We start from the raw sequence: 144,179 nt of genomic DNA, 5'->3' as shown, positions 1-144,179 counted from the left end.
ATGTAAATACACTGGTCGTGTCCCAAACCAAACATAGAGCACAATATAAGCTGCCTGCAGCACCCGGCAAAGATGGCCTCTATTGTTATTCAAATTTTAGGAATGATGTATTTCTTTCATACATGGTCTGGCCATTTAATTGAACTCTTGATGGGATATAATATGTTCTCTCTACAAATACTGATAACAACTCATTATTTTCACTTGGCAACCTCCACATACTATCATACTGTGTCTGTTTGCCTTTGCTCTTGATTGGAGGGTCGACTGGGCATGGCATCTGGCTCTGCCACCAGGGATGTGCATCTATTTAATAGTATTATAGGGGTGTATCAGCTCAGCTATCTCTGAGGGAACTGCACGGGTAGAGGCAAATCCCCAGTGGGCATGTCCACGGGCATTGAGTGAGCTCAACTCTGCCAATCCCTCCCCTGGGCGCTCCCCGGTGCTTCTAGAGGCACCAGGACGTCTCCTTCATTAGCCTCCACTGACATTAGCATGCATGAGGTCTATTCATGGCAGTAGGCCTGTGACTGCATACTGTATGTGCAAAGTCTTACGCCGTTACTCAATTTTGTTTCCCATGTGAATTTGCTTATTGTGTTATCAATATTTTATAGTGGTCCACTCTACTCTCTATGCTGACGGGTTATAAAACAATGGACTCCCTTCCCCTGATAGAAGCAAGACATATCGTCTGAAATATTCACATAGTTGTTTTCATATTGTTTCCATTGATTGTAGGCATTTTGCATCATTCGAGTTTGTTCTTTGTGGTTGGTTTGTGTCTCTTTGTGGTTGTTTTGCTTCTCAATGTAGATGTTTTGCGTGTTTCCTTGTGGTTGCCTTTTGTCTCTTTGTGGTCGTTTGAGCATCTCAATGTGGTTGTATTGTGATTATTTTGCATCTCTTTGCTGTCGTTTGAATCCTTGTAACCTGCATCTGTGCCCCAGAAGGCCTGTTTATCAGTCCATCCATGTATGCTGATGATACTATGTTGTACCTTCTGGTAAAACCAGGAAGGAGAGCTCGGACAAGTCTTATCTGGCCAGTATACTGTTCGTTGTGCTGTGGTTGAAGATGTTTTTGGATCTTTGCAAGAACTAAAGGATCTGAATACTTCCATAAAAGTACTGTAGCAATACTACAGTATATAAATACTCCTTTACACCTCCTTTACTTTAGTGCATTCAGGTAAATCTCATATCTTACAATGAATCATTAATTCAACAACAACAAACTCATCATATACATTAATTCTGCAAAGTATCGGAAAAATAAAAGATTGAGAAAAATCCCCTAAAATATAAATGAATCATACATTTCTGTAGCAGAGTTTAATTCCTTCAACCCTGGAATTCATCTTGTGATCCCTTGTGGATGTTTTCATTCCATATTTGGGAACCACTGCACTTTACATCCAATGTGTTTTATTTTGCAGTTGATAGTAGTAGAAAATAGTCACAAATTCACTATTTACTTCCATTTGAGTAGCATTTGCTAAAAAAAACAATTCAGTGACCAGTTTTTTTTAGGACATTGCTATTCCTTTGTTTGAAATAGCACTTTATGTTTGTGACGTGTTTTTAAAGATTTACATTTTCAGGAAGACCAAATGTGCTTGGGGTGATGATAGACATTTACTAAGTAGGGAAGTAAGAAAATATTTAAAGATGGACTAAAGCATTGTTGATTTTGGTATAATCATGGAATTTGTTGACAATAAGAAAAATATATCCCCAGCCTGATTATATATTCTCTGCTCTTGATAGAAAAAAATAATGGAACTTTACATTTCTGCAAACCATGGATACGTTGAATGTCAACGTTTTCAGCTTTATATCATGCTAGCAGTAGCACACAATGTTATACTCGTTATTATACCGTAGAACTTTCAATAATGGTCGCTCTCTGTTTCACTTTACTGAATGCTAAAACATCGACATTTTCTGTTTCATAATTCATAGACATTGATTCACTAATGACAACACCGGCGAATTGTCTTCTGATCTCAGCGTGAGGACAATTTATTTTTAAATGATTTCAGAATGTGCTGTCGAGGTGCCTCCTAAGGTGTCTCTTAGCTGAGCCGTTGACCGACCTTTCACTTCAACATGCTTACACGAGGGAATCCTCTTCACTAACTGCTGATCAGTGCAAAGTCTTATCGATTGTCAGCCACTTCAGTGGGCATCTGAGGATTGATTTCCTTTAGAGAAGTGTCAAATGGAATTTTTATTAATTGCAATAATTATCATAGTAATATGGATTAATTTGAAAGATTTTACTGGATTATTTTATGTCCATGTTTCAAAATAAGTAATTTTCTGCATGTAAAACGAAGCTCTTCTTTTTCAGAAGCCATAAAATATCATCAATGTGCTCTTGACATTGGCTTGCAGCGTCGACCCCCAAGTCTGTCCCCCTCCCCCCTTCAGTCCTTACCCAATCCACCCCTCCCCCCTCTGCTCCCTGACCAGTGTTACTTATTGCTCCTGTATCATTGTAGGCACAGTTGTGTTGATTTATTGGCTCTGCAGCCATCTTGATCCCCCTCATTAGCTCCTTCATTACGCCGTTGATCATTTCATGGAGGGCCATATCGTACACTGAGTTTTATTGAGCTGGCTCTGAGAACATTCTTGTGCTCGGAGGTAATCTTGATAAATTCCTTATTTTCTCACATTTGAGCTTCAGTTTTTAGTCACTTTGTTGTCAGAAATAAGTAAAAACAGTTCAACCACCAGAACAATGTTCTCCTTTTACTAAGGCTAGTTTGGTTATTTTAATAGATATTTTGGGATGAATTGATGAATATTTATTATCCAGGAATTCACATTTTATTGCATTGCTGCTGCTGTGCGGCTTCAATTTCCCTGCATGTGATCAATACAGTTTCACTAAACCTTCACTAAAGGTTTTGTTCTTTTCGTACTAACAATATAAAAAACCCATCATATCAGGAAATATTTAATAAACCATCACATGGAGTGGGGGAAGGTTTTAGTTTCTAAGTTGATGTGATTCACAAAATAAGCAGCTTTAAAAAACATCTGTAAATAAGCCGGTGCTTGCTGCTGCTGCTCTATTCATTTGTCCACTCATTATTAAAGCAACAACACAGTACACCAAATTCAAGGTTAAATATAATATCCCACTTTGCTGACTGGACATACTCTGCTTTACATGTTTCAATAAGTTATTGATTGTATTGAAAGTGTCTGAAAGAAACTCATTGGCTCCACTGTCTCTAAACTTATAAAGGGGTTGTCTCAGGGTCGACTCAACATTACGCCTGAAGAGTTTAGGTCCACTCTAATGATCTTGTTGCATATACAGGTGAGAATTTCACACATGAGCCAAAGAAATACAGTATGCAAAGCGCCCATTTTCTGCTGTCAATCTGAATTATGTCGATCAAGACACTTGATTCATTTTCACTGAATTGTATTTCATGAAGTTAATAAATCTGTCTTTCTTTTCATCAATAACCATAATGAAGCAGGCAGCTATAGTCTCCCTTCCACTGTCTATGATTGTGCTACTCAATTTTTATATTCATCACGAGTCATAAAATAGAATCAAGTCCATTTTTGTCTCAACAGCTGTATCTTCCAATTTCTTCAGCACTAATTTGAGTCAGTCACCCTTTAATGGGATTTCCATAAATCTCCTAAATGGGTTTAAAAACAGCCTCACCCTGATGTGGATTTCAAAAATCCTTAAGTGAACTTTAAGAATGTGATCAAGATGCACAAAATTTGACAGAATTTGTTCTGTCTCAGCGAGCTCCTCGTGGTCTAGCACCCATTTTCTCCAATAGTCGTGTCTGAGCTTGATGAAGTTAATGGGATTACAGAAGAGGCTGCTTACCCAGGATTTAACTATCAAATGTTTAAGAGCAGAGCCGAGCTAATGAGGGCACTTCTCATCACACATGAAGGGGAGTGGAATTACTGCGGTTTATCAGATGACACTGGGGACTGTGAGGTCACCGCTTTTATTGGCGGTATTAAAGTCTGTCTTGTGCTCATAAAGTGTATTATAGCGAGGTGAAACGGGGATCGTGTCTGCCTGACAAGCCGGCAGAGACAACATAAAATCCTCAGCTCTGCTGTGCCAGCTGTTGACAAACCTGTGAATCCAAACACTGAGCTATGAGAGGGACAGACATGATTTCATCAAGGCAAGGCAAGGCACGTTTATTTGTATAGCACATTTCAACAACAAGGCAATTCAAAGTGCTTCACATAAAACCATTAAAAGCATCAACACATAATGCAAAAGAAAAGGACATTTAAAAACAATTAAGAACATTCATTGAAACATTAAAAACAGTCATTAAAACACTAAAAAGCTAAAAACAGAATAATAGTTGCAGTGCAGTTTAAGAAATAAAATACAGTAGTAGTAAAATGCAGAAATTGATTAATATCCTTGAATCTGGTTCAATTAAAGGCAGCAGCAAACATAAAAGTCTTCAGTCTTGATTTAAAGGAGCTGAGGGTCTCAGCAGACCTGCAGCTTTCTGGGACTTTGTTCCAGATATGTGGTGCAGAAAAATTGAACGCTGCTTCTCCATGTTTGGTTCTGACTCTGGGAACAGAAAGTAGACCGGTCCCAGACGACCTAAGGGGTCGGGATGGTTCATAAGGTAGCAGCAGATCAGAGATGTATTTTGGCCCTAAACCATTCAGTGCTTTATAAACCAACAGCAGGATTTTAAAGTCAATTCTTTGTTGGTCAGGAAGCCAGTGTAAGGACCTCAGAACTGGAGCGATGTGATCATCAGGTATATCGTCCTCGGTTGTTGTGCAATGACTGTAATCAGTGATTCTAAAGGCTAAGTTCGGTGATATTCTGTGTAGCCAAAGTTTAATACATCGTATTTCTTTATGCCATAGAGCTCCATTGTTGTCCATATAAATGAAGCACTGTTTCTTTATTGAACACTGAATGTGTATTAATCCACTGCTAAAAATAATCCCCAACAAATTCACTATTTAGTCCTGTTTTAGCAACTTTTTGTAAAAACTACAGAGCCCAGGTGTCTTAGGAAATTACTGAGCCTTTAAAAAAAGACTAGACTGCATCTTTTGTGAGAGATTTACATTTTGTGTAAATCTTAAGTGTCACAGATAGAGTTGGGAAGTCAGAAAGTACTGAGAGACGGACTTACATATTGTTGGTGTTGGTCTTTTCATGATAATGATAATGAAAATGATCCTTTAAGACTCACTCTTAAGTTAAATGTCCATTTACAGCAGACATTTAACTTGTCACTATGGGAAGGTGTTACTAATAACATTAACGATGGCTTCATTTTATTTAAGTGCCACTGTGTCAGCTGGGACAATAGAAGGGCCCTGAAACTAAACTAGTACTTGTGAGTGGAATGAAGTCGTTATTGTTATTAACTGCACCACTGTGTTTCTTGCAATAACATGTAAAAATGTCTGCTTTCACAGGACAGGACAGAATACGGTGTACTGTGTTTTCTTCAGATTCGTTTTTAAATCAATATTATGGTCTCAAATTAATCTTTTTAGGGTGTCCTTTACATTATTTTGGACATGGAGATTTGCCTTTATTGATTCACCATCACAATATTGTCATGCAGATGAGAGCAACTGGGTCTGTTTTCTCAGCTTTGTTAACTAGATCAGCCAGTATAAAGAGGAAAAATAACATGTTATCCACAGACATAAATTAGTGATCATGCACCATTTATGTTTGTTTACAAATAACATCTTGCATGCAAAATAAGAAGAACAAGAAGACACATTTTATGAATAATAATTGAAAATGTCTTTTTAGACGCTGGCAGTCACAGCAATGCACATGTAGGAGCTTCAGATTGTCCCCAAAGCAGTGACATGAATGGGTTCTTTGTTTTAAATGACACCAAAAGATGACATCTCTTTAAAGAGTAACACAAAAATTTCTCATCTAATCCTTTAAAGTGTTTCAGGTCTTTCAAATCTGGAGGAGTAGGCGTATGAGGATTTGATTCTCAAAAACAAAACAAATCAATTTATTAGATGCAGCATGAGTCATCTTGTTCCTTACTTTTACTCCTTTGACATCTTCCATTTCATTCCTTTCTTCGGATGTAATTGGATGTAACTTTTGAATATATGATCCAGTATATGGGTAGGTCAAGCTGTGTAAAGCATAGAACAGTTAATGGCACAAGATTAAAATTTAAAAACAATGAAAACATAGTGAATCACAGATTTTTCTCTAATACACCCTTTAGAATTCCAAGCATTTGTCCTGAAATCATGATGGATAGTTTTGTGCTCTTTCCTTTAACCAGGCTGCTGTGAAGATTGCCTTGTTGTGATGATTGTTGCCACTGATTAGGAGACTTGCAGCTGCTTTCTTTCCAGCCAGCAAATTATTTAATCAAGACAACAAAGACGAGCTAATCACTGTTTTAACATTCCTCCATTAAATGAAGTGATGGCTAATTACTGTTTGTGCTTTAGACAGGCTTTCAGGAATTTCAAATTGCTTTGAAGTCAGATATCATCTTTGATTGATTTCTAAAATATCTCCTATTTTAACATTGCACTGATGCTATTGCATATTTTTTCTGCTAATGTACACAGAGATACAATTACCACTTTATTTCATGTGTTTGTACATAGAACTAAATTCTCCCATACATTTACATATGCATACAGTATGTCAGAGCTTTTGGCATGTTCTAATGTTAGTTTACCTAAATTACAATAAAACATATTGTCCTGCTTCTGTTCTAGTATGTCTGGCCAGGCATATAGTTCTTTTAGTTTGTAGAGGAATTAATACAAACATTTTGGCCAAATATGGAAAAAATACACATTTTTCATCTTACCTTGTAATGTTACCTTCATCTTACAAGTGTTGTATTTTCTTTCAATAACAGTCTATACATGAAACTGCTCACAACATGGTGTGTTGCTTATCTTGAGCAACCCGGTCATGAATTCTGGAAAGACACATTGCTGGGTTTTTTTGGTGAGCCGAGTGCCATATAGTCACTCCAAAACTAAAACAAATCTTTTTTTTTTTAATAATGTCGGGAAAATGACCATTTAATTTATTATTAAATACAAACGTTTATTTACTTACAGACAATGTTGCACATTCTGAACTCTAGCTGTGTAAACATACAGCTCTGTAACATGTCAGCCATGACAGATATCGATCGGTCCACACATGGTGATACTTTCACCCTTTTATTACATTTAGGTCTCTGTGCCAACAAACCTATTGCCTTTCTATTGTGTGTTGAATCTAAAATTGCAGTTCTCCACTATTCCCTGGTCAGGGAAGCAATAATGAGGGATTTAGGGCGACTTTTTTCACAATCTTTCTCAGCCAGGCTTTGTAAAGACTTTGACATTGTATGCCACAGAGTATGACCTGAACAGTGCACTGTACAGCAGGAAAATGATTCAAAGAAAATGCTGTATCTTTATTTTGCATGCATACCATTTTTTTTAATTCTCCTGTATTCTTTCTTTAAACCATTCATAATCAATTCAACTCTCAAGCTTTCTGACTGGCTGGTTGGTAAACAATCAGAGTGTGATCAATGTCGGTCATGAGGAGAGGCTTACCCGAACAATCAAAGAGACAAGGCCCCGATAATCAAAAGGAAAAATGCTTTCCACATCACTGCCTCCAAGTCAGTGGTTTCCCACCAGGGTGAGGATATGTCAGTTCACAAGATACAAAAGTATAAAAAAATGCTTTATTTGTGGTTTGCTGCACAATTGTACAGGGGTTGTATTCTCACACAGAAGCATAACGTGTTTTGTCTTCACTTGTAAACTGGGACTGGAAATGCAAAGCAAAAGAAGTTATTTTGATGAACAATGAAAGTTATTTTTGGAAATGGTGTAACAATGGCAACAGGGTATCCATTTATCCACATGAAAGAGATATTGTACAGATGTTACAGATATTTGTAGTAAGACCTTAGCTTCTTTATACTGAACTTTGACAGTGACCTATCATGAGTTCAGTGCAAGTTGTTTACTCATCCGATGGATTCAAAGGATGGTAAATTAGTTTGTACTCTGGAGAAGAATGCAGACCTCTTAAAACAGACAACCAGCCAGAGGCAAGCAAGGTACCGTGTCGACAACGAACGAGATTGTCCTTGTTTAACGACGCAGGAAGAGATTGCGTAGAAACTGACAATTTCACATCGCTTTGAAATAAATTCAGAGAATGGTTCAGGGCGGTACTTGGAGCTGAATTACCTCTGCAGCAACTCTCCCTTTCTTCTGTAGTGAGTGTTATGTATTCCCACAGTGCAGGGGACGCGTGAATAATAGTGGCGGTGGTGCTGGAGGGGAGTTCAACTTCAAAACAAAGAGAAACTCTGTTTGAAAATCTTGGCAGATTACATTCATTAGCCCGCTGCTTGTGTAATGTCTTAATGTGGGTATTATGTAAAGTGAAGGTTTGTTGGTGTGGACCAAAACTTCCAGACAAAATACTTTTACAGCTCAAATGATTATTTTTGTCTTTGTCTGTCTAATACATTTTTGTGTTTGATATGCTAACAAGCCGGCTGCATGGGGAGAGGATCATCCGCAGACACCGGATGACCAGATGTCCACCAGTCTCTCTGCTCTGGATAATTCTGAATGATTTGCTATTCATGAATGGTTGATTTGAAAACTGCCTGGAGCCAAATACCTTGGATTGGACAGATAGAAATACATATACATTAATTTGTAACTGCTGGTTTGTTGTTTATTCAACAATCAATGTCTATCACTTAGCCTTTGGCAGCTTCCATGATAGCGCACTACTGCAATACTGTTTGACTTTGGTACCTCTGTTAACAATATGTCCTTTTATTAAAGGCTGCTTCCACACAGTTTTTGTCTTACTTTCATATATTTGGAGATTGTTTCTATCTCAATTGTTGTTGAAAGCTGAACTCAAATTTATCTCAATCTGATTTACTTACAAGTCACAAACACAGCATCCAGTGCACAGTCAAACTCAGGAAGTCTCTGTATGTCGAAAAGACACATGCTGGTTTGAATGGGAATTGCTACAATAATCCTTTAATTAAATTACTTTCACAACTTTTCCTGTCAGCACTGATTTGAAACGTGTGAAAACCAGAAACTGACAAATGATGATAAGAATCACAAGCAGAGGCGTCATTTTACAGCTGCTTATAGCGAAGAAAGATGACTAGTGTGAGCTTGATCTGATGTGTGAATATAACACAATGTAGCTGTCTACATTTCAGGATGAAGTATGACACGGTACTGAGTTCAGCAATAAAGACTCAATAGTACAGTAAAGCGACACACTAATCTGCTGCCAGAAGGGTGCGTAATGTGAACACAACCAGAAACACAAAGGTGTGTTTAGTCTCAACCAATGACTCATTTTAAACTAATCTATATTACCAATGTAACAGCAATTCTTGTAATTGTATACATTTTGGTGATGGTCCAAGTGTTGGAACATCGAGGAGGGCAATAGAGCAACACACTCTACATTATTTAGTTCTAATCAAGCAAAAACAACTATTGTATTAAACATAGCAAGCAAAAAGAAGAATGGAATATGCTGTTGAAGTGGTTTGAGCAGTTGTATGCACACCAACCATTTTCATCATTGGCACTCACTATAATGAATTCAAGTTGACCACAGCCGCTGTTCTCTATGTAGGACAAAACTACAGATGATCAGCAGCCTTTAGGCACACAGGGAATGAATCATTAGAAGAGTTATTTTTACTCAACTGTCTCCTTCCTTACTCTGTCATTCACTGCAGAGGTGTTCTCGCTGCTGTTTCTAATACTGTCAGGCATTTTCATGAGCTGAGCCCAAAATATTTTTAGGGATGATTTCGGCTGCAGGTTACTTTGCCACAGTTTTGGAGGGCTGTGCGCTCTCATAAAATGGCATTATTAGGTTTCATTGTGCTCTCTGATTGTTGACTTTTATTCTTTCCTCCTGGTGCTATTTACAAATGAGAGAGGCATTTTATGAAGCACTCATTTGCAGAATGCAGTATGTTTGCAGTGCAGTGTAGTATAAAAAAACATTAATCAAATTATTCATACATCAGCACCTCTAAAATATCTATTAACACTTCCTCCTCATGGGACCAGTTAGCTAATTTCAGTTGGTAGGATAACCAGCAGAGTATTAAAAAAGTCCACCGCCTCAGAAACATTGTTCTCATGGGAAGCTGGCACTCTAAACAGATGCTGCAGTAAGTGATACACAATAAGATACAATATGGTCAGCACTTCACAGGTTTGTGTCCTCAGCCAGAGCAGACAGCGAGCAGATCACTGATCAGAAAGTCCAGCCCTGCAGCCAAAATGTGACGCTGGGCCACCTGTCCACAAACAAAGAAGCTAGAGGAGCAGATAATTTTTTAACTGAAACATACATTTCTTTTATGTACTGGATGCTGTTTGAATCTGTGAACACAAGTGTTCACAGGTTGGTAGCTGGTGAGACAGTCATCAGTCTGTATACAGTGTAGTACAGTACATAGTCATGGTGCAAATCAAAAAGAATGAATGATGCAGCATTGAGACTACACATAAGGTAAAGCATGAAATAAGGTACTAAAAAGTAATGCAACACGCAGGACAACCACATAAGATGGTGTTGTAGAAGAATCTCTCATCTCATCTCATCTTTGACCGCTTATCCGGGATCAGTTCGCGGGGGCAACAGCTCCAGCAGGGGACCCCAAACTTCCCTTTCCCGGGCCACAACAAGTCCTTCTCCATGGCTACTCCGAACTCCTCCCACACCCGCTGCTTTGCCTCCTTCACGACAGCGGCTGTAGGCCTTCGGGTCTGTCGGTACCTTGCAACTGCCTCAGGAGTCCTCCGGGATAACATATCCCGGAAGGCCTCTTTCTTCAGTCGGACGGCTTCCCTGACCACCGGTGTCCACCACGGTGTTCGAGGGTTACCGCCCCTTGAGGCACCTCAGACCTTGAGACCACAGCTCACCGCCGTAGCTTTGGCAATAGAAGCTTTGAACATCGTCCATTCCTGTTCGATGCCCCCAACCTCCACAGGGATGCTAGAAAAGCTCCGCCGGAGGTGTGAGTTGAAGATCTCCCGGACAGGGGCCTCCTCCAGACGTTCCCAGTTTGCTACCCGTTTGGGCTTACCAGGTCTGTCCAGAGTTTTTCCCCACCCTCTGACCCAACTCACAACCAGATGGTGATCAGTTGACAGCTCCGCCCCTCTCTTCACCCGAGTGTCCAAAACATACGGCCTCAGATCGGCCTAGGGTGCTCTGGTACCACGTACACTTATGAACATCCTTATGCTCGAACATGGTGTTTGTTATGGACAATCCATGACTAGCACAGAAGTCCAACAACAAACGACCGCTCGGATTTAGATCATGGAGGCCGTTCCTCCCAATCACGCCTCTCCAGGTATCCCCATTGTTGCCTACATGCGCGTTGAAATTCCCCAGCAGAACTATGGAGTCCCCCACTGGAGCCCCATACAGGACTCCAGTCAGGGTCTCTAAGAAGGCCAAATACTCTGAACTGTTGTTCGGTGCATATGCACAGACAACAGTCAGAGTTTTCCCCCCATAACCCGCAGGCGTAGGGAGGCGACCCTCTCGTCCACCGGGGTAAACTCCGACGCAGTGGCACTCAGCCGGGAATTTGTGAGTATCCCCACACCCGCCTGGCGCCTCACACCCTGGGCAACTCCAGAGAAGAAAAGAGTCCAACCCCTATCCAGGAGTACTTTTCCAGAACCGATGCAGTGCAGTAAGCCCCACCAGATCTAACTGGTAGCGCTCCACCTCCCGCACAAGCTCCGGCTCCTTCCCCCACAGAGAGGTGACGTTCCACGTCCCCAGAGCCAGCCTTTGCCGCCCGGGTCTGGTCCGTCGTGGTCCCTGGCCTTTACTGCCACCCATGGGGCAGCGCACCCAACCCCAGCGGTTCCTCCCGCAGGTGGAGAGCCCACAGGATGGAGAGGAGGGGGGTGCCACGTTGCCGCTTCGGGCTGTGCTAGCTGTTAATCTGGATGTTTAATCATATGTGTAAATATTTTTTTGTCTTGATTCCTACATGATGAGAACATAGGACCTCTGACCTGGTGTCTCTTATTGGTGAGACTAAAACTGATTTGTGTAAGAGCTCATTGTGAAGTCTCGCTGTCCTTCAGAAAGCCCCAGGGACTTCTGGCCTTATTCTCCTCAGGGATGTGGAGGAGTAAGGTGCAGTTACATAACTGATATAGTTGATCTACCCATCCATGATTATCCATGGCCAGCGTGTGCACTCAGATATTCCACCCTGGATGCTCACACAGGGAGCTTCTCAATCATTTATAAACCATTAATACATTCACAGGCTTATTTGCAGATATCTTGATGTTTTTCTCTCTCTTTTTCAGGGTTAATGACTGTATTTGATACCAGGCTGTCTGACACAGGTTTTTACAGTTCAACATTTTGAAAAATACTTATTAACTCTTGGAAAGATACAGAATACCCCAAAATGTTAAACTATTCCTTTAAGAATATATGTGAAAAGCTGTGCTGTTTAAAAAGTAAATGAACCCTTTACAAATCAGGCATTCTTTTGCTATTCTGTTAAAACACACAAAGACTGTCTACATATTTCAGGCATTAACTAAATCATCCTATCCTGTTATCATCACCCTGTTGCCAAAATAGCAGAGGCACAAGGAGCCATTCATCATGCTCTAAAGCACTGTTGTTGGGGAAAACTACTCACTGCAGAACCACACAGAGATATAAGACCATTCAAGCCTTTTAATTATTCTCCACAGCCATTTGTCATTCCGTATAATACAGTCGTTCTTTATAAACGTAGGTGATTCCCAAAGTAGATGGCTTTGTGGCAACTAAATTGATTCTCAAGACAGGATTAATGACAGCATTTGTAAATGGCTGCCTGTCTTTACTGTTTGTCATGGGACCTCCACGATTTTCTTCTTTTCTTCATCAGGAGAAAAGCCAGACATTCCTGGCTCAGACAAACCTACAGGAGATTTTTTTTCCTACTTACAGCAGCTATATGCTCTATAATGACTAAAATCTGTACATCATTTGGGAAAAACATGAAAAGTTGCCAAAGAAAAATATATCATTCTGTAAAGTCTAGATTTTATTTTGTGTCTAATTGTTCTCTAACTGTATTTATCATTCTGAAATCACAACACAACTAATGTTGAGGATTCCACTCCTGCCACCAGAAAAGATGCTACATTTGTCTGATGTTATTATTTTGAAGTTACATAACATAGGTAGGAATTTGACGGAAACAGCATCACTAATCTTGAAACCTATTTTTGTTATACTATTTTGTCTATTTCCCATTAATAGAACTTTTGCACGATTAATTTGCCGGTCAAAGAGACTGAGGGGGAATAACACAAAGTTGAAGGTATTTTCAAAACCTTTTTTTTATTACTGCTAAGTATGAACAGAAACTACAACTTTTATTTGCTGCTCATTGTGTGAAACATGACAGCAGTTACGTGATCACTGATTTGCACGTCATTGAAGCACTGAATCAATGTTATGTTCAGCTGCTGATATTTTCAGACAACACTGTTACTGTAAAAAAATTAGAATAAGCAGTGGGTTTATTGCCAAGTAGGTTTTCACATGTATTTTTGTGCATAAAAAAAACATAGTAAGAGAAAAGAAAAAGACCTGGGTTTTTCTGTACAAAGCATCCATCTATCAGGACTGGTTCACTGAGAAAATATTCCTCTATTTAAATGGACTGATGGCACAGATCTAGCCATTGCAATTCAAAAATCATGTACTTTTTTGCTTAAAAATCACACATTCAAGATCGTAAATCTACAGTTTGAAACGCAGCTGTGACTATAACCTCACACTGTATTGTTACTATGTATTGTAAAGAGTGTGTCGTACGTATGCTCTGACCTTGCTGTGTGAATAGCGAAGCGTGATAGCAGCCTCCCATACATCACTGTCAAAACGCAGACTGTTCCAGCCACATCCAGGTAATCTATTTATCCTGGTAATTTGTTCCACGTTTCTAGCAAGCTCAGCAAAAAAAAAAAAGCAAAGATTTGAGCTGCATCTTATGCATATGTGGTATTTCCCCGGTGTTGGTGGCCAAAAAATATATCGCCTTTCTTTGCCAGCGATTCACATTGTCCTCTTACCTTTAGGTCCAATGATGGATGATTGTAGAAAGAATGTGCTAGGTGTTATTTGCTTCACTATAAATGGCAACACAATGTTAAAGTACAGACACTCCTGTCACAGTATGAAGACCTATAATGCATGATAAGATTCAAATTGCTTTGTTTAACGGCATGCACCGAAAGCTTTCAGTGTGAAGGCACCGTCATTGTGACATCAGTCCTGTGTTTTTGGACTCTGTTATAACATCTTGGCTCTCACTCTCGCCATCATGCTGTAGTTTCCTGTCATATAACAGTATGTAGCTTTACTCAAGGATGAGGTTGATGGATCAGCCGCCTTTTACATTAATTCGAAGCCTTTCAGTGTTGGATATCACTAAAACGGTTTTATTTTGTCATTTGCATTGGTTATGAATTCTAATTTATGGATTAAGATGAAGACAACTGTTATGTATCTCAAACGAAGAGTGTTACGTGAGAGATAAAAATCATAGCCCTGAGAGTTCACAGATCATGAGAGCGAATATTGCTGTCCTCTTAATGGGTCTCTATGTCGATGCTGGGTCAGCAGTGCATTACAAGAACATTTCCTTATGTAACAACCTTCCTAACCCACAGAAATAGTCATACCAACAGCTTAAGGGCTTACAAGAGAGGGGGAGAGATTGAAGAAATAATGTTTTTACAAAGAACATTTTGAGATCAAAATCAAGTTTAATTGCAATATTGAATTGTTGTTTAAATCCTAGGTCCTTTTATCATTCATTATGTTACAGTATGACAGAGTTCTTATTGTTGGTGATTTTAATACCCACGTTTGTTGCACCTCATCTTCTTTTACTTCTAATTTTATAAAACTTTTAGATTCTTTTAATTTGACCCGATTTGTGAAGCAACTGAGCCATGACAAAGGACACTAGACCATGCTCTCCCATGTTTTTTGTGTGGATGATGTGAACTTAACTGATTTTGCAGTCTCTGATCATAAGATAGTGCTTTTCCAGGTTCCAGTCTTCTCTCCTACAAACCCCCCTCAGTGATTTGCCCCTTTAATTCTCTCTGTTTTTGCTTCTGCCATGCTTTTATCGAATAACACAAACCTTTTAATATCAGTGAACAGTTTGGCTTCTCCGTAGATGAGCTTGTCAGTTTATTTAACAGTTTCTTCACAAACATTTTAGATTTCATAGCTCCAATCAGGTGTAAGAAGCTGACATTCTTCTCTGCCATGGTTTGATGAAGATATAAGGAACTTAAAGAGATGGATGCAGGGAAGGCATAACAAAAGTGGAAAAAGGATAAACTCAGTGACTCCCTTGCCTCTCTAAAAAATGTAATGTTGATCTGTCAGTACACAATTGAAGATTTTCAAATTAGATCACTAAAATGGGTCACAATCCCCAAATTCTCTTTTAAATCATAAACTCTGTAATCTGCCCCCGTCTAGCCAGCCAGTTGATTCAACCCCAGAGAGATGTAAGGATTTTCATTACTTTTTTATAATTAAATAGAGTTTCCGCAGCAGTTTGATACTGAACTTGTGGAGCCTGATGCTGACTCCTGCCCACCTTCAACACTAACAAACTTTACAAAATCTCTCTGTCAACCTTGGAATGCACTGTTGCACTTTCAAAATCCTCCACTGGCAGGTCAGTTGTTTTTTTTAGACCCATCTCCAATCAGTCATTTTTATCAAAGATTTCAGAAAAGACCACTCTATTGATTTGTTTTATGAACAGCAATGAAATATTTAAGAAATTTCAGTCTGGCTTTCCCTCCTGCTCTGGTCAAGGTCACAAATTACCTTCTGCTTGCCGCCAACTCAGGCCTGTATTTCACTTTAATTCTTCTTGACCTCAGCTCAGCCTTTGACATAGTGGACCACCAAGTCTGAATCAGCCATCAGAAGAACTATGTGAGCGTCAGTGACGTGGCGCTGGATTGGTTGATGTCGTATCTGTCGAACAGGTCCTTTTCTGTAGTGCTCGGGGATAGCACCTCTTCTTGTGCTCCTCTCTTCGGTGGGATCCCCCAGGGGTTAATATTGGGTTGCCTCCTGTTTATCTATGTTAATTCTGTGACACATCATGTCTGACTGCTGCCTGAGATCATCTGGCAGGGACGTATTAACAGTTCTAAAAGCCCGACTGGTCACTAAAGGTGACCGGGCATTTGCTGTCCGGGCCCTTCAGCTGTGGAACTCCATTTCTGGTGATCTAAGGCAGGCTAATTCAGAATCCTCTTTTAAATCTCTTCTGAAAACTCACTTTTACCATATGGCTTGTTCCTATATAACAGATTTTAATTTATTGCACATGTACAATCTTACTCAATCTTGTTTGATCTCTTTGTTTCTGGATCTTATTTGCTTTTATGTTTTTATTGTGAAGCACTTTGTAACTTTATTGTGAAAGGTGCTGTATAAATAAAGTTATTATTATTATTATTATTATTATTATTAGTAGTAGTAGTAGTAGTAGTAGTAGTAGTAGTAGTAGTAGTACTAGTAGTAGTATTAATTAATGTGGCTGGATCGAAACATTCAGAGAAACTCACTTTTGCTGGCTGGATACGGATGGACATCACAGAGATACAAAAGATACAATACTGTATACATCCATCCTCAAGAGTCCCATCTCTGGACATGTTTGGGAAACAAGCAAATCAATCAGAGTCAATTAGAGCTGCGTTCAAAGTAAACCACATCCTGGGACTCAGACTCTAGTTCTGCACTTAACAGCAGGCAACGCAATTACGCTGCAAAACCCTCTAAAGTGCTCAGGGTCTGAGAGGATGAACGGGTGCATATAAAAGACTCTTACTGTCTTTTATCTACCACTCCCAGGTACCCTCCTGAGCAGAGACTTTTGCCTGAGCATGAGAGAGTAGAGCTGCACTGGAAGCCCTCCGTTTCATGTGTTTCATGTTGTGATCTGAACCCCTTCATACACCACAGTTTGGAACGCCATTTCACATAAGTACGCTGATCTTCAAAGGCTCCTTTTCTGCTCCCCTCCTCTGTTCATGCTCTCATTTTGATACCTCTCTGCTGAGGTGGCATGGGGATCCTTATTGATTTCCGTAGGAGAGTCTGTACAGTCACTTCCTGCAGCTGCCCTCTGTTAAAAGGTGAGAACGCTGCACTTTAACAGCTGAGTCTGAATTAGACTGGAGCCGTGGGAGCATAATCACATTTGACTTGCAGTGTGAATCACAGAGGCAGATCCTTTTTCCCACATTGCTGTCTCGATGCTATATTTGATACTTCATTTGCATGCACACAACACAACGCTCGCATCAGTGTAAACCTCAAGGAAACAAACATTCAGACAAAGACTGCAAAGAAAAAGAGAAAAGGCTCCCAGCTTCCTGACATATGTTGTTAAATTCTTTATTGTATATTTTATCTTTATGTAAGAAGATGCAGTATGCTACTGATAACAAGGAACATTGATTAATCATACAAATGATTAAACTGCATAATATTTCATACAATTTAAAATGTCTTGTTTAATTCCTTTAAGGTGATTTTTGTATTGTTTATTTGTAAGACAAGGCAAGTTTATTGATATAGCATATAAGGCAATTCAATGTCCTTCACATGATGCACAAAAGACATGTGAAATATAACATTTAAAGACATAACATTTCAAAGCTGTTTAATCATGTGTGGAGGATTAAAAACAAAGCTCAAACATATTTTGTTTCAGGAGTTGCTATATATATATTTTTATTCTTCATCATTTTGATTTATCATTGATATATTTGGATTTTCTCTTAATTTGTCGATCATATGCAAAATGCTGAAAATGAAATTTATCTTTTGTTTTAAAGCTTAGAGCATCACTTTGTATCAAAGCGTGCATTCAATTCAATGATCCTATTTTTATTGCTTGGTGCTTTTGTGTTTGTGCTCATCGTGGTCCTAGCCATGACCAGTTTCTGTGGCAACATGATTTTGAAAATAGCTCCTCTCTAACGGCCCACTGCTGTCGCAAGTTCTGCAGGCAGCATCCCGCTCCTGATGCATGACTCATTCATTGCTCATTATCATCCCACCCTCATTTCATCCTACCCAAGGTCCCCTGCTTGGATATCTGATGGAGACGGTTGTGTGGGGGCGGGGTAGTGCCTACTATAAAGCCGGTGTATTCATGCTGTGATTGGCTGGTGGGATCCATTTAATCTGCTGTGACTACTACAGGGTCCGCCCCCGTACTCCTCCCCCTCGCTCTCCCGCCCTGACGGCATCCATACACAATAGTGTTCTGTCTCTGTTCCAGGGAGAATATCAGCTCTGCACAGGGAGGAGAGGATTAGCACGACCACTCAGCTCATCTGCATACACGTTCCCAGAGAACCACATGAGCACCCAAGGCTGCACCTCTTTTGTATAAAACCTGGCACTCCTATCACAGAGGCTCCACTTCATCTACTGTCACTGCTGTGAGAGGATTTAATAAGGACCACAGTTTTTTTCCCTTTCGGATTCTTTAAAAAACATTTCAGGATCTTTTTTCATCATTTAAATTTGCAATTTGTTGTCTGTGATGTCTCTATTTAATTGGGACAATGCAAGCAATATTATTTGATATAGTCTTGCTCTGAGCATCACACAGTTTTCCCCTCCTTTTTGGGACTTTTCTACTGAGGCTGTTCCTTCCTCTGGTTTGGGAGACCAGAATGCCATCTAGAGAGTCCTATGAGGTTCACAAGGAAGAGAAGTCCCTGGTGCAGAAGGCCAAGCGAGAGGCCAATCAGGAGGATATTCTGGTGGCAGCTCTGGGGATGAGGATGGGGCCACAGAAACCTCCAGCTACTTTCTGGCAGCCACTTAAACTATTTGCCTATTCACAGCTCACCTCACTGGTTCGCAGAGCCACGCTGAAGGAGAGCGAGCGGACACCCAAATCTGAGAAAGTCCACAACTTCAAGGTGAGAGTTAAATACTTCTTATCAGCTGTTGCCTCTCCAAAACGTTGCTTTAATTTCATCATGTGTGGCCAGAGGGCTGCTTGAGAGAGATGGGAGGAGGAGGAGGGGGGCGAGTTACAGAGCGGGAGAGATGGGATGAAAAACAGAGCTGTTTTGGTCTGTCCAATGAGCCTTTATCAAAAGAAAAATCTGTTGGGTGGTCTGTGGACCGCTGCTGTTAGTTTGAGCTCCAGATGGCGAGATTAGGCCGATGGAGAGGGCAAACAGTGGAGGAGTGTCTCCCTATTTGGCTCAGGCTCACTCTCCTAGCTTGGCTGGCTAATGAGATGGGAGCAGCAGGTGAAATATTACCTTCAAAGCTTTCAAACTGCTGATGCTTACCAATCTATTCCTGCTGCTTTGTTCGTTAGAATTAATGAATGTTGCATTTCAACATTTTAACAGTGTATAATTCCTGTGATCAAAGCTCCCACAACTAAAGGATGATGTACAATGTGAGTGAATTTATAATGAGGTGAGTATCAACAACATCTGTCTGCTAAAAGAAGTCTTTGAATTTTAAACTCTCCAAATTAAGCTCCCTGGCACTTGAACGTCGCATTTTTCAAATAAACTACAGTTTTACTCCTACATTTTCATAACCTTCTGCCTCTAAAATGAATTACTCTAAATAAGTACATTCACCACCTGCATGTAAATGTTTTTCTTGCCAGTAAACGAAAAGGAAGACGTGATGCAGTACGTATCACAAACCAAACAAAGAACAATCATATGATCATAAAAACAGCTAGAGACATGTGCAAATGTAACACCAAGATTCTTTAAATATGAAAAGAAATGTCAGATGACTCTTTCCAGGTGATTGGGATAACCCTCAGTTAATATTCTTTAACACATTGATCAAACTGCACCGTGTTATGCCGCTCAGAAACTAGCAGTTCTTTATCAAAGCGGTTTGTTTGTCTGCTGTATCTGCTGTTGACTTAATAGGAAAGCAGGGAGCACTGTGCTTGCGCTGTGGCTTGCTCTGGCTCCCAGAGGCCTCCCTGATTGGATGGGCTGTTGCAGCCTGGTGGATTTTTGGGACTTCCTTCACCAGCAAGGTGGCCTCCCACTGTTTCCATAGCAGGTTTCCCTGACATCTTGCACCTTCAGTCTGATTAAAAGTCAAATCCTACTGTGCCATGATGGCAAAAAGCCTGAAGTATTGTCAGTTTGAGGGTCTGTTTGAACAACAATCCTCCTCCTCCTCTGCCTCATTTAAAGTGGCAGCACCTACATGTCTCCTGATTAAAGAAGGAGATGTGGTGTCTATGGAGCAAACGGCTAAAACTCCCCACTGTCTTCTCACCGCACTTCATTACTAATGTCTGTCACTGTCCTCCTCTCTGTTGTAGGTCCATACCTTCCGAGGGCCTCACTGGTGTGAACACTGTGCCAGCTTCATGTGGGGACTGATGGCTCAGGGGGTCAAATGTGCAGGTACATTTTGTTCTCAGGCTACACAGTCTTATATAAACTGCCTTTATGGCACATTCATGGTATACAAAGGGGGCATTGCTGTATATGGGTTACTTGGTTATTAGTGCTACTGGAGCTGGATTATTGAGTTTTAATCGAAAATCCCAACAGTGGTTTCTATGGATTAGTTGTATAATAGAGTGAAATGAGAGCTTTATGCGATGTAACATGTACTTTACACTATGTTAAAACCTTATTTTGACCTACTTTCCCCCCCACTGCTTTGTGAATGGATTATCTATACAAACCAGCAGAATAATCAATTTTAGCACTGTCAGCCATCACTGACAGCTTATATAAAAAAAATCTAAAAGTAGCTCTTTAGTCTTTTTGGAAATAATAATAATACGTTTTTTAGTTCAGGACGTGGGTTGTTCTCCTTGTCATTATTACAATAACAAAGGCAATCTGTGTTTCCACTTCCATGACTTAAACATTTGCTGCATCATAACCTTATAAACACACAACAGTAGGCTCGCTACAGCAGCAGACAAAAATAATGCGATTAAAGGTGAGGTATTTGTATTTTTCTAAATGCATTTCGTCATTATATGCTCCACAGTGTAAATATATTTTGAAAAATATTCACCTTCAATCTGTAATGATGTTCGGTCCTTAATGAATATTATTTTACTTTGTGTATGTAACATTCACATGTTGTTATTGTGAGGTAAATGTTGAATTTGCCCGTTTGCTTGTCAAATGCTCTGACGTGGTTTCTATTTCACCATAGCTGTTGTTGGAATTCGTTTCACATCCCAGAATAGTGCTATAATATAGTCTGATGTGTGTCTTTGATGTTTTATTGATGAAACAAAGTATGTCACACAAATCTGAGGGAGCTCTGGCGTTAATTATTAATGTCCTGATTTTGAACACTGGCAATAATAATAAAAAAAGGCGGATGTGTTTGGAGCTAATCTTTACAAACTCTTATGTTGCCATTTCTTCAGTCTCGACCAGAATCTAGGGCAGCAAAGTCTCACATGATGCTCAAATTTGCATACCAAAAAAAATGTTCTCCCACCCCCTTTTCTTTTTGTGTGTGTGAACTGTTTTTGGCCGCGTGCCAGGAAGCCAGCCTCTGCTTGTGCTTGTTGTGCCACATTTCCTCATCAGAGTACGCCCCCCAGCCTCATCCCATCATGCCCATGAAGGAAAACAAAGCTGGCATGTCTCTTTAATGAGGAGCAGAGCTCGGAGCGTGGGGAAGGACCTCTGTTTCCACACACATTAAAATTCAGCGGCTTCAACCAAAGAGCTAGGTCAAGGCAGCTCAACCTCTATTTAACTTAAATACTTGGTAAAAAAACCCCAAAGAAACAGACCATCCAACAAATACAGTGGTACATTTTGTTTTCAGTTCCAGTCAGAAAAGGACCGGTTTTAACTGGTAACTCTGCTGATCGACATGGTGATAGTGTGCTGATTAGAAATTAGCAACCAGCCGCCATTAAACCTTTTCTCAAAGCCCTTTAGCCAAAACGGAGCTGCAGTCTCCTCTCCATAGCAACGGAGACGGAGCTGACGGTGCAGTAATGCAGCATCCCCTGTCGCTTGGCTCCCAGTGTCTCTTGGGCCCCTTTCTCACCCTCACCCGGCCCACCTGGGACCCAGGGCCATCAGTGGGCTCACATGGCCAACAGGAGCTCTGCAGACTTGTGTCTGATGACAGGCTGCCCTCTATTACACTGCCTGTCTCATATCCTTAAGAGAATCATCTCTTAAAAGTAATTACATTTCTGCATCAATGCATATAAATGCAGGCTTTTCTCCAGGGATCCATATTAATCTCAATATTGTCTGTGGTCCTCCAGAAGCATAGATTATTTGCTCTCAGATGTATTTTGTATCTAACATTTTAAAAATTCTTCTGAGGGATTAAAATGCAATTGTTTTTTATGTTTTTGGAATCAAAAAGCAGACAGCATTTGTCAAAAAACCCTATCAGTACTTGGAAACGACTCAAAAGATCTAAGAGCATGAAGAGCTGCCCTATTTCAGTCTGGGAAACTAGGTCTAGTGTAGCCCGCAGCGCCTCAATTGCTGCTTCCACAGCCATTGTGTGTGAGCTTGGATTTGGAAAAGAATAGAGCACACAGCAGTACTCTCACTATCCCTCCTCCAGGCCACAGCGTTTTCAGTGTTCCTCTAATTCCCTCCATGCGTCTCTGTTACAAAGCAGAGCTGCAGTCTCTCTCTGCATCTGCTCTCCACGGGCTCCTCTGTTCACGACAAGGTGAATCCTGCCCTGAAACAGCTGTGCCTCAGGCCCCGTCCGCTGTGACTGAAGACAAAACGCAATGTGGGATACTTAAACTGACATCATGACTAATATGCCATTTAAACACCCAGTGTGGTGTATCCTGCGCCTGGAAATATCATATAGGAGGGAAAAAAACTAAAAGAGAATTTCCCCACTTTTGATTATTATCTAATGCATTTTGCCTGTTGTTTGAATGACTTGTGAATGCTTTCATATAAATTGAAACACACAAACATGTAATAGATTAATGTACTGTCTTGTGGTTAATCATTGTTTTTATTTCACTGCTCTTAATAAACAAATGGCCCTCTGGAGGTGACTTTGGATCTGTACGGCTTCTCAAGGTGACTTCCATGCCGTGTGTGGTGGAGAGAGGGGAGCTCTCCAGTGGTCATGTGACATTTAGGGGTCAAACATTGATCAAGGGAATTAACACTCCTCTGCAAGCCAAAACACACATAAAACCAGCCGACCAAATCCAAATTAACTTGATGTTGGATGTGAATTTGTATTTTAGTCCTCAGTTTAAAGATAAAACGGCTGACCTACGAGAAGTAATTTATTTGACTTTGTATTGGCATTGACAAATGTTTAAATTAAATAACTCTTTTCAAGCTACAGACATTAATGAACTATACCTGCTGTATGTGTCTTTCTGTAGATTGTGGTTTAAACGTCCACAAACAATGTTCATCTCTGGTGCCCAACAACTGCAAACCAGACCTGAGACACATCCGTAAAGTCTACAGCTGTGACCTCACGACCCTGGTGAAAGCTTACAATACAGCGCGACCCATGGTGGTGGACATGTGCATACGAGAGATCGAGTCTAGAGGTCAGTTTAGGATGTCTGTGTGTGTGTGTGTGTGTGCATATGTATACCTCAATATAACACCATTTTCCCCCAAGATGTAAATATGCAGTTTAGTTTATATAAACTAAACTGTTAGTTTATTATAATTGAATACATTTTTAGGCCAAACAGCTGTAAAACTAGACTCTGATTTACTGTTGGAGGTTTCCTATTGAAGGATTATAGCTGACATGCTGCAAACAAACAAAGAAAGGAGGTAATAATTGAATCCACTGCATTAATGTTGACATTTAATTTATAACATTGAAATATTTACATCTATATCCATGAGAAAACATTTTAGAATTTAATTTCAAGTTTTGGAATTTGGTGTTCACAAATTCACATGAAACAATGAAATGTTGAGCATTTAACCAATGTAAAACATCCTTTTCATTAAATGTATTTTTTGACACAACATAACTTTTAGAGTTTAGATCCAAACAACCAATTCAACTGAGGGACTTTGATATTGGACACTTACATTTTCGATCTGTGAAACCAAAAAAATGTAAACATCAATTAATATACAGTTATGGAAAATACATAAATTACCCTCTCAAAGTATACTGTTAGTGTTTCAAAGCCATGAATTAAGTATCATTCAAATTTCAATATTAAGCATTTAGTAGTGCTTAAACTTCATAAAAAGGTGTTCTATTTCTCATAAGATCCAAACCTGTATCGCCTTTCTTTGCTTCCATGAAGACATCTAGTACTTATTCGAGGACAACTAATCAAGCTCATGTCCGGTCAGGTCAAGAAACTCTGAAGTTGATCTAAATTGATGTGTTTTTAGAAAATGCAATAACTAATACATACAATTCAATTACTTTTAACGATCCCTTTAAAATGATGCCATTTGAAATTAAGTTTATGGATCCTGTCTACTGTATTTATGGTGCTTATAGCTTTCCTCCTATTTTAAATAAGCGATCTACAATATATACTATTGTTTGAGGTGCTTAAAGTCTGCCTACATTACTAACTGAGCTAATGTTTTTAGGGCGGGGGGAATGACTGAGAGGAGTGATGAGTGTTCTGGTAGTAATTGTGAACGTGTAATGAGGAATACATTACTCTGTTTCCTGCTGCCTTATTTGATTGCATTTCAGTTAAATCATTCAACTATGTAGGAAACTCATTGCTCTCTCATTGTCTGCCCGCTAATATATGTCTGTAGCTAAGTTTGATTTATGTCTTTATTATTTTGCCCAGTGATGCAGAAAACTATTGGCATGAGCCCATGTTGTTCTATTGTGTGACATTGTGGACATTTTATCCTTAATTTCTTATGCATATTTAAAGGGTGTTTAATGGCATTTCTTAAATTACCCAAGGCGATATATATGCTGGTGAATTTTTCTACATTACTCATGACAGCCCTGACGATGTCTAAAAGGTTGTTTTATTTTAATTGTTAATATGTTTGTTTCTCAAGGACTGAAGTCTGAAGGCCTTTACAGAATATCTGGATTCAGTGATTTGTTGGAAGAAGTCAAGATGGCGTTTGACAAAGGTATGTGTTCCTTTATTGATTTCTGTCAGCCTATACCATGACGGTTGACATAGCGTGCTTTCATATGTTTACATAGGACGCACAGAACACTTCAGATTAATGAGAAAGTGACACATTTGTGGAGGATTACTGTCCATCTGGGAGTGCAGATCCTATCCTGACATGTCCCTCTCACGCAGGCTTTCACAGTGTGGACAGACAGGGAGACCTCAGGGGATACAAACCATGGATGTACTCTCACTGCCTCAAACATAGCTGTAAAAAAACACACACAAAAAAACTTCCGCTGTGTTGGGATTCAGTAGTAGACTTAATGAGAATGAGCCTGTCTTTGCCCAGTGCAGTGTGAATTTTAACTGTAAGAAAAACCCTGCAGCAGTGGGCTAAACTCTTCACCAGATCCGCATGTGGGAGATCATCCATGACAGAGTGTCACTCCAGCTCACAGCACTGTGATGTTCAGTCTGCCAGCACAAGTAGGCCATGGCCCGCTCTGGAAAGCATGCATAACTGAAGGAAAGTCAGAATAAAACAGGCCAGGCGGATGATAGCAGCTACTTTGCAAAATACAAAGCGAGAGAAGATTTTTTTTTTTTTCCACCCACAGTAACACAATCTCTTTACTCTTCAATTCACACAATGATGTGAAAGTGTTGATGTCAACCATTTTTACAGTGTGAAAACTCACTTCTTCTCGTCTCCCTTATTCCATCACACATCCTCACAGATGGCGAGAAGACAGACATCTCAGTGAATGCCTATGAAGACATCAATATCATCACGGGTGCACTGAAACTTTACCTCAGGGATTTGCCTGTTCCCATCATCTCATACGATGCTTATCCCAGGTTCATCGAGGCTGCAAGTAAGTCACAACGAGACAAATCAGTCAGAAACACACCTGTTTTACTGTGTTAGATGTTACTGCATTTAAAGGTGGCAAACAGTCACTGTTAAGCTTTATGTTGTTGGCTTCAGGTGGTCACACATTACACACATTAGCTGCAGTAGTATTTTATCTTTAACATCTTTATTTGCAGAAAATGACAGATGACAGACAAATGTCAGCTGTAGTTGGCTTAATTATGTAAAAAAAACTAAAACATCTGTATGTGAGGGAATCTAATTAAATGACCTCCAGTAAATACTAATGTTTGATTTCTGTTGAGACCGATTTCATAAATACGTTTATAATGCATACATTCTGTAGTTTGCAGGGTTCTTGTGTTAGACTGCACTTACTATAATGTCCTTTTGACTGTGTGTGTCTTTTCTTACACAGATTTTGTGGTTGCTATTGAGAAAAGGGTAATTTCTCAGTTGCATTTGGAACAGAATTGTTAAAATGCAGCTTTATACAGCTCACTTAGAATAAGTTGAAAACTTTAAAAGCTGAACAAGTATTCAACTCCAATTGTGTTCCTAATTTGCAAAACAGTCAAGGACACATTCACAATGTTAATCTGCATTAGCCATCTCAAGCAGCCTCAGACTTCCTCTCAGAGACTAATGGCTTTTATTACCCCACAGGAAATAACTACATTGATTTCTGCTTGTGTCCTCTGAGGTCAGAGAGTAGTCTGGCCTCTCTAACTACGCGCTCCTCTCTGTTTCTGTTCAGAGCTCACAGACCCAGAGAAGAAGCTGGAAGCTTTCCGTGAGGCTCTTGCTTTGCTGCCGCCATCACACAGTGAAACTTTAAAGTACCTCATGGCGCACTTAAAAAGGTGAGCAATACAGTAGAACGCTGCAAGAGCTAAGGGATGTGTGAAAATAAAGAAAAGGAAGGGGTTGTAGAAGAGGGGGATGATTATGTATTGTTTTGTATTGTTGTGTTTTAAATTGGACGACACTCAAATTCTTTGCACACTTTTGACTACGGGTGTTACGTTATTTTGAGATTTTGTGGGGAGAGTGTTTCAAAAAGGTAAAGGTCTAATATTAGAAACACTTGGAGGGCCTTGCTCAAAAATAAAATAAAAACATGATGCCCAGTCCTCACCACAAAATTAATTTTCATACAGTCCCGTAAACTGTTTATTTCCAGAATATGTAATTTTTTCGAACTATTTAATAATTTTTCTTCTTTTCATACATATTCACAGGGTGACACAGAATGAGAAATTCAACCTGATGAACGCAGAGAACCTCGCCATCATTTTCGGACCCACCCTGATGCGCGCACCAGACCTGGACGCCATAACATCACTCAACGACATCCGCTACCAGAGACAGGTGGTGGAGGTGCTCATTAAAAATGAAGATGTGCTCTTCTAAACACAGATCAGGACTTTTATAGAACGGCTATCTAATCATTCTTTTGTGTAAAGACTTGAATGACTGTTTGTATTACATTGATTGATACATTTTTTTAAATGCCCTTTGTATGGACTAGTGCTGCCCTAACATCTCTCCTTTCCTGTATCGGGTGTGGACGATGAACTTTACACTTTTAAGTACTTTATGTCTCCCCATTTTTGTCGGGGGATTTTCAGAAGCTGACAGGCCAGCATGCATGGTGCAAGGTCTTTGTTGCTTTGTAGTCGTAACCCAGCATGTGTTAAGATCGTGTAGCGCTGAGATTTCGCTTTTGTCTTTTTTGTAGTAGTTATAGTCCACATTCCCAGCTGCCTGCTGTGCATTTTCTTTTATGTCACACATTGTATAGCTGGGTGTAAAAATATGCTACTGATATTTCTGGGGTAATTTCTATGATGCTGTATTTTTTTGATCTCCTGTTTTTATGTGACCTGAATACCTGTAGTTGAATGCACCTTTCCTGTTAACGTATACGCACTGGTGCATTTGCCTGACCGTAACATTTTATTGTGTTTAAATTTTTTATTGTAATGTTTTTGTACGCAACTTGAGCATGATCACTTTAATTTATTAAACCTTACTCTGAGAAATGATGTGCTTAATGTGTCATCTCACTTAGCATAATAAAGATCTACATCAAAATGTGTGTTAAAACTATTTTTTACGGCTACTTTTGGGCAGTAGAAACAATCAGTAAACACAACTTAACCCTTACATACTGTTCATATTAAGTGTCTAATATTTAAACTACAGATCTATTTAGAATGTCTAAATAGCCTATGTCTCATTAATAAATGTATGATTAATCCTTAATACATGTTTCAGAGAGCAGGGAGAGTGTATTTTTTAAGTTTTACAACATTCGTTTTTGGAGAAAAACATCTACTATTACACATTATCATGTCCTGTTTTACATAAGACATAAAAACATAAAAGCCATAATGACTTAAATATATTTTATTGAATTTGAAAATGGCATGAACATTCTGGAACTGTTGGAATTAATAATATAACCATATTTAATCATTGCAACCATTAAACGCTGTCCTCACTGCTATATCATAAGAAATCAGAATTATCAATATTAATTCAACATTTACCCTTAGAACACAAAACATAACATAATAAAATGCTTATTATAAAGTAGTCAATAATCAGTCAGTGATCAGAGTTTTCTTCCACGTTGTCTTCCTGCTCTGACACATCCTCCAAATCACTCTCAACCTCCTCATCTTGGAAGAACAGATCCTGTTGCTCACTAAATCTTGATGCCGTGATGCCAGTCACTGAAATGGCAGCTCAGGTACCTTTATAATGTTATGAATCCATCTCAATAGATACGGGACAAATTTGACCTGAAACAGCCTCAGTGTACAAAAAAGTGTAGCACAAGTATAACATTTTAAAATATTTTGTATATTTTGGGTCAGGAAAAGTCATAAAATTTCAGGCTAAAAGAATGACGTTTACGGTATTTTTACTGCTGTCAAATGTCAAAACGGGTTAAATTTGACCCTAACAGTATGTAAGGGTTAAAAGTTGATATGGTGGATTTTGGATTTGTGTTCCTGGTCACCTGGCAATTATGAGTCCAGTATTTGCTTTAATTTTCTCTGTCAGAAAGATCATGCGACCGTTTGCGTGCATGTGACCATGAGTGAATGTGCACCTCTGCGTCTGTCCAGGGCTAATCTTGCATTCGGCTGCAGCAATCTGCATTATTGCATTATATTATGGTTGCCCAGTTCTAGATGCATGCTCAAGGACCTTGGTTGTGGTAGCTCACACTATTCTGTCTTTTTGGCCGGGACATCATTGTAAATGAGAACTGGTTCTCAATTGATTTATCTGGTTAAATAAAGGTAAATAAAGGTACCCCCTCCCCTGACTCCTTACTCACTACTCCTAACTGGACCCTGGCTGGTCGGGGTTGCTCGTGATACCCCAGCTGAGTGCATCTCAAAGTTGTAGGCTATACAACCAAATCAATGGTTCCTAAATAGTTCAAATACCTTACAGCAACAACTAACAACTTTTGTGTTTCAAAGTTTTTTCAGGCAAATGTTTCATGGTGGTAAACAACAGTCATATACACATAGCCTCTACAGGGATGGTGACATCTCAAATGATACAGAAGTAATGCTGCCTCTGAAATCATATGTGAACCTTCTTCACATGAATCCAGTCACACTTTACTCTCCTGTGTCTCTCTACACCACCTCACTATTTATTTTTTCATGTGTCTTTGCCCTGAAGGATAAGTCCGGCAATATAAAATATTTGACATTTTGTCATAAATTATTTGAAAAGACTAAAACCAGAAATGTATTTATCTCACTAACAAATATTGACTGTGAAGCCAAAACTATGTTCTCTGAGCCATCGGCCTCCATTGTTGCACTAAACACCTTAATGCGCTGGCTGACGTATTCCATCATCATCCTGGACAATTTCGTGTCAGTTCGTCACACTCCATCCTCCATAAATTCTAGAGCGCCAAACGTGTATTAATCGCAGAAAATAGTCCCCAACAAATGCACTATTTATTCCTGTTTGAGTAATGTTATACATATATATATCTATATATATATATATATATATATATATATATATATATATATATATATATGCTATAAACAGACAAACAACAACAAATTATCAAGATACAGACAAACTTCTGTCTTCATGGGATTTGTTGGCAATAGTAAAAATATATAATAACAGTATCTGTATCCTTGAAAAGACTAACAAATATATAAACATTTGATGCTGCTTAAAACATTTGAAGTGAACAACATTGTGGCTGCAGATATGACTGATAGTCCTCCATTCTGTATATTCAGAATGACATGTTGTGCCTAAAAGCATCATGTCATGTGACTTTACTGTACATAAACCCCTCTAACAACACATCAGTCACACTGATTCATGGTGAGATTAAAACCAACCACACAACACCCAAGGCAACACCACTCGAGAGGCTGTTAATTACTGGATATATGTGCAAACAATGCCACATAAAATTTATGCATTTTAGGTTTAATCACCCACAGGTTATGTCTTTCCAAGCAATTTCTGCGAACCAGCCATGCACAGCTATCAGTGACTCATTACACAACCACTGTTGTGAGTTTAATTTAGTTTTTTTCTTCTGTGGACACGTGAGCTTTCATGTGTGATTACTATTGACAGATATAATATCTGATGTAACCACAGTGTTTGGCACACCATGTTGTTCGAAGCTTTACGTTCAGCTTTTCCCCGTGTTTAAGTTTTTGCGCTTTAAATATCACCACAAAGCATCTGAGAAGCAATCACTGCTTGACATTTAATCACTGGGGTTTTGTGACCACATCACATTGAGTTAATGTAAGCAAAATTCAGACTTGTCTCTGGTGATTGTGTGGCAAAATTGGATTTTCATCCGACCGTTTATCCTCCCCCGCCATTATCAGCCATTTTAGATATATCATACCTTCATCTACATCAGGCAATGACTGTGAAAGGAGGTAAGCCACACCAATAAAGCTATCGAGTTTACCCTTCAGTCAGATGCTGTGATAGCACCGTGTTGGAGTAATGTCTGCCAAATGCATTGTGCGGTGGATTTGCCTCATTCACAGTAATGAGACTAAATTTGAAAGGCTGTGATCCATGAGATAACTGACTTTTCACTGTTGACTGGATAGTAATACTTTCCTCCCCTACAAACAGCTGACCTGAATACATTTTCAAATGTAGCAATATAAAGAAATATTCAGTTCACCAATGTGAAGTATTTGAAATCAAAACATTTGATTCTGTTAGATATAATCCTGATTTTTTTATATTTCGTATAGAACATGCAACAGTGTAATAATCATATAAAAGGGTGAATTATGAATGTTGCTGTGCTTGAGTTTTATATACAATGCTAATTTACATGAAGGGTGATTTTACCTTTTAACAAACCAGCACTGTCAAAAATAAGACTTGCATACTTAGCAACAGTGAAACCATATAATGGTTTATGATAATGTAAATATAAGAGTCTCTTCCAAGGAATGTTACTAATGCTCTTCAATGTCAAACATTGCTATATTTATGTTGGAACATCATGTAAAAAAAAAAAAAACACACATAATCTCTTTGTCTCAAATCTCTCTGTGAAAACTCTAATCCTCTTAATCTTCATCGAGACATAAACATCCAGTATGTTGTCCAGTTTTCATCCACCTCCCTGCAGATATTACATGGACGCTTTCATTCAGATTCAATGAACATTTAATCACACAGCGCGGTTATAAACACACAGCTTATAGTCCTCCAGAGACTGGAATTCAAAGTGTTTTAATTAACAGTTGACAGAGAACCAAAACGCCTGGGACTACAGGTTGGCTGAGCAGATACAATGCCGGCTTGTCCCGTGTTACATGACAGAATTGAAGAAAGGCAAAGCGGTGCTTACATGGTGTAAGTTCAGGTGGCTTGAGTGATTGGAGATAGAGAGAGGGTGGGTTGAGACAAATCTCTCATAATTCAGACATTGCCAAAATGGTCATTTGTCCCTAAGTAAGATGAATGAGGTGGGCGGTTGAGTGACTGCCTGATTGAACGGATTTGGGGTGTGAGGAAATTGAGTTGCCTGACCCCTCACGGGTCCACAGGGTGGGGTAGTGGAGAGCAGAGGAGGGAAACATGGGTGTAACACCTGGCCCCCCAGGAAACACACAAGGCTGTTTGAACATCTGAATCTTCTGAGATTATAATATCATAAATTGTGGGTCAACTGGACACTGGACGCTGCCTTTCCAAAGTAAATGTAACAAAGCTTCATCGTCCACATTGAACGACTATTAACTGCATCACTAATGAACAGTATATTGACATTTAAATGGTTTATAACACATTTTAATGTTGTAAGCAGATATACATTTGTTCGACTAACCATATAGTGTATTACATAGCATCACATAAAAATAAATAATGAATAATAAAAACTAAAACTCTTATTAAGTTTAAAGTATTTTCAAAGTGTAATTTCAAGGTTTAGAATGAATGTTCAAGGGAGCCTTTTATGAATATATATGAATATATTACAATATAATATAAATATATAAATCACATATAAATCATGCATTTGATATAATATTTTTCCACACAGTTTCAAGAAATTCTTTATTTTTATTTGATTTATTTTTTTATTGACAGATATAATATCTGATGTAATCACAGTGTTTGGCACACCATGTTGTTCAAAGCTTTACATTCAGCTTTTCCCCGTGTTTAAGTTTTTGCGCTTTAAATATCACCACAAAGCATCTGAGAAACAATCACTGCTTGACATTTAATCACTGGGGTTTTGTGACCACACAAACTATTTCTGGAGCTTTCAAAATTCATCACATGATCCTCCTCAGCAGATGGATATTGATCATGTGCGACAATTTCACTGCTACTAAATGGCCCTTGTGGAGGGATCATATTGTCATGTTTGCAATGTCAAAAATGAACTTGACAGAGCTTTATTTTGTAATTATAGTTAAGATCCAAAGCTTTAAAATCATACCAAATATGACATATGTCACCAAAAGTAAATGGTCTTTCACTCATAGAGAGAGCTTTCTTTGGCACAAACAGATACGGACTAAAAACATGAAACCATTACTCGTTTCAAGGGGCTAAACATTATCATATAAATCTGTGTAAACAGATTTGAAAACAGAAGGATAGTTCATCACTGTTACAAGAAAAGAAACCGCAAGCATGTGCTGCTTCTCCTCTCGAAGGTTGTGTGTGGCCAGTTCACGATGGGATATTTCAGTGGTGGATTACTCCGGCATGTTGATCTTATAACAGATGACAAAGAATGTGGCCCTCTCAAATGACAAGCATTGGCAGCCAGTCACTCACATCCGCTGTCAGACAATAACAACGAGGCTGCCAGTGGAGAGCTTGGAGCTTGTACAGTAAGTCATTTGCCAGTGCTGAAAGAATGTTTTAGGTGGGTCAAACCTTTTCAATTCTCAAGTGGTCAGTGGTCAGCGGGCAGCTTGCGGAAGTTGGATCTTGGTTTTGGATGCCTGCGGTTATTGGCAAGAATGAATACTGTGTTTTTCATTTTTCATCTAGTCATTCTAGCAGGTAAGAACTAATTTAAAACTAAAGAAAATGTCTGTTGGTTACCTGTGGAAATAAATGTCTGTCTACTTTGCTTGAATTACTTTTAGTGTTTATAGCATAACAAGTCTATAAAGTCAACAAAAACAATCAGTTAACTCTGTTTGCGTTTATTATGTTTATTGAGACTCTTATTTTAGTGAAAGCAACAAACTAAAGAGCAAATTCAAATTCTGTGCAAACCAGCTATTTGATTGACAAGGGCATGTGTGCTGTTTTCATTTTGCTTTTCAACCTTTTCTCTGTCTGCCACTTCATGAAGTACCCTGCATAATTACATTGATGTGATTTGTTAGTTTACTGAGTTGAATGTCTGGAGAATCATTCGACCATTCAAACAACATGTGGCTGTAAAATGACCTTCGGTTCAAGGTCAGCTGAAAAATGAAAGGGGATCTTGCTCTGGCTTGTGACAGATATGTAGTGGAAAGAGCATACGAACATCTCTTTTAACAACCTCACTGGGGTGCTACTGTATGTTATCTCTACTAAATATCAGGGAACTCCATTGAAGTAAGTAAACAAACATTTAACTTTTTTAAATCACCAAAACGTATTTAATGCCCAGCGTTTTGGAGCTTTTCTCCATGCACACTGTTCACAAGTAAGTGGGTCAGTTTCAGTTTACAACATAGTCCATGTACAGATATTCACTTTACACCATAGTATGACACTTGTCACATCTATTTTCAACTCATATTAAATTAAGTCACCTCAAGCATCAGATGTTCTTAAAGCGACATTCTACTTTGGCACAACATGATAATGTTCCAACACATACAAGTTGTAGCTTGAGGAGTAAAGACATATTGTACTGTCTAAATGCCTTAAATAGAGTAACTGTAAACAACAATGAGCGTGTATGGTGTGTGTTTTAGGTGCCGCCTGGGCCTCTTCTGATGAAACACGTCTGGTCAAAACCCTCTTCACTGGTTACAATAAGGTGGTCCGTCCTGTCAATCACTTCAAGGACCCGGTGGTTGTTACTGTGGGCCTTCAGCTCATCCAGCTCATCAGTGTGGTGAGGTCTCATGTAACACACCATATTACCATCTGTATTAAGATCCACTGTCATCAACTGTCTAAACACATTTATCTTCACAGGATGAGGTCAACCAGATCGTCAGCAGCAATGTGCGACTGAAACAGGTTTGATACATGTTTGTTTTTTTATGTTGATGAGATATTATGAAAGAAGAAGAGACTTCGGACACACCATCATATTTACGGATAATAATTTCAATAATGTACCAATAAAAATGAGTAAGAAACAGATGGGCAAAAATACATAATCATGCTTCTTTAGCTACAAATTATAAATGTCCCAAATGTGAAAAAAATAAATCCTTACACCAAGAAATTTAAGTATATAAACAAATGTTTGATTTAGGAAATGTTCACAATACACTATTAAGAAATAATGTTTTGTCTCGATGAGTAAACCATAAAGACAAATGAACAGATTGACCACAATAATAGGCAAGCTATACAATAAATGTACTGAAAAGAATACTTGCTGGTACCATCTTCACAGAGTGATCATGGTCTGGTATGACACTCATTTTGTTCAGTTATTTCTGTTGTGCCAAAGGAAATACTGATTGATTCAATTCCCATACAGCACATTGCTCTATATATGAAGAACACCTCTTCAAACTAAATTACCGATTCTATGTTTAGAATGGTAAGTGGGATATATATAAGAGGTGCATCATTCTTCTATGAATTAATATAATATAATATCACTGATGAATAGGAAATAAAATTAACAATTAATGTATGTAGAAAACGTATTTTTCCTTTAAAATATTTTCCTGAACAAAATGTGTCTCCGCTGTGAAAATGTAGTATTACAGTCTGCATGATGTTTTCTGCTCATATTTGCTTTTTCTCAGAAAATAATATATATTGGTTATCCTTACAGAAGTGCTGTACATTGTTCTGGGTGTCCTTTTCTATTTGTTTGTTTTTCAGAAATGGAAAGATGTGAATTTGCAGTGGAACCCAGAGGATTACGGTGGAATCAAAAAGATCAGAGTTCCCTCCACTGACATTTGGCGGCCCGATCTGGTTCTCTACAATAAGTAGGCTATGTTCTCAGGCTATATTTGATCCGTGCCACATCCCTTTTTTATGAAACCTGTTTTTTCTTCAGTACAATAAGCTTTACATGACTGGAAGCATCTAGACCTCTAGAAACAATTAACACACCTATCAGTGATGTTTTCAATCATACTTTCCTATACTCCAGTATGCAGCATGTGAAAGCTCAGATTTCATTAGGCTAAATCTGGACTCTGCATTGACTCCCCCTCTCACCATATGCTGCGTCTGACATGCTGCTTTTTTTCCCCCTGACAACCAGCTCCGCTGCCACAACTTGTGCAAAGCTGAGCGCTGGTTGGCTGGGGTGCGACACCAGCACTGACCCCACCTCAGGCAGCGATGTCCCCTTGTGTTAACATTTAACTTATTATCTCCCATGTTGATGCTGCCTGGGGTTTTCTGTGCCCGCAGTGCTGACGGAGACTTTGCCATTGTTCACGAGACCAAAGTGCTGCTGGAGCACACAGGAATGATCACATGGAACCCACCTGCCATCTTCAAGAGCTACTGTGAAATCATCGTGCTGCATTTCCCCTTTGACCTCCAGAACTGCAGCATGAAGCTGGGTACCTGGACCTACGATGGAAACTTGGTCGTCGTCAATCCTGTAATTTCATTCAGGCCATTTCTTTAGAGGAATAGTTCTATATTTTGCAAAATGTGCTTCTTTGCTTTTTTCCAAAGAGTTAGATGAGAAGATCAATACCGGTCTCATATGTTTACATGTGTATAATACAAGGTTATAGACAGCAGCCAGTTAGCTTAGCTTAGCATATGCATTAAGAAGAAACTAGTCTGGCTTCGTCCAAAGGTTAAAATCTGCCTGCCAGCACCTCTAAATCTCACTAATTAGCACATTACATCTAGTTTGTTTCATGAGCACAGAAACCGAAAGGAGGAAAACTACATATTACAGTTTTATGAGGGCTTTTGGGTCATACCATTTCTTGGCCAGCAGCAGTGAATTTTTTGTAAAACACACAAACAATGCAGTTTCTGTACACGTCCAACAAAAGAGATGTAACGTGTCAATTCAGGCTGCTCTCCTTCATTGTTCGTATTCAGCATAATTTAACTTAATTTTTATTACATAACTTACTTAACTAACACCCCACACGTAAAATACGTGACAAACATACTTATTTTAAACCAAACCATAATATTATCCGAAACCAAAGTAGTTTTCTCGCTTAAACAGGTGCACTGAACGTTCGGGTTCCTGGGCATTCGTAGCACAATGCACAAAAAATAACTAGAGCTTGTACCTTTCAACCAGGCCAGGGTAGCTGTTACACCCTGCTTTCAGGCTTCACGCTAAACCAAGTTAAACTAAGCTAACTGTCTCCTGTCTGTAGATTCATACCATACAGACAAAGAGTGGTATTGTTAGAGTGTCAACTCTCTCTCGCAGACACAGGGAAGCCCGCATGTCTCCTACTGCTGCGTCTTTTGTCAGCAGAGCAGGGCCAAAAAATAAGCTGGTTCGAGTTAAAGTCAAATCAAAAAATATTTAATAACAAACAGAAGCTAAACAATTACAAACCGAATTACACTATTAATAACAAAACAAACATATCAATTTCATGAAAGTGAGGCCACGAGACATATCTGCATCATGGTCCGGAGGAGGTCTGACTCTCTCCTCAGATTTACAGTCCTTTTGTCCCCCGAAAGTTACATTTCTCAGCCTATCAATCAGCTCCACGATTGGCTGAAATCTGATTAGCTCCCCCTTGGATCCTGACCCATTGTTCTGGGCAGACACCTCTGTTAACTACTTTCTTCTCCCGCAGGTTCACACCTCACATTCCTCAAACCCCCCACATAGACACTCAATATACATACAATTCCTCACAGTATTGATCTTCTCATTAACTCTAAATCATCCTTTACTCACCCTGTTTATTGTCTCTCTTCCCCAGGACAGTGACCGTCCTGATCTAAGTAACTTTATGGAAAGTGGGGAGTGGGTAATGAAGGATTTCCGCGGCTGGAAGCACTGGGTGTACTACGCTTGCTGCCCAGACACACCTTACCTGGACATCACCTACCACTTCCTCATGCTGCGGCTCCCGCTGTACTTCATCGTCAACGTCATCATCCCCTGCATGCTCTTCTCCTTCCTGACTGGTCTTGTCTTCTATCTTCCTACAGACTCTGGTATGTTGACACAAATTCCACATTGTTGGTTTTCACAGGAATCGAACCTTAGTTAACAGCATAATGACATTAAGACAAAATTAACATATGTAATACAATATGTATACAATAACTCATAATAAATATATTATTATATATTTATATATATAGTTAAAAGCAATATCTCCAGCATTACAGCACTATACATTGTCCCACGATTGATACCACTCTCATATCTCTATGATAAATATGAAGCTTAACCCAGGAGATGGTTATTGGAATTTAGCACAAATACTGGAAACGGGGGAAACAACTAGCCTTGCTTGGTCCAACTGTTATTCACTATTTAACATGCTACATCTTTTTCATTTAATCTGTACAAAAACTGTGGTTTTATTGAACACCAGGAAGTCACTGCTTCCCTCAGTAAACTATAATATAATGGTTTTACAGTTCAGTTTTTGTATGAATTAAACAAACAAGTAACAAGTGTAACATGCTAAAAAGTGTGGTTTAGAGGTGGTAGTAAGCAGATGTTTACCTAGCTGTTTCCCTGATTGCCTAGCACCACCTTTGGCTTGCGTCATGATCCTGCTCTCCATGTTGGGGTTAATATCCCAGTAATGACGCTGCTTTATTCTTCTTGTTGCAATTCATTTTATATAAGAAATTGATTTTAAAATGAAACTCCGCTATAAAGAAATAGCAGACTGTAGAATGCAGTAATTGACCAATCAGAGTCCACTATTCAACAAAGCTAAGTAATTAGCTAAGCTAACAGTTTCTTCGTTGCAGTTTCATGTTCAGCCCGCAGACATGGAAGATGTATTTTTTTATCTAACTTCCAGCAGAAAAGCAACTTATTTCTAAAACTAGTTCTTAACATGGAAGACAGTAAATGTCATTCACATCTGAAATGTCCGGTCAAGTACAGTAGTCTCCGTGTGATGTACTATGACACGCTGAATTGATGCACTTATATGCATACTGAATATTTATTAGAAGGGATATGCAAAAAATGATGTGCAAATTGTTAAGAACATTCTGTAAAAATTCTACACTTGTCTTAATTGTCTTCGCTTTCATGATATGTGATGAAAACACAGATATGATACGATATGACAACCAACATGTTGGACAAAACCTTGTCCCTTATTCTGAGCCATCAGCTGCTGCAGGAACTGCACCGCATATGTGCACATCTGGATATGTTCCCAGTGTGTAGGTCTGCCTCATTACCCAGGGTCCCTCTGTGTTGTCAAGTCTGAAAGCAGGCCTTTGCTTTAATGTATAATAGATCACTTGATCCCAGTTTCTGATATGACTGCTGACAGGAAAGTGTGGAGGAGAAGCTGGTGCCAAAAGATGCTCTCTCTGGGATAACTGCTCGTACTGAACAACAAAAACATGTCTTGCATTTTACTTGTGAAATGGTGTCAGAATCTGTTTACTTGTGCTATTGTTGGGTGAAAAAAACAACAACGACAAAATGCCTCACACTCTTTAAATGTGATTTGCTGGTTTGGTTGATCAGTGCAGTTTTTGTGTTGTTGTGTAAATACTATCCTGATTGGATGGGAAGGGAAGGAAAGTATTTACTCATAGCAACAGCTCTCCCCTATGGCACTGTATTAAGATTGCATGTTATGGGTATCATGAGCTAACAAGCTGTTTAAAGTGGCAGCTCCACAATTCCCACACCGGTTTCAAAGTTATTTATTTCAGTGTTTCTTTTAAAGTATAGGATGTGTTTAAACAACACAGAATGCGTTATTGTATATTCAATTTCTCACTGAAAAAACAACATGTCCTCTTTAACTAAAACTATATTCAATTAGAAACATTTTGGGACAGATGTCGTGGTCTAAATTTAACCTTTTTGCTTTGTGACCATTCAAAATTAAGCAACTGAAGAACTATTGATTTTTGATTGATTTTTGGTGATTTGAAGGATTTTTAGAGAATCCTCAAGAGGTAATATTATCCAGAAATTGACAAGAAGAAAAAGCAAAGATTATTATTAAGATTTTGTTCAGCAATTATTTTTCTGAATTTATTAAAGTTAATTTGTGACCTTATAAACAGCACCTGTAAAACAATCACATTTCAAGGTAATTTCAGTAGCTGTTTTCACATGATATCACATATCACAATTGCGACTAAATGAACCTTAAGGTGAGATTGTTTTTGTCAAATGTTACTCACCTGGACCCTTCAGCTTTATCTTACCATTCTAAGGGTGTTCTGACCTCCTCCCTGAGGAACACCGGTCTAAATGTTGATAGAATATTTCTTAAAACTGCATATTGCATGACGTTTTCTCAGTTTGAGACTAATTAAAACGCTAGTAAGAGCAGTGAGGATGTTATTTTGTGTCTCATAGGTGAGAAGATGACTCTCAGCATATCTGTCTTGCTGTCTCTGACTGTGTTCCTGCTGGTCATTGTTGAGCTGATCCCCTCTACCTCCAGTGCTGTACCGCTCATTGGGAAGTACATGCTCTTCACCATGGTCTTCGTCATTGCCTCCATCATCATCACTGTCATTGTCATCAACACCCACCACCGCTCCCCGAGCACTCACACAATGCCGGACTGGGTCCGCACGGTGAGCACAACAGCAGTAATTGAATAGAAATCCATTGGTCCTATCCCCAAGCTTTGGAGAAGAAGCCTTAATCTTTTTTTTCTCTGTGTTATTGTGCCATCTAGTGGTAGCAGATGGAAGATCTTCTTTTTTACTCCAACTGCTCAGCTGTTGTACGTCCCTTGACATTGTACATATCTTTTGTCTTTCTATGACAGGTTTTTATTGAAACCATTCCCAACATCATGTTCTTCTCAACAATGAAACGCCCAGGAAAAGAAAAGCAGACCAAATCTAGTATCTATGGTGCTGATTTTGACATCTCAGACATCTCTGGCAACCAGACCTCTTCTGTTACCTACCAGTCACCCATCACCAAGAACCCTGACGTCCGCAGTGCCATTGAAGGAGTCAAGTACATCGCAGAAACCATGAAATCAGATGAGGAATCCAACAATGTAATCTCTCTCACACAGAAAGAGTCACTATTAAGGTTCTTTCAGGATTTTTGCTTTTCTGTAAGTGACACATTGTCCCTCTTCTCTTTCCAGGCGGCTGAAGAGTGGAAGTTTGTGGCCATGGTGTTGGATCATATTCTGCTGTGTGTGTTCATGGCTGTGTGTCTCATCGGCACGTTAGGAGTGTTCGCAGGCCGTCTCATTGAGCTGAGCATGCTCTAAAGGCTTGCACCTTCTCAGATTTGTTGCTCAATGTGAAACTTCCGAGCTTTGTTTTTTAATCTACTGTATGTTGCCCAGCAGCACTCACACTGCATGTGGAAATCTCTGTTTGCTCTTTAGTGTATCGGCCCTATTTGGGATTGTAAAAGAGCATGGTGTTCACAGTATCTTCAGCATATTTTATGATAAAACTGTGTTGTTTTTCTGTTTTTTTAGGAAATATATGTGTGCAATTGAAATGTTGAATTCATTCAAAAGAAAACTTTGGAATATTTTCCTTGACATGTTTATAGGGAACAACTTAAAATGTTTTTTTGTCAGTTTTTAAGGTGATAAGTACAATAAAATTACACATTAACTCTGATATGGAGTTTGGACTTTTCGCTGATATTGCTTTTGCACTTGCCCCTGATTTGTCACGACGTGCAGGTTTTGTTGGCCAATAGAAACACGAGCTTTCTGAAGCACTATGCCTCTCCAATTATGCCTTTCTCCATGGAGCATTCTCCACGGTTTTCCACTGTACTATTTAGATGTGTTCATTTTTCTGACCCATTTAAATACAGATGCAAATTCTTTTCTCTTGAGTTATTAGCTCAACATATGTTTATAGTCGCCTTGAACTGTTTTGGATCTGTCACTTTGCTCTGTTTATGAGAGCAAAGTGACAGATCCAAAACAGTTCAAGTTGCAGTCCGTAAAGCTAAAACAATTAATGACTAAGATTCAAGATGAGGGACAGTGCAGACTTAGTTATAGTTCTCTGTGAACATATCCCGAAAAATGATCCCAGTCACATTAATGTCACAGTCATGTCATCCATTTTTAATACAGATATTGAATACAGCAACTTTAACTGAATAAATAAATCTTTAGAATGTAATAAATGGATGATAATGATAAATATTCATATGACCTGTTTCCAACTTACTTTTTGTTGGACGTATTTGTGAATGTTTAGATTTTGTGATCTGATTAAGAACCATAGCCTTGTCTACAAGTCTGTTTCCCTGATGATTTGTGTTTTCCCTAAAGCTTAAAAAAACTTTTGTTTAACAATATCGGTACATATGCCTGTCAATTACATGCTTCTTTTTGTGCAAGCTTTTAATAAAACAAATAAGTGATAGTAAAACATTTGTATATAAAACTACAATACACATACACTACAATAATAGTATGTAACATTAGTCAAATAAACAATTTATAACAACAACAACTTTCCAAGCAACTCTTCACAATACAATGAGCATAAATGTTTTTTTGCTAGTAGTCAGGATGAGGATTCTATGGATAGATATAGAAGCCAAATACATTCAAATTGATTTTTTTTTCTTTTTGACAAGTTGATTTGCAATAAAATAAAAATTTTGTTATTTCTTTACCCAGAATTGACTGCCCAGTTTAATTCAGTTTGATTACTTTGCTGTATATGCGTATGTGATGAGAGGCAATCAAGATGTGACAGCTTCCAGCTTGTTAGTAAAAACGTATATATATATATATATATATATATATATATATATATATATATAGATACAATATTGTTGCCTTTATGGCAGCAGAGCTGAGGGTCCAATGTACAGTAAGCCCCGCCCCCTCCCGCCGTCTGGATAATGTGATTGGTTAAACCGTTGTTGACGATCAAAGATTATAAAAGTTCCTGGGTGGGAACTAAACTAGCGTTAATACCTATGTAGCGTACGCAGTTTGAGCAGCAAACATTGATTAGTCGAGAATGATGTAAACAGTTTTCTAACAGTGGATTTACAAGCTTTTTAACTCCATATTTTCGACGACACCTTTACTCTCGGTTCACCACTTTAGCTTAGCTGGCTAACCGCTCCTCCTGTGTCCATGTGACTGATATGGTCGCGTTACATGAGGGGGGACAACAAGCAGGTGAGTAACTGTACTACTCACACTCACATTGACGTTGGATATGGTAACAGTATTAACATAAGGAGTCAGCCATATGATGTTGTTTCGGTTTACTAACGCAGTTGTCTGGTCTTGTTTGCTCCAACGACGGCTGTCACGGCTCCTGCTTTAACTGTAGCTCATTTCCCTCTTTCAGTATCACTGATATTGACATGACTTCAAACCAGGCGTGACAGGTCACCCTGGAGGGAGCATCGGCAGAATGGAGGCACCGGAAAGAGCCACCAACTTCAATTTTTCACACGAGGAAGAAGACTCCTCTGCGCTCTCATCCAGCATGTCCATTGACAAACTCTTACCGGCTCTCCTGGAGTGCTTTGGGATCATATTGTGTGGGTACATCGCTGGGAGGGCGAACATCATCACGTCCACCCAAGCCAAAGGATTGGGGAATTTTGTGTCTAAGTTTGCTCTCCCAGCGCTGCTGTTCAAGAACATGGTGCTGTTGGACTTTGGGAATGTCATCTGGCCGTTCCTGTGGAGCATCCTCATTGCCAAAGTTGCTGTGTTTTTCATCGTGTGCGTCCTCACGCTGATAGTTGCCAGTCCCGAGGGCCGCTATAGTAAAGCTGGGCTCTTCTCAATATTTGCCACCCAAAGCAATGACTTTGCCTTGGGATATCCCATTGGTAAGTATGATGACTTTAAGCCTTTTATTCACTGCAGCAACCGTAATCATGCATGTTTGCCTAAACAAAAATAATAATTATCTTTGTTGCACTGTAAACTACCTCAGCAAACAGAGTTAGATGGCTTTCAGGGCCCTCTCTTATTTACATTCATACAACAAAAATACAGAGGTTGTGATCTTTTCATAGCAAAGTTGGATGGATTCATCGTCCTGTACTTGCATACTTGCAGAAATATAAACACATCTTTGATCATGCTTATGCACAGCTACCTTTAGTTTATTTGGAAAGGTTTACATTAAATCTACCAAAACTGGCCCAATGATTAAAAAAGCCCTGTGCATTAATGGTCTGTTTGCATATTTCTTTTAATAGTCGTCTCAGGCTGTTATCAAATTAATAAACAAACCCATTTAAGCTTGATTGAATAACTGACAATTATGCAAATTTCAAATAGAGTGGATGGTCATTTCTGCAGTTCTTCATTCAAGTGAAGCATAATTTCTAGCAGCATCAACTTCCTCCTCAGTCTTTCTTCCACATTTGATCATTTAGTGGTGACATTTCCAAAACGTATCTTTTGTTTGATTTCACTGAATATTTGTTCCAATTCCACAAACTTTCACATTATTGTTCTGATTCATTTTTCTCCCACTCTCACAGAGAATACACATATTATATTGTACATATATATTTTGTTTACATGAGGCTTCCTGTACACAAGGATTGGGAGTGTGAAATCTAGGCCATGTTTTATACATTACTTTATTTCCTGCTTTTTGTGACTCTTACCCAACAACTCAGATGTGCCAAGCAGGTTTTGTTGATATTGAGCCATTTGTCTTCATCCACAGTTGAGGCCCTATACAAGAGCACATACCCAGAGTACCTCCAGTACATCTACCTGGTTGCACCTGTGTCCCTGATGCTTCTAAATCCCATTGGCTTTGCCTTCTGCGAGATCCAGAAGTGGAAGAATGGGGCAGATCGCCAGCAGAGAAAACTCTTGATTGTGGGACTTGTAGTCTTACAGGTCCTGAAGAACCCTATAGTTTTCATGGTTGTCATCGGCATCATCGCCCATTTTGCCCTGCACCAGACGGTTCCTCCCTTCATGGCTGACTTTGTGGATGGCTTGGCCAACTCTTTTGGGGGAGCAGCTCTGTTCTACTTGGGTCTGTCCATGGTGGGACAGTTGGGGAAATTAACCAGATCCACAGTCGTGACACTGATATTACTCACTACAGCAAAACTGTGAGTGGAAAAAAAACAAAAAAACTTGGCTGCTTCTGATGTTTGTGCAAAAGATGATTTTGTGTTATCATATGACCTCTTTCTAATGAGACATGCTCTTAGGAGTGTGGAGAGTCAGCAGGTTTGAGCTCTGTAAAGTGCTCCCAACATGTTGTTTTGTGCTGATGGTTTGAGTGACTCATACATCTCCCACACCACAAGCCTTTTACCAAATCACATGCAAAGAGGTCTTAGGAGAGTGTAGCATGATAACAGCAATGTAAATATTTTAGTGGAACTGCATTTTTCAGTGTAGTAGTGTTAACTAAACCCTCAAACAATGGTTCATGACACCAGTCTTTGGGTTTGACTTTCAGGTTGCTGATGCCGCTGATTTGTAAGGAAATGGTGGATCTGTTGGACAACAGCAACACGAGCGCTGTGAACCACTCGAGCATCTCCAATTACGCTTTTCTTTATGGAGTGTTTCCCACCGCACCAAGTGTGGCCATCTATGCTGTCTATTATAACGCAGAGCTAGAAGTTGTGAGTTGCTTACATCTACCTGACAACCTCTTATGTGCCATTCAGATTCTGAACTGTTCATTTCTTTGTATCTTACCTCCGTGATTTTGAATTGTGCTTCCTAACAGGTAACCTCTGGGATGGTGATCAGCACTTTTCTCTCGGCTCCAATCATGTATGTTTCTGCCTGGTTACTTACGATGCGTTGGATGGATCCTCAGCTTTTGATGAACTCACTGCAGAATGTCAGCTTTAACATAAGCATAGTTTCCTTGGTTGCACTGGTGAGTCGCAACTGTACACTTTAGTGTGACATGTGTAAACTTGTCAGCTGATATTTTATAACTGACTTTTTAATGGCTGGTTCTTTTGTATGGGGCAACTGAGGTCAAAATGAAGTCATGCAACATTTGTTATAGCATGCTCCACTTCTTAACTGAAGGCAGTTTGCCCTTTCATGATTTCAGTTAGTTAGTTCCATAACATGGCACAATTCACCATTGATATTATACGCCATGTTTATCAGATGCAAAATGAAATGAAAATACAAAACATATGGCTTCTTGTTAGATGTTTTTAACCACTGTGGCAGGTTGACTTAAAAGGCTCAGTCATTCAGAGGATGTGTGGCCAAACAGATGCTTTACTGAATTATGGACCTACTTCCTCATTCATTTCTACTTTCAGTGTATCTTTTAAGGAACCTGCAACTTATTGCTGTAAACAATGACTTTGTAATTGTACTTTGAGTTTGTATTCTGCTGCAGTATCTTATACTGTAATTGTTCATCTTTAGTGTTTCTTGTGTAATTCTGTTTAATAATTTCACAATGCCTTTGCTTTTAAATAGATAACCTGCCAACAATGTTTAATAATAGTTGCATTTAGCATCTTTGCAAAGATTTGTATGAAGGTAAATATGAACAATTTGAAAAAAAGAAGTCTTTTCTCTTCCAGGTGTGGACGATTACCGTCATGTTTTTAAGCAAGAAATTCAAGAGGCTACCTCACATATTTACAGTCAACCTTTTCTTGGCACAGGTGAGCACACTTGCACATACTCACTAAATTTATTTTATTATCCATTAATTGAATTGACAAGACATCTACCCTCTAACTTCACATCATGTGTATGTTCTCTAGTTTCTTACTGGTGTCGGGATGATCCTGTGGAACTTTGTGGTGAAAGAAGACAACTTTGTCGGGCAAGTCCTGACATTCACGTTATTGTGTACCTCCCTCTACAGTACCTTTGTTTGGCCAGGTATGCTGTGTCTGCACACAACCACCCAGCCACATAACTCCACATTGATTTATCTTGGTGAGCTCTGAAATCTGAAGTTTGATTGCTAATTTTTGAATGCATGTTTTGTCGTTTTAGGTTTAATAGCACTTTCTCTTGTGCTTGTAAAAAGGTTTGAGGATGTGAAAGTTTCACCAGGCTTGTTCGTCATTGCTGGCTGGGGGTGAGTCATGACAGAACTCAGAAATGAAACTAAGCTCGTTTGTCTGTTCTTCTAAAACAATGGAGCCTCAATCAGAATAACTGCCCTAAATATAGTTGACATGTTGGACAGGGGGAGGGAGATTTTACAGAGGTGATGATGCCTCACTCGAATGTAAATGATCAAACAAACTTATTCAATTCCTGCAAATGTAATCTGCAGTTCAGTGTCGTTAAGATGGTTTAACTTTTACATCCTAATACTGTCAGTGAATTTTTGTTTTGGTCTTTAATTAACAGGGTTCCAGCCTTAGTAACTGCTGTGTTGCTCATTTCTGGGGTAAAAATGTCAGACACTATTGACTCGGCATTCTTTTACGGCAAACCACAGGTAACAACATAAGTGGAAATCATTACTTTTTCTGCTATTTAGGAACTGCTATTGAACCCCCAACAAATTACTTAAAGGTCTGCATGTGTGCCTTCTTTGACAGATAATCTGCACTACAGTTGTAGTTGCCTTCAGTGTACTACTGGGTGGGAGCTCTCTTGTGTGTCTCAGTAGAGGAAGCTGGTCCCACAGTGACCAAAGCCAAGAGGGAAACTCTGCAGAGGATCTAGTGACTGAGATTGAAGCAGAAAACCAGACTCTGATTGAGCCAGTCAGCCCATCAGGACATCTCAACAGAGGTACTTTCTCTAATGGAGACCATTTAACAGAAACAACAATTCAACATTTCTTTGATTAGGTAACCTCGATGGCACTGAATAATCACTTGATCATACAGAGGAAGTTCTGTCACCTCAGTTGTCAAAGCCCAAGTTGAAAGGGATGGAAGAGCCAAATCAGTCACGACTAACCCTTATCTCTAAGACGTCCACAGAAAACTGCCACGTAGGCAATGCAACGTGTGTCTGATATTCGTCCCCCCAAAAGTTCATTCTCAATTACATGAGTAGAAAAAAGCTTCTGCAGTTACAAAATCATAAAGTAAACACTGTTTAAAAACAAAACAAAAGAAGGAACACAACTTTCTGCATGTCATTATCTGGAGAACCACGATATCTGAAGTTCCTCATAAGTTAAGTTAGTTATTTAAAGTAAGCAACACTAAACAGATCATCTCTCCATAAGTGGTGCTATTAAATGTGCTTTTTGCTTCCAGTGTGAAGTGGGAGGATATCATAGTAATGTGGTAAAGAATCCCTCTCACTGTTATCACTTTGTTATCAGCGTGCCTCATATGTGACTGTGCACCACCCCAGCCCATGCCTGACATGATCACCAGCACAAATGTGAACAACACTCCAACAACACTCGCAGGTATTGTATTGACCAGCAACAGAATTAAGAATGCATTAAAACCTAAACATATCAGCACAGAACAACCATGACCATAACGTACAGCTTTTCTCTCCAATGAATACGATACATTTTTTGAAATCTCTGTTCTGCTGCCCCCCCCCAGGTCAATGTGAGAATAGCTGTGAGTCCTCAGACTGCCTGCTTGTCCAAGTGGAGGAGCTCAAACTGGTTGCAGATAGACAAGTGGCCCGTCATGTGCTCTTATGTCTGCTTCTGACTGTCAGCTCGCTTGCTGTGAGTAAACCACCACCTTTCACTTCTACAGTGACATGAAGTCAGCCTTACTGCCTGCATCATTATATTTAGTGCATCACAAACCAAATCGGACACAAATGGCTGAGCCGTGTAATTTCCACCTCACTCACTCGGTATTGGTGGAAGCCTTCTCCAAAGAAACCCATTAGAAGATTATTATGTGTTGATTAGTATTTATTGGTCATAACAGATAGGAAGCATATTAATATATGACGAGTAAAGACCAATACATTGTGTGTAATGTGGTTAACTGTGTTTCTGTGAATATAAAAAAAAATGAAAAACTTGTAAATATATATATTTATTTAAAAGATACAGTGTGCAGCATTAAGGGGATCTATTGGCAGAAATGGAAATAATAATAAATAATAATGATAATTCAGTATTATTTCTTTAGTGTATAATCTCCTGAAAATAAGAACCAATGATGAGTTTATATCTAGATATAGAGATCGTCCTCCTAACATCGTCCGTGATAGTTCTCCTACACACTTGACGCACGGGAGAAGTTTCAGTTGTAATCTGCAGCCTCACGCTCAACCTGCTAGATGAGGTTGACCTTTGAGGCAGTTCAGTACATATACTTTTTTTGTGACTTTACGTGTTGTACAAGTCAGTTCTATCAGCAGGATTTGCTAGTTTTACACGTCACATAAACGCAACAACCCTCTAAACTCTTTCTGACAGAACCTGTCTAGCTGCTTGTGGCTGCTCTTGAATCCGGTTCCTGGTAGACTCTACTTGGAGCTGCAGTTCTTTTGTGCTGTGGCCAACTACGGACAGGTTGGTGCTCCAGACACTGTGATACCAAGATTGTGAGCATTTGTTGTCACACAGCACCAGTGTCATGACATGTTTTCTGCCTCCAGGGTTTGCTCTCCTTTGCTCTGTTTGGGCTGGACAAGCATTTGATTATACTGCCATTTAAGAAGAGGTAAACTCCATTCATCTTACGAAACTACTGCCACACTCTAAAGCACTTTTGAAGTTGCTTATACACACGGCACATTGTATGTATACCATGTGTACACACACACACACACACTACACTGTACTCCATGCATTTATATTTATTTTTGTGAATGGTGTTTAGGTTATACAGTCTGTGGTGTGGAAAGAAGAAAGAAGAGCAGCCGCAGACTGATTTACCTGAGGAAATCAGGATGACCTGCACCCAGTTCACCAAATACCACAAGGACCAGTGTTTCCATGACATTGTCAAGAGGAGAAGGTGAGAGCACTTCGTCTTACTCACTGCTCCTCTTGTCAGAGGTTAATGAGAAAATCTCTGAATAAACATGTTCTTTGATGTGTGGAGCAGTCCTGGTAGTCATTCACAAAAATCCACTAATACCATTTATTTCTATTACTATTTCATAGTTCTGATGCATGTGGGCTCAGTTTGCTTCTATTCTTAAAAACAAATCCATAGACCTTTTGGGTGAATGCTTCTTTTAACTCTTTAAGGTGTGGGAAGAGGACTGTGGTGGACTGTTTTCTCGGCTGTGAACTGGTGGAGTGGCTCCAGCGGGTGGGCTTGGCTCAGGACCCTGGTGAGGCGGTACTCTATGGGACACGGTTACAGCAGGGTGGCGTGCTCGAGCACATCAAGCAGGAACACGGCTTCCAAGACAGTCTCCTTTATTACCGCTTCATGACGTAAGACACAAGGGTCAAGGACCACATTTCTTTATTTTTTTTTTACCAAATGTAAATGGAATTTGAATTGAGATAATATAAATACATCTTGAGGATGTAGAAGCTAAGGAACATTACCAGCCTTTACAAAAATACCTGCACCCAGACGGAACATTGTGGCTGCACTGCCATGCACTGAGCACATCCTGTACAGCACAGCACTGCACTGCAACAGATTTAAACATTTCAAACCTAAAATGCCAGGGCGTAATGCAGTGTGTGGAATTGGTCTGGAAGGGAACATTTGTATTATTATTTTTGCAGTTTTACTTTTAACATTTCATTCACTAGGATAATTGCTGAGATGTTGTGTTGCTGCAACATTGCTACAACAGTCAGTCAGGACATTAATATGAGCTGTCAGATGATTGTTCATGCACAGGGAATCCCCTGTTTAGCCTTATTATCATAACCATTTATTTTTAGGTAAAACCTTAAATGGGAATACCTGGAGTGGCAGTTTTAATCCCTCAATGGCTGGAAAACTTACTACACAGCTACCACTTAGTACCGTAGATAAGAGTTTAGTCGGGAAGTCATGTCTACAACAGACAGTAATGATTTTAAGATTTGTCAGTTTCCGTGTCTACTTTATTTACATGTCAAATAGTCTCTCTGTAATGGCCAAAACTATAAAATTAAGAGCCAATCTTAAAGGGTGAGCCAAGGCTTTGCTGATTTTTGGAAGCATTTTAATTTTACTATGCATTGCAACATATGATTTTTATTTTATTTTGTGTCTTTTGGGGAGCGACAATGCACTGTTGAATGTATCATTTCCTCCTCTGGGAAACTTTAGAGTGAATTATCACTCTTCAACCGAAGCACTTTCCAAAAAAGGAAGATGTAGTTAAATCTGCATCCATGTTTAGTTTGTTTGTAGTCAGTCTTACTCAGGATTAAGTTATTTTACCAGTTAGTTAACTGGTAATATAGCGTGAAGCACAAGTATTGTAGCTTTGACAGCCTGCAGTTTAACATGCCTTTGCACTGATGTAGAGTAGTGGTTACACTGTTTATCAGGGCTGTTTGTGGAATCACAATTTCAACAAACAACCTGCCAGTTTGACATCAAAAGCAAAATGCCACTTAAAAAATGTAGTTTGTAAGTTCTTATTAATACATAACTGTATAAATGAGTGCCAGAACTTGGTGTTGATGCATGTGTCTTCTGGAAAGTGTTCACGTTGGAAGTTGGGAAAATATGATAATTCAATTTTTTCTCTCAGGAATAAAGTAATATAAGTATAAAACTAGCTGCTTAATTATACATCTTTGTAATTAAGTGCAAAAGTTTGTGTTTATCATTACCTCAAATCATGTTGAGAAAACTGGTGTAAAAAAATTGTCTTTTTAATAAAAACATACTTTAATACAGTGTGTAGCACTGGCTGCATATTTATGTTATGCACTTGTTTTAAAATAAATGTTTTTTCCTCTATTTCTGGTCAATGAGTCGCTGCTTTATTCTTTGTACAATAATTTTATTAGTCAGTTGTGTTTTCAGGATTTATTATACAAGCATGTTTGAACTTCTACCTTCTGCATTTAAAATGCAGAGACGTCTACTGCTACTTTCACCCTGGATACATGTTTTGTGGTTTCAGCTTTTTCCGTACGCAGCCATCTCCTCCTGAACACAGCTTGAGAACAGATCTGCCAACAAATCTGGTTCCTCAATACCATTTGAAAGAATCTTCTCCGTCTGTGTCATCTTTTCCTTCTCCAGCTTCCTCATACTTTCTGTGATCTTCTTTCCTCTGTCCTATAGACAAAAAACAAACAAATATATATATATATATACTAAAAATATAATGCTAAGCCAAGTGAGAAAGTTAAGTCAATAGCCGGCTGGAATTAAATTGTTAAACCTCGTGGGATTCAATGATGGCAGCCACCAGCTCATGTTTGACAAACAACACGTGTTTGCGATCAGGCTTGCTCTGGAAGCGGGGTTTCTTCTTTACAGGGTCATCTGCACCGTAACTGGGAGAACACGTCTCCTTCAGCTCATTAACGTTCTTCACAAAGATGAAAGGCTTGAATACAGACCTGTTGTACAAAAAAAAAAATGAAATCATTATTAGCTGCTGTCGTAATGAATTTAAAGGATGCATCATCAGCTGAAGTGAGATCAAGCACTGCACCTTTCAGGGTCTGGAGTTGCTGTAAAATAGTGAACCCCTGGCAGAGCAGGGTTCGTGGGTATCACAGACACCATACTTCCTGTTGTCATGAACATGCCCTCCATGTTGATGCCACTATCTTTATCCCTCAGGATATCCATCATCGTCTCAGCAGTGATGTGACCTTCAGTAAATAAAATCAACACATGCATAAGCAGAGGTAAAAGTCACGTAACGTTTTCCTCCCGTGTGTCAATTCTCCACAGTGAAGTACCAACCGTTGCTCTTTTTCAGCAACTTCTTCCCCTCACAGTATCTGCTCCCAGAGGCTTCTATTCTGGCCGTAGTCGTGAAAGAGTAGACGGTGGAGAAGTTGAACTGAGTCTCTCCGTCCCACCAGCCCTGGCTTCGTGCATACTCCCTCATTTCTGGATGTTCCTTGTCGATCTTAGTCGTTATGCCATACTGGTTCGAGATGTTACGATATCCAGCTAGAGAAGAGTAAAACAAGATGATAAAAACGGATCGTTATTCAACAGCTTCCTAAGCAGTGTAATGTTATTAGAAAACAAATAACTAATAGAGTCCAAATGATTCTACATCTATTTATCTACTACTTCACATTCTTGCAAGGTTGTTTTAAGCTGACTTTAGTTTTGAGTACAGTAACAAAAAAAATCAAAAGCAGGGAAATCTTTTAATGTAGAAAACTGAAAACATTTAAAGGCATGATGATCATAATGAAGAGTTGGACTGGAAGCTACCCGGAGAAGGACCTGGCTGCAGACAAGATGGCGCACGACAACCAGAACGATCATTTGAATACGGGAAAGTATTTTACCATTTTACTTTGATTTTCCTTTTGTTGTTTTTTTTAGCTAAGAAATACCTGTAATGCTCTTAAATACAGTATATGTTAAATAATGATTTTCTGATTTTAGTTGATACTTAATAAGAGCTCCACTGTGAAGACAGAGAATGAATTGTTACTGAGGTTAATGTGTCAAATAATCATGTGACATAATCCATGTAAAAGTAATTATACAAAGTATTTGGCCTCATACTAATGAATGCTTTGTGTTGTCCGGTTTGAAGCTGAAAAAGTGCATGAAACACGCTCGTTAGCACAAAGACTCGAGTTATTTAGCTTCCTCTCTGTTGTAATTTGGTACAAACTTGAGACCTAGATTTTCAAAAGTCTTTAAAAATAAATCTAAAAAGTTACTTTTGTTGTTTCAAAATGAACCAGAGATTATATGAAAGGCAGAATCTGAAGTATTTGTAAGCAGTCAATTTAAATAAAGTTTGCGAACAAATGGAAGAAATGGTTCTAATTCTGCTTTTGAAAGTGTTTAAAAAGAAACCACTTCCAGCCATTGATGTGACACACTGTATATACTGATGACCATGGTACTTGTCAAATCCTCCATCTTGTCTGCAGCCATGTTCTCCCAGGCTTCAACTATAGCCTGACAAAAACTAATATTGATATTTTAGAGATTAAAAATCATTGTAACCAAAATATTGTACTGATTGGGACTGATTGTACAGTTGAAAGAGTAACTTGCCAGCGCCCTCTGGTGGACAAACTCTTTCATGGTAACACTGATTTTGAACTACCTCAAACATATCTTTGGCATTGTATACTGTGATTTCTTAACATTTCCAAGGGGGCATAAATACAGATACCAATATATCTGTGATGAAAAAAATATCAGCCAATATAATTAATCTGGCATTCTCTCATTTCAACCTGTTTCAAATGTCCTCAGGTGCTTTTCCTTATATCGGATGGGCACCCAGTTTTAATACTATTGTTACGATTACCTGCCACTCTCTCTGCTGCCCAGTGCTTCCCTGACGTTTCCAGCAGCCACGCCTCTTTCCTGTCTGAAATGAGGAAGCTGTTGTGGTAGGTAAAGCTGCACTCATCCTCCATGCAAGGTCCTCCCTGGCCATATTTCTCCAGCAACTCAGTGATCACGTCCACAGCTTTCTCAGCTGCGTTGGCTCTCTCAAGTCCAATCCTGGAAAATCATAGAGTCAGTTATGTTTTCCCTTGTCTTTGAGTGTTCCTCACAAAGTATTCTGAAATGACAACTTGAAGGGAAGAAAATATACAAAATAGTTTCTGGTTAGTACAGTGTCATTACAATCCCACTTTTGCATCTCAAGTTGATGGTAGTTTAACAAGTAACAGAGGCTTAGTAAAACTAACCTGACAAGATCCATACCAAGAAGAGCTTCGTCGCCATCTGCACTCTCTCTGCCCCACACTGCTTCATTTCCAATACACACTTGATGCTCATTTGCACCCATTTCTGCGCCCCACAGCCATGCTGGTTTGCTCAACACAACTGCATAAGTGTGGGCAACCTGCTCGATCTCTATGTATGTGCACTGTAGGAGGAAAAAAACAAACTGTTAATAGTTGTCCAACTGCCCTTTCACAAAGGAACAGTCACAATGTGGGTGTCTGTGTCACCTACCTCAACCCTCTCCCCTTCACCGTAGTCTCTGGCAGGGAAATACACCACCTCCTGGACTTCATCACAAGGCCTGTCACTGTTTTTCCCAAAGATGACGTGTTGTCTCTCAGTGGAGGGGGGCAGAGCCACGAAGGTGTCACAGGAGGATGGGTGCATTTTGAATCACAAACTCGTTGAGTTAACAGAAATAACAATTGATTGGATGGGGTACAATATTCAACGAACAGATGTTAAGATGTACTTGAGCATAAGCAGCCAATACACTTTACTATACTTCGAATTCACCTATGACATCAGATTTAGAGCCAGCGTTAAATGTTTAACATACATGCCAATACTCAACATTACAATAAATTAACCTTACCTATGTATGTCGGTCTGACGGAGTACTGTCACCGTAAGTTTCTGGTTTCATTTCTGTCTCCATATAACGTGACCTCATCGGTCACAGGTCACGTTCTCTGAAACGGAAACAGTTCAGTCACGTGACCGAGCTGAAGTCAGTTTTATATTCGACGTTAAACGTATGCCTGCGAAGGAGATGATGATTTATATCACTACCAATCAAATTACTTAACGCTTATATGTTTCTGTAATGTAACGTTAGCTATATTGTATTATATATATATATGGTGTAACACGGTGGTTTCGGCATACATATTTATGGATATTATTTAATCTATTATACAACTTTACTGACTTCCGTAGTCAACCAAGAAAGGAGTCCTCCGGCTCCCCGTAGGACCATTATAGAACTATCTTCATGCAGACGGATTTGTTTATGCGAAGCAAGCTACGCTAGCGACTCTGTTAGCCAAACATAAACACTACGATTTCTACTCAGTTGACGTTATACGTGGGCAATCATGGGGAAGTCGTTTGCCAACTTCATGTGTAAGAAGGATTTCCACCCTGCGTCGAAGTCAAATATAAAAAAGGTGAGTGGTAGCTTCAGTTAGCGTCACTGCTTGAGGCTAGAACACGTCAGATTAGCCTGCTAGCTGCTAGCTATGCTAACTGTGTTTTGCTTTTGCTAGCCCTGCTTGTAGCCTTAACTTGTATTTAGGCTACTGCTCATATGTGCGTTGTATTAGTGAGAAATCATATTACTGCTAGTAATACTATGACTCTGTGTCTTAATAGTTTTGGACCACTCAAAGTAATGTTTTATTTTTTATTTACTGATTGTTAACGTTATTTACTATATAATATGTACAGTATTAGTTTTGTGTCTGGATGAAACTAGTAGATTCTATAAATTGATATTGTCTATACACCCTACTGCTAATAAATGTTAACGTTTTAAAAGTTAATGAATTATTCAGTAAATGTATTCATTATTTATGTACAGGGCAGTAATTGCATAAAGTCCATTAAAACTTCTTTGTAGTCAAGTTACTTACTTCTTCATGCAGTTGTGTGTCAGGCAAGTAAGTTGTCCCAAAAAAGAAAGGTTTTGGGAATGTAAGAAGTATGTGTGCAGTAATTCTCCTCACTTTATCTCACAGGTATGGATAGCAGAACAGAAACTGACCTTCGACAAGAAGAAGCAAGAAGATCTTATGCAGGCGTACATGAAAGAGCAAGATTGTTACAACAACAGGTTAGAGGCGATACCTTGTATCTCCTAAAATGATGAATGAATGAATGATCTTTTAATATAATTTATCAGTATTTTAAACATATTTATTTTTTGTTTATTGATAAATACACACTGTGTAAGTCTCAGTAAATGGCAAGGTTTTTATGAACAGTAACTTAAACAACATTTTCTAAATACCTCCCCTAACTTCACGTTCTAAATGTTGATAATCACCATTAAAAATAATAACATGTTGTTTTCTCACCTCTAGGGTGTTGATGGGGGATGATCGTGTTAAAAATGGCCTCAATTTCATGTATGAGGCTCCACCTGGAGCATCCAAAGGTAAATGATCACTTGAGCAGCTCTCATCCCAAATCAATATTATGTTTTATCTGAATCACCTGATTCTTAAGTAAATTTTAACATTTTAATATTCTCTTGTCTTCTGTCCTGAAGAGGAAACGAAAGAGGTAAAGTAGAGAAAATTATGAATCCATACAATTCCACTTGCATTGATTCCACTCATTTATATCTAGAAAGGTTGACACACAAACATTGATAATGAAAATGTGTCTTTTTCAGGAAGGGGAAGAAGAGTACAAATTTGAGTGGCAGAAGACGGCTCCTCGAGAGAAGTAAGTATTTTATTTTTATACACAATTACATTTTTTTGGCATATTGTCCAGCACTCTTCCAGAATTTGCATTCCTTTTAATCCTTAACTTTCTCATGTAGATATGCGAAGGATGACATGAATATTAGAGATCAGCCATTTGGAATCCAGGTGTGTGGTGATTTTTATTAGTTTGAAGCATATAGCCTTCACTAGTGGGGGAATAAATCTAAGGGGGTAACAAGTGGATTAAAAGAGACACTGATTTGTTTTTAGCGGTCAAAAGCTGACAGGATAGGGAACTACTATATAATTAAATTTACTGTGTATGCATTGTTGTACATTACGTTTCAAAAAGTAAATCTGAGCGTGTCATGAATATAAAGTATAAGACTTTGCCTCATAATTGGGTGTGCCAGCATTTTTAACAAGAGTTTTGTTGTGTTTAAATAATTATGCATACATCGCCACAATTTGTAGTAAAGCCTGTTGTTAACTTCCCAGGTGCGCAACGTGCGATGCATCAAATGTCACAAATGGGGCCACGTGAACACAGACAGAGAGTGTCCTCTCTACGGGCTGTCGGGGATCAACGCCAGCTCTGTGGCCTCAGAGGAGGCACCAGGTATAATACATATGTATACAATAATTGTCTAAAACTGACATATTCAACACCTTCCCTGCAGTTTCTTTGTGTATGGATGTAATTAAATGCTAATTTGATGTTTGTTAACAAACCACTAACATATACAGGTTTTATTTTTATGTTATTGAATTAAACAGGAGTAATTCATTAACTGAAATTAGCATCATCACATAAGTTAACTTTATAAATATAAAATCAAAAGTAAGTGATCCATCATCAATGCGTCACTTAAAATAAGTAACAATCAAAAGTTTAATTGATATCTAGAGATTTTACTTGCTGAAATATATATTTCTGTTTGAACATGGTTGTTGTAGAACAATCATGGCAGCACAAAAGAACAAAGAGCCACAAAATGTTTGTGCTGCTTTGATGTTTGTGGCGAGTGTGTCAGCTTTAGTCCGTCACAGACTTTGCAGCAGGTACACCTACTGTATCCTGCCTGTTGGGCTTCAGCTGGAGCTCCCAGTCTTGAGCTGATTCTGACTCCAGCAATCAGCGAGTTGAGTAAAGTAATAATGTTTACCCCGGGAGAGTCCAGTCAGCGCATGGTGTTGATGGTGGAGTGCCGTAATGGTCCCCTTCCTGTGCCGGGAGAAAAATATGTAATTACTGTGTATTCTGATTCCTCTAACTGCTGCTTTGGCAGAGAATGATATTGTATGATTTGCTCAGCCGGAAGTGGAGTGAGTTGATTTGATGTCCCATTCTGTTAACAAAGCCGCCCCTGAAATTCCCACTGTGGAGACAGTGGTTGGCTTGGGTTTGACATCAATGGGACTCTGAGGCTGTGATTTGTGCTAACAGGTCCGTCGATGCACCCCTCTGAGTTAATGGCGGAGATGCGAAACAGTGGGTTTGCCCTGAAAAAATGTGTTCTTGGTAGGAACGCTACTGTTTGTGATCCATCGCAGGTAATTGTCTTCTCGCACTCCTGTTTTTGCACACATAGCACGATATATAAAAACACACATACACGTATACCTTCAAGGAGAAAAAACAAACTAGATTTCTTTGATGTGTCCCTAGCATACATAAATGCTGCAGAGCGGCCAGTTATTGGGGCGACTTGTCAAGTGAACAGATTAGATAAATTCAATTGCATTAGTGTTTAACGATGTTCAACTGATCTATTCAAATGTAGATTTGCTCAAATTTGTCTTTGAGAGTCGTGTTTATTTGTATGTTTTCAATGTGCTCTGTGCTTTTGCAGGAATATGTTGCCAGTGATGAAGAGGAAGATCCCGAAGTGGAATTTCTGAAGTCATTAACGACCAAACAAAAACAGAAGCTCCTTGGGTAAACAATGCAGCACAACTTACAAATGTTTATTCATGAAAGCTTCAAGGAGTGAGCAAAATAATTATTATTGTAACATTGTTTGAATTTTTGAGGATATATCCTTATGAATGATCTGGTGAATTACAAGGTTACTTTTTTTTTTTTATAAATCTATTTGAAATTAAAAAAACAACAACTAGTGTTTTGTAGCTTAGTATGTACAGTATATTGGGTGTGAAAAAGAAAAAAGAAGGGAAATACATTTTGTTCATCAGATTGTTGCATTGCATTTCATTTTGATTAAGTATTTTACGTTTCTTTACATAAACGTTAATGTGATTCATAAACGTTATATATAGACGTTGATATTCTATTTTTATCTGCTGCCTTGTTGAATGTTAATTGAACGTTTGTGCTCCTGTTTTACAGAAAACTCGATCGCCTGGATAAGCAGAAGGCCAAGAAGAAGAAGAGCAAAAAACAGAAGAAGAAGAGCAAAAGAAAACAAAAGAAAAAGCATGAAAGTAATGACAGCTCGAGTGACTCCTCCGACAGCAGCAGTAGCAGTAGTGATAGTGGCTCAGATTCAGACAATCACGGCAAGTTCAAGAGCCAAAAGAGAAAGAAGAACAAGAAAAAAGATTCCTGTCGGGATAACAGCTCTAAGAGCGAGCGGAGAGTCAAGAGTCAGAAAAGGGCCTCCTCTCCTAGAAGCAGGTCACCGAGCCCTCGCACTGGACACAAGCGGCGTGAAGAGGAGTCCGGAGATTATAGACAAACAAGGACAGAGAGGGGAAGGAGCGGCAGTCGAAATCGCAGCCCGGAGAACAAGATCAAGCTGGAGGGAGGTCAAGAGAGAAAGAGACACACCAGCAGGGACAGGCAGAGACCTAGCAGCTCCAAGGCTTGCGTGGACAGAAGTAGGAGCCGCGAGAAAGGCAGGGAGGACAGAGGTAGAGACGGGAGACACAGCAGAGATGGTGAGAGGAACAGAAGTAGCACAGATGGAAGGAGAGGCAGAACAGCAGATGGGAGGAGTAGAAGCAGGGAAAGGAGGAAGGAAAGGGAGGGCAGGGGAAGAAGTAAGAGTAGGGAGAGAAGAGAGAGAAGCCCAGACCGAGCAAACAGAAAGCACTGACTGTTTGTTTTTGTTTTTGTTCCCTCTTACAATATTGTATACAATATACAATATTCCTCTTACAAAACGTGTTGACTGTTTTTGCAATGACTATTCTATGGTGTTCAAAGTGTCCCTCTTTTTAGAATTGCAGATATTGTGCAGTAGGTCTTCTTTTTCTCCAGTAGAGGGAAGCAGTCCACATAGAATATGTAGCTGCAGCTCATATTGTCCTGTTCCTATGAAAGGGTCTAAATCATTTGATTACCAGTCGAAGCAATTTGCAGCTATGATCCGTTGGTGGGAAAATATTGGACTCATTTTGAATGGCTTCTAGAAAGACTCATTTCTGTTGCTGCAGGTTTTTTTAATTTTTCTTTCATTGTGAATTTTTGGAAATCTCGACATTGTAATGTGCAATGCTTAGACGGCTGTTAACTGCAAAAACTAAATTTGGACTTTGTATTTTCTGATAAAAATTGTAATCATCTTTGATTTAATGCGTTTGTTTTGCGATGAATGACAATGTCAGCGTCTAAAAATCGGTTGTTTTAGAAATCTGTCATTACCGTCAGCGTGTTCCCACTAAGTATTTTTAAATTCTGGTCACTTGATAGCAAATTACTTTTTATATATGATGTTATATTTTTCAGGCCGGTTTCCCTGAATGCCGTGACACAATGTGTTATCAATACGTCCTGCTGAGCTTTTGCGGGCGTCAAACAAAACAAATATGATTTCTGTCCAAATATACAGCGTGTACATACACCCCACAGAGACGAAACAAAAGCTGCATTTTTTTTTTATTAGTGCACACCTATATTTTAATTCAGAGGAAACTACAATTCAGATTATTATTCTATTACCTAGATTGGACAATTCTTTCTTTGTTATTCACTTTTGTTTTGGCCGACATTTACACATTTTTTTTATTTAACAGTCTCCACTATGTAGACTCGGAAAAACAATTTTGATTTTGAAATAAAAGATGTCAACAATTACATTTTATCTCTAGCTTAAATTTCTACATTTCTTCCTTAAGTGTTAGCTTTTATATGTTGATGAAATTCAAATAGGCTCTAATAGTTTTCACTATTTGGCCGTTTACTTGAAGCCGGTGTTGCACAAAAGGAAATGAAAATAATTTCCCTCTATTGCCTTCTGGTCAATTTAACATCCTCTTAAAAAAAGAGGGTGTCTGGATGAGACGTATTCCCAGTCCTGGACTCGCGCTGTAATTATTCCCCGGCTTTTTTCTTTGAGAGTCGGACGCTGCAGTGGGTAAGCACAAAGAAGTCAGAGAGCATCCTTGAACCCTTTCAGTACGGGGCCACTGATATTCAAATAACATGCAGACACCGTTTGACTGCGCTGAGCAAAGAGCATTTCAAATTCAAACATTTGCATGTGACTCTTTGCCCCTTTTTCTCAAGTTTAAAAAACTGTTCCCATAACATCTATGTGGCTTCTGGCCAAAAGAACGACGCCGTATCCTTATTTTCGCTCCATCGGTTGGTATGCAAATGAAAGCAGTTAATTTGGACAATTAGAATAAATATTCAGGGCCCTTTGTCGTCAAACCCCCCTGGAAACCCCCAGATAAAGTGAAACCGAACAAAAGATGTCTCGGAGATTAATTAGATATTTGATAAGACACGAATCCCTAATCGCAAATACAAGACACATGGGGCTGCCATGTGCTCCAAGTCATAATTAATACCATTTAACAAGATTTTCATTTGGCCATGAAATGTTTTTTTCCGGTGCATTAAACATTGATTTATTCCATAGGGGAAAGTCAAGGTATTATAGGTGATTTTAAGAAAAATAGCCCAAGAGCAGAACTCTAAATTAAATGAAACTATTTTTAAAATTCAAACCTCACGTAAATAATTAAACCAAACAAATATATAAAATCTACACACAATTACAGCCTTTTTTAAAGATGTTTTAATTACGATAAAATGAAAGTCTTATACGTGTGACTTTATACAGGTAAACATTTATATATAGATTTTTTTTTAGCAAAGAAATAAAATGGTTAACCAAAGTTGAAAAAGCTGTATACATACATATCCACAAAGTGCGTCGAAAGTAAACTCCCTGATTTCCAGGATACCAACACGAATAAAACAATCATAGCCTAACATTTACATGAAAATAACACATAGTTTAGTCGTCAATATACAAGATGTAACTCACATTGTCCAACCAAAGTTCAACAGGTTTCGCGCCACCTCAAACATCCATTTCATTTTGAAGTTGCCTGTGTTTTCTTTAGATGGATTTACGAATGAAATACTCGTTACGCCTGTGGAGAATACATTGTTTTGACTTTGCAATCGCTTCTTGAAATATTTTCTCCTTTTATTGTCTGTCAAATTAGACCCGTTTTCAATGATGTGCAGTTTTGAATCTGGTTTGATTTTGGGTGAAGCCTCATTAGGGCTCGTCTTGAGGAGACTGATCCTTAACAGTGATTCTGGGATTCACCCCGTCCAAAATAAGTTCTGGGGACTCGGACCTCGGGGTCTCCAGGTTACTGGTGTCGGTGTCACTGTCGCTGCCCCGTTTGCCTCCTCCACCGGCCGTGTGCGTTTTGATGTGCTTGCTCAAATGGTCACTCCGCATAAAGCGCTTGTTACAAACCGGGCAAGCAAACCTTTTCTCGCCGGTGTGGGTGCGAAGGTGTCTCTGGAGCTCATCGGACCGAGTGAACCTTTTGCCACAGAAAAGCCAGTTGCAGACAAAAGGCCGCTCGCCGGTGTGCCATCTCAGATGCGCTTTGAGGTGAGATGTCTTTCCGTACACTTTACCGCAGCCGGGAATGTGGCAGCTGTGGAGTCCCTTCCTGCGCAAGCTGGCCCCGGCGGGTCCCAGTCGCTCAGCCTCCTGGCAGTTCGGACAGTCACACGTTGCTCTGCCGGAGTACCGCCGGGACGACCTCGAGGAGCTACTTATTCCTGAACTGCCCCCAGAAATCATGGCGTTGGCGGCAGAAGCGTCTGTGTATGTGGGGATGACCGTTTTGAACCCGTCCTGCGTTAGCAGGTGCTGACCGGTGGACAGTAGATGGGACGCAGTGGGGTTGATTCCAGTGGAGCTAAACGCCGAGTGCGTCAGCGAGGAGAAGTCCGGGTTGTAGCCACTCAGCTGGGAGTGGATGGCTTGAGGCGTCCCGGTGTGCAGTGAGGTCTGAAGGGTGCTTGCAGGGTTCTGGACATCGAGCCACGACCCGGGGTTAGTGTGGACATCCCACCACGAGGACGCGCCGTTGGCGACATCGCCAGAGATGGTCGAGTGGAAACCGGACTTGTACCACGATTCGTACGGGTGCGCCATCCCCACCCGGGGGTAAAGAGTCTCTGCTGATGAGTGGACTTTGGATATAAAAGCTGACTGTCCGGAGTCTTGGGACGTGACTCCCGCAGAGTTGGAAAACAGACCGCTGTAGTCTGTGGAAAATGCAGACGAGGTCGGGGAGGTGGAGGCTAAGCAAAAGGCGCTGTTGCCTGTGCCACTGGTCGGTGTAAGTCCTGTCGACGCGCGGCTTGTTGCTACTGTGAAACCGGGCAGACTGGATCCCAAGTTGCAGCTCGAGGAGGATCTTTTCCACGGATGAAATCCACCTTTTGAGAAAGCGCTCGAGTCAGGTAAAGTTGTAAGAGGACTGGTGTTACCAATTTTGTTACAAGTTGCAGCCAGCATAGCTAGAGGTGTAGTTCCAAACCGTGGCTCTTCCTGAAAAACACACACAAACGTTGGACTTAAAACGGGCAACAACGAATGTTGCTGGAAGATTTTCGTTTAGCATGGATATTTGGGAAGCAGACAAAACAGGTCTTAAATAAATAGCCTAAATTATACAAACTGTAATTGTTAAAAGTATCATTTGAGCTCAGATAAATGTGTTTGGAGAGAAAAGAGTAGCGTGTTTTAACAAGCAAACATTTTTTTATAAACTTTCTGAGATTATGAACTGCGTCAGATATCTGCTGTAAATATACAGTGAGCAAAACACTGATCTAGATGCCTTTATCGTCACTTAACTGTTTGTTTTTAATAATAAACGAGTAGGCAATCGTAATTAATACAGCAGGAAATAATAACAGCAAACTTGAAAGCAAGCATGTTTATGAAAGCTGCAAACAGCAGCAGGCTACGATAACTTTAAGCACAACTTGTTCGCAGATACAAAGTCGGACTCACCCCAAGTATAGACGTTGCCATATCCAGGGTCTGTGCTGTGATGAGAGTGTTCGCGATTTCAATGTTGTAGGGCTCCAATTTTGATTCAGACTCACCGTGTTTGACTCGGGTCACACGGTTTCTCTCTTGGCTCGCAGCTCCCAACAACTACCTAGTTGTAGAGAGCGTGTTCTTTGAAGTACAGCTGGCGAAGACGCGCAGCCAATCTGATAGCCGCATGTATGGCTGTGGACGAAGTCAGCCAATGAGAGCCCCGACCGCAGGCAGAAACACCACAAACCCCGCCGTCAATCATCTGTTGTGCAGCCTCTGCTCAGACTGTCATACAAGACACGATTTGGCTTTTTTTTTTGAATGCATACAGTTATTTTTATGTAGTGTATTCTCACACGAAAGCTCAATGTCTCCTTTCATTGCAGAATTGAGTTCGCGCGTCAGTTCTCCAAGAGGTAAGCTTTTCACTCATTTTATAGCGTTTGTGGATTGTGGTGACACCGTGTAGTTCCAGGTTTCCCTTCTGATTTTCAATATTCAGATCATGCGCAACACGTCATTGAGAATCGTTGCCGTTTAAGCACATAGTATCCTGAACAAGGTGAGGGACGCTGTTGTTGCCGATGCCTTATTCAGAACAGTGCATGCTGCCGTGTGTTAGGCACGGTACAGGTAATGCTCGTGGGGGAAACAACTGGGGCTATATGTTCTATCCTAAATCCTTAATGTGCTGGTGTCCATAATGAAAAATCACAGATGGATTAAGTTTAGTGAAGAAGTCCAGGCACAGGCCTGACAGCACGGACCTCACTTCTCCAACCACGGTTAGGTCATTTATGAGCTAACGACTTGTCCCCGAATACATGAAGGAACAACAAAGTATGTGCTCGCTATGGATCAATAACCTATAGTTTGTTTACCTCCAGTCAAAAATATACGCGCGTCTGCGCTCGTGCTTGTGGTCGAGTTCACTCGCGGCCATTCCTTACGAGCGTATACCCCCCTCCCTGTTACTTTTTGGGGGAGTGCAGGTGAGGGGTTAATTAAAAATGACAGCTTGCTTTATCAGGGTGTGTAGTGCATGTGTTTAAAAAGAGAAGTATTTTATGGGCGAAAACAAGTTTCATCGTCCAGGTGATGTCTGTTGTAAGGCCGCCAGTCATCTCCATTAATTAAACTGCTTTAACAGGACGCACGGTGCCTGTGTTGTATCCGATAATTAAAATGGTATGCTTCTCTAATCACTCATTTATTAAATTCTAGACAATTAAGAGGATGCAGTGTTTCAACTATTTTCTTTAACTCGCGACTTTTTCTTTTAATATCACAATTCAATAAGCCCACATATCCCATAGCTTGTTAAAACGCCCAGGGATAATGGCATAATGTAAAATTGACCTGCTCTTACGTGAACCATCATCCCTTTAAAAGTTAAAGCAATTTTCCAGAGAAAGGCTTGACCGAAAGATGTGCATTACAGTATTCAAAACGGGCAAATAATGCTCCATTAAAGAGTATGAATGCTGCCAGTCAACACACGCGCAATTTGTTCAAATACTCTTTTTGCTTTAAAACCACCACCTTTGGAAGGGTGAATAAAATCATCCTCATCAAATACTGAGCGCTGCCAAGAAAATTGAATCATTTTTGCAATCATGACAATTTGGCTGAGTGCTGTAACAGTATTAAATGTCTATTCTACATAAATACAGTTGATTGTTGCTAAAGAAGTCATATTAATTCGAGCGTTAAATGAGAATGGACGCAGTATGTAAGAGCGTTTTTCCATTATACTTTCATAATATTAAAACAATCTGAAAATAAATTGACCCTTTAATTAATTTAACATTTATAAAAAAAAAAAACATTATTTAAAGTATTCTGTCCGTTTGTTCAAATGTTAATTTCCTTCCATGAGTATTTGTGCAGCAGGCTTTGATATCTTAATAAGGAGCTGTGTGACCGTTCAGATTGGAATAATGATCCTAACAAAGAAATATGCCTAGGAATCAGTCGTTATGCACCAATAAATGTGTGAAATGTACATATACCTTACATTTATTGAGAAGTAAATGTGTTTGTCAGATTAAGCTAGAAATTAAAATAACAGTGATTTTTCAGACGATGTTTACTTGGACAAAAGGGGAGAACAGGATCTCGCCTTGTCATTCAAGTGAGAATTTTGAGTCGGATCTGTAATTCTGGACTCCACTCGTGAGCACTTCTCTGTGGCAATTAGAAGCCCATTACAAGCCATTAGATTGATCAATGTACCTTAAACAATGGGAATGATTTATTTGGTCGAACAAAACGCTCTGCATCTATTGTGATGAGTCTAAGTGGGGGTGCATCCATCAACAAAAGATAAATGATTAATTCAGACCTATTCATTTGAATTCTTTCTACAAAGCCAGTCTCACTTGCCTCAAATCCAGATTATTAGAGCCTCATTTTCTGCGTGTTAAACCAGACAGGCTGCTGGATTGGCCGAGTTTTTTTTTTGCTTGTACCCCTGTGTGCTTTAATTTGTATTTCTGCTGAGGGAAGTTTATTTGAGGACATTTAACTAATTGTTGTAATTTTGTGTGCTCATGTGGCTACACCTGTTTCTCTCAAAGGGGGGTTGACGGAAACTATGAGTGCGAGGATGTTTCACTTTTTTTCTGTGGCGCTGAAGCTGTACAGTGTTGTCTAACCATTGTGTCATCAGTGAAAGCTCATTGAAAGTAAAAAAAAGTGGACACAAGTATCAAGATTTTACTCACGGTATCTCCCTTTTCTTTCAGATATTTTTGTAATATTCTAGTTCCGAAAGATGATTATAAAAACGGTATCTTTTCTTTGTGGCTTTAAAGGACAATGTCTCGGTCTCATCTTCCGTTCCATGAGTTAGTTCTTGCACTTTAAGGTTGCGACGTCATTGTTTATTTTGGTGGCAGGCCATTAGAAACAACAGCATGGAAATACAATTGATACATTAAAGTGCGCTGGGGAAAAAAGGCGACTTGACAACAATGTATTGCTGAAGGAGGTCTATAAGCTGTAACACAAAGGGAAATGGAAAAACTGCTCTGACCAGTCAGTATAGAGACGCAACTCGTGGATGTCTTCAGTTGGACGGCTGTCAAGTGATTCAAATGATTGAAATGTTAATAGAAAGCAGGCAGCTGTTGACAACACAGTCAAGCCTCTGATAAAGACTAACTTCGCTTTAAATACGCACATTTCAACCAACAGTTGTAAGATTGATATCTCAGCAGCTCATCAACCTACATCGATACTATCGACAGCTAAATTTGGAAGTTCAGGTCAGCTTGCCGGCTTGCAGTGTCAACTTTCATTTCCAGAGGCTGCATGTTCTATTTTGAGTGCGGGGGAGCGAGCCAGTTGAAGTGCAGTCGACTGGTTACATTTGAGGACTTAGCTTAGCACATTTCTCTCTCAATGACTGTGGTGTTTTCTCTGATTTGGTGAGCTTTTGTGGAAGTGTAACGGTGGGAAATGGCTCCAAAAAAGGTGCAGGTTATGAGAAGTAGCTCCATTCAAAAATGAGCATGCATTGTAGATTATGTAATGGTATTTGGCTCGCTCTGACTGCAGACATCTCCACATTGTCGTTATTAGGGAAAGGGAGAGGACGCAGCAAAGGCGCCACTGATTGGAAGGTTTGGCACTTCATTGAAAATAGGAGTTGTTGGCCTGCCCAATGTTGGGTAAGTAAAGTTTTTTTTATTTCACAGATAGTTTCGCTTTCTCACCATTCACACTGCATGCAGCAGCATGTGCTCTGTCTACATCTGAACTGTCTCCCATGATACCATAAATATAAATGCATGTAAGGTAACATAAGCTGAGTACAGCAGAATGCATGACTAAAGATAAAGAAATGTTTTAAATTTAAGACATTTCTTTACATCTAGTTTATAAAGACAACATATACAGACAACTTCAGACTTTGAGTTGTTCTGTGTGTCTCCTAAAGGAGCTTTCTCACCTTGTGCATGTCACACTTTATACTGAAACAAACAAAAAGATATGCTGCATGATGAACACGATTTGGATGTATAATAGCCAGAGAGCCAAAAACTTCTGACTTAGATGACTGTCTGAGTAAAATATGTCAGTGTTCCTCAGGCTGTTAAGTGTCTGGAACCACTTGTTCCCTACTAGCCTAAATGATCAAATCCCACAAGAGTGTTGTCTTTCCTTCCCTGCATATTTTTTGTCTAAACAAAAGTGTATGAGCTGCTCAAACTTTACAAAATACTTTAAACATTACATTGTTAGTGTGTTGTAGCAGATAAGTAGTGTGAGTGAGGGTAAACCTGTGACTTCAAAAGAGTTGTAGTACTTCAAAAATCATAGTTTTGATAGTTAAAACATTTTACAATTTATTATAAGTGTGTATCCTGTATTGTTTATCATGATCGTAGGTTTTATGATTACGGCAGCATATTGTCAATTAGAGAAAACAGCTTAATTCTATGTGACATTTTATTGATGAGTGTGTGTCATGACCCATGTACATTTGTATAAAATTGTCATAGCAAATATGGACCTACCACGCTACTGTGAATGCCGAGAAGGTGGTTAAATGAATGAGAAGCAACAAACCCTATTGTCTGTTGGTGTTAAATACCCACTTATCACTCATGTCAAAGGTCGGGGTACATCCTTGACACCTCTCCGGTCCACCACATGCTACATACAGTCACTATCACATTCATATATCTGGTAATTTGGAGATTCCAGTTCACCTAACCTGCATTAATAAAGTGTGGCCGAACATCTGAGGAACCACATCACAAAGTGAACACAAACACAGGACTCTCACTGAGCCACCTTGCAGACCAGTCTGCTGCAACAAAGCATACAACTCTAAAATAAGTATTTACTACAGTTAAAATAATACCTTCTTGAGGAAATTCACTTGCATGTTCAAAGCAATGTTCTGCTCTCATCAGTTAGACACTATTACACCTGCATGAAATCATACTTTTCAGCATGGCAATAGTTGCTGGAATCCGCTCCTAGTCTCACAGGTACAACCAGTGCCTGTGACACTTTAATGACGAGATTATTCGCAAGTGTTGCAACTTTTCTACATTTTAAGGTTAATCAAATGAACCTACAGAAAAAACACATACTTTCAGAACTGAAAGACACTTAAAAAAGTCCAGCATGGAGAAATCATCACAAAAATACTCGTCGTTATGATTTCATCTCGTTCTTTGTATGTTTTTGTTTTTTTTACAAATACAATAATGTATCTACTGTGCTTTTGTCTTTTGCAATGATAACATAAACTAGCTAACGTAAAGGTTCTATAGCACATCAAACTTAAGCAAAGTGAGTTGAAAACACAATGAGAATAGGTCGTCAAACGAAGTCTCGTATCTTGTCTCTTTCTTCTATATCATATTATGCTGTTATATGAGAGGAGAAGGAGGGTGCATATATGACGTTGGTGGTTTAAATTCACAATGAGCACCTAACAGTGCAATTAAAGAGACAGTACCTTATAGACATTCAGGCATTGACAAATTAATTGGTGATTGGTCAATGAATCCATGTAATAAAACATAATTAATTGATGTGAAGAATGAAAAAATGTGAGTTAGTTGATGAATATTTGAATTCTCGGAACCCTAGTCAAAGAGTTGCTCAGTCTGTGAGAGATTATTATCAGTAAGGTGGACAACTTGACAATAATCTGTACTACATGGCCACAGTGTGTGTTAGCAGGCTGACACACTGTCTGAATGTCAGACAAATCCACCTTGTCAGCATCTACCAAGACCTTCAGCAACATCAGAGACAGAGTGTAATCACAGGGCAGACCCTACATGACTTTCCCTTGAGCTACAGGAAGGGCCACAGTTATAGGTTATCTTCTGCTTAGCTGGCAGGTTCTCATCTTTTTGCAGCTACTTAAAACATTTGGAGTCATTTTCAGTCGAACTGTTGTTTTCAAGAAGCGTAGAACGTTTTGTAAGAGCTGAAAACTGCAGCTTTTGAAGGGACAGAAAAGCCAATAATGTCGTGACGTTATCCACTTACTGTGAACTGTATAAGCCACAGATATTGTTTTAAATAAACTGTAGAGACAGGCTGAAGTTATTTTTCACAGGACTCGTATCATTATCACATATGGACATTGATGAAGGACAATAAATTCAGTTCAAGTCATGAGGTTTGTGCTTCTACATGAAGTGTATTTTAGCTGTTTTGCTAGAATTTGGAGTTTATTGCACAAAGATCCAACTCCCTAGAGTTCCTTGTTTTCATTTCTTACCCCAGCAAAACCACAATTACTTTCGGGGATAAGAAGTGAACTCATTGAGGTGGTGGCCTGCCATACCACATTTGTGTCAAAGTATAACTTGCCAACCCTCCCATAGTTTCTTCATGAATGAACCATGTTCGAATGCCAGCCTGCTGTTAGTTGGGCGTAACTGACCATTCTTCACACACATGGGAAACTTGAGAGTGTGATTCAGCCAATCTTGCGGCTGTTTCTACTCTTAGACCAGCACATGTTCTCTTTCTCCTCAAAGGCACAAAAAGTTTAGTCTCGTCAATGTAACCCCTGATTGGACACACTGTAGAGTATATGGCCTAAAAGACTCAAGTTGAATTAATCTCATTCATTTTTTAAATATATTGTTTTTATGGCTTTCATTGCCTTCATTTGAACAGCTGGAGAGTGACAGGAAATGGAGGAGACAGAGGGGATGACACACAGCAAAGAGTCACGGGTTGTAATCCAACCTTAGCGAGACCGGAGTTAGAGTCGACTAGACAACATGTATGAGCGGATTGCAAATTCACAAATTTAAATTGAGTGTGGATTGACTGTATAGTTCTCTTCCTCATCTTTCTCCTCTTCCAGCTTTACTTTGTATTTTGCTCTTAAGCTACTCTTTTAGCCCCCTGTCTCTTTGGTAGAAGGATAGATTTTGATTTCTGGCCACAGCTGTTTATTATTAATTACCATTTATAACCGCATATTTAAAGAATTGTTTGTAGTGAAAAACTGTCATTAAGTGTAACAAAAGGTTAATAATAATTTGAAACGTGTTTGTAACTTTTTGCGTGGACACTGATCACCCAGATTTCTATTAAACAGTTATAATTTTGGATTGACAAATCTATATAAACTGGAGATTTCACACGCTTCTCAGTCTTCATTAGCTGTTGGAGTTTGCTCAATCCTCATGTATTCATTGTATTTTACAATAGATATTTGTGTCTGCAACTAGTCTTCATAGTAAACCCAGTCCAAGGTTTTAGGTTGATATTTAGTCCAGACATCTATATGTCTCACTTCCCTATGAGGAGTTTCTGCCACCCACCTGTGGAAAAACACACTGAAATATGGCTGCTAATACACATCGACCAGCATATTACACTCTAATCTGTACGTATGTAAGTCATTTGCTGTGTAATCATTCAGAACATTTTTACACCTGACGATGGTTGTAAGGTTACAGTGGATTGTTTTTCTTTTTTTCCCCCAAGGTGACCCCAAAAAAGCCCTCAAGTATGTTAGAGAAACAATTTAGCTTTATATTAGGAATTAATGCATGCACTTTAGCAATCTTGAGCAATTTCTTGCCTGTTGGACGTAACAAACAATAATTTCAATGTGAAACACTGAGTGAGGGGATAAAAAGGGAAAGTCCTGGATTATAGTTAACTGCTATGCCATCATTACTCTTAGACACTTGCCATTGTCTCTAGATTTTGAAGTACACTTCAGCTGCTTCTTGCGCCATAGAAAATAAATCTCTCTGTGATCACAACATGGGGCGGCGTTTGGCTGATCCTGTTCAACAGCAGCGATCTATCAGAAATGTAATTTGCCCCTCGATTCTATGTGCAATTGATCTATTATGGGATTATCTGACCTTGTAATTGGGCAAAGTATTTCATAGAGTATTTTGGGTTTTAAGCCCTAACAATATGCAATCCATTGGAATAAGCTTGTCCTTCTTGTGCAGAAAATAAAAAAGCCAATCTTGCATAACTTACTGAAGTGTTTCAGGATCATACTATCGAACCATCAGGTTCTGCACACCAGCACTTTAAAATGGATTGACCTCACTGCTGTTTTTTATTTTCAGGAAGTCAACCTTTTTCAACGTGTTGACAAAGAGTCAGGCTGCAGCTGAAAATTTCCCCTTCTGCACCATTGACCCAAATGAAAGCAGAGTGCCCATTCCAGATGAACGCTATGATTTCCTCTGCCAATTCCACAAACCTCCCAGGTATGGGGTCTTATCATTGACCTATTATTCACACTTCAGATCTGTAGTCGCTGACGGTCTCCTTGCAATAGGTATGAGAAAACATGTAACAATGTTGTTGACATGTAGCTGCCAGTTGTGTTTGATGTATGACTGCTGCTCTACTCCAAAGTTTTCTGCTAAGGAAAAAGATGAAGCATCTAAACCTCCAATACCTGGTAATCATACACATTTATAGAGGCTGTTAAAGCAGACTGAATTCAGATTTGTTGGGCGATACAGTACTAGTAAGATTGACTGATAAGAATTAGTATGTTGAATAGCACTTCAGGGCATGAAGAACATGCTCCTGCTTAGTACAGTAGACAGCTACCATTGTAGAGCCGTTTTTATCTTTATGGTTGCTGGTGTATTTTTTTATTAGAGGAATCTGTTCTGCATGTAATTGAAGATACAGTATAGAGAATATACAGCATACGTAGGACACAACTGTGTAGTGAGATTTGTAGCTGTCTACCTTACCTACCTCTCTCATGATAAACCTGGTGGTATTATACATACAATTCTAATCATATATTTTTTCTGTTTAATGTAAAAAATCCCATGAAAGACCAACACCAACAATTAATTGATTTTTCGAAAAAAATTGTCTGTAAACACGATCAATGTAGTTTATATTGAGTCAATCCCACATAAAGTACTTTCTCCTGCTGCAATACATTTTAGAGCACCACATGTGTATTAATGTACAACTTTCCACAGCAAATTAACTCTTAACTCCTGTTTGAATAATTACTAAAAACTACAGTGCCCAGCTGTTTTATGAAATTACTGAGCCTGTTATTTTAGTGTTGACTTAACTCAGCCACATTCTTTGCCTATAATTCGAAAGAGTTTTGTATAAAAAAACATTATATTGAAAATAATGTCAGGTATATTGTCCACCACTTTTACAAATTTGGGTGAGGAATCTGTCTAAAAAAAGTACAATCTAATGCAATACAATACAACAACATCACACACAAAAACTTCTTAGTTTAACCTTGCACAAATCAAATTTGAAGTTTTACTGACTTTTTACAGGACTGTTGTATTTAATAGTAGCACAATGCAAGCAGTTTCTATTCTCATTTAAAAAAAAATTGAAGATGTTTAAAGTCTTAAATGGCTGACCTCTTTTCCTTTTACTTCCTGGGTTGCAGCAAAATCCCAGCATTCCTGAATGTTGTTGACATTGCTGGCTTGGTGAAAGGTGCTCATGCTGGCGAAGGCTTGGGAAATGCCTTCCTGTCCCATATCAGCGCCTGTGACAGCATCTTCCACATGACACGTGAGTCACAGGTTGAGGGTTGCTCTCGCTCATAGGAATTCATATTATCAGCAAATCACAGTATGTTATACTGTAGCTAAAGCAGTTGCATCGGCAGCATTTGGTCACACTAAGTAGACCCAGTGACAGCTTTTACAAAGCAAAGGCTTTAGTTGTGCTGTAGCGTTGCTGGTAGGGCATCGTGTGTGGTGTGTGCCAAGATCAACATAACAGTCAGGATTAATGAAGTCAGATCAAACCTCACATTCCTACTGGGAGGCTCCCTGAATGGAAAGTGAAAAGGTCTGTGCCTTGCCATGCTTCACACAATCAGTAGCATATTTTGAGGTTTGGAAACACAACAAGACAATTCAGAAGGAGCACCACATAATATTGTAATATGATTCCTAATGCCATTTTTGATTAAGTTTGAGTACAGTGGAGCTAAGTCAGTAATTGATGAACATATTGTGAGGATGAACGTTTCTTTTTCTTATTTACATCCTGCATACATCAAATAATGGGTATGATAATGAATAATAAATACTATTGCCACTGCTTATAATACTGTTGACAACAATAATAATGCTATATAAATAATGTATATTTGGAATGGTTCGAAATACTGCCTTCTTTGAATTTGTGAATGTAGAAATGTGATAATCTCAGCAAATTATAACCAGTCTGTCCCTCCCTGAGACAGGTTGCAAATCACTTTACAGATCTCCCTCAAGTTCCTCTGTGTCCCTGACATGGTCTTTGTCCAACACAATTAAAGTGTTACATGCTACAATCATTCAAATTACAGAAATTGTAATGAATTCAGAAGCCCTTTTAAAAACAGCTGAATTTGTTCACTGATTGTATGCTGTTATTGACTTTCCCGGTGTGAAAGACTCTGATTAGAGAGTCGGTGATGGCAGGCATGGAATAACGGCATACAAAGGGTTAAGATAAAGGCCATTTCGCTATATTGACACTTGTCAGTGGTGCACAGTTTTCAAATAGCCTTTGACTCTGTGTGAAGTGGGACTGGAAGACCACCCGCTATAAGACTTAATAATGATTTACAAAGAGGACAATTCATGTGAGGTGAGATAAACAGGTCTGTCAGTTCACTTTTTAATGACTTTTGGTACAATTAAGTTAAAAGAAGAAGCCTGTGTTATTCTACATTTTCTTCTGATTGTAAACCCTTAAAAAAGTTAAAACCAACAAGGTGTTAGTCTGTTTTTAAATATGTTTTTGGTGTAGAACATAAATACTTAGTTGTTGTTTTTGAACAAAAAAGAAGGATATGTAATATCCCAATACAGCTGATCACTGTAGTTTTTAACAAACGTTACATTATTAACAGGAGTTAATAGTGTATTTGTTGGGGACTATTTTCAGCTGCAGATTAATACACATTTGGTGCACTAGTGAGTCTTTACAACTGCAGGATGTATTTGGGATTGACTCAACATAAACTACTGTGCCCATTGTCAAGGTCAACCAGTAACAGTGTCACTAACTAACATGTTTTTATATCGTTTTTGTGCAACAATAGTGGTCTATGGCACAGGGGAATAAGTTATATCACACATATGAAATTTGTAGATTGAGTTAATTGATGTTTTTTGTTTTTTCATGAGATTTAACATTAAGAAAAACATAAATATTGTCAACTCTATTATTTACATTTTTTTTATATTTCACTTTGCAGTGTTATCAGAACGCCAATATTATTATCCAGATTTGTTTCACTTTTTGAGAGACAACTTAACATGATGTGACACATACATTATTGTTACTTGTGTGGGTTATATGTATTTTTAATATCACCATGTACAGTTCCTTTGACTCACCCAAAGAAGAAAAACATCCTCAACAGTCATGAATACGAAGATCGAAAGCTTATTCTGTGTGTGTGTGTGTGTGTGTGTGTGTGTGTGTGTTTATGTCTATCTGCTTTGGCATGTCATTGTTTCCACTGTTGTGAAGTCCTCAGAAACAATGTGGTATGTTTCACAAGTTAACCATTAAACATAGCTGGTTTTGTTTTGTAATTATATCTATCTGGTGTCAGGCAGACTGCAGCGTTGAAGCAACTACTTTTATATAGCTTGATTATATGTTGTGGGGGTGGATCACACTCTTTCGTGTCTGGAGTGGTATGCTTTTTGTCTGTGAATTAACAGAAGGGTTTATAAAGATGCTACAGAGTCATCAGCAATAGTAGCATGAAACGGTGATTGTGAGTGCAAACTGAGGACACAAGCAATTGACCTGAGCCTGATGAGATCAGGCTTGATTTTCTGTATTGTATGTTCTTTTATTCCCTATATTGTGTTACATTCATTTGTTAGAAGTTGTGGAATTTGAAAAATAGTGACCAACAGGTTTTTCAATGGTGGAATAAGTTACCACATAGTGTATTTACATCTTTTTAAAAGATTCAACTGTTTCTAGGGAGTCGTCCAACTTGATTTTCAAAATTCCCCCATTGGTATGCACATTATGAATATTTTTCAAACCCTATTGACTTTGAAAAGCCTGTGTAAACAGTGGATTTGCTTTCAAGAATACCTTCCAACAACTATTACGGCGCATCCTGAAAGTTGATTCTGTTGAATGGCTGGTGATCCCTGGTCTCATAACAAAATGTTTTTTAAGTGTTCCCAGTGCTTCTTCAGTGACTGGAACACCTCACTGTCTGAAACAAGACACAGACATGTTCTACTTCATCTGCTCTTCTGTTCCCCACTAGCAACTCTGCCAGCTCACCTGGCCTTATTCCCAGATGTTTGGTTTCCAGCAATTAGATGTTTCAATGCTCACACAGTGCCGCCCTCATCACTGCAGGAATGCTCTGGTTCACCTCTAATGAAGACTTATTTACGGTTGCGCGACACCCAGTAAGAATCCAGCCTTAAGATACTGTATCTGTAGGGACTGGCTGTGGTTATGGGCAGCCGACTGGAAGGTAGCTGTTGTTTTAGGCGCAGACTCTTCTCTCACCGTGATATTCATGCTTTCATCACCTCAACTACTAAGTTGAGGCTCTTCTCTCTCCTCCTCTCTCGCCTGAAGCAGACAGAAGACAGTTTTCCCATTTTGTAAAATAATGGTAGAAGTTTTAAGGGTAGTAAACCTGATTACAAGACATATTAGCTATAAAGCAGTAGAGAAGATGCATGGCTGTATCGTTCAAAGAACTTAAACATTTGGTCTACCAATCAATTAGTTGATTGGAAATCAATCAGCAACCAATTTAATACATCAACTAGACATTTACTAGTTCCAGCTTCTCAATTGTGAAGATTTGCTTTTATCTTTGAATTTCAGACTGTTTGTCGGACAAAACAAAACGTCTCATGTTTTAGTGACCAAAACGTGAATTGATTAACTGAGATGAAAAACCAGCAGATTAATCGACAGTGAAAATAATTGTTAGTTGCAGGTTACGTTTTTTTGTCTATGTCGTGCATTGCTTGCCATCATAACCACAGTACAGAATGTTAATAACAACACCAGTGTTTTGTTATTGTCATTCAGTGTAGGCAGTGTTGTGCTTAATACACTAAACAGACAGAAGATGTAACAAATCTGCAAAGGTCTCTATTACAAACAGGGAATATTTTTCTAGTCACGCAATTCACTGTAAATGTAAACCGGTAGCTGTAGCTGTGTTGACAGCAGCTTGTACAACATCTAACAGTCCAATAGTGGTGGTGGGGCAAATATGATCAAATCAAAGTCAGTCAACAACAGATTGACCCAGAAATTGGTCATAGTCACTCACCTCTAAAAATGTGTGCACTATCTAAAGAGCTCTAATATCCTCAGTGACTTCCACATGAATCATCATTCACGTATGAATATCTGACTCTGATGATAAAGAGTGAGTAATCAAATCAGTTGGCTTCACTTTGCTGAACCTGTTAGGACATTGCATTTGTGTTTGGTTGTTGCATCATGCAGACGTCAGCCCACAGGACACTAATTGCTTATAGTGAACAAATCAAAATGATTGTTTAGCTCCAGGCGTTATGAACAAACTGGATTGACTATTCAGAGATGATTTATGGCCAAACTGCCTCCTCACTGACGCCAGTAATGGCTGATCTCAGAGAGTTGTGCTGTATCACTCACCAACTCACAAATTCCCAAACTTGACAAACATCCAGAACACCTCACCTAGTCCCTTGCCTTCCATGTGTGTGACTATCTAAACAGATCAGGCAATGAGTGAATCTCTCATCAATGCAGCTGCTGAATCAGTTGTTGCGTTGATGTAATTTATTCTTGTTTTTTTTGTGTGCAATTTATACAACCAATAGAGTGATGCAGGAATGAGCTCTAAAACATGGAAATGAGTGAGCATGTTTGCACTTCCGGTTCCCTTGTCTCGTAGTCAATAGGTTTTTTTGAATGGGTTTTTGGTTAGATGCCTGAAATAAGGTCTGTGCTTAACACAAGCTTGAGAGTTTTCACCTTTTTGTTCTGTATATAAAATACATCAGTAAATACCCACCTACGGAATTTTGAAGTTTTTACGTGTGTTAATAAAAGCGTACAAAGCGACTTCATGCTGACTGGTCAGCCTTCACAGCCTCCGCAGTTTGGTCTATAGCCTAACATTAGCTTTTTACTTCTGCTGACTGCATTTACGCTTCAAAAATTATGAAACCTGTGTTCATAATATCATAAACATGTGTTTACTTAAACCAAAATCCAATCCAATGGAAAAAACAACATTGACTTTTTTGTCGAGGGAACCAGTGTGATGCTAACTTCTGGGGTTGGCCTACAGAAATACGTCATTCCTGGACCACTTTTAGTAACTTTTAGAAATGCAATTTTTATTTTGCTAAAGTATTTTACAGAGTGATTTTTTAAAAGAGGGAAATCCTCCAAAGACCTAAAGTATACATTTATGTCATACTGTAGTTTTTCTCCCAATCAAAAGACATTGTTGGTCTCTTTTTTCACTGTCAACAAATCCTATCAAACAAATAAACTAACAATTCTTTAGGAAACCTATGTTTCAAAATAATAATCACCTTTACCCATACAAGGAATTTGACTTCCTTTTTTGCATCTCTCAATGTACTTACGCAGAAACAGACTTAACAGCTAGGAATGATCTTACACCTCCCTATCTAGTCTATAGACATTTTCATTGCTGTTCTGTTGCAAGGGCAACCGTTTTGGTCCAAGTTTACTTCCTTTTAGCTACTGCATTAATAAACATTGCAACAGGAAATACAAAAGGGCCCATTTTGAATGTTCATGTTGTCAAGTTTAAAAAGGTTCGGTCCACTGAAGATGAAAATCTTTAAAAACGGCACCTAAATAGAGTTTCATATTGATAAGAAATATCTGAGTAACTTTCGTGAGGGCACTATAGCACATATTTGTTAAACAGGCATTTGTTGGGGATTATTTTCAGCAGCGGATTAATGCACATTTGGAACACTGTGAATATTTTTAGCACCAGGATGGGGTTTGTGGGTTTGACTCAAAATAAACAACAGTGGCCATGAAGAAGCGAGTCACTCAGTGTAACAATGCGGCTCATTGACATGTTCAATATTTTTTGGACAACAATGAAGATCTATGACACAGAGGAATCTTTTGTCTGACTTTTAAAAAAATACTGACTATTATATTGACTTTATTTATTGTCGTTTGTAGCTTTTTCATTGGATTTGTGACAAAAAAAGAACATCAACAGATGTATCCTTTTAATGTATGCTGATCAGAGAAAAGGGCCTATTGGGTCCCTTCATGGACATCTATGGAATCAAAAAAGCATATCTTAAAAGAAGGAAAGTAAACAATATGTTTCCAGTAATGGTAGTTTAATGCACTGTTCTAATTAGCTTAGCATTAAAACACTTTTTACTAAACAAACATTTTCACAAGTCCACATACATAATGCATTTATTATAGCTTTATCCATCAACCATCAAGTTGCATCTTTGAATAGTAATTCTGTATGAAATACTGTTTTCTGCTGAGGTACCATCACGCCAACAACTGTTTTTGTCAAATGAATACTTCTGATGAAAATTGCATTACATTATCAAAGAGGAAACAAATTTAAGGTTTAAGTCAATTGTCAATTTTGGACAAATACTCACTTGTTTTGTCTGTGCATTAATGTGTCATTTTGTTTCTTAATCTGTTGTTTTAATGTTCAGATCCACTCTGTTGTAGCAAAGGTAACTGGTTTATAAGAAGTAAACAACCCACTTCCCACACCACAAATATAGCTGTGTTGTACAACAGTCTCAGCTGGGTCCTAGCACCTGCACTAATGTTGTGTTTTGTTAAGCTTGAGAAAAAACAGTAAGGTTGCAATAAAATCAATGAGAAAAATACGCTTCCCTGCATGTGGGTCTTTGTTTATATTAGTAATATCAACCAATACAGCAATTCTAAATCTAGATCATTTAGCTGTGCATGGGGATCATCCTCCCTTTGTGTGTTTTCGGGGCTGTGTTGAGGTGCTGTCATAGTATTTAAATGAGCATTTTGCTTCAGCGAGAATGAAGAGTTTTTTGTCAGCCTCCACTCATCGAGGATGATTAGAGCAAAATGTCTACCCATCTTGACTGGAGATCGCCACAGCTCCAGATAACATGCCCGGTGATTGAAGGTCGCAATATTTTGAATTCTAATGGGGCTGCAAGATGAATTGCCTGAAATAGACTGTAGAATCTTCCTGCTTCCTCCTCATGCCCCCCTTGCCTGTCCGCTGTGAAAAGAACCACTGGGAAAGGCAAGGCCCGATGATCATAGAATTATTGGATGGTGATTCTAAACCCTTCAAAGAGGAGTTGCTATGGAGATCTCGCTCCAAACTGTGAAATGATTCACCTTTGAAAGGCTGGAGGGTCTGAAAGCTGAACACATCATTGTTCAGGTGGCGGTTGGTTAGGAAATTGCTGGTGCCTGTGCAATCAGTAGCCCTATAGTAGTTAAAGATCTAAAAAGGTTTGTTCACTGAATGATGTGGGACAACAGTGGTGTGCATATGACGGTTTCTTTCAATCAAGATACTCTCATGCTCAGTGGTTTAACAAAATAAATGGAGTGACAGAGGTTAAGCTAATCATAAGGGGAATTAACACTGTTGTTTTCTGTCAGAGTTCATGAAAACTGGAGCCTCCCCATATATCTACTTTTCAACTGCACACAGATCAGGCTTGTCTAAACGACTTCCCTCTACATGTATTTTTTCCCCATCAGTAATAGCAAACATTTTGGAAAGATGCACCTTTTAATAATCAGTTTGGTATTACACACTGGAATTGGAGACACCTTGTGAGGTACAGATATTCATACCATCGAGCACTATGATTTCACTGTGATCTATTTTGAAAGATGGGATCATGTAGAAAACATTTTTCTGTGTTTCTCTGAAGGGCTCAAACCCACTATTTTCTGATGTCGAACTGCTTTTTAGCAGCCAATGTATTTGCCATAATTGATATAAGCAAAGAAACAAGGCTGAATATGCCACAAACTCTGTTACAGAAGCAACATACTACAAATTGCTGTCAATTTCATGTATCCTAAAATGAATGTCAAGTAGATATTTCCTGAATGAACAGAAATACTCATGTGTGCATTGGCAGTGTTTCTATGCTGGGAAGACATCCATAATGTGCTTTTCCTGACAGACTCATAAAATAGCTTTTACTGCTCTGAATACCAGGAGAATTGCGGCACTGAGTTTGCATGGACATTTTAAAAGCAGGGTGAGGAATGTAAGTTCTTTAGATGTGCTCGCACCCATCTTGCATGTGAAAACATGCAAAGGAAGTTAGAAGTCAATGAATACTGTAATTTTACTGAATTATGTTGACCACATATCCTCCCAGGTAGCAACATCAGAGGAAGCAGCTCTATCAGTATTGATCTTGACTTGACTCAGATGACTGCCTTGTCTGTATACCTGACAGAAAAGTGATGATAGCTACCTCAAGCTGGTTGAGGTTGTTTTAGGTGTTAATCCTGTACAAACTGGAAACAGCTTGCAAATTATTCTTTTTAAAAAAAAATTATTTGTATTAGAAAAAAATGTGTTGAAGTGACATTTTGCATGGTGAGGTTAATGTAAAACACATCAACAAAAATGGTCAAATCAATTAATTTGCTTTCCTTTTTTTTATTTTGTCAGTGTTTTTTTATTTGTAAATGTCAGTTTATGTAGTTATATCCTCTCAGGCTGCGCCAGCCTGCAGTGCCGCTATAAGTCCATAATTTTGCAGAGCTTAGCCCGATCCCTAATCAGACCATTGAACACCACTCACCCTTTAGAGACTAATCCTTTTGTTCTGTCAATAAAGGAGCACCTGTTAATAGTGTCTTCAAAACATACACTATTTGAAATGAAGCAGTAAAATTCAAATTGTGAGACAGGCCTGACTCGTGGGCCTTTCCAACCTCTCTCTTCTTTTTTGTGTGTTTTAACTGTCTTGCATGTGGCTTTGTGTGGCGCCGCAGACTCATAAGAGCTGTCTTCACAGAGCCCTACCCAGACCCAGTTGTTAAAGGACTAATTGTGGAGATTGCCCCTCCGATTTCTCTCCTCTCTTTCACCTCGTGCATTTGTTCTCCAGCTCTAAGCCTTGAATGGGACGGCGGTAAAGTAGATGTGAATGTTAAATTAGGCGAAGTTAATTAAAGCAAATTACTTTGGAATATGTGGCAGTCAGAGGAGAGTGTCAGCTGATGACTAAATAGTGAGTAATCAGCTGCTACTGCTCTTTGAAAGACTCTTTGAAATTTTGATTTATCAGCTTTTTTATTAGGGATGTATAACAATAGTAAGAAACTGTCAATTACTTATTTAAAAAAGTAAGAAAGGAGTTACAAAATGATTGTGCTTGCTTTAGGTTTTTAAAGATTTTAATAAATGGACTGACATATAGTCATTTCTCATGCTTTCATTAGCAGTGATTTATACCAATGATGAGTACTTTATTAACCATGTGAACCTGTTTTAAACCTTTTTGCTCCTCATTAATATGTTCTAAATTGAACAACTAACTTGTATGTATTTTCCATTCCGTATCAAAACTATACATCATAATTGTTTATAATGTATGTATATTCTTGCAGCTAACAAAATGATTACATTGCATTATATTTTGTGGGTTCATGCAGACACAATAGCAAATTTTCATTCCAATCAGTGGTGAACAGGGAGCTGGTAAATTGGAGCAGCAAAACAATAATTCCACTGATTAGCCCCTTTCTGTGCGGCGTAAGTGAACTGTTTATACTGTGGAGTACCTCTGCAAGAGGAGAGGAACCAAAACAGCCTGATTAGGCAAAGAGTAATTGGATAAGTTCATTTCACCATGAGGACAACGCACAGGATGACAGCTTGCACAAAAGTCTACAGCTTCTGTTGACTCGCATGTAATAAGGCCACTGGAATAGGATTTTTGGTTATCTGTCATTTTGTTGTTGAGCTTCGATATGTCTGATGAGTGACGCTAGATTGTAAACGCCTTGTTGTTTAGTTTCATGGTAAATCATGTATGTGTCCCTCTTTAATCCAAGCAATGTCCCCCCCCCCCCCCCACACAAGTCAACAACAAATGGTTCATGGGTGATGAAAGGGGCAGAGCTATGTGTCTATATTGGCATACAAATGTACACAGACCTGGACCCATATCATGCTTGGGAAATTTGGAGCAGATTTGATAAAGTGCACTGAATTTACAACAACTTCCTGTTTTATGACATCATGCCACGGCAACAATGTTGCTTGAAAACGCAAATGTTTGATCAAAGTTCCTGACCAAATTTGAATTTGTTCTGAGTAAATCTGTAGGGGGAGTTTGTTAAAGTACAGGGCCTGTAAAAGCCTAAACATTGGCTAATATAAGTTCCTGTTTGGTTTTGGGAGTGAGTTTGTGTCTCCACATGTTACATCTGCCTACAAAATGTCATACATGTAGGTGAAACATCAATGAGCATTAGCCTGTCAATCCAATAAACAGTTGTTGCAATATTTCAGCCTGATCTAAAGTCGTGGACTGACGGACTGGCATTGCCGTCCCTTGAGCATGCAACTAAAAAACTCTCAGAGATGGTCTCAGCGGCCGTGTTTCTAGTTTGTGAAAGATCTGGCTTCCTCTTTAGACAACCAGGACATTGATTATTGGAGAGGCAGGGGATAACTTAACTGTTCAGATAACTTAAGGCAGCTCTGCAGAGATTTGCCTGAATCTCATGTTGTTGCCCATCATGACAACTACACACAGCTATGAATCATCAATATTTTCTACATCTATCACTGTTAGAACCTGTTGAGAAACAACGTGACAGCCTTGAATAGTGCGAATCACCTCAGTGACGTTAACATCTGGCAGGGCCTCACCTGTCAACAGACCTTCACTGTTTAGGTGTCAACACAAGAATATGGATTGTTGATGTCATTAAGTGACTCCACCATGCACATTCCAAACATCCCTCAGCACGGTAATACTTAAAGCCAAGTCATCATTCACCTGACATCCACTACCCTGTTGAATGAGATGGCATTCCCATTATGCCACAGCGTGAAACTTCCCAAGTCACTGTTGACGGATTTACAAAATGTGTGAAGCCATATTCCAAATCCAAATATGCTAGATTTACTAGTACTAACTAAATCTAGCATGAAGGTTCCCCAGTGTGGAATACTATAAAATTGTTCAAGCTGCAATCAGTGATAATAATCCAATAGTGTAATAATAATAGTAATATTATTTTTAACAGTATTACATTGTATTAGATGCATGGGAGTAATCTTAATTGTTTTCTCTAAACGCAATTTGGTCATGATATTACAAACTTTTACTTAAGTGACATTTCAAATGCAGGACTTCTACTTAATGGAGTATTTTTATGTTGAAGTGTTGGCACTTTTACTTAAGTAAAGGATCTGAGTACTCCCTCCACCACTGTAAATCCCCCTTTAATTTGCAAAATGTGTGATATTATAAAACAAACAGTGCACCAACTGTATGGGTTGCAAATTAAAGGACATATTGCAGTCCACTGGTAATGTTAAAGGCTGTCACTCGCATGTGACAGATGTAGACCCGTGTCCCCCCTCCCTCACCCCCTCCCTCTGCTGGAGAATCAGGAGTCCTGAGAGCCGCTGCTGGATAAATGGTCTGCTTCAGAGCCTCATTACCCAATCACCAGCACAGCCAAGACGTCTACGACGCAAATTAATAAGGGAAGACGGTCTCCTGTGGTCTGTGAATATTGAGGTTTTTCTCTTAAATCATACTCACTTTTGTTAATTTATTGTATTTTTTAACTTAATGGCTAATAGTTTTAAGACAAAGGGGTACAAAATGCACGACCAAACACTCCCCACTTTATGCAGAGTGACACACAAGCCTGTTTTGCTGCACTTAAAGACAATTTTAATGGAACTTACTTTGACACTATAAGCTGTTTTTTTTTGCAATTCTGACACTTGCATACTGAAAAGAAACAATAAATATATTCCTGAGTATTCCATTGTATTTGTTATGACTTCCCTGTGACTCCCACTGTGCTTTTTCATGTGGATGTTTATTTTTCCCATATTACCTGCAGAAAGGTAATGATTTTTTTGGGTCAAATCTAATCACTGTTCCACATTCGATCTCAAGAAGTCAATGTTATTGATTCTGTGGACCTGATTCTGTTGCTTGTACTGTCTTCACGTTAAAAAGTGTTGTTGTCGCTGCAAAAAAAAAATAATTCTATACTGATAATCTCTCTGTATGTTTATTGTCCTATCGCTGCAGGTGCTTTTGAGGATGAGGATATCATCCATGTTGAGGGGACAGTGGACCCAGTGAGGGATATGGAGATCATTCACGAGGAGCTGAGGCTGAAGGATGAGGAGATGATCGGCCCTATTATTGACAAGCTGGAGAAGACGGCCATTAGAGGCAGTGACAAGAAACTCAAACCAGAATACGTGAGTCAATGTCCCAGCAGGCCCTTTGCTACCCCTCACAGCAAGGCACAAATAATAACCCTCCCACACACATGGCCAAGGAGAAAAAAAGTATGTTTTTTTTAATCTCCCTCCAATAGGTCTCACCCCTCCCCCTGCCCCATTTTTTTCCATTTCTGAAATTGAAAGTGATCAGGGGTCAGGGGTTTTCTGCTGTAGAAATCATTAATAGAGAGTTACTTATTCAGCGGCTGACCCTGGGTTGCAGCACTGGGCTAATGAAAGTGTTTCCACACAGCTCTTTTTATCTAAAGTAATACTCAAATCATGGCACAGCTTTTGCTCATGCTTATACACCTACAGCAGCTCAGGAAATTGTATAAGGCCATGCAGTGGGTGACACATATGCCAATACTTTGCTATGAATACCGTAAATGTTTAGAATATTCTCTGACAGAGGATTTCTCGGTTGCATGCAGCGAGGTGCAGGGCCAAATGCAGGGTAAGATCAGAGAAAAATAATCCACCTTCTGGATGTCAGATCAAAATGTATGTGGATGCACACGCATTCAGATGGTCATATTGTTAAGGTAATGAGGCTGAGCAGCCAATGTTAGCAATGATTTGGTTGTAAACGTTTCATGATGCCCTTCCATCAGCGGAGCAGGATAGGTTGAACTAGCACGCGAGGGGATCTGGCCTTTCACTTGGAGCGTCATGCCCAATTTCAGGCCCCGACACACCGAGGCTCTGACCACTCATTACACTAACGAGTGGGGCTTTTTCACCTGCTGCCGAGGCCCAGTATTTGGTGGGTTCCCCTCAGACTAAACCCCCCCTTCAGCCACTTCCCCACACCCCTGTAGCCCCACAGACAGGAGCCATTCAGGCTAGGCAGGTGGCCGCTTACGCACATAATTGCTAACAATTTTAGGCAATGAATAAAAATGATACATTACTTGTCAAAGGTTGTGCACACGTCGGCAAGTGAAATCTATGGAAGACCTCTTTAGATGGCAAAGAATGGTGCTTATCAAAGGCTGCAGCAAGCTTTTAGATGGGAGGGATTGTGTGATTGTCTCACAGGCTGCGCCTAGCGTTTGACACGCTCAGCTGTGCAAAGGCACATATACATGTTTATGTAATCTATATGCAGAACATGTGCATCAAGACTACGTCTAAATGTACTGTTTATAAGAAACAGCAGTGTTTGTACTTTCTTTTGCAGAGCCACAGCGTGAATAAAAGAGAAATTTTGTGTAGATCATGATTACTTCCTTAGATTTTTCTCTTTATTGAGTAATTTGCAAGACATTTGAAATAATAATTTTCCATTGTTGCACTCAGTTTCCTATAAGCTCTACAGGTCTTTATGTGGTCTGAGATTTACACAATTATTTTACCATTTAGATATCTGCTTATTGTCACATAGTATACCTAATATGATTCAAGATGATGCATCATTCACACTTATAGAGCTGGTTAGTGGACACAAATGTTTACATTAAGTTGTGTCTTAAAAATCAATTTTTTCAATTAAATAATTTTTTTTAACACACCTTCTCACATTTTATATGTTCTGTCATTGAAAGTGAAATAAAAATATAGTAAATCCAACTAGTGATTTGCAATATGAAAAAAATATTTGATTAAGTAAATTTCTCAAGTAATTATGATAAGACCACAAAAATCTCAATGTTGCAAAACATTAAAATTAATATTGCTTTTTAGCTTCTTTTTCAAAAAATGTAGGCAGTATAGGAAATTTCCTGTACATTGTTACCACATGTATAGAAACACTATACCTTATTGTATCACTGAGAGATAATTGTGCTATAGTGTGATGCCTATGCATGTGCTCCTAAAGTAATAATGTTGAATATTTGCAGTTTGTGACACAAATGAAGCATGAAGTGTTTCGAGGATCTTGCTTTTTTTTATGTATTTCCTACTGAAACAGGACAGGAAAGACAAAACACAAAAGAGGATGATTACTATTGTGAACTAAAACAGATATTAGTTAGGGAGAGGAATGCTGTTTTATAGAGGGGCAAAATTAATAGAAATATAACCTGTGTGGGGTTTTTTTATACGCTCAAGATTTAATACTCTTGCTGCTGCAGCTCACAGCTGAAAATATGCTGTTTAACAAAATTCAGTTTTGTAAGGAAGAAAGAAAATCAGAAATTTTTAATATATTGTAAAATAGCTTAAATTTGCTGTCTGAATAAAAAAAGTCCCTGAATATTTAATTGTGAGTTTCTGCAAAATCCATATGCATGCAGCAGCACGGGGCTCATATGTATGCAATGCTAGGACGATTTAAATACATTTTGATGGAACTGTGTTTACAAGAACAATGTTTCATTGCTTTTGTCCACGTGAATCCTCAAAATCCCTATCCTCACAAAACAATAATAAGAAGCCGGCCCACCAGCGGCGCTTCATGGTGGCAGGCATATGTGTTTGACCCCTGTGGGACCTATATGCCTTTTATTAACACCTGCCTGTTAGAGGAGCGCTGCACGGTGGCTGCGAGCTGATGAGGGAAACCTGGAGCGGGTTCAGCCTGTGTCACTGGCCGTTTGCTGTTTCCATTTCACAGATGATTAATCTCTCTGTGAAGACTTGGGACGGCGCGGGCGGAGTGTATGCAGCTCTTCCTGCGCTCTCTCCCGCTGGCTGCACTCTGGCTGCCTGACTAAAAGGCCTTTAGAATTCCTGTGGAGAGAGATGTGCAGAGAGTGAATGCAGCTGGCTGGGGGTCAGTGTGTGGAGCTTTTTCTGCCATTGTGTAATTGAGGCTCTGGCAGGATTTTTTCCTCAGTTCTTTCAAAAGGGAGTATGATTGTGAAGTGCTGCAAGGGTTTGGGGAGGGAAAAGGAGGTAGGGGGAGTGTTGCAGGGGGTGGGGGAGTTTTTATATGAAGGGGGAGGTCAAGTTGACAGGAACAAAAAGAATGTGTTCCGCTAATTTCTGTGGGGCTGGATCAACAATAATAGGCTCAATTTCTTTATTACAAATTTTATAACTACCTCCCTCCCTTTTTCCCACCCTTTTCCGCTTCCAGATCCTGTCAAGGCCCAGTCTTGCCTGTGGTCTCAACCCACAAGTACCTCAGTAATGAATGTGGCATACATAGCTGGAAATGCTCAATATTTTCTCCAGAAGAAACAGTGAATAATTAGTTCTGTACCTCACTAGTGCTTATTCAGTATACATTCTGCAAAGTGCCTGAGGAAGGACCAATAATTTACACCTAACTAACCAAGTTCCAATTAGTTTCCCGTTCTTTCCAATTTAGTCTCCTCTCTATCCTTTTCATTAAACAGTCCCAATGGAATATTGATGTTCAAAACTGTGACTCTAAGCGAGACACCCCAGAAGGCATTTTGTCATGATTTACAGGAGGGAAGGGGGCCTTGTGCATGCCATCCCTGTCAAAGCCAGGCCACTCCTGCTCAAATGCGAGCACAGCCATTGTTCATTTTGGCATCAGGATGCCATGCATTTAGGAAATAATTACCCCATACCCTGCTGGTTTTATATTCTTTTTCATCTCCTTTAATGGCTTCTTGTTCATTCTCTTTTAACCCCAAACAGGACGTTATGTGCAAAATCAAGAGCTGGGTAATGGATGAAAAGAAACACGTTCGCTACTATCATGATTGGAACGACAAGGAGGTAAGCCTTTGATGTTACAGTCAAATTTATTAATGTGATTTATCTTGCTAATCTTTTCATCTGACCTAAAAGTACAACTGCTGTTTCTCCTCTTTTGTTTCGTCTTTTGTGCAAATCACAAGCTAATATTATGCACAGTCTTTTGTTGGTTGTATTTTGACATTACTTTTGTACAAGCTAATGACATCTGGCCGCGCTGCTTTAATTTAGAGGCTTTAAAGTCGCTCCCCACAGTGCCTATATACCAGACCCTAATTTGACTTGGCTTCACTTATATCGATGCTGTCCTCAAAGGCAACATTGGAAAGTTTGGATTCTCAGTACTTGCCCTGTCTGTCTTTGTCACAGATCGAAGTGTTGAACAAATACTTGTTTTTGACATCCAAACCAATGATTTACCTCGTTAACCTCTCTGAGAAAGATTACATCAGGAAAAAGAACAAATGGTAAGTGCTTCGAGGAAAGGCTGGAGCCGACTCATTGGCCTCATTAATCATCACCGAAGAGCTTTCCTTCTGCTTATGTACGGATTTACATTGATTTCTACTAACTTTGATTGAATCTGCATTTCAGCTATAAAAAGTGTACGTGCATGCGTCTGCGTATGCATATGCTGGGGTGTGAGAAGTGTGTGTGTGTGTGTGTGTGTGTGTGTGTGTGTGTGTGTGTGTGTGTGTGTGTGTGTGTGTGTGTGTGTGTGTGTGAGTGTGAGTTAGCCTAGCTGATGACTGTGGTCTCCTGCTGACAAAAAACGGTCATATCTTTGTGAGAGGATCTGCCTGGAGGTGCCGCTAAGTAAGCTCTAACACAACATCCAGCTCTGCAAACCCCAACCAGACTCTGCACTTCATTAAGCTCATACTAACATATGGTCCCCATTTTCCATCAAAATTTGTCATATCATATGGAAGGCTTTAAATGACAAAAAACAAACAAACATGTCCATTCAAACCGAACAAGTGATTAAAATCATCTGGAGAGAGCCAATAAATCATCTGGATAACACTCTATGAATATTATACTTATTATATCTAAATATGTCTGGCTCCAAATATTTGGTTTTGTCCTCACATGTTGTTGCTGAAGTAGTTTTCCAAGCATGACTTTACAAATGAAATTCCCACAGATCACAATGACAACTGAGGCTTTCTTGATGCACAGAGAGCTGGTGCTTTTAACGCTAATATACATGGATTTGCACTTTTTACTTTGCAGGTGCAACACTAATCATAATGTGAATTTACTGTGGATGACCTTTAATGCACTAAATAAACTTCTTTGCTGTGTTTCGAGCTCTGTTCTGTCAAAACACGTTTTATTGTAATGTCATGTGGACAGTGAGAGCGGATCTAGAAGGCTGGTGTTAGACAACCATTATATCTGAAAAGGCTACTTTTTCCACACTACAGCCGTTTTGTCAATAACACCAACTTGTGGATTGTTATTGCACTTTTCCAATTGCCCTCTAGGCTTGTGGTGTCAGTCCTTCCAAAATGTATTTTTAATGCTTTGCTTGGCAGCATTGTATTACAAGGGAAGTTGTTTACCTATGACTGTTTGTTAAAATGTTCCTGACACGAAAGTATGAGTGTCAGACGGAGGGAGGAGAAAGAGAACTCCTAAATCAAATGATTCATGACATGTGGAGCATCCGTCATCAGAAGGAAGAGGGGTTTTTTCATGTTGCGTGTGTGTGCCTCTTTTTTAACTGTGTGAAACGCAATAAATCTTAGAGCGTTTTAAAGATCCAAACAGTAGTGCTCAGGTATCCTGAGGGCGCCACAATGAACAATGCCGACATCAAAGTGTTGATGTTTGACAAGTGATGAGTCACTTCCCTTGTCCAGAGAGCAGCTCACACCTGTATGGAGATGATTACAGGTAGATCTAGCTGGCCCTAATTGTACAATAAATGCTGCTCTCAACTCTAATGGCAGCTAGTCTGCAGCAGAGACGCCAGACTGCCATTTGGCTGTCGCCATGCTCCCGTGTTTTTCCACCAGCACAGTTGAGATGATGATACGGTTAAGGACTATTCAAAGCAAACAGCAAGACAAATTGCAATCTCAGCTCAAAAATGTGTGGAGGAAAAGAGGGCGAATCCAAAAATGAGGCAAATAAGCCAATCTCATCTGTGTCTCTCAGGACATCCATTCAGGCCATTTCACAGGTTCAGGTTTTTCAAGTGGTACTGTTTTATATTCTAGGTGTTTTGTTCATGCTGCCACTCAGGCTTTATGTTAATGCTCTAGCAGCACGCTCCACCAAACATTATTTTATGACTTTAATGTATCTAAGTTAATTGATTTCCTTATGACACACACTCTGTCACAGGTTGTAGAGACACAATTGATTATTGCTGTAGCTTTTGTCTCATATGGGCGATTGCAGCAGTTTGATCAAACTTTTCTAGCTTTCAAAAGCAGTCCATTGTAAACCAAGATCATCCTGTTTGGAGTCTGGGAAGCTGCCCTTGTTTAGACGAGAATACACAGTATTAGCTTCAGCAAGCCATCATTAATGGAGGGATCAGACGAGGAGCAAGGCCTCCTTTCATCCCCAGGTTCTCTGCTGGAGACAGTACATCATTTACTGTTGAGAGGAGCACATGGCTCCAATCCTATACAGTGTATGTGTATTAGAATGTGTACATGTGCATGTTTGAAGTCTGTTTCAGAGGCGACTCCATGCTCATTTGGATGCTGGTGTAATTGCGGTGTGGAGATCAAAGCATCGCTGGCCGAGTGATGTTCCAGAGGAGACTTTACCACATAGCCCTCTCCTCTGTGCAGAGGGGGCCGCCTGCTGCTCACCGCTCCCCTCTCCCCTCTAACCATGCACTGCCCCCTGCACATCCCCGCTCGTAAAAAATGATTAAGGCCGCATTTGTCATGTGTTTATGACTGAGAGGCATTGCGTGATAGGGAATGGCATCTACAAGAGTCTATCAAGAGGCTTTCTCCTCTTTCCTCGGCGTCAGTGAGCTGCCTCGAAGACTTTTTCTCTGTGCCGCATACCGAGTTTGTGTGTTAGAGAGGGTCATTAGAGCACTGTTGATGATGTGGTGGCTGCAGCCTGCCCAGTGTTAGTGTGTTTTCACTTGTCAGTTATTGTTTATTTTATAAGCTTTTGGCCTCGCCAGCTTTATCAGTCTTTATGTCTTTTTAATAGGTTTGATATCAGACATTTGTTCAATCCTCCTCAGAGAACCAAGAGCAGTCCCATTTTGAAATGGTAAAAAGCACAGCTGAGAATACTCCAGATATGCTGTGATGTTTTTCTCTCTTGCCATTTCTTTTTCTATTTTTTTCTTCTTCTTTTGGACAATGTGCATTAAAGTAAATTGGTGCCTCTTAAGTAGATAAGTTGACCTTTAAGGAAACCAGCAAGCGTGACCTATGTCTGTGAGTGTGTGCTGTGTGGGTTCGCCTGGTGAGTGTAAGAACTGCAGGGTACTATTGCTTGGAGCTTTTATTAACTGTGTATACTGTGTGTGGGTGGGTGGTTGTCTGTTTGCCTGCTTGTATGCAAGTGTGTGTATATGTCAGGGCATGTGAAGACCTACTTCTCTCCTTAGTCTGTACTCTTCGAGTCTTATTATTACACTCATTCAAACGTATTGAATACTTTGTGTCTTTGACGATTATTTTATTCTAAATGTGTGTTACATTAGCTACCTCTGTCTTTATGTTTGGGAAACCACAACTGAAATAGTTACATGCCACAGCTGCTCTTCTAGTCAGCCTTTGTAATCATCTTTTTTTCCCTGCCATAAAGGCATGAATTGATCTTTCATAATTAATTACCTACATATTTGTCTGGCATGGTGTAATTCAGAAAATTGTTTGCCATGCTTGTGCTCTCATCAGACATTTCTGACTATGATGATGAAAAGACAGCTTTGGTCTGGACAACAATCAGTGTGTTGCAGCACTTCAGGAGACTTGATTTTAACAAGTCTTTGTCCGGTTTGATCTCAGAAAAAAGGCCTTGTTTTATGTTTAGGTGTCTTTGAGAAAGACACTGACTCAACCCTTGTCTACGTTTCACATTATAAGTAAAAAAGGATATGGTTGGAGGTATTTTATATGTGTTCTTATTGTCAACAAATTTCATATAAAAAGATCAAAACCAACGATGAATGAATTCTATAAAGTGTTGTGTGTGTAGCCAAAACCTGATCTCATCCCTCCCTGCCATAGAGCTCCATTGTTGTCTAAAAACAATTAGATTCTCATCAGTAAGCCACACCATTGCACTGAGTGACATTTTCCTTTATAACAACATGCATGGACACTGTAGTTTATCTTGATTTCTGCTCTTGTTAATACCCACTAGCTGACAAAATGTGTATCACTCCTCAGCTGAAAATAGTCCCCAACAAGTGCATTGTGTACTCTTAAGGGATGTTTGCTAAAAACTACAGTGCCCAGGTGTTTAAGGAAACTATTTATCCTATTATTTATAAGAATTAAACTATGTATCTGTGACCCGTTTTATAGGGATTTTTGGCAATAAGAAAAATACAGTATAACATCTGAGTTATCTGCAGGGTCTATTGCACTGAAAACACGAGCTGACATCTCTGTTAAAAAGAATTCCAACCGCAGTTAAGGAAGGAGAAGAAAATGTCTTTGCTGCCATAAGACTGATACTCTGGTTGGCCTGTAGGAGGAGCTTTGACAATTAAAGTAAAGGAAGCCCTGACAGGAGTTGCACTTGTGGCAGTTGTTTCGAGAGCACATGCCTATAGCTTTAATTGTATTGTGTTATATGCATTTTGGGGGTTTTGAATAAGCACAGTAATAAGTTAAAAATGCATTTTTCTTTTGTGTGATCATTTTGACATACAGCCAGCTATTTCTGCCTCAAGATTTAGAGACAGAAGATCAACTGAGATGGGGGGACACTATTATGATTCACTGAAAGCCACTACATGAAAGCAGTCACTGCAGCCCACTTCAGCAACTCCAAACCATAATTCCCATAAACACAACTGAAACTTTATTGAGTGCAAAACCACTGGCTCCATCCAAGTTTTTAGGAACCACTATCTGGGGAGTTAGCGTTCCCTTTTTAAAGCTGTGAGGGATATATACGATCACTTGCTCTTTTATATTTTGTGCACAGTCGGCCACTCTCTCCTTGTGCAGTGTGGGATCCTGAGAAACACTTTCCCATGGTAAGATGTTTGTCCTACTGCCCACACTCAGTCCTAATGGATGCCTTCAGCTAGCTTTCAATGAGAAAAAACAACAGGAGAGGCTGTACAGCAAAACTGAAACAGATGGAGCTAATAAAGTCCTGTCTGTCCAGTTATCCTGGTTATTGACTGTCCCCTGTCCAGGTAATGAAAGGACACTGTTAACATGTCACCCCATTGTCTTTTGTTGTGTCCTGGTGGCGAAGACACAGCACTGTTCTTGTAACTAATGAGACAGACCTTAAACTTGAGGATAAAGAGACATTTTCTGTTCTTGTTTGTTCTTTAATGACCCTGCAAGAAATCTGCTTGCTCTCAAAAATCCAATACAGATTGTCACTTCACCCTCATTTGTCAAACCCAAGGACGCTAATGCTGAGTGGGTCTCCTGCAGTTTATAATGTATGTAGACACCCCTGTAGCAACACAACATGCTCGCTTTCTCTGAAGGCGCCCTGGGAATTGTTCCCCTGCAAGTCCAAGTTTGGCATAACATAAAAAAGGAAATGTCTGCAAGTTTAGAGTCTGTCTAATGATACATTTTGATAGCTTTTGCTTTGTTGAGCTGTGCTTTTCATTATCGTTGCGATAAGGTTAAGCCCGATCACACATGCAACAGTGAGTTGCCTGTGGCCTCGGCAGCTCTAATGAGACAAATAAGTGAATTTAGTGCTGCCACATACAGCTCCTAAACGCTTATTATCAGGATTATTGTTGAACTGTTATGAATAGGGGAGGGGAAAAAATATGCAGAATTGGAAGGGGACATGATTGGCTGATGTTACATATGTCCTTGATTACCTTCCTTCTGCTTTTATTCTAATAAGTGGCATTCTTTGTACTCCCTAGGACAGCTAGACAGTCTGACACACGATGAGAATAAATATTGCATGTGGAAGACATTAAGCTGTCATCCAGGGAAAAAAAAAAGAAGAGATGGAGAAATCCGTGTGGTCTTCTACGGCGCTACACTTTGCCTGCTCTTGTCACAATTGTCACATTTTGATGACTCCCCCCACTCTACCCCAGCCCCCTTATTTTCTCTCGCCCAGTCAACTGCTGTGAATGACAGCATGGATACCCCATATAGAGAATTATTTTGGGTGATGCAGAATGTACTCCTCTGGGTTACTGTTTGAATTGTAGATGTTTGCTTTTTGTCATCCCCCTCTCACAAATACCCTTAAACAAGGATATAGCTTTGATAATGTGTTCTCAAAAGTCATCGTAAAGACGAAACTGGGGGAGATGATTTTCTTTAGGGTTATATCTGTCATGTGCAAACATTTAAAGTCACAAAAATGTTATGGGTGAAGTTATCAAAGAAAAAGTTGTTAGAAAAAGCTTGTTATCAGCACACCCCCGAGGTTTGTTTGAGATATGATGTGAGATGATGCTCTTAATTAAAGCTGCTCCCATTGTGCCTGCGCTGGGTTCTGTTTCCTACAGCCTGTGATTGCTTTGAAGGCTGAAAGAAGTTAACAATATTGGAGATAGTGTGCGTGTGTGTGTGTCAGTGTGTCAGATCTCCTTCCTTTTTAGAGGCTGATGTGTAATGCCTTTCGATCAGGCCATGGCCACAGGGAGCAGAGAGCGTCTGCACTCTTGTCGCTCAGGAGCTCACCACTGGGAGGATGAAAAGCTTCCCACAGAGCTCCCGACTTCCCAGCCTCAAAAGCCACCATGAGCTTATACCTCTCATAGCTGTCTCTCTCCACAGAAGAAGGAAAGAGGAGGGTGTTAGTATGAGCTGTGTGCTGCATCATTCCCCTCTAAGATGCTTGTCCCTGCAACCGGGGTGCAGCAAAACACAGGGGACCCTGTGTTTATTACTTGATGAGTCTGTGCCTGGCATGCACGCCAGCAGCTGCCAAGATTTGTGGAACGGCTCAGTAACACAATCAGCTGGTTGGGGCGGCCCCAGCGCCCTTTGCCTTGGTCCTGTGTGGAGCTGAGGTGCCATTGCGCTAACTGGGAACACCTGGCCAGTGTTCCTAAATTATTTAAACCCACCTGCACAGACACCCGTCGTCGACCCCTTCTCCGCTCTCCAGGTTGGGTGTGTCAGTGATAAAGCTGTGGTGGATGCAGGTAGTGGATTACTATTCAGGTCTGTCAACATCCAATTGCATCTGAAAGGAGCTCACAAACTGGAGGTGATGGCCCACCTTTTACAGGCTTAACTGGCTAAGCACTCCTAATAAAGCCAACCTGTATGAATGTATGTTTGACGCAGGCCCAGGTCATTGTCTCAGGTAGCTGCCCCTGTACTTTAGAAACTCCCATTGTTTTCCCCTCCTGAGCCATTTAAGCAGATCAAAGCTCTGACAAAGCCCAGGGAAGCCCCAGGCATGCGGAAACACAGGCATTACCCCCCCCCTTCAGGATTCCCACACAAAAAGACAAATAGACTAGCCCCAGAGGGTGGCCCCCTGTGGGACATCTCCATTCAGAGCCAGCCTGTTGTGGAAGCTCCAATAGTTTTTTCCTCATTTCACTATATTGTGCTTTAAATTGAATGTATTGTAAACACAACAACATCAAATCTCAAGCATAGAACAAATAACTTGACATATTTTTCTAGGTGTAAGATAAACCTCTATTGGCTATTATTGTCTTGTTTTTATCAGGTAACATAAACCAAAAAATATATAATAAATGCATATCATCTTTTCATTTGTAAAAGTTTGACTAGAGAACTATTTTCCTCTTTGAATCGAGAGCAGCAGGAAAAGCATAAACATGGCTTGTTCCTTAGCTTTGTTTGAGCCAGAAAGCTGGTGAATGATTAGCAGAAATAATGTCCCTGTCACCCTTAATCACATTAAAACGTGGTTAATATTTAATTTTTCCCACTTGATATGCAAAAATTTCCACTTGATTTGCAGCAGAGGCCATTGGAATTCCATTATAAAAAGAATAAAAATTTCAGGCATCATTTGTTCAGAGAGGGATATCGAGACCAGAAAGTGCTGAATCTTTCTATTAACCGAGCAGTGAGAGATGGCACTCAGTGCTGGGACATAATAGGAGACTGACAAGACACAGGCATACACAAGCACACACACACACACACACACACACACACACACACACACACACACACACACACACACACACACACACACACATACACATACACAATCTTGCACACTGGATTTTTTTTTGGCATATAGAGACCCCCTTTAAATGTTTTACATGAACAAATATTGTGTCTGTTATTTCTCTGTGGAAATTCACATGTCCGCATAGAATATTCTACATTTTGTCTTAAAACATTTGGATATTAAGCAGAAAAAAAAACTGCATTAAAAAAAGCAGTCAATTTTCAAAAGAGGAGATGCTGATACAATGCCATTGAGCAGACTTTATGTCTAGAAAACATGATTCTTGTCAACATTTAGATTTTCTCTGAAAAACAGATTTACATAGACACCTTTTATGATTTTGAATTTTATGAATGACAAGATGAAAAAAATCAGCAGCATGTTTTACATAAATATTTCCCCAATTTACACATCCTCATAGAATTCCACACAAATAATTGGAAAGGACATAAATACAAATTGCAAAGTGGCATGGGTAGACAGCGGTGAAGTTGACAGAATCGGTTTTGGGAGCCATGTTGACGGAACATCAAAGCTCTTAATTGACAGTGCTTTGTTTCTGGAGTTGAGGGAAGGGGGAGTTTCGTGTTCCTGTGGCAAGGTGTTTGTCTGGTCCTGTGTCACTCAGTGCAAGGACCCAGAGACCCCCGTGCTCATTTGCAGCTCACGTTCTCCGTCTCGGCTTCACATTATTAAAATCATCCCTCAGCCTTCTACCGAGAGCCTCTTTGTTACTTGGCTGGCTTGGCTCAGCTCTGTCAAGTCTTCACCAATTACAGTCTCAGGTACAATGGTCTATTCAAAGGATCACAGCCCTTGACTGGTGTGGAGAGAGTGATTTGTGAATCATTATTCAGCCGCCTGTAGAGTACGCAATACCTGAGGAATGCAAATAACGTGCCACCAAATAGACAGCTGTGCTGCTAAAAGTGACAAACTACAGCTGCTATTATCTCAGATTGGATTTTTTCCCCTCTTGGAGCGCCCGCCATCTCCTGTTTTCAGCTTTTTAGGCTTTGACTAAATGTGTTTTATTTTTCTGTCCTTTTATTGGTGAGACATGGCAACTATCTTATTGCGTTGGCAGTCAAATGTCGAACAGAAAGGGAAATATTAGGTTACATATCTTAATAGATGTGCATCTGAAGAGGAATGAGGCATTTGAGGCATTTCAAATGTACAAGGTAGAATGTGTTATTCTACCTTGTTGGGAAAAACATCCAGTCAAAGCAAAATTGTGCTCTCCCTGTCATATGTTGTATATTGATAATCATTAGGTAGGAGCAGTGATATGGTTTTGTAGGTGATAAAGCGGTGACATTGTTATTGGAATAGATATATTGAGGTGGTTGGGTCCCTCCCAGTCTTTGATTCTTATGGGCTTTAAACAGGAAACTAGGATTACAGATAATGACAGGGACCCCTTAGAATCAATCCAGCCTAGGAGCTCGGTCAGATCCGCCGTGTGAAAATGGATTTGTGTGATGCTGTTCTTTGAGACCTGTCCAATCCCAGCCTGAGAGCTTGTGGGGCTAATCTCATAATTGCCCTAACCCCCTTGTATTGTTCTGACTGAGAGTTACCATTAAGTGTGAGGATATCTTTGTCCTGCAATGTCAGGTGTCCTGCTGGACAAAAAGAGAAGAAAAAAAAAGAAACTCAGGTGGTAAAGACAGTGACAAAGACATTTATGAGTAAGGAGACACTTTGCGGTCTTTTTTTTACTCTCTCCTGGCTTTATGTTTAGTTGGGGTGAATTAACTATATTTGTTTGTTATAGTAAAAATCCATCCAAAGCTTTGTGTGTATGTTTTGAACTGGATGGAAAGAACATGCACTCAGTTTACAATACTTAAGTACAATTCTGAGATACGTGTACTTGAGAATCTCCACTTTGTGCGCCTTTATACCTCTTCTCATTATGTTTCACTGGAAAAAATTTTACTTTTTACTTAATGCATTTATTACGGTTACTTTGCAGATTATTTTTCAGAAGAAAGATATGATCAGCTTATAAGAATTTATGCATTCTCCTCTTATCAGTAATTTTGACTTGTTTCAAGTATATACTTTTGAATGCATAACTTGTACTTGTATTTTTACTGTGATATTGCTGTTACTTTTTAAATCTTTGTGGATCTATGCTCTTTCCTAAAAGACAATGTCAAGTCAGATGTTTAGTCAAAGACTTTTAAGGAAACAAAGCCTCCTGCAAACACTCATATGTTCAGCTGTTCTCATGGCTATACATACACCAGCGAATAACAAATACTTTCATGTGAATCAAGTCCTTCAACTGCTTTTGTGGCTGCTGATTTTTACCAGGTTGGTGAAAATCAAGGAGTGGGTGGACAGTCATGACCCCGGAGCCTTGGTCATCCCCTTCAGCGGCAGTCTGGAGAGCCAGCTACAGGACAAGAGTGAAGAAGAGAGGGAGAAGCACTGCATGGAGCACAAGACGCAGAGGTTAATTATCATTCAGTCCCCCCACACTTTATTATCAGCTGCGTCCTCTATGCACTCCTTTAATTGCATGTGCTGATAGAATAATAAATGGCAGAGTAATTACCATTATAAAGCAAAGGATCCCTCTTCTTACCGAACAACTCAGTCAAAGGGTTTTCCTCTAAATTAAGTTTTTAACTGTCATCTGTCATCTGTAGGTATAATTATAACTTGGGCATTTTGGGTTTATTGTTCTCATGTGAAAACCTCTGTAGAGAGAAAAATTGTGACAGCAGATTTTTTTTTTCCCTCTTGGTGCAGAAGGAGGCATCGTGTTGAATTCTTAAAAATGCTAAATGAGTCTACAAGCTTTCTAATTAATCAAAGAAACCATTGGAGAGTTGAATGTCTTATGTGAAACGAAGTGACCCATCTTATTCACTTAATGACTTTATATTGGAATGAATGGGGCCTTGCCACTGAAGTGAACTTTGTCTTGGCATTAGCGGCAATACATAATACTTAAACAGTTCAGACCCCTCGATTTAAACTGAAATTTCTCTCCACCAGTGCCCTGAGCAAGATCATCAAGACAGGCTACGCAGCCCTGCTGCTGGAGTACTTCTTCACTGCTGGACCCGATGAGGTCCGTGCATGGACCATTCGGGTAAGAGCCAGCTGCCTGCTGTGCACATACATAGGAGTGTGAGGCTGTGTACCAGACACACACGTACAGGAATACACACACAGTGTCCCACGTTCCGCCCTGCTGGCACCCTCACTGATATCACACACTTTCAACTTTGTCATGGTTGTGCTTTAGCTAGTCATTACAGGCCAAGGATAACTTCAATTACTGGTGAGCTGCTGAACAGTGAAAGTGGGGGCTACATTGATTGAGGAGGGCAACAATTGATTTTGCCCATTACGTCCATGAGAATGTTTCCATCCTGTGCAGATCTGCCTGCCCTCCTCCTGCCGCTGGAGATAAGGAGCCTGTGCATTGTGCCTGCCTAATCTGTGTGACGGAGGTTGTCTGTGCCAAAATTGATGTTGCTTTTCATTCGACTGTTTGTGGGCCTTGCAGGGGGCTCCTCCTCCCTGTGTGTCTCAGTTTACTGAGCCTGGCCTGCCAAGAGCTTCAACTGGATTGCAGGATTTACATGAATACAGACGTTGGCTTTGCATGCTGGTATTGTGTAAATACCTTTTTTTTTCTTGAGAAAATAGAAGGATTGAGTGACAATAAAAAAGGTATTAAGACTTACATAATGTTAGATCATGTAGGTCTAAAAGTACTACAAAGTAACTCTTCAACAAACTTTTTGAAAACTAAAGATTTGAGTTGTAGTCTGTCACACTTAATCATATCCATTCTTCCATCCCATCAGATATTTGATAAGGGGTTATAATTTCAAACTTCCCACACACATAACTTGGACGACCGTTTTCAAAAAGCATTGCAATTTTGCACAATATCTATTCAAAGAACGTGTTGCCAAGCAGATCATTATGGCTTTGTTCCCTGAATGTGAGTTATTTCCATTTTGATGTAATAATAATCTCCAGTTTGTCTGTCCAATATCTTTGTAGAATAGACTGCATTATGATTGCAGATACTGCTTAGAATTCTCTAAAACCGACATTACTTAATACCTGCAGGACATTAGAAGCTGTGTTTGTGTTGCGCATCATATCTATTTGACAGGACGCAATGACCTTTTAAGGGGATAAAAAGCCTTTTGATATTTTCAAGGTCTCCACCTGTTTTCCTGTTATTCTCTTCAAGATTTAGTTAGTATACTAAATGAGTGTATAATGACAGATAAACATCAATATTTCAAACTAGATAAGATGTTATTCAACAATATATATATATTTTTGTTATTTATTTATTTATGTTGTTGTTTTTTTTGTTTAGTTGTAAATTTTGGTCCAGCTGAAATAAATGGCATTAGGATGGCATTAGAGTGAAAAAGTGTCTAGGCACTGTTCTTGTTTGCAGCCAGAAACGTTTAATTATCCACCACTAACATCTTGAAATGTTCAATTTAATTGATAATTATAGGAACCCCTCCTCTGAGTTAAATACAGCAGGAGAACACTGGAATATGAGCTGAACACCAACTATAGATCCATGGATTTCTCACAAAAACAAAGCACCAGTCAAAAATATTTTTTCCCTTATGAATCTCTTTGATATGTGTTAAACTGCATTTACAGCTTAACCGGTTATCTCATAGGATGATATCTCCAGTTTTGTGGTGTTGGAACGTCAAAATGTGAAAACAGATTCTCTATGTTGCCAAATGTGCTCTCAAATGACTCCAAACTGTTTCAGGTTTAAAGTCACAATATGCACTAATAATACAGGAATTCATCACAGCATCTGATATTTATTGTGTTATGTTGCAATGTAAGAAAATACAGACTCAGTAACCCATACTGAGTATTCTTTTTTTAAGATTATTTCAGGGTGTTGCTTTTATTAGTTTGTTTACAAAGAAGAGAAACAGGAAGTTAAGAAAGGGGGGATAACGTGCAACAAACCCCTCCTGGTCAGATAGGAACACAGTACGTTGCTTTCATTATACAGCATGAGCCTTCGATCGCCTGCCAACAGGACGCCTCATGCTGATACTTTAGACAAATATTCCCATTTTGATCAGAAATGAAAATTTTATTTCTATGCACCAAATTGTTTGTATTCTTTTGCCAATGACTGGATCAGATAATTATTTTAGTGCTGTACTTCACATGAATATCAAATTTCCAAGTAAGGAACAGTCATCTTCAAATAGCACAATTTTACCTTTGATATAAATATCAAACGTAATCTTATAAATTATATAAAACATGTCCACACAAGTTTAGAAACAGGACATGTTGTTAAATATTTTCATGATGGCTTCTCAGACAAGTACAGGCCAGAAGAGAAGGTGAGCTCACTTCCTTTTTCTTTTTACACAGACACATTACATTTCAGTCAGATGACATCACCGGGTTAAGGCGCACACTCATCTCAGCATGACTGATGTCCTCACTATATACAAAAAAAGTCCTGAAACACTTCAAAGGCATCCTCAAAAACACTCTTGTCCTCATGGACATAACTGATTACAGCCAGCCTTGATTGTGTGTGAGGGGCATTTAGTCAGGTAAGCATCAGTGGGTAACTATATTAAGCCAATACATCTTGCATTGTAAAAACTCCACTCAGTAATGTCGTGTTCCTAAGTCCTTTAACATGCTTTATTAGGCAGCCTCGAGGTGACCATTATCTATCAGCCTGCTTTGCATAGCTCTTAACTAGGACAATGTGGATCTCTTGTTATGCTCCGTATGAAAAAAATCCCTCCCTTAATCTATTTTTCTCCAGATAGACAAACCTTGATGCTGATTAATGGTAGTTAAACTCACAAGCACTCCGTCAACGAGATTGCAAAGAGATCGTAATGTATTAGAGTCATTAAATACGCATCATTCTTTTGGCATGAAATATGTTGACCCCAACCTGATTATATATACATAATTAAAACTGCTCAACAGTTCCTGAGCACAGAGCTGCAGAGCAGAGAGAGAGAGCGAGCAGGTCGACAGGCAGGAGTCATAATGATACACAGCAGCCACGTCACTTATTTGGGTCATTTGTCATTTCCGTCCCGCATTATTTCAGTGCATATAAATTGCACATTTTATCAGTCACCAGTCGTGTCTTTGAGTTTAAAAGAGGATGCAAGGTACAAAGAATATATAAAACTATTAAATTGTTATGTTGTGTTTTGTAAATTGGCTTCTGAAATAACTTTAGGCGCAGCTCTAAATGTATGTTTTGAGGATAAAATCATTAAGTCAATTTAAAGACATCATAAACAGCTTCATACACGCCCTGCATCTCGAACAGTGAAATATTATTGAAGGTTTGAAATGAATTTGAATGACCAAACTCTGCTGTGCCAAAATAGTAAGGCCAATAGTGCAGTGAGGCCTATACCACCCTGGCCTCTCACTGCAACACTGGGTCTTCTTGCTGTCATGTCCAGAGAGCCGAGCAGCGACCCACAATGAGGCGAGATTGCTTGGACAGAAATCAATACCACCACGGAATGGGAATCAGAAGGCATTGATAGCAGTGCTGGGTCCTTATCGGTGTCCAGGCTGCCCTAGCAGGGCACAGCCGAGTGGAAAGCTATCCAGAAATCAGGGCTGAGGCAAGAATACCCCTGACTGAAAACACCCCCGAGTGATGCTCACAACGCTATCACCCTATCAAACACCATGTCGCTCGCATGCTGCAATCCATCTTCTCCAAAACAATTCATTTGTCCTCTCTTTTCCTTCCTCGTGACAGAAAGGAACTAAGGCTCCACAGGCTGCAGGGAAGATCCACACAGACTTTGAGAAGGGCTTCATTATGGCGGAAGTAATGAAATTCCAGGATTTTAAAGAGGAAGGCAGTGAGAACGCTGTCAAGGTGAGCAGTCAGGGTGCCAGCAGAGATGAGGGGAAGTCTCCTGTGATCAGTGGAGCTGACAGTCACCACACAGCTCCGACTGCAAACCGCTCTTCACCTTTACTCAGGGGAAGAAATTACTGCACACACTCCAGCACCACTCCTGACAAGCCAACTGATTCTGGCTCTAAACACTGCCATTCTGCTCCAGCTGTGCATATCTTTATCACAATGTGTCTTAACTGGCTGATGGCAGCTCTTGGTCGTGGCTCAGCACAGTCGCAAGGAGGTAGCACTTCGTCCCCTCACCAGGCATTTATCAGATCTATAGAGTGTGCTGTTAGCTCAGAGCTCTCTGTTTCCAAATCCCCAAGCCACTGTAAGCATGTGACAGTGATATAAAGCAGCAAGTTAAATACAGTGTGAAATTCCTCAAATAAGGACTGTTTCGTGCATGGCTAGCGCATAAATATGATTTCTGTATCTTATTTTTATGCTGGCCAGTGTTTGTTTTTGACTTTTTAACTGGGGTGTGGGTTGTTCATGTGCTGTATCAGCTACTTTGCAAAATGCTGTTCCTTCCTACTACAAGTGTTGTTTTTAGGGTTTGGCATTAATTTAGTTTCATATCGGCAAACTGTAATTTGGTAATTGAAGGTACAGAGTTAATAATCCGTTAATCAACGCTGTAGGATGCCTTTCAAATCAAAGATGCTCTTTTTCATGCCTTAATTTCTGTTTTAAAAATTAAATTCTAAGTTGATTAAATTAAAGCAGTATAGTGACTTAAACCTTGCTATGTGTGACATTTGTGAGCAGCAGCTGCAAGCCATGCTATTACAATCCCACTATCACCACCATCAACTCCATGTGCCCACTTACAGACTCAACTAATGTAATTATGGTGACACAGGGACCTGCGGGGACCAGTGTGGAAAGGAAGCACTATGAAAACATTTAAATCTCTTTACTATTCAAGCCTTTTTTTAGATTTTAATGCAGCGGCAGTGTATTGTCCACACCCATCATAAGCTGCAAACAGAGGGTGAAGCGTGTGGGTCCCTGGGGAGTTCCACCATTGTTATCCGAGGTTGAGATCTGAGTGTCAGGTCCTTACTGCATGCTCCCTTACTAATCCCTTTTTGGGCCTCCTAAGAACATTGAGCGTTTCTGACTGTGGCATTAATGTCTGTTCTATTTAATGCCAGTTGTGGGAATAGGCTGTCTGAATGCGGCCAGTGTATGGGGATATCACATTATTAGTAATCATATCTGCTTAAGCCAAGCTTGCTGCTCCAGATGGCTGCTTTCAAGTGCAAATGAACCAGTTAGACGTGTCTGGTTTAATACATACTCAGGAATCACAAATAGCCATTGATTTTTTTTCCTGTCTCCCTCTCCATCCAGTGTTTCTGGTGGTATTGAGCTTGGATTAAATGGTCTCCTGAGCCTTTAAAGGGACATTGATTCTTCTAATTAATTGTGCGCTGTGCAGAACCAGAATGCATAAACCTGTCCGTATTAGCACTTCAAGTCAATTATTTTTGAGTTTGCCGGGAAGGAGAACAAACACTTACTGTACACAAAAGAAATGTTAGAACTTATTTTTGTTTCCTTGAGAAGTTTGATACTGCTGTAATCAAAGACTTATTACAATTTTGTGCTTGTACACATGAAACTGCAAGGAGCAGAACAGAGGATTATTCAGTCAGTGGGAATTCAGGCGCCCCTTGAGCAAAACATGGATGTGTGTGTGTGTGTGTGTGTGTGTGTGTGTGTGTGTGTGTGTGTGTGTGTGTGTGTGTGTGTGTGTGTGTGTGTGTGTGTGTGTGTGTGTGTGTGTGTGTGTTTGTGCGTGTGTTTGTGTGTGAGAAAGAGAGAGAGAAAGACAGAAAAGAATTTGACTGAACTATTCTTTTTCCACTATTATTTATTTACAATGCACACTGTTATTATGTGCTCTTTTGTTCATTTTTTTTTTTCTTTCTTATGTTACAGGCAGCAGGGAAATACAGACAACAGGGCAGAAACTATGTTGTTGAAGATGGAGACATCATCTTTTTCAAGTTTAACACCCCAAATGCACCAAAGAAAAAGTGACACAAGAACATTGTTTACATAACTGACTTGTTCTTCTTACCCTTTTTTGGCCTGATACCCACTGCCACACTCTCACATTAGGATCAAATCCCCCCTCTGCTCCAAAGCACAGGTTCAGTAAACTCTGACAGCTTTGCTATTTAAGATCAGGATCGGCCCCCACTCCAAATTGTTGCAGCATTTGAAGGAGCATATTACTCTCCAGATACCTCATTAATCTCCATCACGGGTGCCAGCACTGACACAGCTGACAGCGGGGACAATGCCACCTGCTCTTCTCCCCCTTCTGCAGATAATGCATGTTTTACAGTAGCCCAGATGTCTACACTCAATAAAACATTTGACAAAACCAGTCTGTGTGTGTTTTGGGATGTCTGTATTGAGTGGGAAGCTGCATGGGGATGGTGATAGTGGTCCTGCCGACCACTGATTAGAGAATTAAAAGACACAGCTGACATTGACTGTAGCAGAGAGGGGACAATTATAATTAAATCTGTTAAGTAATGCTGATTTTAGAAGGGCACATGCAGGATGCAGGTGTTTCGGCCAAAAGAGCTGGTCAGTTTAAATAATTATTTGTAAAGTGATTGAGTTAACCTTTCATTTACAATTTTCATATAATTTATGATTGATGATTGATATGTGTGTCCTCTCTTTCACAGTCCCTACAGTACTTTCTTACAAACCTCTATTATAGCATCTTTGTTATGTTTACAGTTTATTTTTCCTGTCCCTGAACAATGAAGGCAAATACACACCTACAAATAAATATAATTAAGTATGAAGAAATATTCAAACCATTTTTCATAAAAATAGTCCACATCTTGTGATATTCTGTATAGTATGAAAATAGAGGTTGACACAATCCACAACCAGAAAACGATTCCTGTTGTCTGAAGTAGTGTTTTTCTCGCCTCTATACTTTGTGTGTAAGTGTTTGTGAAGCGTTTATGCTGATGGAATTGTATGGCTGCAGCCGCAGTGCTCCAGAGTAAGATTGTATTCTCCGTGGGAGTCCGAACAAAGAGCTGTAGATCAGCAGTGCTTTGGTGAATATCTTGTAACCATTAAGACTGCAGAGAACAAAATGGCCTTTTGATGGGAACAAAAAGATTGAATAAAAATGGTCATTTTACGGAGATAGTATTGCATATCCAAGTTTTGGAAAGGAGCCGAGCCTGTGCTAGCACTACAAAGCACAGTGTTTGTCATGGAAATAAGGTGGATTATAGTCTTTGAGGTTTGAGATCAGTGGCAAAATATAGGATAGTGTTTATTGTGGTTGGATGGAACGAAAGAAGGATGACAACATGTGTATAAAATAACATTAAGCTTACTTTGCCTGTTTGCTTTAGCATTAACCACTGATTTAATCACTTAAAGATATTTCATGCAGCAGACCAACATTTACAGCTCTCATATACTGTCCTCTGTGCAACAACAGGCTGTTTTCGGCCCACTTTTTTCTAAGTGAAACCATACCGATCCTCTGGAGAACACAATGGGGGCTTTGCATTCCTCTCGGGGTGGTGGTGGTGTTGGCCAACCTAAACCCCACATACTCATCTGCTGTAGTTTCAAGGCTCGGAGATTGACGAGTTGTTGCCAGTGGTCTGGGTCGTGGAGTATTTTGTTTTTCATAAAGTGACAATAAATATTCTCTGAGCGAGTAATAAAGCTATTTAGAATCATGCAGATGTAGTGTAGGAACAAAACACCATAACAAAGAGGCAAGAATTATAATAATAGAATAATATTATTATGAATTATAAACTCACTGGGTGTCCTTTCTGTCCTCACGCAATTAAGCACATTTTAAAGTATAAATGCAAACATTAGCATCTGATATAACCATTATCAGACGTCGTAGGTGGATTGTTAAAGAAGTCTAACTGGTTCAACCTCTAAGTACATCTAATTAAAAACAAGTCCAGAAATATGACAGAATCTCTGTTGACACAAATGTTCTGTCAGCACTATCAATCAAGCGGTGCCACTCTGCCCAGAGGCAAACCACAGTGGCATCAAACCAAGAAGGCTAAGAGTGGAAAGCTCGCTTTCAAACACACACCCAGGAAAACAGACTGCGGCCTGCTGTTGTAAATCACATGCACACCAAAGATCTTTAAAGAACTTTTAAAAAAGGAATGTTTGACACATAACAAATACACATATAAATAACTACGCCATTTTTTAAAGCATGCACAAGGGATTGTGTGGGGAAATGCAATGGTTATTGTTAACGCATTGTATCATATTATTACAGACAGGAATTATTTCTATTTTGGATGATAATAAAAGCCATGTTGTAATCACTGCTATTGTGTGACTTCTCTGTCTGTCGCATGCACTATATACTGTACACAGAACAAATTTTTTGGATTTTACTAATATAACACTTCATGTTCATTTCTGAAAGTTAATGCAACAATTGAGTTCTACTATCGTGATTCAACTTGGTGCTTTGATTTATTGCTCTCTGCGTCAGAGTGATAAAACCTTGCCAGTATAATGTTGAAAGAAAGGAACATCATAAACAGCCCAGGGGAGTTACAGAGAGAAGTGTTTAAATCATAATCAGGTTGACAAATGCAGTTTTTGTTTGCAGTCCAACAACACTATTGGCTTCATAAAAGTAGACTGTATGGGGAAACAGTTCCATTAGATTACATTAGACTGTACAGGCGTATCTGGTAAGTGGCGACTGAGTGTAAATCTGCTTTTCAACAGACACACATAATCCTCATCTGTACATAGATAAATTTACTATATACCATATTACTTCAGTGATCTTTGCACTTGCATGCTTGTAATATACATTACCAATCAGACCTCAATCCCTGTTTACACACCAACAATTATTTCATATGTAGATACTTTGTGCTTGTTGTCTAATTGCTGTTTCTATTTTTACTCCTCTTACCTATACATAAAAAGTATTTTGTTTGCTTATCTTTGTTCAACCTTGTCTTTGTTTAGTTTTTTTGTCACGAGAGCGACTGAAAACTGTAATAAAATGTATTGTACATGTCAGAATCAGATTCAGAATCAGAATCAGAATCAGCTTTATTGGCCATGTATGCGTATACAAGAAAGTTGACATGAAATACTTTACGCATTCATATGTTACGTCTGTATGCTAAAAATATTTTGAACTATCACATTACAAATACATATAAAAACCTTTCATGCAACTCTTATTTATACTTATGTATAGCAGTTATATTCTCAGTTTCAGAGACAGAGATTTGATATTCCATACACACTTCTGTGCTGCACCAAATTCAATTCTCTCTCTCAGCTCCCATTTACAGTGTCCCACGAGGTGCCTCCAGCAGGGCAGTTTCTCTCCGTGGGGTCACTCTCTCTTGGACTGGCCTTCATGAAAACAACTGTCAATATGTTAATATGAAACACTCAGAGCCATTGTGGGCTCACTCTGGTACTCCTCTTATCCTTCCCATTCTGCTCTGTGCCTCAGCAACAATGTTCACCCCCAGAATAAAGTGAGAAGTGGCTTTTGCTTTGAAAAATAAAGTTTTCATTACTATTTCTAATTCATTTATTCTGTTAAGATTTGTTAAAAAATAATATATCATTGAATTTTCCCCCTAACAATACTTAATAAAAGCTGGGTCTGTGCAGTGAGAAGGCCATTGATGCCCCTATTTACAGTTATATCTATCACACTGAATCCTTAAAGATGTGCTGAAGCTCCCACTGGGTAATTGCTCCACAGACTTCACAGATTCCTCTCACGAAGTGAATACAAGGTCTGTCAATATGATCTCATTTCCTTTGTTTGCAGTCTGAGCTGGTGACAACATTCACAGGTCTGAAGACAAACACCATGGCAGTTGTATGTGTCTTGTGCAGGCCACTGCGTCCACCAGGGGGTTGCATTTGAGCTGTTTTTAGGATATTTGACTTTTCCCTTTAACTTGGAGGTCTTTGTAGAAATTGTTGATACGTTTCCAAGGACTCCTGGAGTAAGACAGACACAGCTGCAAGGTTTTTCTAAAGCTGTTTCCATTGGCCTGTGTTTACCTGACACTTGGATTGACAGTAGAGTGATTGGAAATATCCACCATTCACTGCCGTGAGCTCCTGAGTGCACGGAAAGTGCTTTTGTAGTCTGGCTGTAATGGGCCAAGTTTGAATTGAAGGTTGAGAGAAATAGCCTCACTGCGGTCGCGCACTGTGAGGAACTGACACACCACAAATAATACTCAGAAGTGGGGTCCTGATAGCATCACAGAGCATGTACAATAGCATGCAGGCTCTCATTTCAATGCACTTTCACAATGTTGGACTGTGCACAATCAGATGGAGGGGAAAAAATCACGTCAAATACAAACTCAGATTGTGTCTCGATTGTGTTCCTTTTTGTCCTAGTAATCAACACACATCTTGAAACTCAATGGCTGATCACTTTCTTAATCACAGGTAAGAAAGTGCCACTGCCTAATTTGCAGAAACACATAAGAGCAAACCTGCCATGTTGAATGGCATCATTCAGATGCATCAAAGAGATGGGATTTCTAGCAGTGCCTCAAATATAAATCTGTTTTGTGAACTTAAAAATAAGGATACATGGATACTGATCTAATCTGCCTTTATTTGAACGATCATCATTAAATACAGTTTCTTTGTCAGAATAATTGTAAAATTCAGTGTTTCCTCCATTAGTTGTATTTCATTCACTCCCAGCAGGCCACCAGCTCAGTTTTTAAAGCCATAGTGGTCGGTCATAGCAATGGGCTGACTCTTCATTCAAACTCAAAACAAGTTGCGAAGAATACAGGCAATCCTGTCAAAAACTAAATTAAACTCACCAAGCTGTCTGCCTGAGTGGCGGCAATGTCATCAGTGTGTGTACTAGTAGTACATTTAGCTGTTAGCCAAACGCATCGTCCAAAACAATGAAAGTGAGCAAACTGTTTTAAACAGATGTGTCACTGGGCGTAAAGTAGCGGCTGGGGGCCGGTGATGCACTCAGATGTGTTATCACTAGCGGCCCACACCAACCAGGGGCCGGTTAAGAGTGGCGGGTGACAAGTCGGCAGGCAGATAATGGCAGTATATAAACAGGCGGTATAAAATAGGCAGTAAAATGTGTTGTGAGAAAGTGTGAGTCACTGCAAGCACGAGAGGCCTTGAGAACGCAGCCATAAGTGGTCACCCCAAAAAATGTATGCAGTTTGCTGCAGTAGATTGCGAGATTATTGAATCTGAATTATGAATCTGCCTGGAATTTAGAGCACCTTGTTTTGTGTTTTCATGTTAAATTACAACACCTGATAAAAGGAGTTATCATAACAAAACATCGTATCACACCAGCCACAACACCTAATCGGGCCAGTGGTGTTTATATAGTTTATACTGTATATGTATGCTGCAGTTACAGGCAAAGTGTATAATAGCAGCCATCTCACTGAACAGGTTTGATTCACTGGTAACAACAATGAAACTGAAAGTAAACAATGAAACTTCAACCCTCACTACTATCAACATCAGTAATGTAAAACTGAACCTGCATAATAAACAGGAAAAGAATCCAACAAAGGGTGATTGACATGTCGACTGACAAATAATATCATGGTGTGCAAAACGAATAACCAATCACCTTTGTGAAGGACGGCGGGATTTCCTGTATGTGACGCAAACACTCCCAGTCAACACTGGAGGCCCCACCCTTTGTGTTACCTACCGCACGTCAATCAAAATAGAAAAAAATCTGACAGTTATCACCTATTTCTACGCGTAAACAATCCATTTTATTTGCTGATAATGTCCGGTGGCTTGTGACTATCAGGACTCTCTGTTTCACGACAAGTCACGGAATGAGTGGTATGTAATATATATCTTATTCTTCTCCAAGCTAACAAGCTACCATAGGCATCCTCTGGCTAAATTAGCTAGCAGGCTAGCAGGGATGCTGGTTGGTGATATTGCTAATCATCGCCGGATAAGTTAGCAGGAGTAGCTAACGCTGCGCTCGTTAGCTAAGCTAGCCGTGTTAGCTTGTTTAGGACACATCACTAGTGAGCTCTCAAACTCATTATTGCTACGTCGCTATTTTCTTTATGGAGATTGGTACAGTTTGTAGCGGCAGTTGTGATTGTATTGTTTGCTAGTCTACTGACGTCATGATGCTACATATATGTGCTTGTTCTCTAGTTATGTGAGTATCAAGCTTGTTTAGCTAACGTTAGCTTCGGCTGTTCCCACTCTTAGCTAAATGCTCTTTACTACACAGCCCCAGAGCAGCCGATGAAACCAGAAGACATGGCTGCCTTTGACGGGGACAGCAGTCAAGGCGACTTTCTGCAGCAGGAGCAATGCAGGGGCAATCAGGTAACGTAAAGGTATCACTCATGGGATTAGGACTCATTAGGCTATACGTCGTTGAGAGGTGCTTACCGAAGTTCACACATTTCAAAGTTGGAGTGGGGTATTGTGCCCTGATTTGTACTTCTCAGGCAGTTTACATATCCCGCTTCCTCAGCTTGGATTCAAGTGACAGGCTGTAAACTCCAAGATATAAACATTAGCTGGGTGCTATTGTAGGTGCTGCCTGGAAAGAAAGTCCCTCAGCCTCCTAACTACAGTCTTTGCTCTTTGGCAGTGAGTTATAATTTCTATGTGGCCCAGACTAATGGACACCCACTTTCTTCCTTTTTAAATTTGCCTATTGTGGGAAGGACACTCAGCCATCACCCCTCGACCTGCTAGCAACCACCTGCACTAAGGTTGGGTCACCGTCTTCAGAGGTGGACAGAGGTGCTGTAGCTGATGTGGTAAGTCAGCACCTCTGCTAGATCAGACACAGCTACAGTCCTCACTCACAGCTGAGCAGAATTGGTGATTGGAGAGTAGTCAAGCTTACACTTTTACACATTTTGACATTTAGGTGGATATCGCATTGCATCAACTACAATGTTTTTACCATTAATAGACTCAGTAAGGGCATCCATATCCTTCTGGTCATGTGACTACATGTACTGACCCCTGTATATGACATATTGAATGCAATTGCAGTTATCTTTAGAAGTACTATGTAACTAGACCTTCTATATTTGATGTAGTGTACGCATCTGGCAATTAATTTTATTGCTTCATGCTTATTTGTAATTGCCCCCGGTTAAAACAGCAACATCAACCACAAGCAGGGCTGTGTTTTGGCAAACATCTGTATTTTAAAATCAAATTTTAGGAAAACACTGTCGTAGTATAAAGAACACACTACATGGGTAGAATATGAGTACAGAATAGTTTACTTTTTAATGCAATCAGAAGAGCGGGAGGTCTAGTTGCACACAGTATCACAAAACATAATATCACAATACTCACCGTGGAGAGCAGGGTTGCCTTTCAATCAGAGGGTCCGTGGTTCGATCCCCGGCTCTACTAGTCTCATGTCAATGTGTCCTTGAGCAAGACACTTAACCCCGAAATTGCTCCTGTAGCTGCGTCTACGGTGTGTAGATAGATACTGAATTGTAAGTCGCTTTGGATAAAAGCGTCTGCTAAAATGATCGTAATGTAATGTAATGTACTCAATTTCTTTGATATTTTCTTCCATCTCTAACCACAAGTGCATCAGGGAATGAAGTGAAGTTCATGTATGAATGAATGTAGGTGAAGATGTAGTTTGACTGTGTCTGTTGTTAAATGTGGTTTTGTATTGTGCTTATTAATGAGATTGATTGTGATCAATCTGACAAAAGACATGAAGCCAGGAGCACCAGTTGATTGTTTTCACATTAAAGCAGCTGCAAGAGCAATGAAGTTTGTATTTATAGTAAATTAACACTTCATTACAGCTGTGATAGCATATCAAAGCGGAGCATATATTAGAAAACGGTGCGGTTTCTTTCTGGCTGTGTTCACACAGTTCTCGTTTGATACAGTCGACACAAACGTGTGTTTGCCCATTTGCGGAGGTTAATTTTGTCTGACAAGCATGCTGTCGACAACTGCGTCAGGACCAGCTGAAAACGTAGCACTAACCACCATAAATATAGCTTTCAAGCGTAGTTAGGTGTAGCAGGAGTTGCTGTAGGGCATAAGATGTTATTTCTTGGGTCAGAGTAGCGCCGACGATGGAGGATGACACACCACTGACATTGTCTAATGTATGAGTTACCATCAGACTTCAGGGTTACAACTCTTGAGTTATCATGATTTATGATAAATCAGCATTAAATAAAACTAAGGTGATATCACATTCATAGATTACCAGTTACTAAGAACAGGAACATACATGTTTAACTTAAATTTCTTTCCTATGCAGCTTCTACCGACTCAAAAGAATTTTGCTCATTGTGCCCTCTGCCCCAACATGCTTGCGCCATTTTTTTCTGCACAAAGTGTCAAATATATTTCCTGTACATTTTGAAAATCAGGTTATAACTAGACTTCTGATCAGGCGCTTTGCATTGCTTAAAATATTTAATTAACAAGTGCCTAATGTCTTTTTTTAATGTCAATCATTTATTTTCATCTATTCAGCTTACTGGAACAGAAAAATGGGAGGTGTTAACCCCCGCAACAGCAGCAAAAGATGAATCTGGATTGATACAAATCCAAAATCACGGAATATTAACATCGAACGGACAGTATGTTCTTCCTCTCCAGAACTTACAGAGTCAGCCGATCTTTGTGACGTCAGGAACTGATGTCTCCTCTGCCAATTCAGTGCCTAACATTCAGTATCAAGTAATTCCTCAGATTCAAACAGCAGATGGACAGCTGAGCTTCTCCACTTCTGGCATGGAAGGAGTGACTCTGTCTCAGAATGCCACAGGGCAGATTCACATCTTGCCTGACGGTAGCCAGAGTCTCAGCGTAACATCAACTGCAAACATCCTTAATAACAACCAGAACCTCATATCACAGACTGGTAATGTCCAGCAGCTCCAGGGGGTTTCTCTTGGCAGCTCCACCTTCAACAACCAGGGTCAGGTTGTTACTAATGTGCCTGTGGGTTTGCCTGGGAACATTACTTTTGTTCCTATCAACAGTATGGACTTGGACTCCCTTGGCCTCTCTGGTGCTCAGACTATAGCAACAGGGATCACTGCCGATGGCCAGCTAATTATGACGAGTCAGCCCGTTGATGGCTCGGAGAGTCTGGCGAAGACAGATAATCACCTTTCACAGACACTACCAGTAGACGGCTCGAATGCAAATCACGAGATGTATGTGCCAACGTCTTCCTCTCAGCTACAAATTACAACGAACGAATCGGGTCTGCTGACACAAGACACTTCGTTGTCATCTGTGGGTGCAGAGCAAGCCGACTCGAGTTCTGGTCTCCAGGAGGGCTTCATCCAACAGAACCAGGAGCAGAGCATCCAGGTGTCCTCCGCTCAGTCCATCATCCAGCTGCAGCAGGTACCTATTCAGACCACCAACGGTCAGGTGGTCCAGTCCGGGCAGAACCTGCAAAACGTGCAGCTGATCAACCCGGGAACATTCATCATCCAAGCTCAGACGGTCACGCCGTCGGGACAGATACAATGGCAGACCTTTCAGGTGCAGGGAGTGCAGAACCTACAGAACCTGCAGCTGCCAACGACACCACCCCAGCAGATAACCCTGGCTCCAGTCCAGACGCTATCACTGGGTTCCAGTCCAGTCAGCATCAGCACGGGACAGATCCCCAACCTGCAGACAGTGACAGTCAACACTATGGCCCAACACGAAGGAGACACAGACAACTTTGGAGGTACAGTAGCTCTTTTTATTAATACACTCATAATGTACTGTGGAGTCAATTGTGCGTCCTGTTATTTATGGTAGTTTGATTGATTGTTTGCCTTACTCTGCCTCTGATTGGCTAGTATTTGTGCCTTCTTTGCAGAATTTGTTGATTAAGTTTATTGCTGATGAACAAGGTTGGTGGAAGGTTGTTAGGGTTAATGATTTCAACTCAGATGTGGGTGTTTTCATAAGGATGGCAGCAGTGGTCTCATATATATTATTACAATGTTGTTGTTTTTTTGTTTCTCTATGAAGATTACATTTTTCTATGTGGTGTCATAATTAAACACATTGTTAACCTGAATGATGAAATGGAACACTGATTAAATGTGAATGGATGTGTTGTGAAAATGGTCTATATTTTAGTCTAAAAATGTACAATATTATACAAAATTGAGAAAAATCAATTATTGTTGAAAATTCATCCAAACAATTTGAGTTTTCTTTATAAATATAGTTTTTTGGGTTGGTTTTTTTACATTCAACATCTCAACAAAATACATTGTTTGTATTTTTAAAGCACCTCTTTTGTTTAGTTTGTATGTAATAATAACTATCGAAGGATTGCGATGAAGTTTTTGATTGTAGCAAAGTCCTTCCTTCCATTTTCTGCCACCTGTGGGCTAAAAATCCACAGGGTATGTTAATTGAATTATCAAAATTGTCATTGATACATGTTCTGTCATTGAAGTAATTATTCTATCACTAAGTTGTACTTGTGAAATGTGCTGCCATGCTGTCACAGAATGATGGAGTATCTCTCTGAAGGCTTCTTGATAAGTTTACCAGAGCTTGATATTTATGTCCACATTAATTCCAGACATTCGGATAAAAGAAGAGCCGGACTCTGGAGACTGGCAGCTGAGCACCGACTCCACCCTGAACACAAGCGACCTGTCCCACCTCCGCGTCAGGCTGGTGGATGAGGAGGACCAGCTGGGTCAGGAGGGCAAGAGGCTGCGCAGAGTGGCGTGTACTTGCCCCAACTGTAAAGAGTCCGGTGGGAGGTGAGTAAGCCTAACTTCATACTCTCTACAGCTCTGCATTGGAAATAAACATATCGGGACTCTAACTGCCCATACCTGTGCTCCTCAGAGGGTCCAGCACGGGGAAGAAGAAGCAGCACATCTGCCACATTGCTGGCTGTGGGAAAGTATACGGGAAGACGTCACACCTGCGAGCACACCTGCGCTGGCATTCAGGGGAGCGACCTTTTGTTTGCAGCTGGATGTTCTGTGGGAAGAGGTTCACACGCAGCGACGAGCTGCAGAGACACAGGAGAACACACACAGGTGCAATTTATTTTTTGCTCCCTCTGTGGTTGCGCATTAGGAAAACACCAGTAAAATGTGTTAATTTGTGCCCTGCAAAGTGTGAGTCACGTAAGAAATAACAACGTTTGTCCCCCTTTAGATTTACATGTAAAATGTCAACTGAGGATTTAAGGCCATTGTGAAAAAAAATAAAAAAAATAACCAGATTTCAAGGCAAGGCAAGTTTATTTGTATAGCACATTTCAACAACAAGGCAATTCAAAGTGCTTCACATAAAACCATTAAAAGCATCAAAACATAAGGCAAAAGAAAATTATTTTCTAGTTCAGAATGGGGTTTAAACGGGTTTAATTTGCAGGATCTGTTAACATCAGATTAAATAACGTTTCAAGAGATACTCGTAGTGAGCTGTTTAGCTCTTTGGTTTTAGTTTTATCCCATTATTCTCCTTTGAATCTGAACAATCTCGTATCAGCTCACCTAATTTGCCGTTTTATGAAATCTTTCCCTGCAGTTGCCATCTGTCGTCATGGGGTGAACTATAAGAAGTAGTAGCCTATGAGAAATATACCAGCACAACATAATGATCTACATTATCTGATGACATTTACTCCCGGAATAGACTTTTAAAAGAGATATGACCAATTTATAAACCTTCGCCATATAATTGGCTGACTGAGGCCTCTGACAGTACGGCCTATAGTAGCGTTTCATTACAATGTCAGCTTCAGTGCTCAGATATCAAAAGGATATAGGTCTGATTTTTTTTTTTAAGTGTATGAAGTACTTATCCATACTCAGTGTATTACCCACAGTAGATGGCCATTTTTAAGTGGCTAAAATACGCTTTGTCGATTCTCCTGTAAGTAACCCAGTGTGGATAAGTACCTCATTCAACCCCACTTTAGAAAGAGTTAACTATTCAACAATTCTAATCAACTATATTGTATTAATTTGTCATCAATTTAATTGTCAGTGGTTAGAATTCACTAATATCACAATAAAAATATTTAGACTTCAGTGGCATTTCTCCCTTTTTATTATTTTATTCATCAGACAACCAAATTGAACTTGGGTGCCACTTTCTTAAACGTACCTCCTCACCTATGAAACGTATCCTCCAGATAGATAGCCATGTTTGACTCCCTCTCCAAATGTATTCAGCATCAAACTCTTCATCTTTCAAACTCTTATTTTCTCTCTCTGGCAGGAGAGAAGAAGTTTGTCTGCCCGGAATGTTCAAAGCGTTTCATGCGGAGCGACCACCTGGCGAAGCACATTAAAACTCATCAGAACAAAAAAGGCGTGAACTCTGGCAGCGCTGTGGTGGCCTCGATGGAATCCGCGGGGTCCTCAGACAGTATCATCACCACGGCGGGCGGGACCACCCTCATCCTCACCAACATCCAGCAGGGTTCCAGCACCGCCCAGGACATCCTGGCCAACGCGGAGATCCCGCTCCAGCTCGTCACCACCGTAGCGGCCAGCGAAGTCATGGAGTGATTTACACTCCACTTATGAACTTCGACAACCTTTTCTCATACTGTATACTCCTACCTGCATTTTTATTCAAGTTTTTGAAGAAAAACTAAAATTCTAAATATATATACAGTATATATTTTAACACGGAAATAGTCAGGTCATGTCCGTACTCAAGTTTTTACTGAGGAAAAACTAGTGGAGACGAATAGAAGATACATGTGGAAAAAAAGACATTGCAGTAAACACACAAGGAAATGCCTTATTTTGTACAATGTTGTGTCGTTGGAAATGTAGGATGCCATTTTGTTTTGAACCTACTTATTTTACCTACTTGTGTGTTTTTCACAAAAAAATATTGGTAAGTTGAGCAATTTTTGTTTTTTCATGGTATATTCTTATGATGTCCTTGGTAAGCAAGGTTTGTTCCATCCTTTAAGCAAAGATTTAATCTCACAACAGAGCTAATTTTAAGTAATGTTATTGCTTATGTCCATGCAAATGTATTCACGTTTTGTTTGTTTTATATTATGCATTCTTATTTCTGTGTCCTCTTCTTACAAATTGGCCGGCCCTCTTTAAAACCTTTGCTCACATTTTGCAGGTGAAAATCAAAAACAATCAAAATTTTGTATTGTAATTCCTTTTGAACATATTCTGTTGATATGATGCACATTATTTGCTTATTAAATATTTGAAATGAACCGCTATTTATATTTAGGCTTTACATAGACGACACATTTGTGATATTAAAAGTCAAAAATATTTCAAATGGCTCCATTATATGTAATTTAAATGTGTTTTTGTAAAACCTTTTTGGAGGGAGAAAAAAAACATGCGTTGTAATATTTAGAAGAAAAGCCATTTTTTTTGGATGTAATTGCCAAATTTGACTACAAACTCAGGGTGACTGTGACTGTGTTCTATGATTAGAGTAAATCACCTCTGTAGCTTCTCGGCCGTGGTGGTGGTGATATGAAGAAACGCTATTTGACGATGGACCAAAAGCTGAGGTGACTTAAACTGTCGCCGTGTTACTGATGTCAGTAGTGACGATGAGGACGACCCCCGTTCATGTTATAGAAGCAGCTTTGCAGAATTCTCATCAGTATCTTGCTCCATCATGCAGTTGGAAAAACGTAGTGCATTACTGAAAGCGGTACTCTTTTTAACAGCACTATTCTCATCACTTCATCTTGTTGTTAATCCTTTTGTATACATTGTTCTTTGTATAAGAAACTGTCCTTTATATTCATTGTCAGTAAATGTAAAATATTTGTCTTTTTGTTGATACTATTTTCTTTAACTTTATGTTGCATTTTCCTCTTCCACGTTATGTGTTTTTCATTTTATCTCTGACCCCCCCCCCCCCCCCCAAACTGTTGTATTGTCAATTTAAATGCACACTGAACAGTGAATTATGGTGGCATATCTGATTTGATTTTGGACACGTCCTCTTCAGGAGATTAATGCTTTTCCCCCATTAAAACAGCATCTTTATATTATGTACTAAACACTGTTTAGGTTTGTTTTCACTTCAAAATCTTCTGTATAAATATGTCAATATAACATCAATATAAACCTTCTGTTACACTTGAATTTACTTTCATTTTTCCTGAATTGTTTTCTGTTATCATCTATGGATGTTGTCAAATGTCTGCTTTCTGAGACTGATATTTCATACTAAAACGACTGAACGTAAGACAAGTTAGAATTATACTTGAAACCTTTTGTTTTGTGAGACTTTTCGGAGACTTGTCACCGTGACAGAGGTTCATTCTCCCCCGCGGCTCATACTCTGGGTTAGTAGTCCAGTAGATGTCACTACAGCCAAGGGAGCAGGACAAGAGGTATGTCTGACCCCTTGGCCTTCCCCATGTAGCCCTGCTAAGATAAGGACAGAAGTCGCTGAGGCTAACAGGAGGTGTGGACCCTTCAGTTAACCACAAGTTAATGTCACACAGAAATGTCAGCAACATATTCTGCTGCTGGAGAACAAAGTACTGTCTCGTGACTTTGAACAAACCCTACAGATGCGTCAGAGGTAACGGCTTCTGGTTTTATGACCTACATTCATGTACATTTGAGTTAATTATCAGGAATCTATTTAAACAACCTGCTCTTTTTTGTTTCTGACTTCACAGTCCACACAGTTTCCTGTCACTGTCCTTTGCCAGAGGTGTCAATATATTTTTGATATATTGACCTGATATTACGTTCCCACAGCAGCACACATGCTGCATCACTATCTGTGCCTCTTACACTAAATGGGACATTTTACTTATTAGGTACTGTTGCTATTTTTTAAGACAGCGGCATGAGGGAGTTCAAAATGTATTATAGCCTTCCTGGTTTTAGTGCCTGTGAACACAATTAAAATGGTAGTCTGTGAAAAGCTTTATCTGGTCAATCAGAATGAAAAGCACATGCTTTTTGAGTCTTAGACAATTTGCTGAAAGCGAGTCAGACGATGGTCTATAACGTTAAAAAGGACTCGTCATTTGCATAATTTAATGAATCCAATTCATTGTAATGCAATACCAAGTGCACCAGGAACATAGAATGACAGTTTGAGTTAATGAAATGTGTTAACGGTATCATCATTTACTTGTATGTTAATTAGTCCAATTAATTTCCCCTGCTCGGTAATCTGAATATTGTAATAATCTTTTCTCGCCTGCAGGAATGAACCTATGATACACAGACCTTTGGGACAATCTGCTTAGAGAATCGTGGGTTTTTCCAGTTGAAGCGTGTGCTGGCAAATATGCAAAAAAACGTGAGTGCCTTCAAATATTTCTTAGGTGTGAGGTTCAGGAATGTTCCTGCAGTTTTTAGGGAATTTGTACTCTGTGCTTGAATATTATTTACCAGAGTTTGTGTATAGTCTACCTTTTAGCTTTTGTGATGCAAATCACACCCACAGTTGGAAATGTGTTGAGGAGGATTGTCCGGTGCCAGACTCAGGATAACTTTCACTTGCTTGACAAATGGTCATTGCATTGTAACAAGAGGAGGGATGGTTCTTCTGGCCGTTGCAGATAAAAGCTGCCATCAGTTGTCGATCCTCCTCGGCACGTTAATGGAAGGAAGAGAGATCGGGTGGCTGCTGAGCGTGACGCTGTCCACACTGTCATTTCAAATGACCACCTGGATTGGAGGCTAACTTTGACAACAAATGGTTGTAGCTCTTCTAATAGCGTACTTTTGTATGTCAGTGTTGGTCTGTAACCTTATGAGCAGAGAACAGTTTCTACCCCAGTTAATTCATCTGGAGAGGTGATTTTAGTTTTAAGAAAATTATGTCAGATAAGTAAAGCATCTTGTGGCTTTGATTTGTTGAGGAAAGTGTGTGTTTACTGCACACACTTAGTTCCTCATTGTTGCTGTTGTTTTGCAAAAGAGGAATAAAATACAATTCAATTCAACTTGAGAGTAAAAGGAAATCTTTTTTTTTAATAATGCAGCTTCAATATTGTCTTTTGTGATGGAAAAATATTATTTACACTACTGGTAGTTTGTGTGTTTTTATTGCAACAAATAGCTTTGGTTCTTCTGGCTCAGATTGAATAATGGTGCATTTGTGCATGGTGCGCAACTTCTCCAATTCATGTGCAAAATGCATAAACACAGTAAATACTGTAATCATGCAATAACGTTTCCAACTGTATGTGTGATAGAATTCAAAATGCTATTGGGATTATGGTTCTTAACCATTGGGAGGTAATGTGAACTGTTGGCAGAAATGACTTCTTTCATTATACTGTCCCAAATATACAAAATACTTCAGCGAGAGCACTGCTTCCTCCTACGTATCCCTGCCTAGTTGTAACTGTTTTCCCCAGTTGTTGGAGGATAGGCCTGCAATTTTTGCAAAGTGACTATTATTTGCCTTTCTTGAGGAATCAACAACTTGAAAGTACAGTGTGATGAATTGTTGGGGTTCTGCAGCTGCATTTATTTGCAATATGTCTCTTCTGTGAAAGAATTTAGAGCCGAAAGCCTTTATTTAATTTCCTCTCGGATATGAACTGAATGTCTCCTCATAAATGAAATGCACTTACCATCCTGCCTAATATTTTGTTTATAGAAGGGTACTAATGGTGTTTTTCTCTTAAACCATTAGGACATTTGAAACCACATGAAAAAAAAAAATGTCCTGTGTTTTTACATTCCTGACACATTCTTGCCCTTGATCAACTATAGAAGGCAGACAATAGCGCAGATCATTTTCCCCATGCAGGGAAACACAGCATGGATCAACTCAATAACCTGATATTCCCTGTCTACTGAGTGTGGCCAATTTAGCAGAAGGTCAGCGCTTTTCTTTTTTTTATTCCAGAGACAATTTGGTGACCTCCCTCTGGAGCCCCAGCAGGACAAACAGAATCGTCGAGCTACAAAGTGCTTGTGTTGACATTGCGTTTTGGTGTGGACTTCTCAAGGTGAACAGATACCTGGTGAGGGACAGGAAGGCTATATTATGCAAACCAGAGCCACGGCCTGAAGTCGCAGGCTTGTGGATTTAGTTTTTCATGTATTTTTGTCAATTACTGAGCGTCAGGGGGGATGTTTAAATTTAAAGATGTCCACTGGGTATAAAAGTATGGTGTATGTGCTTCCGTGGCTGCAAATCATTTCCCATCATCCTTTTCTATTCAGAAGTGCCATTCACAGCTTCAAATTAAACACAGTAAAATTATGGTCTTACTATGTTCTATTTTAGGAGGGTGGAATTCAGATTTGATCAATCTTTTCTGTCTGTATTGCAAAATGTCTCTCTCATGCTGGTTTGCATGTACTGTATGTACGTTTTTTTACCAGATCCAACTGTGAAAATTGAACTGACAACAATGAGACACCTCGATCAAATTTTCCACATTATGTTGTTCTTTGTACTCATACGCACCATGTGTCTGGTTTTATTGAAGAGACAATTGCATAAGATCCTGTTGAGATCTATGAGAATATTAGGAGGGATCATTTTTAGCCATTCCTCTCAGCAGTATAGTTTTCCTTATGGTATGAAATAACTCTTTATCTTTATTGTGCACCTCACGGTCAAACGTGACAACGGCTTCAACTTCCTCCAGACTAGAGTTGAGGATAAACTGCAAGCGTGCGCTCAATATTCTCTTTTGGTGACAAGAGCTGGCCTTCAGTGTTATTCAGCCCATTGAAAACAATTTCAGATATGAAAGGAGTCGTTTTGTGTCTGAAAATGTACATTAAATGGTGTCAACAACATCCTGGAGGTCAGAGTAGAGTCCCCATGGAGACTGAATCTGGCTGCTGCGCTCGAAGACTCGACACCCCCCTGAGTGGCGGCTCCGTGATGGCTCTCAGTTTCTCTCGTCATGTCCCTGGCAGCTTTGACACAGGTAATATGCATGCACGCTGACAGTGCCTGGGATGTGCGGCAGAGACAATGATGTACATATCATTTTCCTTCCTGACTGATTGAAGACTGTAATCTGTGCTGGACTTTCTCACTGATTACACACGTCTCAGGGAGCAAAACAAGGACTCTGAGCTGCCACTGGGCACCGGACTCATCCAGGGCTTTCAGCCTTCAAGAGGACTGAAGTCCGCCTTTAAGGTGAGCTCAATTTTCGTCCCATTTACACTATTGTTACAAGTGTCGGATGGAATGCATCTGGTAGATAGTGGTCAAACTGTGGCTGTCTGAAGATGACACAGAAACAGATGTATCTGGCACCCAAGGTCATCCTATTCCCATCTCTAGCACTCGCACAAGCTCCTGTGAAGGCGCAAAGAGAGAAACAGTGTTATGAATTTTACATTCACCGGCATTGTGTTCTGTGCTTACAAAATGCAAAGTGTCTCCTACAGCTCAACGGGCCACACCTGTCCAACAAGACCAACCACAAAATGCAGAATAGCTATACTACTGTTTGGTTTCTGAACAAAGAAAGTGTTCCACTGGTTTAACGATAAAGCAAACCCAAAGGTTTTATTATTTAAAGTTTTGTTCTCTTGCATAATATATAATGTTTGCAAAAAGTGCACTCAGATATTCAACACGCCCTTAACCTGCCTGCGTAACCTTGTGAGGTACACTTGTGTCTTTATGTAAAAAGAGATTTCTCTGTTGACAGTAGGTCAATCCTTTACAGAAGTTACCTAGCACATTACAAGGTTGGTCTCGGGAGAGAAGTAATGGGTTCTGGGCAATTGACCAACCTGCCATGCTTTGCTGCACCTGCACTGAGTTAGAGCTGTCATCATTACCACTTCCTCTAACGTTCCCCCACAGCAACCCAGACACTCCCACTTACAGCGATATTTCACTTTGGTGGAACATTTTCACTTTTTATTATGCATCCCTCCATACACGACCAGAGGCAGTCTAGCTGTAAGATTTGAAGCAGTAAGGTAACCTCTAACAGGCCTTTGGGGTCTGCACTAAAACATAACGTTTCCAAAATAGCTCTCAGTCACCAGCTATGACTGTGACTTCAACTTTTCAGATTGAGAACCATGCTTGCCAAAAAAAGAAGATATATTGAAGATGAAAGGTTGTAAAAGTGTCTACCCAAATTGTCTACATGTCAAAATATGAAGAACATGAGGTCAGTCATTTGAATGGCATTTATCCTCTATTTTAGTTGATTTATTCAAAATGATTGCAAAATTGTACAGTCTGAAAATAATCATTAGGCTGTTCTGTTTAAAAAAAAAAGCTGTTTGAATGGTTCATTAGAATGAATCAAAGGCTTCTACATTATTTAGTTATTAATCAAGACTTGCTGTTAGGAAGCACCTTCAACTTAATTTATATATTTTTTTCTTTCCTTTTCATTAGTGCAATCCTTTTATGAACTATTGTGCATTTAAATTAGCGCAGCAACACTACGTACATGTCAGGGATCAAAACTGTGGAGGTCACAGACGTCACACACTCACAGCTTTCTGATTGCAAAGCCGCCTGAAATCTGGTCTGATTAACGTTTTCAACAATCCTTTTGTGCTTTAGTTGACACTGAACTTCAGTAGCATCGAGAACAATGGCTTGGAAGAGACTTCTCACATCTGCTTTCCTTAAACAGTTCCGGTTTTGTTAACAAAACAGTCTCACCACAAGGTCCATTTAGTATTTTCTGAGCACTTGATAAGTGTTGATGTCACAAAAGTTACAGGAAGTTGTGGGTGCTGCTCACTCTAATAGCAAATCTCACATATTTTTCTGACATGGAAACCAACAAACAACATTATTGTAATAAAAATGTTTAGCATTCAGGCTTTTTAAAACAACTATCAAAAGAGATCAAGGCCTCAGCATTGCGAGTCTGCTGCAACTTTGCTCTGACTTGCAGATGTTTTCCCCTCAGTTTTCACGTCCTCCTCCCACACATGTCTTATATCAGTATTCGCCGGATCCAAAACGACCAGCTTTGAAAATGAAGGAGAGGAACTTTACATTGTGCCAGAAAAAGGAATGGAAATTACGGGCAGTGTCAGATAATTGAGCTTGTCGTAAGAGACATGTTAATAACAGACGGAGATGCAGAAGACTTGTCACTCCGTACCCTGGGTGACAGACTCTCTCTGCTGTTGATGAGCTGTTTTAGAGAGGAAATTGTTCCACGCAAACACCATCGTTATTACAAGCTGGCAAGCTGCTCGCTTGTGTACCCAATTCTGCTTGAACTGACAGAATCCAATTGACCGGCACATATTCATGCACTTTATTTTCTTTATTCTCACCAACAATGCAGATAATTACTGCACCAAGTAAAACTGAAAATAGAATTTCACTGTGTTCCAGAAAACAATGCCAGAGCTGTCTCAGCAACATGTCTGCTGAAATTGCTGTGACTTGGAGACCTACTGTAAGATGAGCAGCAATCCAATATTACTTGTCAACTTAAAACCTACTGAAACCATAATGGCATTCTCTTCGTTTATAAAGAACAGTGAAATAACTTGCATTTTTCATGTTGTCATTGTCCCCACTGCAGCAAAGCAAGGCCACGTCATGCAAACATTTATTTAACAAAGCACTTAGAGGTTTATCTGTGCAGTTTCTGTAGTATTATGACCCACACATCCATTTACCATCACTCAGTTTTAGAATTTTCTCTTTCTATGTTCTGAAACAGTGCAACATAAAAAAAACATTCCAAAATCACATCAACATTTGAAGTAAGTGTAGCTTTGGGTTACTTAGACAATGAATGCTCAAGAAATAATTATTTCTTTAGAATTGGTCACAAACCGGAAAGTGTCCCTTTATGTTCAGAGGGTGGTCATGTTCTGTGAGTCACCTACACATGAATCATACACTATGTTCACATCAATTCATTTTCCTTAGAAGTTGAAGAAAAACAAGCCATATTTAGCTTCTTTCTGTAAAATTAACAACTAATGGATATTTATAGCAGTGTGTGTGGTTTCCATAGTACAGCTGGATAAAGAGCAGGTTTCAGAGGGCTGGAAAATGTATATGGGCATTACCCTGATAGGTTTAACTACTAAATGGCCTCATTCGTCTACAAATGACCTAACATACATTTTGGTGTGGTTAAAAGGCACATTTACCCTAAATTTCATGTCTGTGTTCCTATCATTAATCCCCTTGGGAGTTAACGCAATCAGCCGAGAAGCAAATGGGACGTTGTCTCTGATGCGCGTGCCCTCAGAGAATAGCGCCCATGGCGGGACAGTAAAGTGTCTCCCAGGGCCCAGACGGACATCTGCTGAGTTCATGTCCCTCCGCCACCTCTAACACAACTCATTAATAAGGATTGTCTACTGAAGCCATGTCAGTGTGTCATGTATTTTTTTAAAAACTTGAACTTTGTTGTGAGTCCCACATTGCAGGGGATGTGTGGCTCTCATACTAATGTATAGGGACACTGTAGTGCCGCTGTCCAACAAGTCGTCCGTTATCTGAGGGAAATGTATCCGTCCAGAGGTGAGGGCGGCTTTGTGCTCTCAACCAGGCCACCTCTCAGCCTTTGTGCCAGTAACAAGCTCAGCTCAGGCTCCAACGAAGCGAGAAATTGTAAACTCTCCGGAGAGGCCCAGTGGAGAGATAAGGGCTTAGTGTTTGCTGGCAATGTGCATGGGGATGGATCTGATACGGCCGAGTCCCACGCCAGAATGGGAGTGATGATACCTCCCCTTCTATGGAGAGTTATGTTTAATCCCCTTTGCCAGTGTATTCACTTGCAAATATTTCAGTCACCATTAATATGTATTAACATCCTTCACTCACTGTTCAATACAGATTTATCAGACTCTATTTTTCCTCTTGTCCTCGCCATCATCTCTCTGCTGCTCTTGAACCACAGCTTTTTATAAGGTGAATAGACTTGAATGGGCTGCTGGTGTTCAAGCAGCAAACCTTTGCCTCTGATACTGCAGGGTTCAATATAGAGTCCACTGAAGCAACCACAGCACCAATATCAATACTTTACACAACAACTTCCATATTGAAACATTTGTTTTCGTTGTTTGATATAGTGTTAGCATTAACAGAAATAGAGGAAATTAACTGTGTAGTTACAGTTTGATACATTAATGCTGCAAATTCCTAAAAAGTCTTAAAATGTAAACAATTCACAATTACAAATATCAGATATTAAAAATCATTAAATTGTTGTTATATTTTAACTCTTAATTCCAACATATTATAATATTTTTCTTTCCGTCAAAAATACATTTTCACATTAAAGTCACTTTTTATAGCTTATAAAGTCCATAAACCTAATGTTTACCTTTACACGGATTCCTATGCAATTCTGTTTCTGTTTTAGATACTCTCTTTATTCTTACTCGCATAAGAAACAAAGGGCAAAAAAAGACGAAACATTCCTGCATGATTTGAATTTCTTAGCATTTAATCTTTAAAAGGATTTTAAAATGTATCTTACTCTCTGATATCTGCAGGCACCTTGTGAAAGGCTGACTCGTCACCTCCTGCTATCAAGGTTAATTTAGATTTAAATGTGAAATTAGTGGAAATTCTTATTTAATTTGACTGTAATTCTGAATTACAGTGCATCGTATAATCTAACAAGATAAAGAATGTTGAATTGGATCTGTGTGATGTTCTTTTCTGTGTTTGGTGGTCTAATCCAGACAAAGCCCTGAGAAGCTCATTACAGCCTGGTGAGGCCTTAAGTCTGTGCAGCCTGCATTAAAGCAGCCAAGAACTGTCTGTCAGCTCCCTGGCAGAGCCCAAATCAAGCTGTCAATTACTGGACGTGTTTATGGAAATTACATGTTTGTTAACATGCTGGAAAAATGTGCTCTCGGCTCAAGCAGCATGTGTTCGGAGAAACAATTTTGCTAGGAAATCACCTTTCAAATGGATGAAGGTGATCCTCATCAGATCACAGACACGAGAGGCATTTTAACTCTCCCCATCCTGTTACGTGTGAAGAAAAGCCCAGACAGAAAGAGCCACAACTAACAATCAAAGGTGGAGTCCATGTATGATGCTATGTTTTTGTTTATTAAGTCATCTCACTCAGTCTTGGCTGTGGTTCAACCTCCTTTGTTACTCTGAAACACACAAAGCACAAGTTTGGCATCTAATGCAGCAGTCAAAAGAAAGGCAACAGTAACTCTTACATCTGACATCCAGCTGTACAAAGTAAACATTATATTCAACGAATTGTATTAATTACACAAAAGGTGAATTAACCACTAGGGGGAGCAACATGCTCTGATTTCTAATCAAGATATCAAATTAATTATTAATGCACAGTATTTCATTTTCACTTACCCCGTATGGACGTCTTGCAATTTCAAATCAGTTTCCATCTGAAGAATGGGTCTTTTAAAGTATAGCTCCACTTTAAATGGGTTCGTAACAATGCAGTGTAAAACTGAAGCTCCCTCTACCATTCAGTGTAATATCTCCGACGAGATGTTTATGTCAATTTCCCTGTTGATTTTCTCTCACATAAAGGCCTTGATTTCAGCCTCCCAATGATCATGAAATTGAGCCAATCGACATGCATGTCTCAGATGTCTGGTCGAGCTCATCTTAGACAAGGTAATTTTGTCAGAGCAATTACCATTGTAATGTAGTCAGGGCATTTTCTGCTGCTTAGGTGAGCCGCTGACAGCATGTTTTGATTTTTAAGCAATTGTGCTTTTCACTCAGAGATCACGCCAAGGTCTGCATTTCTCCCTATGTACCAACCTGCCATGATTCCATTATTTCACATTAACATCTAATTACCTCACTCAGACCTGCAGCTATATTGAAAAGCCACTCCGAGTTCTGGGTTTGACAAAGCTGTAAGTAAGGATGGGTTGGGGGGTTGGGGGGTGTTTATGAAGAAGAAACTCCAACTGTAAGACATACCCAATTCCCAGTGGACCCGTATTACCTGTCAGGGATGATGACAATGCCCTGGAGAATGTCACTGTGCAGTGAAACTGTCATCACACAATTACTCTCACCATTACTGGCCCTACATCTCCATGTAATGGCTGTGACACACTTTACAATTCAGATTGTATTCTCAGTCATTGGCACTTAAATGCTGCACTCCGTTTTATGAAAAGATAAAGATCTCTGTAATCTGCCAGAGCTCAACCATCCCTTGAAAGCTTGTCAGGCGGCATTTTGTCGTTCACAAGAAGTTGTCATACCTCGTAGCATCTCCCTTTGTTGGCCTGGTGAAAGTGTCTTTTTGAGTGCACTATTGTGTGCTTGTTGATATGTGCTTGCCTATAGAGTGAGACTGTGTTTTGGTCCAGTTTTCTATTTGAATCATTACAAGAGGAACGTGTGGTATTATGTAGAGTTCAGCTGCGACTATAGATCAGTGCAGAGCGTCACAAGAGCCCCTAGTTATGGATCATCACATCAAGAACCAAACGTGGGGCTTGTTTTGTTTTGGCAGCAGTGTTCAGATGATGTGCCCTCCTGCTTAGATTTAAACTTTCATCTCGGATTCTTGCAGCTTAAACAATAAGGATGGAGATATCCTATATTTTTGGTATTGTCAAGAAATCTGAAGACAAGGCCATATACTTTTGGTCTTGTCCATTACCATTTCCCCAAGCCCATTTGTTCCTACTGAAGACGTAGGTATTTTAAAACGAGTCACAAATATATAGTCTCATTTTTAAAAAAGGTTTTGATTTGAGCAAACATTACTGAAAGTGCAATAACTGTGTTTTTGCGAGACTATTTTCAGTCGCAGATAAATGCACTTGGTGCTGTCTGTCCATGTGATTTGCTGTCTGAAAATGTCTGACAAAGAAGGTTGCTGTTCATAAACGATTTCACTCGCCACCTTGACAGTGTTGCCCAGTTGCTTCCTGTTTCTCATATTCAAATTACCATACAAACAAATCAGTGAGACTGCCAGGACTGATGCTGGATCTGTAAAATAACAAAATTACATAAATCCGCACTCTGTCAACATTAAAAACCTTTATCTCTCATATAACATGCAGTCCTTGTTGCCCTTTCTTGTATATTAGAATTAACTCATTGTTTGTTTCTGTTTCTTCATGGGATTTGTTGATAATAAGAAAAACATAGCTTTTCACCAGACTCGTCTTTTAAGTTTCAGCTGTTGGCAGGTCTGGGAACAGTCCAACTGCAAAAAGCCAAACTGCCAGCCTGTGTGTGATAGCAGATTGAGTTTAACAAGCCAGATGGGTTGTAATTGTCTGATCAATCCAATGTTTGTGAGCTTTTATGCCTTTTATTATGGTTTGTTTTCCTTACGTGCTATTTCCTCTGCTTCCCTTGGGGAGGGTCTGTGTCAAAAACACTTTTGCTGCCTCACCGGCGTTACTTCTGTCAGGATGTGGAGTCACATTTTGTGCTGTCTGAGTTGGGCTGTACCTCCCATGAAAGTGACTGGAGCAGCATTATCTTCCACGCCTGTCGGCCATGCCGCTGTAGTTTTACTGTTCACCTTTTCAGAGCAGTTGTCTGGCACCACTATATGATTAAGGCTGCCCTGCTTTCCTCAGTGGGCAGAGGTCAGTGAAGGCTTTCTTCTCCACAGTTCTAAGGAGTAAACTAAATGATTCAGACATTTGGAAATGTCATTGTTCATCTGCTAAATCATTTGCATTCTTTTAGCTTTTTAAAACTTGAAAGGATCAACCGTTGCTGTTTTTCCTCACATTACATTAAGATATTCATGTACCTGAAACTTCAAGCTGCAGTTCTCCTTTAACATGAACAAGAAAAAAGAAAACACATGCAGATGTGTCTAACTTCTAAAACGGGGCCTTATATTGCAGGCATTGTTATTTTCATGCCACATGTAACAGCAGGCTCTCTTTACAATCATAACTTAAGAGTTGGTCCCCGTACAGATATGAAGAGGTTAATCTTTCCCTCACAGAAGCTGTTGACTGGTTTTCTCGCCTCTCATTTACTTTATCACACAAATTGAGGCTCTTTCGCAGCACTTCTGTTTCTTTTCCTAGTCATGTAATGTACTGGATAGATCCTCAACCTGCTCAATCACAGAGAACTAATTTGACTGTATTGTTTGACAAGTGTTCCTTACAGCTTGGTGTGAGTGAGATGCAATCTCAGAACAATTATGCCATTTTGTGAAAGCAGTATGGGGCAGGTAAGAACCATTTTAGATTTTCACAGGTCAAATGTAATGACCACTCAAGTGTTGAGTTTGTAGTGATTTTTTCTATATTCAAATCGCTTTTGCTCAGGGCCGGAAAAGTAAGTGAAATATTGGTATTGTATACATGTATATGCAGGTATAACATCATATATGGGTTGATGATACTCGTGTCCTCGGCACCTCTTGCAGTTTGTCCTTTAAAAACTGCAGGATCTGCGACTGTCTGTTCGTCATTCTCTTATATGGTGAGGACCACATATGACCATATATTAATTCTAATTCTTCAGCACATCAGGTACCTAATCTTAAAAAATGGTAAAAGACCCTGAAGGTGCAGTGGCATTTCAGAGGTAGTGAAGTAAAAGAACTCAAGGTTGTAGGAGACTGAAACCCATCTCAGCCACGTCTTTGAAGCCCCTGTTGGACTTTTACATTTTTATCACACCTGATATTTGTTCTCGATGGCAAATTAACAGCCCTCCTTGTGCCATTCAGTTTCCTTTCCGAAGACAAGGCTTAAATTCTGTCTAACTGCCTGAATTTACTACTCTTCTATTTTTCACACGACAGAATCAATACCAGGAATGAAGAAGAGAGGATAAAAATTTATGGTATCTTGCAATTTAATGGTTGAAAAGATGCAATTTGAAAGATCATAAATTGTGAAGGAGCTTATGCTTCATTGCACTTGATTCAGTGCTTGCTGTTAGAACTTGATTTGCGAGTGTCTGCAAAGTGTGATTAACGAGGCGATCAATGTGCAGTGCAGCACAGTATGGCACTCCTAATGCTCTTCATTAGAATAAATAAAATAAATTGACTGCAGCTCTATGAAAACTCTGTAATGGTTAAAAATCAAAGAATGTCATCCCCCAGCCACGATTTAGCTTCTCTCAGCCTGCATCCACCTTGATCACATTACCCTGACAGCCTTGTCTCTGAACCTGCAGGGGCCCTGAGATGAGCTGGTGTTGAGGGAAGTAAAAAGGAAGTGGTGTGTCGGCGGGGGCCACAGGCATTGCTTAGTTGACTGGTAATCATAAATCGGAGGGCTTTTGTACTGAAAGTGTTGGGGGGAATGCGGTTTGCGGAGTATTAATGCATGAAATAGCATTTCAAGCTGATAAACGGTTCGAAAAATGGTCAGTCTGTGCAGATTGCTCTTCCCTCTTTCTTTTTCATGAAGGCATATTGTTTGTAATAACATTTACCAGGAGAATTTATTCCACTTCATCTCATGTTTTCTCACCAGACAGCTTGGTATTTCTGTTGTGGAGGGAGGTGGAGTGTCAAACGCCGCTGTAATATTCACTCCTGCCTGTCTTCTTTGGATTATTGTCTTTTCAGATTAGACTATGTCAAATTGGCCACAATATGAGCTGTCATGCAGTCACTTAACTTGGCCCTTCAATTGATTTCTTGCTACTTCTCCCTTGTGGTTGTTAAAATCAATTAACTATAAGTAACTGGGCAACGCAACATATTTGTAAATGAGCTGGTATTGATATTTTCATCTTTCTCCATTAAAAGCAAAGTATCGACTCTAAGGTTTATGTTATGTGTCATGTTGTCTCTTTGTCTACACTATTACTGGGAACATATGAACCACAAAGCTGCAGCTGATGAACGTCCAATGTGATGCACAACACCAACAGTAATGCTGTTTGTGCCAGCTTGAGCAAATATCACATTCATAGCATCAGAACAGCTGCTACAAAACGGAACTCATCATTGGAGTGCATGTATATGACTATTAATGACAATATTAAAATGTTAATATCTGTCTTCAAATGCTGTTTATTCTGTATGATACTCTCAACTTGCTGATGTGAGTCCTGCACAGTAAGACGAGATTAATATTTCAGTTTGTGTGCACTTGCAGGCTTGTAGCTGCTGATGAGATGTGTTTCTGATGATAAGGTGACAGTCAGAGTCCGCACAGCGACCAGCGGCCCTCCCAGCTTTTGTCTTCGCAGCACCTGTAGTGTACTGTAGTGTGAGTCACCTCTCCGCCCGCTCAGCCCAACCTTTATTAGCTCTCTGCCCATTAAACATGACCTGAGTGCCACTTAATTCCGTACTGCTGAGGCACTAGTCCTAATAGGCTAAGTGCTAACTCCTACGGTGACTATATGACCTGTATATGAACTGCAAAACTTTCCTCCCTCCTGCACCCCCAATACCACACATTATTAGACTTTCTGATCTGTTAGATTTGTGGAAATTTACACAGAATTTACAGATAAAAGCATTCCTTTGTCACAAATATTTCCATTAAGTAGTTGTTAAATGGTTCACAAAAAATCAATGATTTTTCATTTCAGTTAAATCTAAAATTAAAGAATTGTCGTGCACAGTATATGAATTATTGGAAGTGGTGTTTATCATTTGTGCAATTTGAAACAAGCTGTCTTTCTAGTAAATGTGCTGTAAATTCAGACTGAAATGCACTCAGGTGTATTTGAAGACGATTGCCAGGAAATATTCTACTTTATATAACGGTCCTGGTGAGCTCAGTGTGACACTACCTCTGCCAGAATATGTGCTTAAGTTCCTGCAGAGTGCATTCATATTAAAATGTAACTCACTCGTGATAACTTGCTGTTGTTTGGATTTAAGTTTCCACAAAATGTTCCATTTAAAGTTGTCCCAACATGCTGCCTGTGGACTATGAATATCCCACTGAACACTGACTAAATCCACTTGCTATCAAAGAGTAAATACGATATTATTAATACTTAAATAGCTCTAAATAATAAACTAAATAATAGGTAATAGCTAGCTAGCAAACATTGGACAATTGTTGTGTTTTCACTATGCATACACAATCAAAAGGTGTAATGAAAACATTGTTAAAATCACAAAATATTGTTTGTTTTTATTTGCACTTCTACTCATTAATAAACTCCAGCCAATCTGGTGGGTTTCCAAGTTGTTAGCAGCTCCCCACCTCCCTGCATGTTAGTCTGGAAGAGAGGAGCTGGTGGTGTTGGCAAATCACGTTAAAACACATTTTTAATTGTTTTTGATTACGGTATTTATCAAAAAAGACTCATGTAGCGAAGAATAATATACAGTATTTGACAGCAAAACAGTAAAACTCTTTCACATAAAACACACACACATAATCCCCAAAATATATGTTAATTCACAAAGTTAAATAGAGATCTGAGGGATATTTGACAACGTATGGTAAGACTGACATTATGTTAATCTTGTGTTAATATTCATATTAACATTATTGTGTACTTTTATATTATTATTTTAATTATTTTATTGGCAACATTGTTTTTTTTGCAAATTGTCTTTCCAATAAAGCTACATTGAGTTGAATTGATAGTTGGTATGTTAAACATTAAATCTTTGTCAAATCTAACATAATTGTGACATTCATGTAAAATGTTAAATTGGACATTTTACAGATTAAAATTGGTTTCACCAGATAATACAATCATTACTGTTGTTATCTGGTTGACATCATTATCCTTATTTGTCTACAGAGTTAGAGCTCATGTCAACTTTCAGTTGACTGTGAGTCTTGTTGACAGTCTTTGTGGTCATTGTCCAGGTGGTCAGTTTGTGCAGGGTTTATTTTTTTTATCCAGGGACTGTATAAGCGGTCCATAATGGGAGATTCATTTCTTGTCCTTGTTTGCTTGAGGTCTCCGCAGCAACTGTGGGTCAAACCCCAGACATGGTGGCCACTGATATATTCCATGAGAGAGTACTGGATACCCTAAAGTAATTATTGTAGCATCCTGATTTTTTGTTTTGTTTTTTGTTCTCTTGATGATTTCCCTGGGGCTCTCTTTTCAAATGGAGGACAATGTGCGCAATCATTTCTATATTTTTGTTTTCCACCATCAGCCAGAATACTGCTAATAATCCATGAAGGCCTTTTTCTGGAAGGTTAAATGTAACTGAGCACAGCCAAATGAGAAGGGTCAGCCCGGAAAACAAAACAGATCAAGTTTTTTTGTTTTGAAACTGTGTTTATAGTAGGCTACGTGTTGCATGGCGTGTGTCCATGAATAATAGACGGCACAATTTATTTCCAAAGATTGCTTCAAGACCCTGCCAAAGTGTTCAGAGGAGATAAACAGATGTTGACTACATGTGGAAAACCTTGTTTTTTTTGTAGTGAAGTTTATGTTACAAAGTTTTCATTTCACTTGCAAAAAGATGTACACAGCTTAGTGTGAGGTACAACAAATTGGAAAACATATTACATTCGCCACTTTACAGCTGTTGAGATTTGGAACGTATAAACTCACACTGTTTTAAAGTTGGCTGCAGGCCAGAGTGAAAGATATATGACATGAATTGCACAAAAAATTCACAAAAAGGGGGTTTATTCTGTCGGTTTTAGAGCAATGCAATTCTGTTTCAAAGTTATTCAGGTTTGTTCTCTGTTTTGATCTTACGCTATTAAAAAGAGGTGTCGAAATATTCCTTTAAAAGTAAAAGTCCTGCATCGGGAAGAGATTGTTACTTCAGTAAAGGTTTTATTAGCAGGACAAAAAAAGGACTCATTATGCCGTATTTCAAAGTGTTACATAAAAATAGTATTATATTATTGGAATGTTATTACAGATGCATTAACATGTCAGCAGCATGTTAATGGTGTAGCTGGTGGACGTCGAGCAAATTTTCACTACTTCACTACTTTTGGGTTACTTAATCTACAGTATGACAAATAATCTTATTTTATAGGCTGGTCGTGTGTTTTGTATATAAAATATGTAAAGTAGTTACAGCTGATGGATAAATATGGTATAAAATCTATTAAAAATATTTCCCTCTGAAATGTACTCAAGTAGGAGATTAAAATATAAGAGCAGAAAATTGAAAAATACTAAAGTAAAGTACCTCAAAGCTGTAGTCAATGTTGGCGTCAGTTGAATTCACTCACTGTAAAAAAATCCATGCTATATTGTAATAATAGTTATAAATCTAATTCAGTCATACATATTGGTGAAAGAAGACTAAACATTGTGTAATGCAAAATAAAACACAAAATAGGAGTAAATAGCATTTAAATAAAAATTTAGTTGTGACTTTTTAAATTTGCGATGTCCACTAATTCAGTTCATGACGTTTTCTTGAATCCACATTAGCTTTTCTTCTACCCGGTAATGTAGTTGTAGCACTGATCACATTTTGTTCATAATATGCTGCTATACCGTTTCTGGTGTGTCTTTCAGCTCCCACTGTCCTCCTCCAGACTTAGAACAGAAGCAGCAGCGGTCCGTTACTTCCATACAGGGGGATGAATATCACTGTGTGAAATCATTGCTTTGAAACTTTAACAACACACTCCTCATCAGGTTGGAGCATAAGAAGCTGGGAGGGGGCACAGGGCAGCCAAGCTGTGAATAGGCCTCATCAGTGAGGGTGAGGGTTCAGATTCTTATATTAGTTATACAGTAGTCACCCTCCCCGACCTAAGGCAAATAAGCCACTTAACGCAATTATTTGCAATCACTAAATGTGGTATTCATTATAAAAGATTTTCTTTCTTGCCTCAACATAATTTCCTATTGTTCATGTGGAAACGGGAGGCAAAAGAGCATTTAAAGTGTTATTGTGGACTAAAGGGCATCTCTCTTTTTTTTTCAAAAGACCGCTTCAAAGTCTCAATAAACTTTCAAATTATGAGATGAAACTGAGCCTTATTGTGCACAGAAAGAGAAGAAATAGCAGGCTTCCGGAGCACATTGTAATGGGCTGATTTGTAAATATAAGCTTTTGAAATGCAGCACAATACCCCATCATGAACATTTCAGCCCTCGTACATTTCATGCTATTGTAATATTTGAACTGTTTTTTGTTAACCTTATCAGTAGGTATTGTGGTTGCAGATATACGCACTTTATCTGATACCTGGCACCTATAGATGTGAAATCACAGAGAAGGAAGCGTCTATAACAAGCCGATCTCTCCCAGAAGAAGAATCAGTGTGAACAGAGAGCAGATGAACAATTATATCAAACTTTCCCTCTAGTGTTTATCTGTACATCTGTCTTTGTTTGATTACAGTTTCAAGAACAGAAGCCTCACTCTCTTTAGCCTCCTATCTGTGCGGGCGTAATGTGCTATTTGGTAATGCAAACCAAATATCGGACTAATTAGCAGTTCCCTCACGTTGCTATACGTTTTTTCGCTCTGCATATTTCTGCCTTCCAGATAGTAATGCAATTAAGCACAACATTTTTTTTCCCACAACAAAATTGCTTAAGTAGATGTAATTAGAGAGTGAATGTTTTGATGAGGAGAACAGAACTTATGGAATATATCCATAAACCTTCACTCTACAACATTATACAGTAACTATGAAGTGGGCATTTGTAACTTTGTGTAGTGTCTCTTATTTAAAGGATTGGTTTACATTTTTAAACATTATTTTGATACAATACTCACATGCTTACATGAAGCTTTATTGGGTGCTGTAATTGTTCCTCCTCTTTACAATGTAAGTCACTGAGTCCTCGTTCTGTGTAAAATGAATTCTAAATGATCAGTCAAATCAAGTGGGTTACAACGTTTTGTTCCCCCATCTCTTGTATTGAAATAGCATTAGGAAGCAGTCTTTTCACCGTCAGCATGAATAGGAGCAGATTAATGACTAAAAATTCTTTTAATGTTTATATTGGCATGTACAGTGGTGGATGAGGTAGGCTACTCGAATATGTTATGAAAGTAAGAGTCCTGCCTTCAAATCTTTACTTGAGTGAAAGTACAAACGTATTAGCATCAAAATATACCCCTAGTGTTTCCAAGTGGTATTATTGTTGTCGCTGCTGTCGCAAAGACAACCAGATCAGATGTAACAGAAAGTGCTCATTTTAGAAAGACCACCACAAGAAAATGTGTTCTTCCTCAGATTATCAAAAGGACAATGAATCGTAGATGTTTGTTTTCTGGCTGCTAGCTAGCACAGCTAGGGTTAGCAACATGGCTAACGCTAGAAACAATCAGAAAAATACAAATTTTAACTTTTTTTAAATTGCCACTTTAAAGTACTAAAGGTAAAAATAGACTGCTCATTATGCAGAATGGACTATTTCAGAATAATATATATTAAATTATTGGACAATAATCATTGATGCATTAAGTGACATCACTTTAATGTCTTATCTCAACCTATGATAATAAATCAGAAGTTGTATGTTGATCATATTTTGTGGTTTGATTTGAATCTGTAGAGTAGTTTGTAAGTAAGTAGTAAGTATACCTCTCTGAAATACTAATGTCTATCTGGAAACTGCTCATTTATACTGTGTCATCTAAACTACTATGAAAACCTTTCATTTAGTGAGGAAGCGGTTGAACCAGTCCCTGCTCCCATTTAACTCCATATATCGAGTTGGATAACTTGTGGTGGCATGCGCATCTGTGTGAAAACTGGTGGCAGCATGATGCGTCACAATCGCCTCTGATCAGTTACAATGGAAATAAATAATTCATGCTGGAGGAAATGAGTCTAATTAGCAGGCAGTTTGGGTCCTTTGATAAAGCTGAGGACTAATTCTATGAAGGGCAGGAAGCTCTGTCATCAGTCAGCCCTGAACAGATTAGCATCTATTATGAATGAGGGACGAGCACCCTGGTGAAACCAAGTGTGTCCGAGAGACAAACTTAATAACTCCTGCGATGGGACGAACTTCCCCGCACCCTTCAAACCCCCCTCCTCCTCAACAGCAACACACATATATATCCTCCCTCCCTCTCTCTCATCAGTCTACACTCCCATCCTGCAGGCCTATTGTGTGCAGGTAGAAGCATGTCGCTGCAATGGAGAGACTCGCCCCTCTGTCCATCATCCTGACAGCTGTGGAAATACATTCGCCATGCTGCATTAAGGAGCGTCCACAGTGTTTAACACCACAGTCAAACACAAAAGGAATGTGGGGCACCTTCTTCATGCCTATTTTCCACGTCCTTGCACCATATTGCTTCATTCTAGTGCATTATTTCCTCGCAAGGTTTGTTTTAGCAACTTCTGAAGAATGAGCAGCAGTAAAGAGATGCTCTCAGTTTTGCAGATGATGCCACATCTCTCCTCTTTCTTGTGAGAACAACACAATAAAGGCCAATTAGAACTGAGTGCAGAGCCGTTGTGACAAGCAAAGGTCCCGGTATCAGGGGGGACACATGTGGGCGGGGTGGACCTGTCAGCGCTACACTGAGGGAGATAACAATAAATAGCTAATAATGACACTTAATGAGCTTGATTAAGTTGATTTGTTATGGAAAAAGTGCAGCAAATGGTGGATGTAGGCGATGTGATGAAAGACTGATTTTAATAGATAGGAAACTCTGTTGGGGCTTTGCTGCACAATGGGGCTGCAGAGGGAAAATAAGGTACAAAGGGGTGCTGAATGGATTCTCACGAGACACATTTGAGATAATTAGATAAATTTCACACTCGCACACATCATTCACTCAAGGACATTATGAACATGTTACATTTCCCAGCATACAGAGGGCTTCATATATTTTCAAGCTTGGTCTGATTATTTTCAACTTACATGTTTCCAGCAAGCGCAATATGTTCATACAGTATATGAATGTCGTTAAATGCTATTATGGGAGCAGTAATGACTGCCAGATAATTATCCCTCCCACTCAGACTTGACGGCTGCTGAATTTCTCTCATTTCACCACATAATTGTCTATGATTGAATTGGAGATTTCGTATACTTCTCTGTTCTTTCAGGCTGAGTTGACTTTCCACAGTGATGGTGGAGGTTATCACGGGCCCTACAAGTCCCCCCAATTGCCCTGTAAACAACATGCAATGGTGAACAAAGTTTCTCTGGCTTTCAATATGCCTCTCCCAATTTTCCCTCGAAAGCAACAGAAAGTCAGATGAAGGGAAGTTTAATTAAGTAAGAACCTGTTGAGGAAGATTTCCAATCATGGTCTCTAGAATGAGTGCATTCAGCGTATTCATCTCCAGGCGATATGCTCTCTCTTTATACAAGTGTGCGCTGGAGTTCTCTAGAGGGACCCCAGTTAATTGAATACATTAAAGTAGAGCGCCGGAGGCTTTATTTATTTTTCTACTTTAGTCAGACTTGTTTAAAGGAGACCAACTGCTGATGTTTGGCCCCTTCTAGAGTTTAAATGGTCTCTACACTGGGAGTGGTGTGCAAGAGTAGTTTGAAAAGAGATTTGATGTAATCCACAGCCTTATTTATTCACTATGAACCCCTGAGTGAGCCTAGTTTATGTATTTGGCAGTCATTCAAATGTACATCTTAGCCCTCAGGTCTGTGTCCCATTATGTATCTAAAGGAGTCGATGCAGAGAAACCTATGGAGATTTCCTTTAGTTCCCTTTAAGTGTTTGTCTGCTGTTGCATTCTTTCTCCCTAGAAACTTTTACGAGTTGCGCTGTACTCTTTGCTAACCTCGAGCCAAATTGACACCGTTTATATAATCAGTTTTAATTTTGGTGTCTCGTGCATAACTTTTTACATATAAAGATATCTCAATTTTGCAGCTCATTCTCAGTCATCTTAGAATGGATTTTGTTTTTCTTGTTTAATGTGAACACAAACGTAAATTAAAATGAGATGTGGCTTTTTTCATTTTTATATTTAGCCTTATAATACATGCTTTACAGCTGAAAACAGAACATAATCTGAGAGCAAACAACCTAATCTCAGGTTTATTAAAACAAGATGTAGGTTCATAAATTGTAGTTTTATTAAAAAACTAATTTTATAGCCCCTTTTGATATCTGGAAAGACTGACTTGTTAAAATCCGTTCATATGTTACTGATAAAGTGCGACAAATATAATTTTCTTTTAGATATTATTAAAGATACATATAAATTCGGACCCTTAAGTTGAAATATTAGGTGTCTCATTAGTTACTAACAGTTATAAAGGTTACAGTCTCACTGAGGAGGACTTTGATTTTGACTACATAATACAAGTTAATGCCATTCCAAAGCAAATCAGATCATATAGGAAGCTGTAAGTAAAACTTTGAATTACAAACAGTAATTGAACCTGGACCTGGATGGGTCAGAGGGAATGTAGAAATGACAGTGGTCATTCTTTAACAAGCAGCTTGACTGGTGGACCTCGGGGTATTAACATCATGTGGAGTGTGAAATCCAGACGGTGTCTTTTTCCCCAGTGGCCCCTGGGATCAGATCCCCGGACAACACTCATTAGTCAACATGCTCTTCACCTCCATCGTCACATTTATCACAACATAGAGAAGTTACTTGCACACGCACATTATATGCTCATTAATAACCCGATACAACATTCATCTTGTTGGAAGGAAATAATTTGTCTTGCTGTGGTGCACTTGTTCATTTAAACCAATTGTCAAAAACCTTTTTTCCTTGTTTTGCTGAGCAGGAATTGCTCTATCCCTTCAATCATAGTTAAAAGGGTAATGGGACAAACATTACTTTGCATTATATTAAACTGGCTGTCTGTCAAGGTCTCAACCTGCATTTTTTTTAGTTTGCAGTATAAAAAAAAGAACAAAAACAATGTGCTTTTTAAAAGCAGCTTTGCTGCTGAGAAAGTTGTCAACAGTTTCATGAGTATGTAAAACACTGTCATTTGAATACCGGGCAGCCTTTTATTTAAAAGAACTAAAGTGAGATTTAAAATGAACAAAGTGATTAAGAGTGGCTGTGCTGGACATTTATATAGCAGGACTGCACATAATGAATAAAGATTCATGCTTTAGCTCCAAATTTAAATTTTTGCACAAAATGTGCCTGATGTAGTCAGCTTTTAATCACCTTACTGACAGGAGTAACTGCTTTCATTTAACCTTGACTGAAGATCATGAATTCTTAAGCATTTAATTGGATACGTCATTTAACAGAATGAACAGAGCAAATTTTCACCAATTCAAAGGCTCAGATTGACAGACAGTGGCAGTAAGACCCACCACAATTAAAGCTGATCTGTATTCACTGGCCCTGTCACCCATCGCCATTAGTGATGTGACTGTTTGATCATCTCTGCAGAGAAACTTTGCTGAACTTCACCTTGTTTTGAAGGGACTCGACGTTGAATGAAAGACGAAGGTAGAGGAGGGGCTGGAGGATAGTGACACACACACACACACACACACACACACACACACACACACACACATCTATCTA

The 144,179-nt window shown here is 39.4% G+C and overlaps 8 protein-coding genes across 10 annotated transcripts; 6 read left to right on the top strand and 2 right to left on the bottom strand.

The window, feature by feature from the left end:
* The first annotated feature begins 18,472 nt into the window (after nt 1–18,472).
* On the top strand, nt 18,473–28,217 carry chn1 (chimerin 1). The gene is made up of 7 exons (XM_068704645.1): nt 18,473–19,115; nt 20,513–20,597; nt 23,564–23,737; nt 25,197–25,274; nt 26,002–26,139; nt 26,896–27,001; nt 27,380–28,217. The coding sequence occupies exons 1-7, from the start codon at nt 18,864–18,866 to the stop codon at nt 27,549–27,551; spliced, it is 1,005 nt and encodes a 334-aa protein (XP_068560746.1). The 5' UTR covers nt 18,473–18,863; the 3' UTR covers nt 27,552–28,217.
* A 5,453-nt stretch (nt 28,218–33,670) lies between these two features.
* LOC137890891 (acetylcholine receptor subunit alpha-like) lies at nt 33,671–41,391 on the top strand. The gene is made up of 9 exons (XM_068735207.1): nt 33,671–33,716; nt 34,631–34,773; nt 34,857–34,901; nt 35,727–35,836; nt 36,270–36,465; nt 37,781–38,018; nt 40,381–40,604; nt 40,802–41,041; nt 41,135–41,391. The coding sequence occupies exons 1-9, from the start codon at nt 33,674–33,676 to the stop codon at nt 41,261–41,263; spliced, it is 1,368 nt and encodes a 455-aa protein (XP_068591308.1). The 5' UTR covers nt 33,671–33,673; the 3' UTR covers nt 41,264–41,391.
* A 1,558-nt stretch (nt 41,392–42,949) lies between these two features.
* gpr155a (G protein-coupled receptor 155a) lies at nt 42,950–51,795 on the top strand. The gene is made up of 16 exons (XM_068704621.1): nt 42,950–43,165; nt 43,341–43,833; nt 44,688–45,087; nt 45,444–45,612; nt 45,720–45,875; nt 46,549–46,632; nt 46,735–46,855; nt 46,973–47,057; nt 47,336–47,426; nt 47,530–47,725; nt 48,270–48,359; nt 48,505–48,635; nt 49,344–49,439; nt 49,526–49,590; nt 49,750–49,887; nt 50,124–51,795. The coding sequence occupies exons 2-16, from the start codon at nt 43,407–43,409 to the stop codon at nt 50,317–50,319; spliced, it is 2,445 nt and encodes an 814-aa protein (XP_068560722.1). The 5' UTR covers nt 42,950–43,165; nt 43,341–43,406; the 3' UTR covers nt 50,320–51,795.
* A 54-nt stretch (nt 51,796–51,849) lies between these two features.
* scrn3 (secernin 3) lies at nt 51,850–55,420 on the bottom strand. The gene is made up of 8 exons (XM_068704632.1): nt 55,334–55,420; nt 54,970–55,138; nt 54,699–54,880; nt 54,308–54,507; nt 52,759–52,971; nt 52,502–52,664; nt 52,226–52,406; nt 51,850–52,119 (listed from the first exon to the last, which is right to left on the bottom strand). Exons 2-8 carry the CDS (start codon nt 55,123–55,125, stop codon nt 51,958–51,960), a joined length of 1,257 nt encoding a protein of 418 aa, XP_068560733.1. The 5' UTR covers nt 55,126–55,138; nt 55,334–55,420; the 3' UTR covers nt 51,850–51,957.
* Nucleotides 55,421–55,701: 281 nt separating this feature from the next.
* Nucleotides 55,702–60,706, top strand: cir1 (corepressor interacting with RBPJ, CIR1). Its single transcript, XM_068704611.1, has 10 exons — nt 55,702–55,907; nt 56,478–56,572; nt 56,823–56,896; nt 57,011–57,024; nt 57,137–57,189; nt 57,290–57,338; nt 57,672–57,792; nt 58,621–58,727; nt 59,027–59,112; nt 59,524–60,706. Exons 1-10 carry the CDS (start codon nt 55,836–55,838, stop codon nt 60,230–60,232), a joined length of 1,380 nt encoding a protein of 459 aa, XP_068560712.1. The 5' UTR covers nt 55,702–55,835; the 3' UTR covers nt 60,233–60,706.
* A 1,480-nt stretch (nt 60,707–62,186) lies between these two features.
* sp9 (sp9 transcription factor) lies at nt 62,187–64,549 on the bottom strand. The gene is made up of 2 exons (XM_068735193.1): nt 64,421–64,549; nt 62,187–63,952 (listed from the first exon to the last, which is right to left on the bottom strand). The coding sequence occupies exons 1-2, from the start codon at nt 64,439–64,441 to the stop codon at nt 62,654–62,656; spliced, it is 1,320 nt and encodes a 439-aa protein (XP_068591294.1). The 5' UTR covers nt 64,442–64,549; the 3' UTR covers nt 62,187–62,653.
* A 3,294-nt stretch (nt 64,550–67,843) lies between these two features.
* On the top strand, nt 67,844–107,226 carry LOC137890878 (obg-like ATPase 1). The gene is made up of 11 exons (XM_068735181.1): nt 67,844–67,930; nt 68,039–68,127; nt 72,541–72,684; nt 73,866–73,993; nt 85,768–85,943; nt 89,526–89,606; nt 89,955–90,052; nt 100,242–100,382; nt 100,932–101,028; nt 104,713–104,835; nt 106,813–107,226. Exons 1-11 carry the CDS (start codon nt 67,916–67,918, stop codon nt 106,912–106,914), a joined length of 1,194 nt encoding a protein of 397 aa, XP_068591282.1. The 5' UTR covers nt 67,844–67,915; the 3' UTR covers nt 106,915–107,226.
* Nucleotides 107,227–112,610: 5,384 nt separating this feature from the next.
* sp3a (sp3a transcription factor) lies at nt 112,611–121,161 on the top strand. Of its 3 annotated transcripts, none has more exons than XM_068704591.1 (7): nt 112,611–112,764; nt 113,174–113,271; nt 113,628–113,714; nt 115,429–116,647; nt 117,503–117,689; nt 117,778–117,974; nt 119,167–121,161. In XM_068704591.1, the coding sequence occupies exons 1-7, from the start codon at nt 112,758–112,760 to the stop codon at nt 119,457–119,459; spliced, it is 2,088 nt and encodes a 695-aa protein (XP_068560692.1). In that variant the 5' UTR covers nt 112,611–112,757; the 3' UTR covers nt 119,460–121,161. The 3 variants fall into 3 exon arrangements, with proteins under 3 accessions (XP_068560692.1, XP_068560682.1, XP_068560700.1); XM_068704581.1 differs by having other exon boundaries at nt 113,619–113,714; XM_068704599.1 differs by lacking the exon at nt 113,628–113,714.
* Nucleotides 121,162–144,179: the final 23,018 nt, after the last annotated feature.

Source organism: Cebidichthys violaceus, unplaced genomic scaffold (assembly GCF_023349555.1).
Source record: "Cebidichthys violaceus isolate CVI_PGR_0920_01 unplaced genomic scaffold, fCebVio1.0.p SCAF_11, whole genome shotgun sequence".
Lineage (NCBI taxonomy): Eukaryota > Metazoa > Chordata > Actinopteri > Perciformes > Stichaeidae > Cebidichthys > Cebidichthys violaceus.
This window is presented reverse-complemented; position numbering and strand designations above follow the sequence as displayed.

Excerpts from the sequence above, each read along its gene's own strand:
- gpr155a (XM_068704621.1), top strand. The coding sequence starts at position 43,407 with ATGGAGGCACCGGAAAGAGCCACCAACTTCAATTTTTCACACGAGGAA. Across the intron at positions 48,360-48,504 it reads CACTCCAACAACACTCGCAG|GTCAATGTGAGAATAGCTGT; the intron begins GTATTGTATTGA and ends GCCCCCCCCCAG. Across the intron at positions 49,591-49,749 it reads ATACTGCCATTTAAGAAGAG|GTTATACAGTCTGTGGTGTG; the intron begins GTAAACTCCATT and ends AATGGTGTTTAG.
- LOC137890878 (XM_068735181.1), top strand. Across the intron at positions 85,944-89,525 it reads AGAAACTCAAACCAGAATAC|GACGTTATGTGCAAAATCAA; the intron begins GTGAGTCAATGT and ends AACCCCAAACAG. Across the intron at positions 101,029-104,712 it reads TCCGTGCATGGACCATTCGG|AAAGGAACTAAGGCTCCACA; the intron begins GTAAGAGCCAGC and ends TCCTCGTGACAG.
- LOC137890891 (XM_068735207.1), top strand. The coding sequence starts at position 33,674 with ATGAATACTGTGTTTTTCATTTTTCATCTAGTCATTCTAGCAG. Across the intron at positions 33,717-34,630 it reads TCATCTAGTCATTCTAGCAG|GTGCCGCCTGGGCCTCTTCT; the intron begins GTAAGAACTAAT and ends TGTGTGTTTTAG. Across the intron at positions 38,019-40,380 it reads CTATCTTCCTACAGACTCTG|GTGAGAAGATGACTCTCAGC; the intron begins GTATGTTGACAC and ends TGTGTCTCATAG.
- chn1 (XM_068704645.1), top strand. The coding sequence starts at position 18,864 with ATGCCATCTAGAGAGTCCTATGAGGTTCACAAGGAAGAGAAGTCCCTG. Across the intron at positions 20,598-23,563 it reads TCAGGGGGTCAAATGTGCAG|ATTGTGGTTTAAACGTCCAC; the intron begins GTACATTTTGTT and ends GTCTTTCTGTAG. Across the intron at positions 27,002-27,379 it reads CTCATGGCGCACTTAAAAAG|GGTGACACAGAATGAGAAAT; the intron begins GTGAGCAATACA and ends ACATATTCACAG.
- sp9 (XM_068735193.1), bottom strand. The coding sequence starts at position 64,441 with ATGGCAACGTCTATACTTGGG. Across the intron at positions 63,953-64,420 it reads TGGCAACGTCTATACTTGGG|GAAGAGCCACGGTTTGGAAC; the intron begins GTGAGTCCGACT and ends TGTGTTTTTCAG.
- scrn3 (XM_068704632.1), bottom strand. The coding sequence starts at position 55,125 with ATGCACCCATCCTCCTGTGACACCTTCGTGGCTCTGCCCCCCTCCACT. Across the intron at positions 54,881-54,969 it reads GTGAAGGGGAGAGGGTTGAG|TGCACATACATAGAGATCGA; the intron begins GTAGGTGACACA and ends TTCCTCCTACAG. Across the intron at positions 52,972-54,307 it reads GGCAGCAGAGAGAGTGGCAG|CTGGATATCGTAACATCTCG; the intron begins GTAATCGTAACA and ends ACTCTTCTCTAG.
- sp3a (XM_068704581.1), top strand. Across the intron at positions 116,648-117,502 it reads AGACACAGACAACTTTGGAG|ACATTCGGATAAAAGAAGAG; the intron begins GTACAGTAGCTC and ends CATTAATTCCAG. Across the intron at positions 117,690-117,777 it reads TGTAAAGAGTCCGGTGGGAG|AGGGTCCAGCACGGGGAAGA; the intron begins GTGAGTAAGCCT and ends TGTGCTCCTCAG.
- cir1 (XM_068704611.1), top strand. The coding sequence starts at position 55,836 with ATGGGGAAGTCGTTTGCCAACTTCATGTGTAAGAAGGATTTCCACCCT. Across the intron at positions 56,573-56,822 it reads CAAGATTGTTACAACAACAG|GGTGTTGATGGGGGATGATC; the intron begins GTTAGAGGCGAT and ends TCTCACCTCTAG. Across the intron at positions 59,113-59,523 it reads CAAAAACAGAAGCTCCTTGG|AAAACTCGATCGCCTGGATA; the intron begins GTAAACAATGCA and ends CCTGTTTTACAG.